Source organism: Odontesthes bonariensis, chromosome 6 (assembly GCF_027942865.1).
Source record: "Odontesthes bonariensis isolate fOdoBon6 chromosome 6, fOdoBon6.hap1, whole genome shotgun sequence".
NCBI classification, from domain to species: domain Eukaryota; kingdom Metazoa; phylum Chordata; class Actinopteri; order Atheriniformes; family Atherinopsidae; genus Odontesthes; species Odontesthes bonariensis.
The window spans coordinates 29,895,058-30,039,236 of NC_134511.1; the positions used below are offsets into that span (position 1 = coordinate 29,895,058).

The following is a 144,179-nucleotide window of genomic DNA, read 5'->3' on the forward strand; positions in this document are numbered from 1 at the left end:
CCCAAGGTCAAAAAACAAAGAGCTACATCTCAGACTCTACCATGAACTCCTCTCTATACCAAAGTATTCTAGAGTCAAATGTGAGGTCATCTGTCCGACAGCTAAAGCTTGGCTGAAACTGGCTCATCAACAGGACAATTATCCAAACACAGCAGCAGATCTACAACAGAATGTCTGAAAAAGAAGATAATCAAGGTGTTGGAATGGTCCAGTCAAAGTCCAGACCTCAACCTGACTGAAATGCTGTGCATAAACCAATGCTGCAAACCTCAATGAGCTGAAGCAACGTTGGAAAAAGAATTTAATTCATCAACAAGGATATGAGAGACTGATAACATCATACAGAAAACAATTACTTAGTTTAAATTAAGTTATTTCTGCTAAATACACTTCTATAATCCCAAATCAGAAAACAAAATAAAAAAGGCAGCCATTGTTATACTACGAATACGTCATTCTCGCCATATTTAATAACGACTTTAATCTCGTGATTTATTCTCGCCATATTTTATAACGACTTTAATCTCGTAATTTATTCTCGCCATATTTAATAACGACTTTAATCTCGTGAATTATTCTCGCCATATTTAATAACGACTTTATTCTCGATTATTTTTATTTTTTTTAAATGTGGCCCTAATACTCCGCCGTATTGTTACAATTACTTTCAATCTTTTTTTTTTTAATTGCAGACATGGAGCCGATAGGCTATGTCATTCTGGTCAGCTTAATTTAATTCAACAGCCTGAAAAGAGACACAACGGCTCTCACTGCGGGGTATACGGTGCCCTTTCAAAAAATTTAAAAGAGAGCGAGAAGCCTGTGAGAAAGGAAAAAGTATTTTTTTGTGAAATACGACGCAGCCCTCTCAAAGCTGTTTTTCACTGCTGAGCTTTATCAAAAAACTGTTCAGGCTAGGAAACCACAAGAGGGGGCAGTGAGTGCGAGGGCTGGGACACTGAGTGTGGCACTTTCATCACATTTTTACATTACACACAAAATTTTAGAGAGAAATAGTTTATTGTTGAGATTCCAACAGTTGATTTTGAAAAAACAACATCGAGGCTACAGGAACATGTAAAACAATTAGTCCTTCTTTTTGTAGAGCTCCCATATTCTAATTCTAATTCTAATTCTAATTTATTACTATTATTATTAGTAGTAGTGGTAGCAGTAGTGGTGGTGGTGGTGTGTTTGATCGATTTGTTTATCGTTCTTACTACTTTTGCACCATTTGTTTTTGCCAACAGACGAATAATAAGCAAATAAATCAGATAAGGGATATTTAGATTTTATGATTCTTCTGGACTCCCTGTGAGGTTTGATTCTGCATGAAACGAATAACTCACCTGAGCTCATCCATAAGCATAATTGCCGAGTCTTCTCATTGGACGGTTGCATATTGGCTCGCTCCATAAATGGGTGAGCAGCCGCACATTTTGAGCAGAGGAGCACGAGGACAACAGAGAGGCGCTGAGGGCGAGAGGACGAAGTAGGACTTTCTCTTTTGTGGCAGAGCTAAGGCAGCGCGCTCTCGCTCTTGGGCTGTAATGCGCGTAAAAGCCGCGGGTCTCCAAAGTGGAAGATAGAATTTATGGAACTTCCACTTCAAATACTGGCATTGAATTCCTGTGTAGACTATATAATATCCAAGACAGGGAGGTTTTTAAGTGGACACTTCGCAGACTACGATTATAATTTGAGACTGGAAAAGTACATGTACTCCTCCAAATGAGCGTTAGGTTTCCACTTGGCACCGGAATCTTTCACTTAGTCGTGTCATGTTTAGTGGTAAGGCTAAGTGCCTCTTACAGTCTTAATAGCAGAATGGATCCTTTATTCAATACCACGGATGTGCCAAACGGGACCTTCAGCTCCAACGGTACTAACGGGACCGTGTACTGGAACCAGTTCGTGCAGCCAGTGTGGAGAATCGTCCTCTGGGCCATTGCATACAGTTGTATAGTTCTCGTGTCCGTAGTAGGCAATGTTACTGTGATCTGGATCATTATGGCGCACAAACGCATGAGGACCGTCACCAACTATTTCCTGCTGAACCTGGCGTTCGCCGAAGCCTCCATGTCAGCTTTCAACACGGTCATCAACTTCACGTACGCTGCGCACAACGAGTGGTACTTCGGACTGGGCTACTGCCGCTTCCATAACTTCTTTCCGCTCGCGGCCGTCTTTGCCAGCATCTACTCAATGACTGCCATCGCTCTGGACAGGTATGCTGCTGGTTACGCCGTCCATCTGTTGTAAAAGTACACGGGAAATGACAAACGCCTGGCGAGTGTGTTTTGCAAAACATCAAAAAAATTTCAAAATGTTATCAAATTGATCAATTTGGCCTGTTTTTCCCCTCCAAATTGTTACCAGCAAACATCTGATGCATCTCATTATAAATAATTCGTGGAAGAAAAATACCATTGAAGTCAAGGTGGATTTTAGTGTCCCTGTCCATGTGCGCTCAGCTTCTTCACAATTTAAGAAGAAAGTAATGTAACGTCCTTTTTTTAAAATTTCATTTAAGTCCACCACACTTGCAGTAAAGGGCCTCTCACCAGCATAGCGGTTAATGGTTAATTACCCCTAAATTGAGTCCTTGTGAAAAGATGAGAAAGAAATTAATGAATGAATGAATAAATAAATAAATAAATGACCTGAAGCTGTTAACCACAACACCTGGAAAGGATTCTGTGTGCTTACAGCAGCGTTTATGCTGCTCTTACAGAAAATATGACCTTTGGAAGACTTATCTAAGTCATCTCCTCTTGTCAGTGAGCATTATTATATGGAGCAGCTTTACTGATCAACAGGCTGCTCCTTCACACAGGGACACTGAATTGAAACTGATGCATAGAAAGCCCTGCTCTGTTGGTATGCCTGTGTGTAATTTATATGAGCATATGTTTTGTTGCATGTTCTTGTTTTTAGTGTGTGCAGTCCATGAGCCTATCCATGTCTCTGGGTGTGTGTGTGTATTATGCATTATTTTGACTAATGATTGTGTTGGGCATCTCTCTTCTTCATTGTTTTTGTGGCTATGCATACATGTGTGTGTTCTGGATAAAGCTAACTCCCTCTTTAATATCAGATACAATCCTGTGTTTCCTGGCTTTGGATGATCATTTTGTAGTCATCTATCTTTTTTTGCATCGCAGAGCATGGAATAGAAGTGGCCTGTAATTGTCTATTTCAGCAGGAAACCCATGTCCGTGACCTTTTCCAAGATTAAGTTTGAGCTTTGGTGTTGGAGGAACTGAAACCTGAAAAAGATTAACATGGGAAGCAGACTGCACACATCATAAATATTTGTCTGCTCACGGCCAGTTTCCTGCTCAGCAAAATTGGCAATTAGGAAATGAAGTCACAACATAAAGATGACATCAAAATCACTGAAGAGAAACAATTATCACTATTATGACAAAATACTTCTGTAGCTGAAGAAGTAAGAAAAGGTATTTCAGCCGAATGTTAGGGACATTTTCACCTCCGTGGATTTCTAGGTTGCAGCTGATATTTCGATTTTCTGAACAGCTGTGTGCTGGCTTTATTGAAATAATCCTGTGCTGCAGGCTCATGGAGTCCTTTTCAGGATGCAATTTCTTTTCCCATGAGTTTTTGTAATTTTGTTTTCAGGAATTTTGGCTGTCTTGTAGTGATGGTAAAGGCTAAGCAACAAGCATCACTTGTCAAATACTCATCAAATATACTCATCATCATGAGTATATTTAAGACTTTTTGACTTTACCGATTAAAAATGAAAATATTCTTTAGGATTTGGCAAAAATACTTCATTCGCTTCAGGTTTAGCTTTAGTTGCAAATATTTTATATATATATACAGTGTTTCTACATCTGGATGAATAAATCAATCAGTTAATGAGGGTGGATCATTCAAGAAAAATATATGATGATATTACTGACTGGCTGATGTGAAGCTACTCACTTTGCTTCATCTGGGATCTGATCATTGATTTTTTTTGGTTGAAAAATGGATGATCTGAGGTCTGAATGTCCAAGACCCCCTGCCCACATGCTTATTAACTTGCCTGAATTAATTGATAAAATAAACATGTCAAATAACATACTTTTTATCTTTTGTTTCATCTGTTAGTTGAAAAGTACACACATTTTTATAGTATAATGCACTTCTTCTAAATAATATCTCATATGATGCCAACAAGAAGCTTTCAGGAACCTGGGTAGTTACAACATTAATAAAAACTATGAGATTGCGCATACTGCAATAGCGTGCAATCTCAAATGCTTTGCAATGAGAAGAACGAGTCAGGAATTAATATTTTGGTGATACAAAAGTTTAATCGTGTTTGGTCTGAAGGTTGTTTATATCTAAATTTATTCATAGCACAAAAAAAAAACTGTGATCATTTTTGCATGAAGCTTTAATTGTTCCACCTGCAATACGTCCACTTATTTTTCATATAATTAGAAATATGGTGCTGTGGTAGTCTGCATTGTGCAAATGTTACAAAGTAGTGAGCTGCAGTGGGAAAAAGAATCAAAGGCAACAAAAGTCATATAGGTTCACTGCCAGACACACTGGGACAAGCTTTCAATGATCTTGGCTATGACATCATGTCTGATGTACACAGACTATGTACGATGCTGAATCATAATCAGCTGTGAATCTAAAGAGCAACACAGAATCTAAGCGTCACAGTGACTTAAAGTTTTATGAGCTGAAGGATTGAAAAATTACTGCCTTATTAACTAATGTGTAATATCAAGATCCCTAGTTTGCTATTCTCAGAAGTTGTAATTCCTCATTTATATCATACCATACTGTTTCTTTCTTTGCTCGGCCATGGTCTGAGCTTGAGGACACATCATACGGACAGGACTTCATGACTTCCTTTACCATATTTGCTTCTTTGTCACTTGGTAAAAATGTCATTATCCAGGCGGGTATTTGGATAAAGGTGGGCGTGTGTTCAGCTGTATCAAAGATTAAAGAATTCTAGTCAGTGTCACAGTGCCCTTATCTGAAGAGTGCAGACCTTTCCTATCACAGTAGGGGCAGAATGACAACAATCACAGTTGATTTGGCTTCCATTTACACTGTTCAGCCTTGTTCGGTTTTTTACACAATGGCACTAGTGTCGCTACGACCAGCACGTCACTCAATGCTAGTTTCTATAGGACACTGTCGTCTCTAGTTATCTTTGGTTGCAAGATCGTAGCAATGGCATCTTTGAACTTCTTTCACTCTATGACATATCTCTACCATTTTAAGCCACAATCAAAGATTTCCCCTCAAATCTTTCACGTTCGTTATCTTTCATCTGGGACGGCCGGCCGCAAATCTTAGCAAACACAAAGACACTAAGACAGAATCAAAACATAACAAGACCCAATTCAATTCATTTTTATTTATATAGCGCCAAATACAACAAATGTCATCTCAAGGCACTTAAATAATAAAGTCCAATTCAAGCCAATTGGAATTCAATTCATTGTAATCATAATTATTTATAAAATAATCCAATTCATTCATATAGAGCCAATTCAAAAACAATTTCCTAGCTAAGGAAACCAACAGATTGCACCGAAACTTGTCTTCAGTCCAATCTCCCGTCCTGAGCGTGCCTGAGGCGACTGTGGAAAGGAACGACTCCCTTTTAGCAAGAAGAAACCTCTGGCAGAACCAGACTCAGGAAGGGTTGCCATCCGCCTCGACCAGCTGGGGTTTGAGAAGACAGAAAAGAGGGGAAAAAAAAACCATTGTAACACCATTCAAAGGATATCTGTTGGAACAGGGAAACACGAGTTAATGACCACAATAATGTCACATGTACATAATATCATTTGAGAAATTAAACAGGGGAAAAAGAGAGTAAAGTCAGAAAAGGTGTGACAGATGAAGCCCCCCAGCAGTCTAGGCCTATAGCAGCTTAACCATGGGATGTTTCAGGATCACCTGAGCCATCCCTAACTATAAGCTTTATCAAAAAGGAAAATTTTAAGCCTGGTCTTAAAAGTGGAAAGGGTGTCTGCTTCCCGGACATTTACTGTCAGCTTATTCCACAAGAGAGGGGCCTGATAACTGAAGGTTCTGCCTCCCGTTCTACTTTTGGAAACTCTGGAAACTCCCAGAGTTTTGGAAACTCTGGGAACCTCAAGTAAACCTGCAGTCAAGTAAATCTAACTCTGTTAGGAAAATATCTTATAATGAGATCTTTAAGATATGATGGAGCTCCGTCATTAAGAGCTTTATATGTAAGGAGAAAAATCTTAAATTCTATTCTGAATTTAACAGGGAGCCAATGAAGAGAAGCTAAAACTGGAGAAATATGATCTCTCCTGTTAGTTCTCATCAGAACTCTGGCTGCAGCATTTTGGATCAACCGAAGGCTTTTCAGAGAATATGTGGGAGCCCATTAATAAAGAATTACAGTAGTCCAATCTTGAAGTAACAAATGCATGGACTAGTTTTTCTGCATCACTCTGAGACAAGATGTTCCTGATTTTAACAATATTACGAAGATGAAAGAAAGCAGTCCTAGAAACCTGTTTTATATGCGAGTCAAATGATAAGTTCTGGTCAAAAATAACTTCAAGGTTCCTCACTGTAGAACTAGAAGCCAAGGAAATACCATCTAGAGTAACTATATAGCTAGACAATTTCTCCCTAGAGCGCTCAGGTCCAAAGATAACGACTTCAGTTTTGTCTGAATTTAGAAGCAGACAGTTCTGATTCATCCAGGTCTTTATGTCTTTAAGACATGCTTGTAGTCTGACCAACCTATTGGGTTCATCTGGTTTTATAGATAGGTACAACTGAGTATCATCAGCATAGCAATGGAAATTTATGCCATGCTGTCTAATAATGTTACCTAATGGAAGCATGTATAAAGTTAAAAGAATCGGTCCAAGCACAGAACCCTGAGGAACTCCATGACTTACTCTGGTGTGTGAGGAAGATTCTTCATTTACAAGAACAAACTGAAATCTATCAAATAAATATGACTTAAACCAGTCTAATGCAGTTCCTTTAATCCCAATAACATGTTCAAGTCTCTTTAATAAGATACTGTGATCGACCGTATCAAATGCAGCACTGAGATCCAACAGGTTACATTGGTAACTTTCACCAGTGCCGTTTCTGTGCTATGATGCACTCTGAATCCTTTTTAAGTAAAGGTTTAATTACAGCAACCTTAAAAGGCTGAGGTACATATCCTGTCAACAAAGACAGATTGATCAAATCCAATATGGAAGTGTCAATTAATGGGAAAACCTCCTTGAACAGTCTGGTTGGGATTGGGTCTAAAACACAAGTTGATGGTTTAGAAGAGACTATTGCTGTCGTTAGTTCAGAGAGATCAACTGGACAGAAGCCGTCTAAATACAAATCAGGTTCTAAAGATACTTCTAAAGCTGCTGTACTTGATGATACATCACTGATAATAATGGGAAGGACTCCATCAATCTTCTCTCTAATACAGGGATTCTCAACCTTTTGCAAGCGGGGCCCCCCCTAAGACGGTTCATTGCAGTTGGGGCCCCCCCTCCTCCCGACACCACCCCTCCCCCTTCACGGCCCCACCCCCACGACACCACCTTAGATAGATAGATAGATAGATAGATAGATAGATAGATAGATAGATAGATAGATAGATAGATAGATAGATAGATAGATAGACTATTATTTTTAGGCCCACATTATTATTATTATTATCAGTAGGGGTAGGTAGGGGTAGCTAGTTATTACTAGGCTATTGTTATAACTGGCAGTAGCACCAGACTTCTAATGTGAGCTTGCAGGCATTATTATTATCATTATTGTTGTTGTTGTTGTTATTATTATTATTGTTATTATCATCATTATTATTATTATTATTATTATCAGTAGTAGTAGTAGTGGTAGGCCTATTATCATTACTAGGCTATAGCTATATAATATGAGGTTACATACTATTATTATTATTATTTGGGGCCTCCATGCAAATGCATGGCAAGGCACCTATTACTATTCCGTTGGCAAAAGTCTATGGGATTTAACATTGAAAACGTGTCTCTTTATTTATTTATTTGGGCCCGCACATCCCAACAATATATATATCAAAACAACCGGCTCGATGAGTTTTCGCGGGCTATTACTTTTATTGAAGATTGGAGTTACCATGGCGACGTAATAAGCAAAAAACAGCCCCCCAAAGCCCCCTAGGAAGAAACAGGGGGATGACCTGGAAAAATCATAAAAAACCCTAAATTTTGAGAAGTTACTGTGTCATCATGCATTAACCTAGAAACGCCATTCAAATGTCAGTTTGTGGATACGTCTGTGCTGTGTTCAGAAGTGAAGACGCCATGTCGATTCCTGCTACGGATTTCCCACAGCATGCCTCCAACCGACCCAAAGTTTTGGCCAAAATCTGCAAAATTTGAATTTTTAGAGCACAACTGCCATTTCATTAGAGTGTGGGAAGAGCAAGAGTTCTGACCTCAGATTCATTTTCGAATCGCCCTCACGCCTACAAATATCGCTCCAATGCCATTCTGTACTGTCATAATATAGGCATGCATGTTGGGATTCATAAAATGTTTTCATATTTCATCTAGGGCTGACCGTTTGCTCTCAGAGCCCCTCAGAGCAAAGTGATGTCGGGGCTCAAAGACCTCAAATCCCCATTTTAATTAATCCAATTCTCAGAATCTCAGCAGCTCCTGAAGCCCTTCTTTCTCTCATCCGTGCTTTCACTGTGAATGTGCTACAGATCTGAAACGCGGGAATATTGAAGTCCAAAGGCGTCCCTCGCTCATTCTGCGAGAATCTTTTCCGTAGCTCTTATGGTTTCCGAATGGGAAGCATCTGTTCGTAGAGGTTTTTTTGGCTCTGAGAAGCCCGAGTATCATACAATTAGTGTAGCGGCAGCTTAACTGTCAGTTAAATGAGGGAGCTCAATTACCATAGAAATTACCATAGGAACAAGGCTATTAGTGGCCCAGCCAGTCCTTTGCCGATTTAAAGGGACAGTTCGCCGCTTTAAAGGGACAGTTCGCCTCTTTAAAGGGACAGTTCGCCGCTTTAAAGGGACAGTTCGCCTCTTTAAAGGGACAGTTCACCGCTTTAAGAAGAAGCATCCATGTCATCCTTTGATGCCGTTTAGGCTTGAATGCTTCTTCTTTAGGCCTTGCGAACCATTCCTGAGCAGCCGTGATTGGTTGAGCGATACGCACACTTTGGCAGGCCCCTTCTAAATTTCTTCAGAAATTTTCTAGTTATTATTATTATTATCATTATTATTATTATCATCATCATCATCAGTAGGCCTATTAACATTACTAGGCTATTGCTATAACTGGGAATTGGCACTAGACCTCTGATATGAATTTATTCTTAATTATTATTATTACTAGGCCTAATAATAGGCATATCATCTGCATGTTTTACAGAAGCTTAGGTAGGCGATGTTAATGTGAGACCTGAGCCTGCGTTGCCTTGCAAAGATCCTCAATTCTTGGTGCAAAGTTTGACAAACACAGCCTCAAATCATTCTCGATTTGTGCACAATTGCGGTATTTCGTCTTGAGTGCAGTCATTTTTGAGAATCCTGCCTCACACAAATATGTGGACGCGAAAGGGAGGAGAATCTTTAAGACGACGTCACAGAGTTGAGGGTATTTCTGCATCAATGATGCCCAGAATGACGACAGAGGGCAGGAGGTAAAAAGTTCCCTACATCTCAATAAGCTGTTCCTGCATATCAACTGGCAGCTCCTTTGCTGTGCACACGAATGGATCTCGAACCCACGCAAAAGAGCGATAATCCTCTTTAAAATGCGTTGCAAATTCTTTCCTCATTGCAGACAGGTGCTCCGACGCTGACTGAAACAGAGACGAGAAATTGTGTGACGTGACTGCATCAGTGATGAAGTCTGCAAGGCTGGGGAACATGTCGCAGTTCCCTCGACTGATGCGGCCATGCCAGAGGTCAATTTTTGTGTGAAGGCGTCCACTCTGTCTGCGAGGAGCAAAATATGAGTTTCGCGGCCTTGCAAAGACAGGTTGAGGCCATTCAAACGATCAAATATATCGACCAAATAGGACAGAGACGCAAGCCACATAGTGTCATCCAGATGCTTCGCCAGATCTGATTTGATATCTGTCAAAAAACACTTCACATCCTCTCGCAGCTCATACAACCGCTGTAACACCCGCCCCCTAGAGAGCCAGCGAACTTCAGTGTGCAGAAGCAGCTGTTCGTACCGTGACCGCATCTCCTGGCAGAGGATCCCAAACAACCGAGAGTTTAGCGGCCGTGATTTGATAAGATTTATCATTTTCACGGCTTGGTTCAGCACGGAGTCAAAGAGAACAGGCATTTTTTTGGCAGCTAATGCTTCGCGATGGACCATACAATGTGCCCATTTTACAAGCGGTGCTACTTGCTGAACGCGAGCAACTAGGCCACGCTCACGGCCCGTCATTGCCCGTGCACCATCCGTGCATAGGCCAACGCATCGGTCCCAAGTCAAACCATTGTCACGGATAAAAATATCAAGGACATTGAAGATGGCTTCTCCTGTAGTGTGCGACTGAAGAGACCGGCAAAACAGGACATCCTCCTCAATCGCATTGTCCCTGACATAGGTGAGGAGCTGTGCTTGCCCAGCAATGTCAGTGGATTCGTCCAGCTGCAGCGCGTAGTAGGGACTCTGTTTTATGAACTCTATGAGTTGCTCTCTGATGTCATTAGACATGTCTGAAATCCTCCTAGCTACTGTGTCATTGGACAGTGGTACTGCACCGAGTTTGGCAGCTGCACTATCTCCTATCATTATTCTGCACGTCTTGCGCGGCCGGCAAAATGAGAGTCTCGGCAATTGTATGCGGTTTACCCAGTTTAGCTATTCTTTTGGCCACTACATACGATGCCTCCAAACACTGTTTAGACACAGTGCTCTGCACTGAAATGGTTGCCTGTTGCTGATGGAGACCATCAAGCTTTCTTTTAAAATATTCTACCGGTTTATCTTTAATGGCAGCATGTTTTGTTTCAAGGTGCCTTTTAAGTTTGCAAGGTTTCATGCTGTCGTTTGCCAGCACTTCGGCACACTGAGGTCTCAGATCAGCCGTGACTGTAAATCCAAACTGCAAGTAAGCTTCGTCATACCTTCGAAGCTTTTTTGCAGCTGGTGGCGCGTCTGCCTTGTTGGCCCTCACTAGAAATCTCTCCATTTTTGTTAGGCTAATTTGGAAGTGTGGATATGTTGAGAATCTTGGACTAATCAGACGGGACTTTTGTACGTTCCTTAATGCAAGTGTTTAACAATTTTGCAGGCAATAAAGATTTTATTTTAAGATATAAGATTGTAGTGAGTGAGTGAGTGTATGAGTGTCTTTTGTTGCGTGTCATGTGTTGCAACACGGTTAAAAAGCCAGAGGGTATGGCTACCCCAGCGCCGGCGCCACGGGGGGGCACTCGCGGGCATTGCCCCCCCATCCACGCCGGTGTGCCCCCCCTGGGTTCACTCTTTGACGTTTGACCGGAGATTGCCTCAAACACTGCAAACCTTAAACGATTTTTAAATGTATTTATCTAGTCATGTGGCTCGTAATGTATTGTATACATTTTTTTGGGGGGGGGGGGGGGTGCACACAGACCTTGCCTCTTCAGGACAAGTTCAGAAGCAGGTGCGTGTTACGATTGCGCCCCCTGCCCCCATCCCTCAAGTGGATCTGTCCATACCGCCATTACAGGATCTCCGCGGATCATTAAAAAGTATTAAAAAGTCTTAAATAAAAAATACGTTTTTTAAGGTCTTAAAATGTCTTAAATTTCGCCGATTTTTGAAGAGTGGCATTAAATTTCATCTGGGCGGCATTAAATTTCATCTGGGCGGAATGAAAGAAAGATATGTCTGGAGAGAGCTTTTGTGTGTGCGCCAGTACGGTTACATGCTGCCATTCCGACATACCGACATTCCGACATTGACGTTCAATTGTCGGAATGGTGACATTTTTTTAAGAAATGAAACGTCCCGTCATTCCGAATTTCATTTTTTCTTTTGTCGGAATAGCGGTATGATTTTTTCTTTTCAACATACCACCATTCCGACACGTGATTTCAGCACCACACGCGTGGACAGCTCGCCATGCAATAATAGGGCTGCACCAGCTACAAATGCCCGAGAGAGAGACATTCCAACACGCAAGTCAAGCAAGACTGATCGCACCCACTCAGAAATTTACTGATGATGAGGGCTGACGAGGGGCTCGTTGTGTAGCCAATATTTCATTTGGCAGTGTAAAACGGATGCTATTTGTTTTTGTGACAATTGCCTCAATTTATTTTACCTTAAACCACTGAGAATGCTGTCAAAGTGAAGCCTCACAACAGCTGTTAGGCTAGATCTTTATCAGGACAATGGACACTTGGGTTCACCGGCAGATAAAATGTCTTAAATTTCGCCAATTTTCGAAGAGTGGCATTAAATTTCATCTGGGCAGCATTAAATTTCATCTGGGCGGAATGAAAGAAAGATATGTCTGGAGAGAGCTTTTGTGTGTGCGCGAGTACTTCCGGTGAAAACTTCCAGTGATTTGACAGCTAGGGCGTCAGGTTAGGGCCAGTGGCCATAAACAAAGGTTAACTTATAGCCGAGAAGAAAGATGATAATATAACGTAGCTAAAAAGACTAGCTTTCTTCAGTAGCCTAATGCTTACCGATTTAGCAAGCCTAGCAGCCTCGTTGCTAATGCTAGCCGCCGTAACGTTACCAACCATACCCGACGTCACGGAGTTGGCTGAGCAGGTTATGGAGGGGCTGGCAGAGTTAACTTCATAATGGGTGAGTGCAGGTTTCATTCACTTGTTTTCATTCCTTCACAGGATTGATTCACTTCATTGGTTTATCCGATTGCTGGCCGCCGAGCCATTATGTGTCTGGGTTTGTGTAGGTTACTGATCATGGTTGTTAGCAGTGGATAGTCAGGTTGTGTGATGTGTGTGTATTTTTTCTATGGGTACATGCCATTGACTGAGCGGTCTGTGCTCGTTTTTTATTTTTATTTAATTAGATTGGAGATACTAATTAATACTGAGGGGTGGGGGGGGGGGCTGGTCCCGGGGAAAATTGCCAGGGCCGATTTTTTTCCCCAGTCCGACCCTGACAGCTCCCAAAAAGTGTCGGAATGGTGGTATCAAAGTGTCGGAATGGTGGTATCAAACTGTCGGTATGGCGGGATGTCGCAGTGGCGTCATGTCTGAGTGACGGGATGTCGGAATGCCGGTTGCATACCCGCCAGTACTTCCGGTGAAAACTTAGGGTGATTTGACAGCTAGGGCGTCAGGTTAGGGCCAGTGGCCGTAAACAAAGGTTATAGCCGAGAAGAAAGATGATAATATAACGTAGCTAAAAAGACTAGCTTTCTTCAGTAGCCTAATGCTTACCGATTTAGCAAGCCTAGCAGCCTCGTTGCTAATGCTAGCCGCCGTAACGTTACCAACCACACCCGACGTCAAGGAGTTGGCTGAGCAGGTTATGGAGGGGCTGGCAGAGTTAACTTCATAATGGGTGAGTGCAGGTTTCATTCACTTGTTTTCATTCTTTCACAGGATTGATTCACTTCATTGGTGTATCCGATTGCGGGCCGCCGAGCCATTATGTGTCTGGGTTTGTGTAGGTTACTGATCACGGTTGTTAGCAGTCGATAGTCAGGTTGTGTGATGTGTGTGTATTTTTTCTATGGGTACATGCCACTGACTGAGCGGTCTGTGCTCGTTTTTTATTTTTATTTAATTAGATTGGAGATACTAATTAATACTGAGGAGGGGGGGCTGGTCCCGGGGAAAATTGCCAGGGCTGATTTTTTTTCCCAGTCCGACCCTGAACTACATGTTCAAATGCGTTCTGATGTCGGCTCAACGCCAGTCTGAATTCACTGTGGCCGTGCGTGGGCGTTGCTGTTGTTGTTGCGCTCCTGTTTGCTCGTTGTGTGTATTAGTATTAATGGCGACTAGAAAGGGGCAAACGTGATCTGGGCTTTGCGTTCAATTTATGCACCGATGATTATACAGAGTGGATGAAACTGTGCAGGCTATTCGAGATGTCTCCGAATGCCTACTTTAAAGGAAGCGTGATGTGTTTGCCAGGGCTGCCTAAACGAGTTGCCAACCGTCCCTTGAAATAATGGAATCGTCACGTATTTAGTAACAAAAGGACAGTTCCTTATTGGGCTGAAACGGGGCCCACAATTCGGTTAAAATGCAGGAAATTGCATCTAAGAAATACCAAATTTTCTGGGGGAGGACCCCCAGACCCCCCCGCTAGTGGGCCCCCCCTACTCATTTAAATGCCCGTCCAATAGCTTGTCTCTGCCGCCGGGTCTGGGCTACCCTATTAGCTAAGTGCACGCCTAGCAGTTAAAAAAATAGCTAGGGCTGAGATTTGGATAATCTTTACAAAGGCTATTTGTGGTATTAGTCTTTAAAAAGACTGTTTGTGTTTAAAGTAAAGTATATCGATATCAAGACTGATAACAGATAGACTAGCGAGAGCTGGCACAAGTGAACTTCGCAAGAGACTAGACTAGAGTGAAACTTGACGTTTGTGTGCGGATGCTTATATAGGTTACGTTACGTGACGTCGCAGGCTCAAAATACTACCCCCTGGTAAATTTGAAATGAAACTAGTCAAACAATAGTCCAACTTCTTGCATTTTCGAGGAGGGAATTTTCGTGATTTTTTTTTCTTCTGATTTTTCCCCCTCATCCTGTAGTCTACTGTTCTTATTCTCTTCTATCAATGATAAATAATAAGCAGTTCTAGCTTTATGAAGGAATTTCTTATACGTTATTAAACTATCTTTCCAGACTAATTGAGACTCTTCTAAATTAGAGGACTGCCTCTCCAGCTTTCTTGCAGTCTGCTTTAAAGCACGCAGCTGTGAATTATACCAAGGAGCCAACCTTTTCTGACAGATTACCTTCCTTTTCAGAGGGGCAACATTGTCCAGTGTTGTACGCATTGAAACTGTAGTGCTGTCAACAAGAGAGTCAAGTGTTGCTGGAGTAAAATTTAGGAAGTCGTCTTCTGTCATATCTGCACATGGCAGTGAAGAAAAGGATGATGGAATTAATTCTTTAAATCTGGTTACAGCATCCTCTGATAGACACCTTCTATATGTAAATTTCTTCTCAGAAATTGTATAGTCAAGTAATGTAAACTCAAAGGTTATCAAAAAATGGTCAGATAAGACAGGGTTATGAGGGAACACTGTTAACTGTTCACTCTCAATGCCATAAGTCAGCACAAGATCAAGGGTGTGATTAAGGCAGTGAGTAGGTCTGTGAACACTCTGAAAAAATCCAATAGAGTCTAATATAGAATTAAAGTTCATATTTAGGCTGTCATTTTCAACATCTACATGAATATTAAAGTCACCCACTACAATGACTTTATCTGTACTCAGCACTAACTGGGATAAAAACTGATAATTCAGACAGAAACTCTGAATAAGGGTCAGGTGGACGATACACAACAACAAACATAAGAGGTTTCTGTGATTTCCACTTTGCGTGGGGAAAACTGAGAATCAGAGATTCAAAAGCGCTCAAACTAATCTTGGGTCTGGGACTGATAAGTAACCCTGATCTGAAGATAGCTGCCACTCCTCCTCCTCTGCCTGTGGTTCGAGGAACGTGAACATTTAAACAGTCAGAGGGAGTTGATTCATCAATGCTAACATGATCCTCCTGCTGCAGCCAGGTTTCTGTAAGACAAAATACATCAATATGATGATCACAAATCAACTCATTCACTAACAGAGACTTCGAAAGGAGAGATCTGATATTCAGCAAACCACATTTAATAGTTTGATGTTTTTGTTTAGTTAAAGTTTTTGTTTTAATTTTTTTTTGCACAAGAGGATTTGCTCCTTTTGTGTTAATTGGTTGGGTGGGTAGCAGCAGGTGGGAAGCCTACATAAGCCTGTATAAGACTACAACTCTGCATCCTGGTCTGAACCCTGGGTTGTCGTGTTTTAGGGTGACAAATAAATTCGTCCATATTTCTAGAAATGAGAGCAGCTCCTTCCAAAGTGGGATGGATGCCATCTCTCCTCATCAGACCAGGTTTTCTCCAGAAAGATTGCCAATTATCTCTGTAGCCCACGTTGTTTGCTGGACACCATCTAGACAACCAGCGATTGAAGGAGGACATGCGACTAAACATGTCATCACTGGTCAGATTTGGCAGGGGTCCAGAGAAACCTACGGAGTCCGACATTGTTTTGGCAAAATTAAACAGCGATGCAACATTAATTTTAGTGACTTCCAATTGGCGTAACCGGGTGTCATTAACGCCGACGTGAATAACTATTTTACCGTATTAACGTTTATCCTTAGCCAGCAGTTTTATATAGGATTCTACATCGCCCGCTCTGGCCCCTGGAATGCATTTGACTATGGTCACTGGTGCCTCTAATGCCATGTTTCTGACTATAGAGCTGCCAATTACCAGGGTTTTGTCCTCAGCGGGTGTGTCGCTGAGTGGGGAAAATCTATTTGAAGCATGGACAGGTCGATGGTGAACAACGGGCTTGACTTTAGAGCTATGCCTTTTCCTGACAGTCACCCAGCCACCCTGTAACCCTGGCTGCTCGGGTTCTGCTAGGGGGAGGCTAATGGAGCTAGCTACACTTGGTGGCTCCACACTGGCTAAAGGGACCTGGCTCGCTATCGGTTGATTTTCAACAGTGCAGAGCCGAGCTTCCAATTCAGATAACCTCGCCTCCAAAACTACAAAAAGACTATATTTGTTACATGTACCATTATCGCTAAAGGAGACAGAGGAGTAACTAAACATCTGACACACGGAGCAGGTGAAAGCAGGAGATGGAGGGAGAGAACTGGTAGCCATGCTAAGCTAGAGAACCAGACATACCGCTAAAAAGTGAGAATAAAGATTAAAGATCTGTAGGAGTGTGTTAGAACAGAACGATAAGCTATAGAGTTAACTATGCAAAATTGTGTAAGTTATAGGTAGAAATAAAGGGATTATCAGTAGTACAAGAGGAGCAAGAAATTCTACAGTACACAAGCAAGGTAACAGGAAGTGATGCAATACGTCTTACCGCAAAGCCAAGTGTCACAATTATGACCCATAGTTGCTTCAAGAGGTTACCAGGGGTGCTACCAAGCTCAGAGATTTTTAGTTTAATTCTCAACTAGATTGTTAGTCTTCTGACTGTCAATCCTGTTGGAATCTGAGCTAAAGGTTAATGTTTGATAAATAGTTGGTGAAAAAATCTTTATTCTTAACCAATTATAAATGTCTTTTTAACAAAAAAATCGTCCAGGGTAACATTACTTGTATCTCCAGGTTTTAGCTGCATTTAAACCAGCAGCACCCAGCATTCAAAGAGCAAATATTATAATATTATTATAGTCTTTTTCCTCAAATACCTGCTGTGCCAACACCTTATGTGTTAGCTGTAAGCTAGCTAGCTATGGGCGCACCAACCATATTAAAGGGAGTTTGAGCAGCATCTGAACTCAAACTCATCAGTATTCATCATTATTTACTACAAATCAATTTTGTTGATTTACAATGGATTCATTTTCTTTTTCTTCAGCAATGTATACTGTTGTCCACAATGACAGATCAAAAGCAGGTTTTTGCAGTGTCTTTTCAATTTATTTAAAAAAAAAATCTGAAATATCCCATTTCGATACCTTGCAACTGAGCTCTGTTACATCCTGCTTCTACCAGTGGTCCTTGTGATGAAGCTAAAACTTCCCTGGATACCATCTTTGCCTAACTAAATTCATTGAACAAGGACTAATTTGGAGAGGCGCAATAGCACATATGCCTTCATTATTATAAAATCTTATATGTTCAGAACTACCTACAGCCTGTAAAATGTGACTGCCCATTTAAACTGAGAAATCTAGGACTGGGAACTTGTGAGAAGGAATTAGAATGATTTTGAGACCAAGAGAAGCAAATTTCTTAAATACGTGATACAAACGCTGAACAATTTTGGTACAAATTCCAACAGCATGTGTGAAGGTCACCAGGCTCTGAGCTTCACCTCATTAATACCATCCCATCATGTGCTGTTGGGATGTCTTTCTTTGACAGGGGCAAGGAGACCTGCCAGAATAGATGGAGGTGGAGGGTAACATTTCCCAATGTGGATCTGAACCCTGAACACGGGGATACCTGAAAGGTGCTGTATGCGCTCCTATCCATCTAATTCTTTAACATTTTTGCCAGGACAAATGGGACAAACTTCCAAAGAGAAGGATGTGTCATGCTTGTAGGATTTTTCCCGAGAACCTGAATCTGACCTTGCTGCCAAATGTGTTTTAACCAAGTACTGAAGTGAATTTTCTAAACGATTATGTAAACTTGATATTTCACTCTTTTATTTGTAGCTAATTACCGAGCACATCCGTTTTTGTGATGAGTCTTATACATGACAAAATATGAAAAGGTCAGGGAACTTTCTGACAGAGCTGTTTATAGGGCTGCACACTGTTTGTCCTCTCCCATTTTATTGAGTGTCCAAATCTGGAGTGTATAAATTTATCCACTGTGATGCCCTGAGAAATTCCCCAGTGGAATGACATGTACACTTCTCTCTGCTTACAAAACTATAGTGCAATGTGTTGCATGCTATAAATACTAAAATTACTTTTGAACGGCAACAAGCCATTAAGTTAACAATGGGGATTTTTCTTTTTAAGGTTTTTTGTTTTTCTAAATGAAATAATTGTTACAGCTTATGATGTCACAGCCCTACACGTGCTTTCTAAAAGCAAATGTTTTCTAAGAGTTCTAGTGGATTTGAATATCTGGTGCTGCCCAGTCCTGGCATTTGTGTTATTCTCCTAAGGTGAAGCACAGTTCTGTTGGCCAAAGGTGAAATAAGAGCCCTAAGTGTGTGACTATACTGTGTTTGTTTGAATACACAATGGCCCTCATTTATCAAACTTGCGTAAGACGAAAAACGTGCGTAGGTCGTGTGTACGTTCTTTTCTGCGCAAAGGTTGGCATTTATCAAATCCATCGTGAGCGCAGGAAAGATGAAATCGCCACGACAGGTCTGAGGCCGGTGTACGCACTTTTCCATTTTGACTTAAGGTGACTGCAATAGCATACATAAACAGCAGCGTCACTAGCGCGTGCCTCAGGAGTCGCAACAAATCCCTTGGTTAAAATTACAGACTTATCACTTTAAAGAAGGCCCATGTTTTATTTGACTTCAACATAAATATAAACATAAACGCAAATTAAATAAATTAAACAAGTACAACTCCGTAATTGGAAGAGTGATGGCTCATTATTCAACCGCGCACCCTCACACCGAACAGGAGAGGCGCTTCAACACTGCGCATACGCGCACGCGTGCCACTGTGGAGAGGTGTATAGGGCTCCTAGCTGGATCTGTCTCTCGGCTGCGGGGGGAACCCTATACGCCCGAAAAGGTATGCAATATTATTATTGCATGCGGGGATCTCCATAACATTGCCCAAACCACCAGCCTGCACAGCCAAGAGCGCTCAGGAGGAGAGAGGAACTTATTCAGCGATTCTGACTTTTGGTAAGCATTCTGTTATTCAAGGAAAAAAGAAAGGAGAACAACGATTTCTTTCAGCATTTATTCTGTGACTTCAGTGTTTCATTTATGTCTTTCAATGTAGGCTACTGTCGATAGATTGCATGGTGTGTGTTAAAGCCATCATCCACTTCACGATCTCTGTTTGTCTTTCTAGGACCTCTGTGGTTAACACGGCTGGCCGGTGTGACGCTGCAGACCTGGGGGCAGAGGCAGGCAGACGCTTCGGATGTTGACGGGGCCGCATATTCGTCGCGCGGGTCAGGTTGCCCGGATGCCACTTCGGATTCATCTGTGAATGAAAAATATTAGTTTGATTAGGAACCTCATTTGTGTTGAATATTAAAGCAACTGTTTTATTTAAACGTCTTGGGTGTGCAGTCATTCTTACCATTCTCGAGCTCTGACATGGGCGCATCAGTGTCAAGTTTCCCTGGCACGCCCGATGAGGACGTAGCTCCGATCAGGCCAGCCACCCTCTCCTCCAAGGCACTCAAATCCAAACCTGGATCGGACCCCCCCCCCCCCGTTTGTGACATGCTGCGTCGGACAGCTGCGACCTTCTTTTTTTGGCCAATTTCATATCGGACCACTTCTTCCTGATCTTATTGGAGAAAAAGTAAAACATCGTTCAATTTTAGATTTCATTTAATCTGGAGTTTATCACATTTTATTGACCATCACAGTAGGGGAAAATACATAACTCGTCTGGTCTGCGATTTACATCGCCAACGCTGTTGACAGCCGTCCCAGCTGTCAACAGCGTTGACAGCGTTTCTTTGCCGCCTTTCGTCTATCCATGTCGCAAATTCTAGAGGTGCGGCCTCTCAACCCCCTTTTGTAGAAGGCGTGGTTAGGATCATTACGATGGATTTCGGCCGCCGGATTTATCAACAGCCGCTCGGTTTTACGATGGGATTGGTGTGGTACGCATGTTCTGTAAATCTCACTTGAGCCTCTGCGTACGACGAGTTCTCCGCTCATATATACGATGCTTTCTACGACGGCTTGATAAATGAGGGCCAATGTATTTGCCATTTAACAACCTGTTAAACTCAATATGTTTCATAAAGTATCCAGGTATGAGCATGAGCTCCACTGAGCAGGGGTTGAGGAGAGATTATTTTGGTGGATATTTTTTAATATTAACAATGTGCTCAGTGCAGTTTAGAGGCTGTGACTGAAATTCATAATTTTATCATTTAGCAAGATTATTTATTTTTTCTCTATTTAGTTTCAGTCTTGTGCATATCTGCCACCGATATCTGCTCTCGATCTTTTGTTTGAATTGCTGATAATCACTTTAGCCTGTATTCACTCTTGAGCAATGCTTGAACAAATTAATATAGTTTACTGAGGCTGAAATTCTTAACACTAATAATTCTGAATAAGACAGCTGGGAGGCATAAGTATTCATTTTCAAGTGCCCATTTGTTTTAGAGACACTCTCGATTAGATTGATTGGACAGGAAATGTAAGACATATATTGAAATTATTATAAAGCACAGCCAAAATAATCTTATCAAGTCAAATAGCTGAAATGTCTGCGTATTTTCTTATGGTTACATTCCATGGCTGCCATTCTAAGGACACGGGCCTGGAGTTGAACTTCTCGCAGTTTATTTGGTCCTTTACCAAAATACCTTTTGTTCGTTTATCTGAAAAGGGAAAAGGCAGCAGAGTTCCCAGATATAAAGAAGACCAGATCGCAATGTTTGTGCACATTGAGGAAACACAGACCCTGTTGCTTTTTTAAAGCACATGATGCATTGACCTCTAAATAACAAGTCACTTTGTTAAAATTAAAACTCCCACAGAAATCATATAGGACCTTGGAAAATATTCTTGCTTTGCCACATGTCAGCAGCAGTGTTGCACATGTTGCTCCTGTTAATTCAAGTTGAAGGTCATTTGGTTGAATGGAGGGCTACAGTTTTTCCAGCTCCAAAAACAAGTTATTGCTGAAAAAAGTAAGTTTGATTTATTTTATAACTTATATTTTAATGTTTAATTATATATGTTACATTTGACTTTTATTTACTTGCTTTACCTTATATTTGACCTGCACAGCAGCTGCACACCGGTTTGCACTGTTACCTTACATCATGAAGTCCTTGTTTCAATCCTCGGCTGTGTGGAGTTTTGTGCCTGAGTGGGTTTTCTCTGAGTTCCCTGGCCTCTTGCCGCAGTCCAAAAACATGCATGTGTGATTCATTGTTGTTTCTAAACTAATTGTCATTATAAATTCGAAAGGTTGTCTGGTTTTCCCTGCGTTGTGCCATGCTCCTTGCCCCCTGGCAGCTTGGATTGTTCAGCTTCCTCTGACCTTGAACAGTATAAAGTGAAATAGAGAATCAATACATTTCATTTCATTAGATTCTATTTTTAGTATTTTAGAATCCAGGGTGGCTATGGCTCAGGTGGTAGAGCACATTTTTCAATATACCAGTCTGACAGGTGACATAAACACCACCCCCTCCAACATGTTCCCTCTTTTCTGTGTTACAGTAATTTATGTTTAAGTGACAGTTATTCATAATTTACTAGCTCAAGGTGGTTTGCACATACTGAAAGAAGTGGTATCAGGCACTTTTGTTTTCTGTCACCTTTGTGTGAAGTACTGAAAGAAACTAGTAACCCTAAATCCAAAAAAAGTTGGGAGACTGTGTAATGGCAAAAGGTTGGTCTGAGGAGACCAGCTGTTGGACTTTTGGAAGGAGAACGTTGTCCCATTCTTGTCTGATATAAGATTCTAGATGCCCAACAGTCCTGGGTCTTTTTTTGTCATATTTTGCAAATCATTACAATTTCTTTTGATTTACATTTTACATTGTCCCCTAACGTTTTTGGAATTGGGTATGTACAATAAAGTGGGATGGAAACCCTTCTGCCAAATATTGTTTTAGTTGCATATTGCAGAGTGATTCAGACACAAGATTTCTGCTTTGAATCTGCGAAGCACTACCTACAGTCTCATAAACATGAGGGCAGACAGTATTTTGCGCAAAATATTGGAAAAATCAATCCTGACAACTTGCTGGTAAGGCTTTTCAGATATGCTGTGATGAATCAATGAAATGAGATGCTAGAGCAAGCGAAAGGAGAAGTTATCACAAGCTAGGTGGAGAAGACTGTTTTCCCTGTGTTGGCAAGACCAAGCAAGGAGTCTAGACTTTTTGACACAGCCTTGCAAGTTTGGAGAGCCGCGAGAGTTTAGGGCCTGTGACTACTTTTTCATGTAGGCAGGGAGCAGGGATTCATAAAACAGTCAGAATAAAAGAATAAAAAGGGCAGGCAGTACCATCTGCTGACAGGTGGATTATGCCTCTATACTTTTTTCCTCAACCTCTTGAAGCAGGGGCAGGAGGGGAACATCTGCTCTGATGAAATCTTGATAGCAAGATGGTTTACACAGAGTTTGTAACTGCAGAAAAATACTCATTGGCATGTAATTTTACATATATATATACATATAAAAATTGTATCTCTGGGCTTTGACTGGAAGAAAGTTCACACACAAAACTGCAAGCCACATTATGATATTTGTCATCTTTGCTGTTTGCTGAATGTGGACAAGAGCGATCAAAGATGAGCTAATTCACCAAGGAAATCACAACCTGCCAACCGTGTGATTACTTGTTTGCCTCTCTGACCTCTCCATTACAACATGTTGCTGTCACTCGACTCCAAAGCTAACTCAGCGGCGACTGAAAGCGTTCGTATCAACCCGGACCGTCCATGTTTGCCAATGTAGCTGTACCACACAGACATCTTATTTAAGGCAGGCACTGCTGCAGATACGAGTGACCGCTTTTGGTGGCCTTTTCTCCGCCTCGGCCTACTGTTTTTTAGTTCCACTTGTTCCTCTCCCTCCTGCTGTCCCCATGACGGACCATCACAGGAAGTTAATCTGGCCTCTGCCATCCTTCTGCTTCTCCATGATTCATTCTCTGAGCATGAAAAAATGGGAAGAAAGAGAGATAATGAGGCGACTACAAACGGACGTGACGAAGATGAAAACATAAATGTGTTCTCCTATGGTCCAGTTGGCTTTGATTTGCAAATTTTAGCAAGAAAGTTTCTAGTGTGAGGGAAGTGAGGGAGTGTTTTTTTTTAATGATTTTTATTTGACTGAAGTCTTTCCCAAACTCTAATCACATGTAATGTTTATTTATGGATCTGCTTAAGCACAGACATTTGATTGAAGATCCAACCAGACATTCCGCTATATTCAAACATTGAGTTTGTCGTATTTGTCATGACATGCCGTGGTGACATTATTTACTCAAGGCACTTTGCATGAATATACACTGGCAGAGGTGTTCCAGGAGTAATGAGCAGAAGACCTTTGCTATCAGTAAACAGAAGATACTCAGCATGCTCTATGCTGTTATTCTCTACCGCAGAGGAAGTAGTTCTGCACTTCTGTTTACCAATACAGAGGAAACCATAGTGGTCACGGATATAGTAATCAAGCGCTTATATAGATCAAAAGGCTTGGGACACAGACCCGGCGGCAGAGACAAGCTATTGGACGGGCATTTAAATGAGTAGGGGGGGCCCACTAGCGGGGGTCTGGGGGTCCTCCCCCAGAAAATTTGGTATTTCTTAGATGCAATTTCCTGCATTTTAACCGAATTGTGGGCCCCGTTTCAGCCCAATAAGGAACTGTCCTTTTGTTACTAAATACGTGACGATTCCATTATTTCAAGGGACGGTTGGCAACTCGTTTAGGCAGCCCTGGCAAACACATCACGCTTCCTTTAAAGTAGGCATTCGGAGACATCTCGAATAGCCTGCACAGTTTCATCCACTCTGTATAATCATCGGTGCATAAATTGAACGCAAAGCCCAGATCACGTTTGCCCCTTTCTAGTCGCCATTAATACTAATACACACAACGAGCTGTTTGCTCGTTGTGTGTATTAGTATTAGCAACAACAACAGCAACGCCCACGCACGGCCACAGTGAATTCAGACTGGCGTTGAGCCGACATCAGAACGCATTTGAACATGTAGTTCAGGGTCGGACTGGGAAAAAAAATCGGCCCTGGCAATTTTCCCCGGGACCAGCCCCCCCTCCTCAGTATTAATTAGTATCTCCAATCTAATTAAATAAAAATAAAAAACGAGCACAGACCGCTCAGTCAGTGGCATGTACCCATAGAAAAAATACACACACATCACACAACCTGACTATCGACTGCTAACAACCGTGATCAGTAACCTACACAAACCCAGACACATAATGGCTCGGCGGCCCGCAATCGGATACACCAATGAAGTGAATCAATCCTGTGAAAGAATGAAAACAAGTGAATGAAACCTGCACTCACCCATTATGAAGTTAACTCTGCCAGCCCCTCCATAACCTGCTCAGCCAACTCCGTGACGTCGGGTATGGTTGGTAACGTTACGGCGGCTAGCATTAGCAACGAGGCTGCTAGGCTTGCTAAATCGGGAAGCATTAGGCTAGTGAAGAAAGCTAGTCTTTTTAGCTACGTTATATTATCATCTTTCTTCTCGTCTATAACCTTTGTTTACGGCCACTGGCCCTAACCTGACGCCCTAGCTGTCAAATCACCAGAAGTTTTCACCGGAAGTACTGGCGCACACACAAAAGCTCTCTCCAGACATATCTTTCTTTCATTCCGCCCAGATGAAATTTAATGCCGCCCAGATGAAATTTAATGCCACTCTTCGAAAATTGGCAAAATTTAAGACATTTTAAGACCTTAAAAAACGTATTTTTTATTTAAGACTTTTTAAATGTGTGCACCCCCCCCCCCCCCCCCCCAAAAAAAAAAAAATTTATACAATACATTATGAGCCACATGGCCATTAACGGACTGCTAGCAAATGTAGACTAGATAAATACATTTAAAAATCGTTTAAGGTTTGCAGTGTTTGAGGCAATCTCCGGTCAAACGTCAAAGAGTGAACCCAGGGGGGGCACACCGGCGTGGATGGGGGGGCAATGCCCACGAGTGCCCCCCCGTGGCGCCGGCGCTGTTGGGACAGAATCATTTCTATACAAATGCTGTTTAAATAATTTGTTTATAGTAATCAAGAAATCCGCTTATAATGTTCATTTTTGGCCATTTTATGAATGTAAACGTGCAAAAATACATTAATTTTAAAACTACGTGGACTGTAGGAACCTTTGGCAGTTCCTATAACCTTTTAATCCATGGGGCCGTTTTCTCCCGCATTCGGACATACAGGAACTCGGGACCATCGCCCTCAGTTCCTATAACCATTTTAGCTCCTTCTCCGAGACTGGGTCTTTTCTGGGTTCTATAGGAACACATCTGACGTAGGTGTTTGGTGGTCGGTAGCTACGCCCCATGTCATGCTGTCACGGCTGAAATGTTTACTCATACGACACAGACACAACCTGCGCGTGTATAATAAGTTAAACTGACACGTCGTCTCCTTTGTCTGCGGCGCCCTGCTCTCCTTTCTTCCTTCATGTATCGCCTGCGCTCGATCCTTCGTCTCCTGACTCTCTGTGTGCTCTTCCAGCCTCGATTGTTAGACGCCCGATGTGATCGTCCATGATTAATATCACCATCATGCAGACCATGGACACGGTGGCCTCCCCGCTCTCCATATTAGCTTCTTTGTGGTGTTTTTTCTTCTCTCCTTACTTTTCGCGGGTTTTGTTTTGTTGTTGAATGTGGCGCTAAAGTAACACGTCACTGTCGCAGACGGTTGCGCAGCATCAGTGCCGACCTGGTCCCGACTCATGTGCGAAAGCAGACTGAAACAGTTCCGCTGGGGAAGGACAGTTATCAGAACGAAATTCGAGGAGGACCGTTCTTAGAACGGCGTTCTTAGAACGGCTCTGTCCGAAAGCGGCTATTGTTCACTTGTTGGTCTTAAAGGCAGGAGCTGTGATTTTTGCAGCACATTCCTAAAGGTTTCCCTGACTATAGTTGACCAACTATAAAGTCTGTCTATAATTTTAGCATTTTGAAGACGATATACTCAACAAGCTTATAAGATCCTTGTTAATTGTCTCCAACAAGCATAAATCTCTTCACAGTGTGGTTAAGATGTCTTGATCACTCATTCCCATGCTGTGGTAAGGTTTGATGAAAGATTCTCGACCCGTTGCTAGTATTTTGTCCAAATAAGTAATTATCTTATTCTGACAAGAAAATGATCTTGTTCACACAAGACGAGGCTGAATAATTTTCAATAGAACACAGAAAATTAAGTCTGATATTTCCACCAGGAGTTGGAAAAGAAAGTCGGGGCATTTTGCAGTTCACTGGCGTAATAAAATGCGATATGGTTATTTCGCATGAAAGTGAGCGGTTCTGTTTTATTTAAAAAGATACCAACCAGTTCTCACTCCTAATGCATGACAAAAGCTCATTTCACACATGCACTGCCTTCAGTTAATTTGCTGTCAGCTGAATATGTTGGCGTCACATGTTAGTGCTTTTCTGTAACACTGGAAATCTGACTTAGTAACATGGATGTATTACATCACATGGCACAAGTGTGAACTGCTGCAGTCACATTAACAGACAAACAGACACAGCAGCGGTGGGCGTATTTGACACATGTACAAATGAATATATTCGCTGTTAAAACTTTATCCTCTGCTATTATTTTACCTTGTAATTTTCTGCAGGCCTGAGGCGTGTTTTACTTTTACTAGTATTTTAGTCAAATAAATGAAAGAGCAGGGTTTGAACTTTAGCTGAAGTTTCTGCTGTATGCTGTCTTTTCCAACAAAAAGCAGTTACTGTGTAGGTGTCAGGTGAAATAAACATCACGTTTCCCTCGAGTTGATAACAGTTACACTGTTGTAGTGCAATTAAGCCCTACCAAGTATAACACTGACTGTTCAACAAACTTAATCACATAGAAAAGGGATATTTTTAGCTGCTTCCATCCATCACTAGTGTGTTTCACACAGGCACTTTGCGCTTGGCATTCTAAGATTAATCATGATAACGATACAAAATGTTGTGAGGAAACTGTGATTGTATAAATATTTTGATATCACACACACAGTGACTAATTCTGTCCCTTTTACAGGCATGTCTTAATGAAGTGAACAATGTGGGAAAGGCTGAATAACACAACTTTAACAGACTGATTAAACCACGATTTTCTGACAGGATTTCATGACAGAACTGTGGGTTATGTAGCTCTGATTGTTTCTCAAATTCAAAAATTGGTCTCTCCTCGTCCGTTTTACAAATTTGTTTGATATGTGACAGCACTGCTCTGGAAGCAAGGAGGAAAAACCATAAAAACACAGCTAAAGCACCACAAAAAAGAACTGTTATTGGATGGGAGCCAGTATATACTTACATGGACCGAATATAATTGAAAACCTTTTTCTTTTTCAGGATCAGCAACACTTGAAATAAGCGATGCAGGGGCAAGTGCAGCATGCCTTTTGCATGGCCAGCGACTGCCAGTGTGGGGGTGTTACAATAGAATATAATAGCAACATCACTTTTAACGTGTGTTCTTCTGGCCTGTTGATCAGACCACAGCATTGTGGCAGTGCTACCACGTATGAAGAAACATTTTAGTATCTTTTCTTTGACTGTAGAGAAAGTTCAAACTTTTACAATACTTTTACAATACAAACTTTTAAGATAGCCGTCTCATTTTGAAGAGTAAAAAAAAATTACTTTCATGTTACACGTGCAGCTAATATTAACACTTGTCTTTTGTCGCTGTGTGGCCCTGTGATGGACTGGGATACCTGTCCGGGGTGTACTCCGCCTCTTGCTCAATGGCAGCTCTAGCACCCCCGTGACCCTGATCAGATTAAACAGTATTGGATTGATGGATGGACCTTATGTCATGAGTTATAACAGACAGACGGCAGCTCAAATACAAGGGGAGCCCTTTCTAAGGATAGATAATAGCTGTGCACTCAGTTTTCACCCACTAAGATGCGTTTGAACTGACTTTTAAAGTGCCTGTTAAAATCAAGCCAATGTTTGACTACTAACGAAACTAATAACTTTTTTTGGGAGAAGGAAATCCGTTTATTATGAAGAATATATCATTGCACAGCCAATATTATTAAAACAAGAAACATTCTTCTTCTGTGTACAACATGTTGGGTCAATGAACTTTTCTTTTAAACATTATGATCCTGACCTCTTTGGCTTCCCCCATTAATCTAACTCTGCAGATTTGAAAACACAGCTTGCTCTCATGTCCTTTCTGCATCCATCAGAGTCGGTGACACATTTGGAAGTTTTTAAACTGCCTCAGAGCAACATCACTTCTGAGCGAGTAAACAAAACTATCAACACTTGTCATTTCCTGTCGCTGTAAAATCAACACGGGGAGGCTGTGAGGCTGCATATGCCTAATTGAGGGCATATTGCTGACTAGTCGTTGTTGCTATTATTATACTCTTATCTATAACATTGGTAAGCCAGAAGGATGTCAAGGCTGGTCTTGTTCCTGTATCTGAGGCTTAATTGAAGAATCTGGTTTATTTCCTGGCTGTTTCCCTGCTTTGGACTGTCACAGCTCAGAGCAGAAAGGAGCTCAGGTGACAACACACGCTGAACGAGGGCAACTCTCAGAGATGCGATTACTCGACAGTATTTTTACATAGCAAATAGTTGTCAGCTGTTCTATCAGTGTTCATATAGTCTAGCTCAGTTTTATCACAATATGTGGCGTGCCTGCATTAGTCCACTTGTCCAAGATACAATAGTTGCAGCTTATGTGAACTGGTTCTTAATTGTGAGATGGTAACATATCCCTATAGGCATTTGTTTTCTGTCAGGCAGCTTTCAAATGATGTTGGTTACTTTTAAAGTGCTTTATAAATAAAACTGGATTGGATTGGATTAATAAATATCAAAATGTTTTGGCTGTTACTGTTGAAAACATTGTGAGGGACTTGCACAAAAGTGGTCAGTATCACAAAGGTCTATGGTTTAGCACCTTCCACCATCCCCTCCTTCATCCTTGTTAGCATTCATGGCCAACTAAACACATGCAAGCCATAGAAAATAGATGTCCTTACATTGGAGGAGGCATGGAGATGTAGGACGTCCATGTCCTGATGGATCTAAACGTTATCTGTATCTGTACAGCGTAGCAATTGCAAAACCTTTAAGCTTTTTTGTGTAACTGTAATATTTTGGGGCTGCACAATGGTGTGGTGGTTAGCCCTTCACAGCAAGAGGGTTCCAGGTTTGATTCCCAGCTGGGGCCTTTCTGTGTGGAATTTGCATGTTCTCCCTGTGTATGCGTGGATTCTCTCCAGGTACTCCAGCTTCCTCTCACCATCCAAAAGCCTGCATGTTAGGTTAATTGGTGTCTCTAAATTGTCCCTACGAGTGAGTGTGAGCATGTGTGTGGTCCTTTGTCTCGTTTGTCTCTGTGTGGCCCTGTGATGGACTGGCGACCTGATTTATCGTTCTGCCACGGAATCAGGTTGAAATGTCATATTCTTAACCTTTTAGCAGACAAAAATGGATATAGACAATTACATGTGATGCATCAGCGGGAAGTATAAGGAAAACTGGAGTATCCTAAGAACCAGCATGCCTTGGTTAGCAGAAAGCATTTCATCATTTTGCACAGTTTTGAACGGGTTATACGACGCTTTTCAATCAAGTAGCTGTAAATATCAAAGTATTTAACTTCTAGACATGCAGTTCGGTCCAAGAGTAACAACATAAGGAGAGGGTACCCTGAGATAAATCGACAATATAGAGTCTGTCAAGGCACCTTTTCCCTTCTCTTTCATGATAATTACTTGACAGAATCTTGTTGTTTTAGCTCTTTGTTACATAATGTGCTGCATTTCTATTATCATTTTGTCATTATCAACTTTGCACCAAGACATAATGTATTAGACTGACCTTGATAAGGGAGTTCATTCACTACCCCAGTGGTGACACACAGCTTGCTTAGCATTTGCATGTGCACATACTGTACACACACAGAAGATCAGTGAAAAGTTCATGCTGTGGTGGGTGGATATCGGCTTCGCACAGAATACAGGAGTCTCTGCTTGTTATTGATGAGACAGAGGAGGCTGAAGGAGTCATAAGTATGCATTTAGACAGTAATGGAAGCAACAAAAGGCAATTTTTCATGCCATCTACCACCACACCCCCACACACACAGAACTTGCACATGCGCACTCACACTGACAACAAGCTCTGACACTTTCACAAAGCCCTTCCCATTTGAACTACTGATGGGGATTTTACGTAACCCTCTGCAAAACAACAACAACCCCTTGAGAGGCCAATAAACCAGAGGAAACAAATTCATCATTGAATTACCACAGTTTACCGTCAAATACAATTTGGAAGAAAAAAAATATCCCTGGCAACCTTGAAGCCAGGCAGTTTCATCTGTCGCTTTTGGTGCTTCCTTCTTAATCACTTATGTTTCAGGAAAACAGTGACGCGCGCTTATGGGGTTTATATTGAACTGCTGCAATGTCATAGCAGTTTAGATGCTATTTGTGGATAATTGGAGAAGCGTGTCTCCCGCAAAATCTGGCCTCTTGTGAGAAGACATCCTACTGAGTGCAATCAGATATTGCCCGAAGTCAGGTATTTGAAGTCTGAAAGATGTGTTCCAAAGATGAGCAATGAAAGGGACAGGAACCCAAGAGAGCAGAACTCTCTACAAGCAAATTCATACAAATGAAAAATCTTTCAGCTGTGGCAGTGTTTATATTCCAGATAACAATCAACAGACCAACTTTTTTTTAGTTTATTAAAAAGGCGCATTCGTGTTGATACACTGCAGGAGTACAGATCATTCTCTATATGCAGGCAGGGAGTAAATCAAACATAACTGATGCCCTCACACTGAAACACATTGAAGAAAAGTGGACTACGGCAGGAATGTTGACATTAGTCGTCAGTCACAGCACTCTTGTGGTAGAATACACAGATGAGAGAAACAATACGACAAATCACAAATGTATGAAAATAACTAAAATTAACTCTGGAATACATTACATAGATGGTGAAATTATTGTTTCCTACAACCATTGTGTTGGTTTTGAAGAAAAATGGGTGAGGAATATATGACTATACACCGATAGATGCATCAGTAGGCAACGTGGGGTTCAGTGTCTTGCCCAGGGACGCTTTAACATGTGGCCCGACATGAGGCCAGAGTTGAACCGCCTACCCTCTGATTGGTGGGCAACTGCTCTTCCTCCTGAGCTACAGCTGCCCCAAATATGCTGATGATGCTATGCAATTAACGCATAGCATCATCAGTGGACCCTGTTCTTGTTAGCTTTTTGGAGGACTATTCGTCTGTGTAAAAAAAAAAAAGTGGCCACAGATGGATACCTCCCTGAGGGTATAAAACATCTCTTAGTCATTCAGTTTAGACATTCAAGCACTGGTTTTCTGTAATGTAAATCTTCTGCATGGTTTAATGCTAAACCAAAGTAATTAGTGTCATAAGGATTGAATGAAAAAAGCAGATTGGCTCAAGATTAAAGTTTGACTGATTAACCGACCAATGATTTATCGTCTACTTTTGTTAAGACGTGTTAAATCACAGTACGTACATGCTTTTAACAGCAGGTGTGTGTGTTTGATTCTTACATCAGCTGCCTGATTATGACTCACCTCTAAAAAGAAAAAGCAATGTGGCCTCCAGGACTGTTTGAAGTAAAGCCAAGGCTGTAACTGTCCAATTTCAGCAGACCACAGGGAGCGTTTGATTTGCAACGGCTCCTTGTGTTTTTGATGCAATTCTAAATTTCTGAGAAATTAAACTTGGATGTGAAGCAGCTTCTTTGCTGAAAATCTGTGCTGCAAATTAAAAAATAACCAAAGTGAGGCATCTGTAATCCTCAGGTTGTCAGAACGGTGTGTGTGGTGTGGTGGTGAAGGAGGACCCGGATGCAGATATTCCAAGAAATAAAAAACACATTTATTTAAATAATCCAAACAAAAGCGTGGCTGAGCCAGAATTCCAAAAAAACCTAACTATGGAAAAACTTGACAAAACAAAACCTGACTGTGAAAAAAAAACCTGACATTGACAAGACAACAAGAACAAACCTGAACCACAGCATTAGTGACGGTGAGGATCTGGCAATGGGCATGAAAAAACCTGGAGACTAAATACTGAGGAGGGTGATTGGTGAGTGAGTGCAGCTGATGGCACAGAAAGAGTGACTGAGGAAAACATAGCAAAACTAAAAATTAGACAGAAACCTAAAACATTACCAAAAAATACAAATCATGACACAGGTATTGTTTTATTATTGAGGGGAAATGGGTTCAGTGAACAAAATATTTCTAGACAGATTCACCACTGAGGCTCACTGTTAATGATGCATTAGGTCAGTCTCAGTTATTCATGCTTTCCATCTTCTGTCTGATTAGGAACATGAATATGAAAATGTGAAATGATTACTCAAACACCTTGGGAAATAATCTTACAAGAATTCCTTTGAATCTTTTTCAGGGCTGACATCTTTCTTAATAATGTTATTTATCCCATGCTCTGAAAAAGTTTTATGTGGAATTCAGCTGTTATTCTGCAAACAAGTGGAACAAACTGCCAGTGGAGATTAAACTTTCACCAAATTTTTAAATCATGGTTAAAAACATATCTTTTCTCATGTGTCTATGCATGAAATCTACATGGTATCTTTTAACTTATCTAGACTGTTGCTTGATTTTTATCATTTTAATTTAATTTTAATTATTCTCTTTCTTTCTTTTTATATTCTTTTATGTATTTTTAATGCTTCTTCCACTCCCCGCTGCAATGCTTTTATTTTATGTGAAGCACTTTGAATTGTTTTGTACATGAAATGTGCTATACAAATAAATTTGACTTTGACTTTGGAAAGTCAAACTACTTTTGACACAAATTTTATGATTACCAATTTTGCACGAATAAGCATTTTTTAAAAACTTTTTCTACATCAAAGACTTAAATAAGCTGTGTTTGCACGCCGAGCACTGTGCTGCTCTTTATCCTCTCTCAGTCTGCCTTCAGGTGCACCATCAAACAGGGATTATTTTTACTCTGCACTCTCAGTAGGCACTTGCAGTTCTGATATTTTCATTTTTCACATTTCTGACATATATGAGCGTAATCTGGCAATTATTTCTCCTGCAGCTACGGTGAGTGCAACCGACTGGGGATATTTTTACATCAGATGACCTGCTTGTCATCAGAAAAAGAGTAGAAAGTTGGTTCCTGACTGAATCAGCCTGAGGGATGCTTTACTCTGCTGGGATAGGGATCTCCGGATATTTGAAAGTGCTGCGTGGCAACTATGTGGGTAGTTTGTAGTCTCAAATTGATTAGCTGCTGGTAGGTAGTCTAAATAATTATGAAAAATCTGAATTTCGCTTTTACTGCCCTGACTGAAGGTTCAAGTGGTCTTAGAAGGTATCTTCTAAGACTGAATTAGATTATACCAAATCCCTAAAGAAAAAATACATTATTGCGGTATAAATTGATAACTGTCATTAGTCATTAAAAACAGTTCCTGTTTAGAATTATTGCTGAGGGTAGGAATGACTTCCTGTACTATTCTTTGTTGCAGCAGAGCTGAAGAAGCCTCCAACTGAAACGGTCATATGAGTCCTTCGTTTAGACCCTTCAACACAACCTATAACAGCATCTTGTAAAGTTCTGCTCCAACAAGTGTCAGAAAGTACAACTCATATGAGCAGTTCCACATCAGAGCAGACGTCCTTCTCAATCTTATATTTAAGAAGCCTCAAAGGGGTGGTGGATGGAGCAGTTAAGTGTGGCGCTTCTAACCATGGGCCATTAGCCAATAACATTACTTGGGTAGAGATAGAAAATCATCATGGTTAAGTCTAAAATGCTTTTTTTGTACAATGCGACCATCACCCTTGTGGACACCATCTTACCATAGTTTTTGCTATTCAATACAACTCTAACACGCTGCATATATGTATGTCCATGTATGTATACAGTAATTTATTCAATTCAATTCAATTCGTTTTTATTTATATAGTGCCAAATACAACAAATGTCATCTCAAGACACACATTCAGGTTTCTGTATTTTAGTACATGTGTAATTTGTGTCACATGCAGTGAAAAGTCTTTGTAATACAATATCAGCATAAATTTATTGTGTTATATATTTGATATTTGACATTTCTTTCTTGCAGCTATTAGACACTGCAAGATATTCATGAATAACTCTGAACAAAGAGTGCTACACTATTCAGCCCTGCAGTATGCAGGTGATGCCTTGTGTTGGAGGATGTGCTCATGGCTCAAATTGCTCTGCATGTTTTGCTCACCATCATGAACCACTTTTATCCCTGCAGGTACATGGCCATTATCCATCCTCTACAGCAGCGCATGTCATCCACAGAGACCAAGGTTGTGGTGGGTGTGATCTGGGTTCTGGCTCTGCTTCTGGCCTTTCCTCAGTACTACTACTCTACCACGGAGCAGATTCCCGGCCGGGTGGTGTGCTACATAAACTGGCCTGAATACACTGTGTGCGACTTCAAAAAGATGTGAGTCTCTCTCTCTGGAGCAGCTATTCAAATAGTCGACAAACGTTGTTAATTGCTTTTCAATTGACAGCAAATGTGGGAGGATGCTGTTTGTATTCAGTGGAAATGAGTGTAAAGTGTGAAGGCAGGGAAGCATATGTATTGTGCTTTCTGGTTGATAAACTGAAGGCATGTCACAGCTGATTTGAACTGAAGGAAATAATGACAAGAATTGATTGAAGCCGTACTGAACCACTCATTTTACATTTGTAATTTTCCTTCTGAAGCTTTTTAGAAGAAACTGAATTTGTAGAAGTTTGGCACAAAAAAACTACATCGGAACAGAATTAAAGTCATTTGTAGATAAATAAAATTATAAACCAGAGAAAATTTAAAGTTTTTCAAGAAAACTTTCAGTATAATCCTGGCACACTCTGGTCCATGCAATTCCTTGAGTTGTCTGTTCTCTAAAAAAATTGTTCTTTAGGTCAAAGCAAACAATGATTTTCACCTTGCTCAGCTTTTTCCACTTATTTTTGTTCCACTCTCTCTTGAGCCTGAGGGAATTATTCTGTCAGGACTAAGGCAAACCTGATATTTGGCATCAAATATAATTTGTATTCGAAGCCTTATATATATAGAATATGTATGGCCTATTAGCTGTTTATCACACCACAGCAGATTGAAGCAGTGTGTTTTGAAGGAATTGTACTGTATTCATTAGTGATGTCGATTCCAACTTCTCTAAAAGTAAGCTGTCTTTGCAAATTTGTCTTAATTCTGTGGAGAAAGAGCCTGTACAACCATTCTTTTGAGCAGCCAAATACAGACCTAATTTAATGCTCTGAATTACAACAGATTTACAGGCAGGCATTGGGCTGCACAGAATGCTGATTTTTAAACTCTTAACTCGCGAGTTAAGTGGCATCAGTGGCAACTCCTGCGGCGTACTTTGTGTGTTTGTCCTCTTCAGAGTCATGCAGGGTCAAAGTCTGATCTATGCTGTATATTCAACAGCTCATTTTCTGCTTTAGTTTACAGCACTAGCTGGGAATTTCTGTTTGATATTGGTTATTTTATCATATATAGTCTTCTCTTTAATAGTCGATTAAGAGAATATTTCTCAGAATGCCTGCAGCTAACTTAGCTTACTAAGCCAAAATGCAGAAACAGTATGTGGAAAAACTGAGAAACTCTCCATGATTTGATAGAAATTAGAGAGTTTGTAGCATCCATTTACTTCTAATCATACTCAATTGATAAACTGAGCAAGTGTGAGTACTTAACACAATGCCAAGGAGGTAAAGCATCAGCAATGAACTCAAGAGAAGCAATTTTTGCCGTGCAGGATTCATTGGCTTGTAGAACTTTAGCAGCAATAAATGAAAGAAATTGTTCTCTCTATGTCATTATCACTGTCTCACATCATTGTAGAACTATTTTTATCCACTGTTCTTTTTCTGTCCATGGCATAGTTAATTTGCTGGGAGCAGGCAGCTACACCTAAGGAGGTTGAGTGGTTGTCTTTCAATCAGAAAAGTTCGGGTTCAGTCCCAAACCTCCCCACTTGTATGCTGACGTGTGAAGCAAGATATTGAACCCTGCTATGGATAAAAGTTGCTTTGCATGAAATCATCTGGTTAGAAATGTGATATAAATTGTCCTGAGACATGAACTAAGTTGGCCTCACATTTGACTCTAGAATACTTTGGTATACAGAGGAGTTCATGGTGGACTCAATGACTGCAAGGTGCCCAGCTCCTGTGGCTGCAGAACAAGCTCAGATCACCAGCTGTCAAGCACCACCGTGCTTGACAGCCGGTATGAGGTGTTTGTGCTGATATGCTGTGTTTGGTTTTCTCATAACATGGTGTTGTGCATTATGACCAAACATCTCCACTTTGGTCTGGTCTGTCCAAAGGAAAAAGTTCCAAATACTAGTAAAAAGTAATACAAAAAGAAAAAGATGAGTCTGTATCCATGTTGGCAAAGAAAGAACAGCACTGTTATTTTGTGTTGGAGTTCTGAAACTTAAATAGCTCTACTGGTTTTAACAATTTATTTAAGGAAATTATGAGGTAGGTCTATGCAAACCCAGACTGACCCGTGCGGACATGATCTTAAAGAATTAATCTAGACGATTCAAGTCTTTGCAGGGCAAAGAAAGAAGTACGGATCCTTTCATTGTCAGCACGCCTTTTACATACAGGAATATGACCTATTGATTTAAGCCATTTTTACACTGTAAACATATTTTATGAGCAAACAGCACATTAAACATATACACACTAGAGTAAGCCTTCAACAAGGCACAACCCTGAGGTTAGATGACTTGCTCAACGGGAATTCTGTCATGTAGTCTGTCCTGTAATGGAACAGGACAGAGCTGGGGTGCGTACGCACAAAATAGTGGCGTACGCACCTTTTCACGTCAACGATCAGATGTATCAAGAGCGAAAAGACCGTGGAAATGTGCGGTGCCTCACGCCAACTTCAGGGCTGGCGTACGCACTTTTCTACAGCTGCTGATTCTTTGGCGACACCTAAGGTGATGTTGGGAAACTGTTATAATAAATAAATGTGAAAACAATTAGTCCTCAGACAGTAATGTGCACATCTGAGACACATGAACAATTAATACTGATAACCAATGAACGCACCCATGTGTCTGCAATTACACGAGCGGATATAAAAGCAGTGCAAAGTGGTGCAATGCCCAACATTAAAAACAATGGCTGCTTTAGTGGTATTATAAGACTTTGCAAATGGTGCAATTCGAAGAGAGCGTGTGTTCACTAGACAGAGGATTTGCTGGCACATGATGGCGACTGAGTTTTGAGGGAAATCCTCCTGGAACTGTGCGCAGAGCTGCGGCCGGCGTTGGAGTGCAACACAGCAAGGAGCCATGCGCTTCCTGTGCTCGCAGGTGATGTGCACACTGGAGTTCCAACCAGGGCATTCCAGAGGGAGCTGGACCACCGATTGGGACTGTGCCAGTCTACCCTGAGCCGAGCCGAGCCATGCCAGCCGTGTGGGACAGAATTATCCGCATCTCAGACACGTATATCAAATTCCCACAATGCAGTTGAACAGGCCAACATTAAAGCTCAATTTGAAGCGAGAGCCGGTTTTGTAATCGGAGCTATTGACTGCACATACATTGCTATAAAAGCACCATCACATGGTGAATTTGTATGTTAACAGGAAACATTTTCATTCGATCGATGTACAGATCATATGTGATACAGATGGGTGGCTTGGTGAGTAACTTTATTCGTGTAATTGTCCTAATATTATTCCCCGTGACGCGCATTGAGTATGTGCGCCCCCAATTTCTATCCCGTCTTCACAGCGTCATAGTCGGTGGTTAAAGTTAGTTTCTTGCTGTTTTTTGCTGGTTAAACTTCAGCTTAAGATCTTTCTAACAAGCCCCTGATCGTCTCTGTGGGCAAAGAACAGTGCCACCCATAGTTTCACCGACTCTCTGTTTAAACAGTCGGTCACCCCCCCACCCGCCTGTTTTGGCCACACTTCGGCGGTGGGCAGCCAGTCTCCGCTTCACATCCACCTTAATGTCGGACCACTTCTTCTTCCCCTCTGCTTGTGTGCGTTTCTCTGACCCCACAGCATTGACAGCCTCTTGCTCTCCCACCCACTCCTCTTGCGTTTGCTGCTTATACCGGAGGACAGCTTGCCAAAGAACACGTTTTTGCGGGCCTCCACTTCAGAAAGTAGCACCGACATCTCGCTTTCCGTAAAGTTCTAATTTTTTTCCCGTCTTATTCATTCTTTTTTCTTTATTTTCTAATCGTACACAGAGGGGAATCGCAGGTGCAAGGCTCATTTAAATATGATTTGCAAATTTAAGTAGGGGCGTGGACAGGGAGGAGTCGGGTGCTCCGACATGTGCGCTCAATTCCACGTTGATTGGGATGTACAAATGAAATGTGCTTGGATTGATGCGTGCGCATCAATTCATACATCCGACGTTGGAGGGCATTTGGGTTTGAGCGTACGCCATGTTTCAGTAGGAAATCCACGCAAGTCTTTGTACATGAGGCCCCTGGTCATTTTTTTAATGCATTGCAGGGACATGAACTGCCAACAGTCTGGTCCCGAGACATTTCTCTAGCCTCTCAGCTTAAGCTGCCTCCATGGCATTAACCAGAGCTCCTCCGAGACCAATGTTATGTTCCTAGATTTTAGGGAAAGTGATCCAGATCCACACCACATGCTTCAACCCACCACCAAGATTCATTAAATGTGGCTCAGTAGTTTTTGGATGTTTTTAGTGATAATCAGACAAGCAGACCAACACTGATGTTTCCCACATCAACTGAAGTCATGTGTCAGTGGCTGTATCTACAAGGTTTTAAGTTTTTAAATCATACCTTTGTATGTTTCATACTGCTGTACCTTCCAAACTAGTTTTGAACTGTTTTGTGAATCTTACCCCTGTGACCAGATGAATTAGAACCTTCAACTAGCAGCTTCTGTCCATCTCTGTCATGCATCTGAACAGTGTGGGGTCAAACATTCAAAATGAACAATGTGTTGTTGGGAGGGACCTAAATTTAGACAACATCTCATGACGTGGTTACAATACTCTCAACATTTGATATGACTCTGTATTAATTCAGGGAAGGTTTTGCAAGACATAATTTGCATTGCTATGAGGCAGCAGGTTTAAGAAGGTTCAACAAGCATGAGGAATATTTCACTATGTGACCTTGGTAAGTCAGCCAAGTAAGGCCTGACAAGTCACCACTCCTCCAAATATCGTGTTTCCTTGGGTTGCGAAAATAGAAGCAGAGTGCTTTCATAACATATCAGTGACTCAACATTTACAAGAATCATTTCAATAATATATTCATGCATTTCTTGTGCAAAGGAAACAGCTAAATGTTTCACTGCAGCCAAAGCAAACTGATTTAATTTTCAACTTCCTACAATCAAAGATCTACAATCAAAGAAAAGGCAAGGATATGTGAAAATACAGGTGTTATTCCTCTCCTTGAACACACTGAAGCCTTGCTCTGTCAGACAGACTTGTAAAGCCTCTTTAGACAAACTGGTTAAAGGCAGCCTCTGTGGAAATGTTGTGTTCACACTCCACTACCCTGGTAAACATTAGAGTCTTGTTTGTCTTTTTGAAATCCTAAACAGCGTGACTGTTTGGCACACATGCTTCAAACCGTGAAGGCAGAAACGCAGGTACACATCCACAAATGCACGTAAAATACTAGTTAAGTGAACACACAAAAACACCCACGCAATAACGCACATTTGCAGCCCTCAGACACACGGCAACATGGCTCTGATCACAGCTCTGCTGATGGCACCCTCTCAGCTCATCAGTAAGTGTTTTCCCTGCTCTGCTGCCAGCCGGCTTTGCCCTCCTCCTCTTCTTCTGTGATATTTCTCAAAGGAGATGTAGTTTGTTATGAACTGTGCCACAGCAATTTCTTTGTTCGTCAGATGATGCCTTGATACTTAATACATTCTTTTAATGAAAGTGTGATCATTGACACATAGGAACTGAGCTAAAACACAGTCATTCAGCTCAGCTGCTGTAGCTGTAAATGACATATCTGATTTAAGATGACCCCAGGTCAGGCCCCACCTGTTGTGCTCTGCAAGCGTTGTGCTGTCGCTGCTTCTCTGACTGTATACATCCTGTCTGAGGCTCTGTCTTCTGCCATCACAGTCAGTGGGAATTAATAAGTAAGGTCTCAGAGGAGGATATTATTAGATGTCACTGTTTGCAAATGCATGCACTGTTTAATCCCCCTCCATAACACATTCTGAGATACAAAAATACACACAAATATGACGAGAAAAAGATCGACAGCCATATGACCTTTGTTCATATACACATGAATCTCTACGGTCTTTTTTAGACATAGAATATGTGGCATCAATGGCTTTAAGTATTTTTAAGTGGTGGCATTACTCAGACACGGGCCACATTTATGTTCATGTGAGTCACAGCTTCATACATAAGATGGGGAGAAACACTGTTCAAGTGTGATAATGGAATATGTGAAAGACCGTTTTGTAACGTAACGTGTCATGTTACCGTGACAATTATATAGTAGAAAAGTATACTACACCAACAATAGTAATGAAATTCTGATCAAGTGAAACAGCCAAATAAAACTTGAAAAAGTGTTGCACACTTTCTCCAGATGTATTAATCCCGCTTGATTATTTCAGCCCTCGGGCCCTCCTCAGAATCGCTTAACGTGAAAAACACGCTGTGGTTGTGTCAAGTAAATCAAGAATCAAGTAGAAGAAGTAGAAAATGTTTACTCAGGTAAAGCCATATGAATGAACAAAATTAGCTTATTTTTCAAGATATTCATTGTCTGTTTTCACTGAGAAAATACATGAAATATCTCACAAAATGAAACAATATATGCTGAAGAAAGACAAGCACGTATACTGACAGGAAATACTGTTCAAATGCACTCAGAGAAAATGACAGACTGAGCACAACTTGTCCTTGGTTTAGTGATCCTACTAAATTGGGCTATGTAAGACAGTCTATAATAAGTGACAGTAAAGCAGTGTCCAGCATGAAGTCCTGTTATCTCCTGTATTATTTTGCCTCTGCCCTTCCTCCCAACACATCCACTCATTATTTATATATAGCGGTACAAACTTTCGTATATTTAGATAAGCTGGTCCAATTTATTTAGTTTCCCTTCAATAATTTCAGTTTCATTTAATGTTGAACTGAGAGTATGCTCATCATTGTGGCCAAAGACTAAATATTCACAAGGCCCGTTTGTACTCTCACTAACTGCATACACATGCGCCAACAGACAAGAAATCCAAACATTTTATGTTTGTCTACCCAGGGAAGAGAAGAAGCAGCTTCCTAAATTAAAATGAGAAAGTTTCAGTTCATAATTTGTCCTCGAGTCTGTGGCCCCTGTAGAGCGAGTTTGTATTAACTCAGCTTGTGTGACAGCAAGGTGAAACAGCACAACGTCTAGTCCAAAAAGTGTCATTCGTCACTGGGAGCTAAGTGTCTGCTGGGGCCCCTGAATTCTGTCAAGAAGTCTCTGTGTTTTTACAAGGAAATACTTTAGCTGAAGTTAGCTGTTTTTCAAAAATGAAAAAGAGTAATACATTTGCATCACAAAATCCTCCCTCCAGAAAAAGTCAGACCTCACATCGCTTGGCGCTATTTTTGCCTCCCTTCATATCAATGCGTACAGCCACCTAGCGATAGCGATAGCAGCACCTGTTACGGTGTTTACTGCTCGGAAGCAGGGGAGTGCTCGGTCTGCACTTCGGTCTGCACAGTTTACACAGCCCGTAGTGATATGAAGGAAGAGAGAAATAGCACCAAGCGATGTGAGGTCTGACTTTTTCTGGAGGGAGGATTTTGTGATGCAAATGTATTACTCTTTTGAACGCATATTGTTTTGAGAAGCAAGACGCTTTATTTTCGGGACCCTAGCAAACTAGCCGGACTACCTTCGTCAACGCCAAAACGAGGCTGGAACTCGGCTCACAGGACGCAGAGGGGGTAAGTCAATGTTCATAAATGATATTGCTAATATGTGATACAGCCTATCCCAGTTGTCATTGGCTAAGAGGCGAGGTACATCACCTACTCCTAGAGTCAATTTAGAGTCACCAATTAACCTGACATGCATATTTTTGTGCAGTGGGAGGAAACTGGAGTACTCGGAGATAGCCCACGCATACACGGGGAGAACATGCAGGGATTCAAACCAGGAACCTTCTTGCTGTAAGGTGACGGTGCTCACCACCACAGCACCGTGCAGCCCGCAGCAGGTTTTACAGATCATAGTTCACAAAAATTAGGATTCACTTATAATAATCTAATAATAAGAGCATTTATAGACCATTGTTTTAATTATATAAATTCAGTTATTTGTAACTCAGGGATTTTAAAACTTGATTTGTGGGGGAATTTTGATGACAGAAGACTAAAAAGTTAATAAACATATGGCTGCAACATCAAACTTAAATTAGTAATTAGGTGGAATTAATTTACAGGGTAGCGCAACTAAGCACGGCTTTATTAGTGTTTAGTTTATTGTTTTTTTACCTACCTACCTGTGTGCATTTAACATGCTGTTGTTTCTTTTCTTCCACTTTTCCACCATGTTTGTTTACTAGTTGTCAGGATCTGGGTGTTTAGTGGTGTTTTTGTACTCAGTTATTGGTTCTATTATTTTTATTCAGTGCTCTTAGTTCTTTCTGTATTAGATCAGTCTTTGTTTCACCTTAGTTCTGTTTTTCCTCATATTCAGTTATGTTTTATTACTCCTTGTGTGTTCTTTGTGTTGGTTAGATTATTTCTCCGTTATTATTCTGGTATGTTTTCCCTTTGCTTTAGATTCATTTTCATAGTTAGTGTGCTTTCCCTCGCCCCCTGTGCCATCTCTCTCTCTCTCCTCAGTCCGTCTTCGGGCCTCTTCACTCTCACCTGCGTCCTGTTCTGTAATCAACCTCCCCCGTATATAGATCATGCTAGTTCCACCACTCCTTGCCAGATCCTTTGTCTTACTTGTCTCCCTTATCTACTTCCCGTTATCACCTCGAGCTAGTTCTTAACATTCCTTAGTCTGCTTTTGGTTTTGTTCCTTTGCTCCATGTGTTCTTGGATTTTTGTATCTTCATTTAATTTATCATTAAATCTTCATAATCTGCTCCCTACCTCTGACGCAGCATGACACTTGTCTTCGTCCTCGTCTTTTCCTGGAACATCGCTGTACTTCTTGGTACATAAATACTAAAGCAAAATCATGATCAGTGGATCAGTATTAAGACAGCCGAACTGTGCATGTGTTATTGTGTTGGAGACTCTGGTCAGCTCTCAGTGACCTTGAAAGTAGCAGGGTCGTGTGACACAGGGACACAGCTGAACGTGTCAGCAGGCCACTTTTTAATAGACATGCTGAGTCAACAAGAAGAGAGAAATATTTGAAAGAGTATGTAAAGGTCTGTTTGTTTGTTTTTTGGTATAGTTTGTAAAGTTATTTTGGTCTAGTTAAGTTTTATCCCCGGTTTACTGGTGTTTAGTGCCTTTGGTGAGCTGTAACTTTGCATGTTGAGTTAGTAGCTGCTGCAGTTTTTGTAAGAGCTTTATTTATTGTGCAGTATGTTTGGTTTCTTGGTCTTATCTCTGTTTCTGAGTTTGCTTTTCCTTTTTACCTTTCATTACCCCTGGATGTGCAGTTGCTTTTGTCTTCGTTCTCGGTCATCTCTTTTATACTTTACTCTTTTTTACTTTTTTTTATACAGTAACAAGTTTAAGTGGAGCATCCACAATTTCGTTGTACCCTGGTGTGCAATGACAATAAAGCCTATTCCATTCTGTTTTATTCATACTCGCCCCCTGTTGCTTAGCACTTACGTGCATCCACTTAGTTTAGCTCTTGGATTCCCCTGCTCTAGCTGCAACTTTGGTTTTGTTAACATAAGGTATTGAATTTACTGCTTGCCTGCTTTGTCCTGCTTTTGGGTCCTCCATCATCACAAGTTGTGACAAGAGGTTCTTCTATCAACTCTTTTTAAGAGATTAAAAACAAATAAAAGACAAAATAAATCTGTGAGGTAAAAAGTAAACTAGCAAACTGTCCAAAAATAAGAGATGAGTCAATAAAAGCTGGCAGATTAGTTCACTAACAAAAGTTCTTAATATAAACTCACACCTTTATTTCAAAGCTGTTCTGTGACAGTCTGTGCATGTGTGTCCTTATGCACATACATACTGTTGGAAAAGCGAATGCCCTCCTCCAAAATACGTCCTCATCAAACGTTTGTTCATGCATGATAAAATAGTATATGATAACTTTTTAGAGTAATGAGATATAAGAGTAACAGTGTGATGATGATTATGTTTAGGAGAGTATGTATTATGAAAGTGAGTAGCTTTGTTTAAAACAAAGGGAGTCGAGCAGTGAGACCGCTATATATTTTACTGAAACAGTAAAAGGAGCACAATCATCATTAGCCAAAGAGGCATTAACATTATGCGTGCAGGCTGTTCACTCTTGGCAGCTCCCTGCAATAAGTTAATTCCCAACAACCACAATATTAACACATTACTGTTGGCAACGTTCTCAGTCAATACTGGAATGCTGCAATATGTTAAATAACAACAGCAAGCATGTGCTATGGCTCCATAAATTGTGGCTGTTTGTCCACAAACAGACGCAGTATACTGTCTTCGACATATTTTCAATCTCATCAGCCAACAGGGAGCATTTGATGCCCCACAAAAGTTTCCAATCTTCAGTCATTTGCTCAGTCATTGAAATGCACACACAACAAACCCTAACCTCCAATGAAAGATGCATCTCAGTCATTGTAAAATAAAACTATACTGATTAGCAGCTGGCTGGTTTGGGAACAGCAGATGTAAACGTTGCGCAACACTTGTTTACACTGCCACTTGTTTTTGATTAAGAACATATTTTACAAATTATAACGTCATTCTCAACACTTATGTGTGCTTATGGAACTAACAAAGACGAAGAGGTGTGAGATTACTGAACTGTGCAGTTTGTCAATTACTGAAAAAACACTTTACTTACTGAATATCCACGTGGTCATTGGTTGCCTTTCTGTCAGTTATACACAGTCAATAGAAATTCAAAATATTAAAACCTTTTTTAACTATCTCCTCTTGGAAGAACAATTTAAATGCAATATTATAAATAAATAAATCCTCTTCAAAGGTTTTAACCATCCATCCATCATCTTCTGCTTATCCAACGTCAGATCCAAAATGGAAAACCCAGACATCCCTATCCCAGGCGACTGGACAGTGTAGTGGTAAGATTGCTGCCCTTCATCTGGGTGAATGGAGTTTGATTCCTTACCTCAACCCCTGCATGAAAGGTATGAAAAGGTCCTAAGGCAAGACCCCATTACGCTACCTGCCTACCTGGGATATGAGTGTATGTCGCTTTGGATAAAAAGGTCTGCCAAATGCATAAACATTGATAAATTAATAAACATTAAATAATGTCAAGCTTCCTCAGGTCAGATGGAATCCATAATTCCTCTGTTAGTGTCTCTCGCAAATTGGGGTCACACTAAGAGTCGCCCAGAACTTGCCGATGAGCGATGGCTAAACCTTGGCTCCTGGGGCTTGGCCTGAAGCAGCAGGATGCCACCCAAGTGGGCTCACACAGGGAAGCAGAAAAAGGTGGAAAAATGGCTCAACCCAAACCAAGAAGTTTAAATAGCTGTCAGTTTGCCACCTTCTAAGAAACTAAGGAGGCAAAATACAACAAGTTGTGGCCAAATCTTACACCATTTCCTTTAGAGCTGCTGAAGACAGAGAGAATTCCCAGGCCATAATTGCAAGCAGAGTTCCCATCTGTTAGATTTAATGCCATTTCATTTGAATGATTCATGATGATGAATGATTCAGCATGGTCTTTGTAAGCACAAGTCAAAGTATTCCTTTAAAGGCCTACAGAAAGCTGACACTACACCCAATACATAATGATAATACATACACAGAGGAACAATAATGATCATTGGACTCTACACCAAAACATTTCATAAACGCATGAAATTTGCGATTTTGAATTTGCCGCTTGGAAATCCTTCCTGGAATTCCAGACTGGGGGCGGGGCTTCCGTGTGACCTCACAGGTGCCATGGGTTTTCCTGGCTGCCGCTATTAGTATGCTTGTTGAGTGGTGAAGGCAATAAAACGTTGGGTTCAGTGCAGTTTTTATTGCGAGTAGATGTACGAAGTGCTGTGGGTGCGTGTGTTGCCCTCAGCACCAGCAGCTCACACCACCGGACACACCGCGGGATGGTTGCCCTGAAATCAGCGATCATCATCTTGATGATCGCTCTGCCGAGATTTCCACTCTCCACCTGGCGGAGAGTGTGTCCGCTCTCCGCCAGGTGGATTCCCCCTGAGCGTCCGCACCTCAGGGAGCTGAACACGGCGGGATGGCTCCGGCTGATTTCACCAGAGAGGAGGCAGGCGGACAGGGAGACACAGACACAAGACCGCGGGTCTCTCTGCTTCCTCTGTCCCCGGTGGTGTGAGCTGCTGCTGCTGAGGGCAACACACGCACCCACAGCACTTCGTACATCTACTCGCAATAAAAATTGCACTGAACCCAACGTTTTATATTTCCAACCGACGTCCCGCGGCACACATCGAAATTTGCCGTGAAGAAGCTGTCCAGGTCTGGCAAACTGCTGGCTTCGCTACTAGAACTACTGGGGGTTGTTCCAGCAGCTGGCACTCGCGACGTCACGCACCTGTCGTTCCAGTTTGCCAAATTCGAGTCAAATGTGGTGATAGTTTATTGGGCCTAATCAGGACTATCCAGGGGCCTAAAATTATTTTAAAATCATAAAAAAATTCCGTGGTATATAAGGAATCGATCTGCTATTTCAGTTTTGTGCAAAAAATCACCTTTCTGTAGGCCTTTAACTTTTAGTGTGGCCTGTGCCCTTGCAATGTATGATTGATTTCACTTTTGTTTTGCCAAGGTAGCTTTTCAATTCAGCACTGGTGCCATGTTCTTATTTTAGGAAGAAATGCAGTAGGTGGTAATACTGACTGAGCAGTTAAATCCCAACAAAGGTAGCTTTTTTTTGTGATGTTGGATGAAGAACTAACCCTCATGCCACCCACAAAGTCACTTTAATCATGCAAATCAGTACCATCAGTAAATTAATCCATCAACTATCTCATCTTTATTTTATCGTCTGCTCATGATTCACTGTCTGAAGAAGTCTGGAGGATGGAGCACTTCAGAGTGAGTGCATGTGCTTTTCAGATGGAGACGACATCTTGTGTGATGATCGTGTCATTGCTGTATATGCACTGCCCTAGGTTTAAGGGTCCCTGTGAGATGGAGTGTGGGAGAACATTGGGTGTCTGCAGTGCTCTCTGACCACCTCACAGACAACAGATTTATCTGCATTATGATTCTGACAAGTCAAAATTGAAGGAGCTGAGCTTTTCTTTTATAAGGCCGTTTTCATCATGAACAGCTGAGGGTTAAAAGAAAATAAAGGGGAAAAAAGAGCCTTTGTGACAAATGTCTTTTATTCTTGTTTTAATGTTGGTGCCACCAGGTTCTCAAAATGTAAAATCAACCTCCTATTTTGCTTTTCTGTGGCTGTTATAAGCCTTTGACAATGTTGGTCAATTACAAATGTTGGGTATCAGTTCTTCTTTACATTAAACCTCTTTCCACTCCCATTCTTTAATGAAAGGGAATTAGCTCACAGCTCGGGCAAATTTCACACCTCTCTGGGAGACAAATTTACCAAAGGATACCAAGCAGAGGATACAATATGTGTTCAAAGAAAAACAAATGTGATACTCAATATCTCAATATCAAATGAACCTGTGATAGGCAGACAGATACAAATCTATTTAAGCGTTTTCCTATAAGCTCCTTACCCTCATAGGCATTTGTGCGCATACAAATCATGCTGCTGCTAGTATGTGGATTTGTTATGTCCGTTTACCTTAAATTGATTTTACTCAGCCTCACAGTCACTGCTCTGTGTAGCTTGTGTGACCCGCTCCTGTTCACACTGGCTCCAGGTAACACACAGTGTTTAAGTGGCAAAAAGCTGGGCTTCTATGTTGAATTACAGCCAAGATTCAATATCACTGTACTTCCACTCTCTACTCACATGAAAAAGGTTTCACGGTTATCAATAAAAATGGCTCTCCAGTAGTTAGCTGTGGCAAATGGTACTGACAAAAATGTAGCCTTGTCTCAGAAAAAATTGGGAGTGTCGGGGGTGCCGGGTAGCTCAAGAGATAGAGCAGGCATCCCATATATAGAAGCTACAAATCCTTGTCATAGTTGGCCGGATCCAGTCCCAGTCAGGGGCCTTTGCTGCAATTGATCCCCCCTCTCTCTGCCCACTTTCCTGTTCTCTCTCCAGGCCACTAGTGCCAACAAACTAAATGCTAAATGTATATGTAAATTAAGCTAACGATCCATTTTTTGGATCGTTAGCTTAATTCCATCTGTCAATAAACATCCATTTCTGCATTTCAGACCTGCAATACATTCTAGAAAAATGTTGCCATTCCTTCTCTTAACATTTAAAAGGCATTCAAGCATGTGATGATGAGTTCCAGATGTTATTTCCTTTTGGGGACAACTCAGGATTGCTGGCAGGCCAGTCCAGGACCTGTACCTCTTCTTCCTCACATATGTTTTTGTAATGTCTACAGAATATGGTTTTGCTTTGACTTGTTGTAAAATACATGGATGTCCCTGGAAAGATGTGGTCTTGAAGGCAGCATATGTTGCCATAAAACCTCTCTACATGAATAAAAACATCACAGAAGTTCAAAAGAGCTTAGCCAAGGGCACTGAGACAACCAAATTTCATCACGGAGCCTGGTTTTCACTGATAAAAGTGTGGATGGACCGTCATTCATCAGTGGCTGACATAACCAAATAGGCAAAGAATTAAAGAACTGACAAAACTTTATCATGGAAAAAAAGCCTTATTTTTACTTTGTACTTTTATTACCTATGTTTTGAGGGCAATTCCTATCAACAGATGTTTTTTAAAGAATACAACATCTTCAAAGCACATAAATAAATATGCCAGGATCAAATGAACATTTAAGTGGGTACTCATGAAACTAAATTCATTTTCCCAGTTATACTCCTACTTTATGTTAACGCAGGCAAATCGTAGCTGATGGATATGGATGAGGAGTTCAGAAGACAAGTTGAAAACACGCATATTTGAATTAAGAGATAACTGTTGAAAACTTCCTTCCCACAGAGAGGGCTTAAAATCTGCAGTATATGTGTTAACCTGTTCTTACAGTTCAATACCTCCATTGGAGTTGGATTGTAAAGAAAGATTGTGACATTCCTTTTTATTTCAGTTTTGGCTGTAGCGACCTGGGGTCTTCATTAAAGAAACATACATGCTGGTCAGACCTGTATATTTCTTTAGGCAGACACATGTCTTTACTGCAGTGAGCACCTCGGGCTGTGAAGTTGATTAGGTTTTTAAGAGTCTGATATGTTCTATGTTCTGATATGTACATTCTTTAAGAATTTAAGGGTTTTGTGCATGCCTAAGAGTGTGGTAATTTCTTCTCTGATTTCATCTGAGCTGCAAGGTACTGAAAAAGATTCACAAAATTATAGTTATTTACCATAAAAAAGGCCTGTTAGGCTCTTCTTTAGTGTTGGCCCAGCGAGGGAAAGAGCTGTCCCTCTGTAGGTGCTGTGGTCTTCCCTCTCTGAACACGGTTAATCACAATATGCACAATTGTTCACGGCTTAGAAAGATATGATTCAATTTTCTGCATTTTAATGGACAAACTTCCAGCAGACCCCACATCGTGTCCATGATAGATGAGCAAATCATTCGCTAAATGTAGAAATTGTCACATTTAATTATTCCATAAAGGATTTTAATTCAGTGGACGGTTGTTGAAGAAAAGGTCTGACTGCTATCCTCACATGTTAAATTGCTTAACAAAGCAAAACTATTTCTTATTTAACTCAGTTAAGCACATTAATTATTATTGATTTAAGCATTGATTCAAATGAATAGCTCTCTTTTGTTGCTGCATTACTTCAGGATAATGGAAGATTGGCTGACTGAAGAACATAGTCTGAGGCATCTAATTAACTGAAAGAGGCCCACTGACACAGATGTGATCTTAAAACAAATATTAAACTAAACCAAATGTTGAGCACTGTTGGGGTTCTGGGGATGGTGCCTTCACTTTTGATCCAGCAGGTGGCGTCAGGGAGTATGCTGGAGTGAGCCGGTCGTTTACCAGGTACACCTGCGGTCGATCACGTCTGATTACAGGGAGCATTTAAGAAGCACGCTGCCAGTTCTTCAGCGCCGGATTGTTAACCATACGTGGTTTTTCCAGCTCCCCTATTGGACCAAGCCCGTTTTCCTGTACCTAGAATCCTCTCTCAAGAAACTCAGTCACGCCCGGATCAGATCTACGACTGACAGCTACGACCTCTTTCCATGCTCCGTTCCTGATCGAACCCTGTCCGCTCTCCACCGCGCTCCCAGAAGAGGATTGCCTATCGCCACCAGTGAGTTCAAGCTCCTTCCCAGAATCTCAAGGACCCACCCCCCCCCCCTTCCCGGGGGGAACCTCTCCATCTCCCCTGTAAGTTGCTTCTCACTTCAGAGCAGAATTTCCAACCCAAAGTCAAACCATCTAACCCTGTGTTCTCTCTCAAAGTGACTGCCGAGAATTCGAGCCATTGCACCAGACTTTCCAGTTGGACCTCCCACGAGCCATTTACTTACCTGAGAAAATAAACTTCTTAAACTGCTGTCAGATTCCTGAGAGTTTTTCCTGCATGTGGGTCAGACAAGCACTGCTAAAAAATATATATATTTGGTAATTAATGAGATTTGACAGACCAAAGCAAGGTTTACTTGTTTGATGTTGTTTATCTTTACACTCATTTGTTTAGGCTGCTCTCATTGCTGTTATCTACATAGCAGGAAGCAGTTTTATACCAAAGGCTATTAATGAACTAATTGTAGTCTTCACTCCCCGCAGCATTAGACTATCAAATTAAGTTAGTAAGTAGATGGGGAGGATGGTGGAGCAGTAAGCAGCCAAAGAGCGCAACATTTTATTTTCCAGGCTTTGGAAAGGAACGACCTGTACATTTTGTGTATTCTGTTTTGTTTGGCTTCTTGCCCTTGTTTCACACAATATGCACAAGGATTAGGTCGATAAATAAAAAGTAACTTCCTATCATGTTTTTCTTAACTGTTTTCCTTGATCTTGTTGGAAAATGTCATGGGGTTAAGGAAAGGTGGAGGAAGAAATTCACTGCACATTTATTGTAATTAAGAATTCAACCACACCAAGCTGTGACGTGTGTCTGCAGCACTGCAACTACAAATGTACAATAAATATTCTACAAAAAGTGATTTGGATGGTTATAACAGTGCCAACTGCCCAATATATTAAACCCATTGCAAAGAACTAAAGATCATTGATTGCGCCTTTACATTTGACAAGCAGATTAGTTAAGGTATAAAGATGAGCTTCTTTCACTTCAGCCTTCTCTCTAAGGTGAAGACCTACATCCCTTTACATGACCTAAAGAGAATACTATATGCTTTTATTTCCTTTTGTTTTGATTATATATATACGCAATGCAATTATACGCTTGCAAGCTGTACAAAATACAATCACATCACACCTGTTTTGGCCTCCCTACACTGGTTTCCAGTCCATTATATGACCTGCCTAAGCTTTTGAAGCCTCATACTTCTTCCAGAGCCCTGAGGTCTATGAATCCATTGCTTTGGGTGTCCCTAGCTCCAAGCTAAAAGGTAGTGGTGATGGAGCCTTTTCAGTTGTGACACATCAGACCCTTTATCATTGTAAAACTTGGCTTAAAACCTATTTCTTAGGCTTGGCACTATTTGTTTTTATCTTACTCATTTAACTGATGCCTTACTATTTTATTTTTTAACTTGTATTTATTGCTGTTAGAGATTGCCAATTATATTCATATTTGTTGTACAGCACTTTGGTCAACTGTAGTTGATTTGAATGTGTTATAGAAATAAAATTACTTTAGATTTTTCATCTAATGCAGTTTTATGACACTGTTACACATAGGTTATCACATATATTACATATAATTTAAAACTTTACTTTGCTATCAAGCTTGGTAATTAAAAAGGAAAGAAACATTTTTAAAAAGTTTAATATTGTGTTGTTGCAGACTGCTCACGCTCCTGTCCAAATATTTAACCTCATGAATCACAGTTAGTAAGACTCAATTAACATAATCAAGCAAGTTTAGTCTCTGCCACACTGTTAATTGTGGGTTAGTGCAGTCTGGATTCTCTACCACTGCAGTGCCTTTTGTTTTGTTGAATAAAATTGTATTCATTTTCTTGACCAAATGAAATTTTCATCTGGCCTGCCTCATGAGTCTGAGTTTGCGATGGGTCCATTAAATTAACATATAATGTCAGTTTGAATATGACCTTTTGTTGAACAAATGACAAACATAATTTACCTGTCTCCCTCTGTTATGTTATTCAAGAACTTACAATAAGTGCTCTTTTATAATAAGGTTATGTTTCTGTCTCAGCCATTTTCTGTCAACAATGATGTAGGAGTCTACTTTGTTTCCAGTGTGTTTTATATTCTGATTTCCCTTTTCAATTACATTTCTACGCAGAGTTGATTAGGCCACAGCGATGACTAGCCTTCTTTATATCTGAAGTAGCTTTAAACAAATACACTATTAAACCTTTGCTGACTCTTCTATGGGGCTCCACTTACCTTTTCATCATTATCATCACAAAAATCTTCGTGGCATCACATTTTTCAGGAAATTTCATCCAACTAACATCTAACAAAGCTCTAACCTGGTTATGTTTACAGTCTTTAGGGCACATTTACCTTCCGTACCTTATTTCCAATTTTTTTGTTAACATAAGTTACATTCATACAGGAACAGACAAATTTGAACACCCTTGTTCTTTGACTGGTCCTGTAGGAGACTGAAGACATTGATTTAATTGTGCAGCAGACATAGCTGTGCTAAGCTACATGTCATGGATTTATTTAATTTCAGTTGAAGTTTCAGCATAATTTGACACCCTATAACTGCAAATCAGATATGATTTGTTCACACAAAAATAATAAATCTCACTAAGATGAAGGGAAAAACTGAGTAAGGTCACCTCAGCTTGTAATCTAAACATAGTCTCAGTGTTTTACTGGGATACTTGAATATTGTTATTATAACACATTAAATGTCTTTGGTGAAGGCCTTCATGGAAATGTATTGTTTTGTAGCTAATGTTTAATCACCTCTTTGATATTTATCTCCATATTCAGAATTGTCATTTGTAAATAGAAGAGGTGTGCATTGTGTTTTTAAATGTGGCATATAGGTGTCCGTCTGCATCTAACTTACCCCACACAAAGTGAAGGATTTTGAGGATTCAACCAAAGAAGACAGACTTGAATGTGATCCATCAAAAACAGTTTGTAGCCCTCAGATTATTTTGTTTGGAAGTTGAACGCAGAGAGCACCAAAAATGATAAAGAACAATAAAAGCTAAGGTGACTAGCACAGACAGTTGCTGTATTAGACAATCTTGATTATGTGACAGGGATATTTCAGTTTTTTGAATTAGGGTTTGTATCGACCTCATACATTTAAAAACAGTCATATTGTTGATATTTACACTGCATCACTCTTACACATGACAGTTAGACAGTCTGAGCAGCTCTCCCTCTATGGAGCTAAGGTGCTGTTTACACATACCCGGGTAATTTGATAAACGAAGACCTTTCCCTTCGTTTGTGCCTTTCGTTTATACACAAACGGAGTTTTTTCCTCCGAAAACGAAGCAAAAAAAAAACTCCGGCAAAAGTGGAGATTTTTTAAAAACTCCGTTTAGCGTTTGTGTGTAAACTGGTTGAAAGAGACAAAAACGGAGTTTTGGGAATGGAATGAGGAGTTGTCGTCATAGTACAGAGCCCCGCCCCTATCTGCCATGTTGGCAGGATGCTAGCGTGAAAACGCCATTCTCTCCATCCATTGTTTATCTGGCAAGCATGGAGGTACTAGCAGCATTTCTGTTGTTGAGAGCTATACTCGCTTGTGTGATTTTGAAAATTACAGTCATACAATGTATTGAACAACAAAGACATTTTTCACGGCTTTAGCAGTTTTATAGTCCAGCGCAACGTGTAAAAGTAGCTCAGTCTCGCTATCAGTCCACACACATGAGGCTGGCGCCATATTTTCTTCTTGAAAAGGATCCGGAAGTTCTTCCTGTCAGCGGTTCTCTATTAGGCTTCTGATTGGCTTGTGTGGAATTCTCATTGTTCTAACACTGCCACCGTCAGGCTTGGCGTAATTTAACAGCTCTTGATAGCGTATTTATGCGGATCAATGTAGACGTGGTTTTTTTTAAAAACGGGGCTGTGTGCACCTAGTTTTTTTTGCAAACGAAGGTTAGAAAATATGCGTTTATCAAAATACCCGGGTATGTGTAAACAGCACCTAAATCAGTTTCAATATTCACAAATGTGCAGGACAAGATTCACAAATACGCAAGAAGATTTACAGATGCACATGACGATTTACAAATGCGCAGGACAAGATTCACAAATGCACATGACGATTTACAAATGCGCAGGAGAAGATTCACAAATGTATTTCGGATGCACACACAAATCTAATTTGATTTACAAACTTCTGGTCTGTGGTAGTGATGTGTCGGTCGCGAACGATCCGGCTCTAAGAGCCGGCTCTTTGAAGTGAACGACAGGAACCGGCTCCACAATGGGAGCCGTTTTGGGATCCCATTTGGGAGCCGTTTTTTTTTTCTTTCAGTATCTCACTGTCTCTCAGCCTCCCTGTCGTTGCGCTTGTGCTCTGCAAGTGCCACAGAGCTGAAAGTTTTGTCCCCACCACTGCATGAAAAGAGGGATTTGTGGATGTATGTGGCCCCTTACATGTCCGCATACGTTAAGCCCCTGCATTTGCGATGGTAAAAGTGAAAACTTGGCCCAAGTTGTCGCAAATTGACCTGGCAACTGCTCCCCCATGCCCCCCTCCCCTCCCCTACTTAGGAGAGCCTTTAATATGTAAATGCCAGTGATCAGGTCAGGAGCTGCCACAGTCATTTTCAAGTGGGGTGGGGTGAGGTGAGGTGGGGGGTGGGCAGGCCTGTTTCTACACGTTCATCACCATCACCTCCAACTCCAGCCAAGTTTGTTGCTGTGTTGTCTTGAAAAAGAAGAGGTGCACGCTGTCTGCTGGTGACAGGTGATGCATATCTGTTTTTTTTTCTCCCAAACACCTCTTTTGTAATACCGCTTTTTGTGGGCAAGATTCAAGGATTCAAAGGTTTATTGTCATATGTGCAGTTAGAAACGTGTTTCCCTGAACAATGAAATTCTTTTCTTTGTTGCCCGCACTGGATGTCCAAATGTATAATAATAAAGATAAGATAAAGATAAAATAAGCATGCAACAGCAATATTCTAAAAGGTTTCTTAAATAAAATAGAAATATAGAAATAAAAATATAGAAATCTGGCCTGTATACATAATGTGCAGTAGTGCGCTCAGTGTTTTATTGTGTATGGCTTAATTCGGTGTCACAATGGTCACAATATCGCCGAGGTCTTTTCTTTGTCCTTGCAGAGTCCATTTTTGTGTCAAAACAGTGCAAATTGCCAGCTGTGGTCAGACAACATTAAATAGCAAAAGGACGGGAGGTTGTCTCGCGAGTATTCCGTGTAATGACGTATACGCATATGATTGGTGGAGCTTAACGGCTCGCATAAGCTCTCGTTCAATCACGTATGAGAAACATTGTGTCGTGCAGTGTAAACAAAAAGTTTAAGGAGCAGATCTGGCGGCAGAAAGGCAGACAGAAATCACTGAGGTCCCGTGCTGTGAAAACTGCCCTGGTTTGCGGAATACAATGGCTGGAAGACGACTTGCTTTCAACTCCCCAGCAACTCTCTGCGGGTCTACAGGTTTGTGTGTTTTTTTCTACTTGAACATGACCATTTGATTGTTTAATTTTAGTCTTGTTGACACTGTACAGCACTTGGGACAGTTCTCGCTGATTTTAAATGTGCTGTATATTAAACTTACTTACTCACTTGCTTACAGGCAGATAAAATGAAAGTCCTGTTGAATGCTATGACCGGAATGTCTCGTATGGTGGCCAGCACTGTGGATACGGTCGTGGAGAGGGTTCTGGAGGGAATCGACCAGAGATTCGCTAGGTTGGAGGCAAGATGGCCGTCGAGAACGGACTGAAGTTACATTCCAGAGAAGTTGAAGAGCGCACCCCCAAGAGAAGGCGGATACAGAATCCGAAAATCGCGGTAAAGCCGCATACACACACGTCGCTGCTATTTACTCGCTACTCGCTCACTCGCCTACTCGCCACTCGCTTGGGTGCTTTTGCTGACTTGGTGTGTAGAAGTTGGGTGGCCACTGTTTGGAGAACACTGGGGGAACGTCACCTGTCAATAATCTGTATTCTGCATTTTAATTGGCTACTCGCTTTTACTCGCTTACTCGCGTCGCTCGAAGTTGAAATATGTTCATCTCGGAATCCGCCCACATCGCATCGCTTGTACTCGCTTGTACTCTCCTCGCCTACTCGCCTCCTCGCCTCGCGTGAACACATAGACATTCTATTGACTTCACTCGCTGAGCGAGTAAATAGCAGCGACGTGTGTGTATGGGGCTTAAGAGTAGGTTATTGACTGTGGCTTTAGGCTAAACTCAACTTAATTGTGTCCATCACGTGAAAACCAGTGTGAGTTGCTTTATTTAAAAAAATGAATTTCGTGTTTTCAATTTATAGGAAGCAGTTCGCCGCCTGCATAACTCACCGTGGCATTATAATCCAGGTCAAGGGTAAGAATAAGTGAATGTTCTCCCAATATCTAGTTGAGTTGGACCCGATGTTACGTTACGTCAATGCAGTTTTTTTTTTATTAACCATAGGCCTATTGTTTTTACAGGCTACTGTCACCTCACAATATGGATGTAACGAGTCGCTTGAAGGAGGCGGTGTCAAACAGTACGAACTTCAGAGAGGCAGACATGGACACTATCGAGGGTGAGCGGCGCTGACTTTTACCACGGCTCTGGCACTGATACTTTTAAGCACTGGTCATTTTATTCATTCCTCTTGTTGTTTTTTTTAGCTGCGTGACGGACCTGTGTGCTGTGCTACAGGCGCGTCTTGAAGCCAACCCGAAATACTCACTGTCTCACCACAGAAGAGTGAAAGAGAGTAAGAACATATACGCTGTCAATATGACTTTCGTTACTTTATAGACAAGTTGTCAATATGCTGTGCATGGATAGACTATGTTTTGATTATTTATTGGTTATTCCAACAGCTCCCAGAAGCCAGCTTCTGATCCAGGATGAGGACGTCTGACAACTCCCGCAGACCCTGCAGGGACCGGAGTAATGCGGATTCCAAACGGCGGCGTTTAGGCTTGTTGTGTATATTGTAGGCTACAGCAGTGTGTGTGTATATAGTTTTCAATTCTTTATTATCAATATGGTTCTTATTACAATGTAAGCTATGTACATTGTGTGGTGTGGCAATAAAAGCGCTTTAAAAAAAAAAAAGTTTCCTTTTTCATTTCCTCAATAGATTCACGTCATTCATGCCTGCATTCATTGCCTAGTCATAGTGCAGCTTATAAGAATGACGTGAATATATGAAGTACACAAACATCCCAGGAATATTAGTAATCATAATCACAATTATTAATCATAATTGCTGAGTGACATGCCCATATAAAGTATGCATATATTAACCTTATTGGCCAATGGGCGGTCAGCTTTACAGGAGCTTTTTTATGTAATCACGTGCCTTTTTCGTCCAATACCAGCGAGGCCAGTGAGAGGTCCAGGCACTCTCACAGCGGGGTGCTAATCGCTGAGCCATTAGCACCCCGCTGTGAGAGCCCGCCGCGAGTCGGGTTCGTTTCCGACGATTTTCTCGCTCAACAAACTTAAAGTTTGTCTGCCTGCAAGCGCCCAGGTGCGTCCGAAAATTAGGCAAATTCGTGGATGTTCACTGCCGTCCACAGTGACACAAATCCCTCTTTTCGTGCAGTGCACGTCGTTTTTTTTGTCCTTCGGTACCTCACTTTCTCTCCCCTCCCTCTCCCCCTCACTCTCCCTCTCCTTACGCGTTTTGCTCTGCTTCTGCCAGTGCTAGACGGAGAGTTTTTTTTCCTCGGTCGGTGCCTTAATGTCTCCACTGCCCTCATGGAAGCGTGTGCTCCACACATCTGACCAATCACACGCAGCTTTCAATTAATAAGGTGACGGGGCTGCTTTAATACTTTTTCGTACTGTGGTGGGTATTTGTATTTAATACAGTGAGTTCTTCATCTCTAGTGGTTCAAAACTTGTGTTGTTCACATGTTTTTTATCCTTCATAGTTTTATACTTTAATTTAATAGCACTGAAAGTGATACTTGTATTATGCCTTTTTGTTATGAAGCTGCTTTAATACTTTTTCGTACTGTGGTGAGTATTTGTAATACAGTGAGTTCTCCATCTCTAAGCCTAGTAGTTCAAAACTGGTGTTGTTCACATTGTCTTTTTTATCCTTCATAGTTTTATACTTTAATTTAATAGCACTGTATTTGATATTTGTATTGTGGCACCTTTTTTGTTATGAAGCTGCTTTGATACTTTTTCGTATTGTGGTGGGTGTTTGTATTTATAACTGTTTAATTTATTTTAAGTTATTTTTGTGGAAGTGGTGCTATTTTGTGATAATTTAATTGGTTATAATAAAACTTTTATTTATAAAGCACTGTTATGCAGCATTTTTACTCATCATAAGTGCTTAACAATGTCAATAATGAAACAAAATGTTATAAAATTAGGTTTAAGCTATTAATTAATTAATAATGTAAAAATATATATATGGGGAGCCGTTTGGGAGCCATTAGAGCCGCATCTCGAAAAAGAGACGAAAATCCCATCACTAGTCTGTGGACTTCGCTGCGTTTGTGTGTGGATTTTGAGACTCCCCTGTATGGGGTAAGAAATCGGTCAAAAAGAAACGTGCATCCGTGCAAGTAATCCGCGCATATTTGGGAAATATGTGTGTCTTTGGTTGTAGTTAAGCATAAAATAAATATGTGCAATCTCTAAAAATGAGTCCATCTGTGTTTATAATGGGTTGTGTTTGGATATTTGTCAAAATACGAATTGAAAAGTTACGACATCAAAAAATACATACACGAATCGAAAAGTTACGAATTCAAAAGTTACGAATACGAATTTCTCAAGTGCAGGAAAGGGGACAAAAATACGTCATCGCTGACGTGATGACGAAAATTCGATCGCCCCATCAGCGCAGCCGGTGATACTAGAACATATTTTGACTGAATAAACTTGGCTTGTGAATAAACTCGGCACGTTTATCTAGGTAGGTGAGGTAGTTCATAGTGGTAACCACTTAAATCCTACATAAGAGGGGAAATTGTGACAAGTAATGGTAGGATTAAGTTGACAAGTGCATGCGAAATCAAATGTATAGGCTATCCTAATAAACTACGATTGCTGAACAGGAGGACGACGTACAGCTTTAAGTTTATTCACAGCGCATTTCATACACAAAAAATAAAGGGAAAATAGCTTTAACATACAGGTTCATCCGCTGCTGAAGCCCCTTGTTGTGTCATGCTTTAAATCACAAACGCAATCCAGTAAATATTTACTAGTATAGTATAGTATAGTATAGTATAGTATAGTATAGTATAGTATATAGAGTCCGCACTGTGGTCAAAGTCAAAATATGTTCTAGTATCACCAGCCGTGCTGATGGGGTGATCAAATTTTCTTCTGCTGGTGATGCCTGTGACGTGATGACGTCAGCGATGACGTATTTTTGTCCCCTTTCCTGCACTTGAGAAATTCGTATTCGTAACTTTTGAATTCGTAACTTTTCGATTTGTGTATGTATTTTTTGATGTCGTAACTTTTCAATTCGTATTTTGACAAATATCAAAACACAACCCATTATAAACACAGATGGACTCATTTTTAGAGATTGCACATATTTATTTTATGCTCAACTACAACCAAAGACGCACACATTTCCCAAATATGCGCGGATTACTTACACGGATGCACGTTTCTTTTTGACCGATTTCTTACCCCATACCCCTGACTTGTGTCAACCCACAAATGTCTTTTTTTTTAAACATGGAATGATCTGCAACCAATCAGATATCTTCCTTGTTTCAGCCAATCATAAGAACACACCCCTCGTGGGAGACGATTTACTCAGAAGCCAATCACATTCAACCGCATGTGAATTTCAGTTAGTTCAACCACGGCTTCCAGCAACGACAGCGGAGCGCTAAGTGAAACATATATTTTAACATGTTTGGCTACTTAATCCCCTTGTTATGAGAAGTTGTTTAGTTATTAATCTTAATCACTTTAATTGTGCAACTATCAATACAAGCCAGCCAGCTAAGCGAGTGAGCTACGCTAGCGCCTCTGCATGCCAAGAGGCCCAGGCTAGTATGTTTCCAGAAAGTTTCTTGAGAATAAAGTGACTGTTTGACAGCTCATCCAGCAAGCCTCTTCTCTCCTCTGGATGCATTCGTAGAAGTTACACATATTTAAAAAAATTTGGCTGTGATTTTCTAGTGACAAGCAAAATAGTGGAGGAGATCAGGAGGCCAAAATTAGACAAATGAGAGCAAAGTCTCTTACCTGAAGTAGACACTGGTCAGAGTGCTTTTAATGACTGACAATACAAGCTAGAGGGGGTAGCTGGACTGATAGCTGTTGCTATCAGTCCAGCAACAGGACCAGCAACAGCACCAACAAAAGCAAATGTAGCACACATCTTAGATTGTTCCACATTTTTCTGAGACTACTCCCGAGTGGTAACAATAGCATGTAGATGTGTGTTTGCAAAACACCAAACATGTGCCATTTCAATACAAATGCCATTAAAGGGTTTATTAGCACACCTGTTATTATCTTATCTATCAAAGAGCACAAATCATTGTAGTGGACCTTATGGACACTGCAATTCAACACAATCAAGTTACATGATGCTTTCCTAACATGATCTTTTGTGTGTCGTAGGTACCATGTGTGTGTGGCCATCCTGATCTATTTCCTTCCTCTGCTGGTGATGGGTTGGGCCTACCTTGTGGTGGGACTAACCCTCTGGGCTAGCGAGATCCCTGGAGATTCATCTGACCGCTACAAGGAGCAGCTGATGGCCAAGAGAAAGGTAAACTGCTCTATAGATGAAAGACCCTCCCTCTTTTACTTTTTACCACATACGTCTCGTGGTTGAGATGTTCGTGTCTCCCTCTACTTTTTTTCCTCTAGTGATAAAAAAATCATCACAGCATCACAAACTCCTTTCATCCTCTCCTTTTTAAAACATTTTTATATGAGTTTTCCAGCCCACTTGTTGTTTTTTTCAGCCAACCACAGCCTCTTCATCTTCTGTTTTTCAGTATTGACAGAACTTTTATATAGCTTTAGTAGTTTATATGATTCTGTTTTCTGTATTTTGGCTTGAATAGTGTATAGAAATAATAGAAATATCTCAACCATTGTTTGAGGGATTGATGATTGAGGAATTGCTGATTAATTACAGACATTTGTGGTTTCCAAAGGATGCATCAGAACTTAAGAATGGAGGTGTTTACTTGTATATATTAATCAACTCTCTTGGAATTTGTGGATTACAGACATATTGCATATTCGAACAAACACAAACCAAAAATCCTCAGCTAAACTACAGCAGTTCTTTGTTCTTTATTAAATGCACCTCTCCTTTATTGCACAAATAACCAGCTTGCAATAAACTGATTATCTCCAATGAGGCAGTCTCTCCCATCTGTTTCATCTCTCCAAAATTTTTCGATTGAGTTATCTCAGTTGTACTTATCTGTTATTGACAGAGCGCTATCTGTCAATAAAAGATAACTCAATAACTCTGTTACTGTGCTGCAGAGTTCAAAGCAGCTGAGGATTTTCTGGGCAGTTTAGTAGCCAACAAAGGGGCTTGTTACAGAAAGTGAATGCTGACAATCAATGCAGTCAAGCGTGTCTCATCAATAAGTGATTACAAATAAACAGGAAAGTGGTGATACCTGCCGTAACACTGTTGTTTCTGATGGCTTTTCTCTTGTAGTATGGTCCTCTAATAATGCATGGCATGTTGGGTACCAAAATCACTGTTACTGTGAATGACTAACTGGATAAAGGATTTTCTGATTTTACAATCCCAACCCCAAAAATGTTGGGATGCTGTGTTAGATATGAATGAAATTATTTGTAAATCTTCAACAGATATTTTGTTAACAATAATAACATAATAACATTAGTTCATCTTTAATTCTCAATAACAATAGGACCGGGGCAATAAAAGGTGTGATACTGATACTAAAAGAAAAAGCTTCGTTGTTCCACTTTGTGTACGTGTAGACTCAGTCATTGATAAGACTAATCTTGATCTGCTTCCTACTTATTTACAGATCAATATTTTTCAAAAAAGCTCAGGAAGCTATTTCTATTCATACTCTGGATTATTCCTGCTGTATCTTCCTAGAGTCAGTGCAGAACTTTTGAACGGTGCTCCTTGAAGAGGGGGTTTTCTGATGGTGTAATGTGTTGTCATGTGTCCAACAGGTGGTGAAGATGATGATCGTCGTGGTGTGTACGTTTGCCATCTGCTGGCTGCCTTACCATGTCTACTTCCTTCTGCACCAGTTTTTCCCCCACATATTTGAAGAGGTGTTCATCCAGCAGTTCTACCTGGCTATCATGTGGTTGGCCATGAGCTCCACCATGTACAACCCCATCATCTACTGCTGCCTCAATGACAGGTTAGTCAACGCCTTCAAAAAAGTATGCGTGCAAATCTGTTGATGCATTACTTATTAGAAATAAAGTTTCAAATATTTACTTAATCTTTAAAGAGAGCTTTTATCTCAAACTAGAAACAGAAACTGCTATCTCATTGTATTCTGATAAAAAGAATCCATTGGGCCTCAAGCAAGAACATTTTCGTATTTTTATTAAATATTTCTCTTACTTTTTACTTACGAACACGCCACGTCAGATTCAACAAATGCTCTTAACTTCGGAAAAAGTGTGGAAACGACTGTAAATGATGAATCCCACCCGTGCGTATTTCAGTGCACGTGCACGAGGATACTTTACATACTCCACGCCCAAAATTATACCATATTAGGCTGTGCTTCCTCTCTCCTGTGCCAGGAAGTGTTGAGTGTTGAGTCATGAGAATGGCATCAAGGCGCAAAAAGAACACGTTTACAGGCTCTGAGATTGAAGTTCTGCTTTCAGAGATCCAAAAAGGAAAATCAAGAAAGTCATTTTTAGCAGCATCAGCAGTGGAATTAAGGGACCTGCTAAAGCGAAGAAATGGGAAGCAATTATGAGTGCTGTTAATTCCTGTGTCACCTGTAGTTCCTAACGTCACCGAAATAAAAAAGAAATGGTTTGATATGAAAATCCAAATCTGGCATGCCTGGCATCTGGCATCCCTCTTAATTTGTACTCGTTGGACAGCGGTGTATGGGAATTTGATGTACCATGGGTGATCATCTGATGAGAGTTTTGATGACCAAGGGGAGCGCCTGACTCACAGAGAACTGGGACACACCCGATCTGTCTCCCTCTGAAAGGTTCGAGTGGCCAAAAATCAAAGGGTGGTGAGGACCTGGATGTGTGGTGGAATTGGGTTTGATCGGCGTGTTTCTCTCTGGAGTTGTGGCTCTAGCAAGCTGCATATTTGCAGCAGCACAATCCTTGGCAATCTAAATCGCATCCCATTGACCTTGTTATATATGGAGTCAAATTAACCTTCAATTAGTGCATGATTTAAGTCAAACAGAATAATGTCAGCATCATTATGGGGTATAATGTATATATTTATTTATGTTTGCTTCAAAGTAATTAAATATGCAATCCATTAGTCAAGCAAACTTGATTCGAATAACAGCGAACTATTTTCCGAAACTGGTCTGGATCACTCGTAAATTCTGTTCGTACCTGAAAGGAAACGTAAAATACGAAAAGATTGGTGGATGCGCAAATTCTCTTAAATCACTCGTACGCACGATTTAGGAACAAATCTGTGCGTAGTGTGTACGGACGGTGTTGCATGAGGCCCATTGTGTGGGAAATTTCCTCTACTGTGGTTTAAATAAAAGACAAAGTATTTCAAACTTTAGGCCTGAGAAGCAGCATAGTGTAACATTTCCCTATCAGTAAATTGCTCTCAACAATAATGTCTAAAGAAGAAGATCAGAAAGATGTGGTGAAAACATAGTAATGGTACCAAACTATTTGAAAATTAATGTACAGGATCATTTTGGATTCAATATCACTGATGGAAAACTTTACAATTCCAACTTTACATATCCCAGGACAACACAAGGTACTTTTAGTGTGAGACCGATGAAGTTTTAGTGAATACAAATGTTTTTGGTATGTGCTGAAGGTATCTGTTGAAGTATTAATGGTTTCTGAGCTAGAGTACTTACAGTATGTATTAAAAATGTGTTTATTAATTTACAGATTCCTCCCTCTGTGACGTGTTTCACTACACTATTCACAACTACATGAATCAAATCATCTTGTTACTCATTCATTGCTGTTTCAATATACTCCATTTCACACCACTGATCACAACTTTTTGATTTGAACATGTTGTCAGGACTAAAGGAATCACGCAATGTTGATTTAAGTCCTCATGTACCAGAGTTAGTCATGGACTTCAGCAAGGTCCTGTGCTTTGAATAACACTCCTCATCTCACACGTGCTTCCATTAGGCAATTGAATTAAGGAAACGTGTCAGAAATTTGTATTGTTATATATATTACACCAAACTACACTTATCTATGAAACCAGATCAGTCAGTTGGTTAAACTACAGTGAAACATCAGAATTGGATCTAACCATGTAGTTGCTCTTTCTTACCTTGACCTTGAGTACTACTGTGAGGAAGCTTGGAGGTATATTTTGACCAGGATTTGTCCTTTAACAGACATCAAATATCCAAAATGCTGCAGCAGGAGTTCTGATGGGGACTAAGAGTGTCATAGTTCCCATCAGAACTGAAATGTAATGATATAGAATATAGAATCCTCCTATTTAAATCTAAAGCGCTTAATGACCAAGGTTCAAAGTAACAGTGCTCTGTTAGGGACCTCACAGTATTTGTCCCTAACAGAGCACTTTACTCTCAGACTGGAGGGTCAGTTTTGGTTCTAAAAAATACTTTTTCACACAGTGGTCGCGTCTCATCAGTGCAAAAAAAAGATCCTCGTAACGGCACCACCGTTCCTCTTCGGTCATTCACAAAGACCAAATAGAGGCGGCTCTACAAACAGTAAGCTGGTGTTGCAGAACCTGATGGGTGACAACAGTGTCATTATTTAGAGGAGTCTGTTCTGCCAAGCTGTTTTGTGCCAATTGGGAGCTAAGAGGCATATCAGTGGTTCATCAACTTCAAGCTCCATTCCACTTCTGTGATTACACACTGAACAAAATGCACAATGAAATGAGCTGTACGAAAAGGGCTACTGTTTCTCAAAGAGGAATGGGTCACAAAGCCTTCGGGGTCCTTTCCTGTGGAAACACCTCCCAGCTTGGGTTTGAGAAACAGAAAACCTCTCTACTTTTAAGTTTGGGTTTTTTAAGGCTTAAAACTTTTTGAAAGCCTGTTTATTTCTTTAAGAAATAAAGCATATAGTTGGCGCTGGCTCAGATGACCTAGAACCAAACCATAACCTTAAATAGGCCAACGGTACTGTGGGACACAACATATACACACTCACTTATATATACATTTCCAGCATGCACATCATGTAGGAATACACAAATGGACTGAAGTTAGGATAAACTTCAAACTCTGGCTTAATCTCACTGTGAACATTCACAGTCTATGCTCAGACTTCAGTGTTGGGAGCAGTCAGCCTTTAAACTAAAATGTCAATGAATCTGAAGATCTTTATTTTGCTAAATAAAGACAGCTGGTCAGCTCAGCTTGCTGTCTTTAATCAAGCATCTCCCATTGTTCTCCATCGCAGCCACTCGTCTTGGTGCTGGAGAGATGAGATTTCCCACTTGGCTGTTTTTCTTCTGAGAAGTTCATTAAGCCCTAAAAATGAAAATGTGTGGGTTGGATTAGCATGAGCTTAGTCTTAGTCATCATTCTGTCCAGGATATCAAACCATCTTTCATATCAATAGGCTTGGCAGAATTAAATAAAGTGCAGGATAAATTAAGGTCCTCTCTTCTCATTCATCAGTTTTCTTTCTGTCTTGCTGATAGAACTCCCTTTCCTCTCTCTTTGTGTTACTGTCTAATGTTGTTTTTAGTTGTACATTTAGCATTATTCCTTTATTACTTTTAGTGGCCAAACTTGTTTTCAGTAAGTGGACTCAATTCAAATCAAATGTGCCTCTGCGTGACAAAACTTTCTTAAAGTACATTGCTAACATTTGTGGAGATGAAACCTAGTCTTTAGCCTTATAATTTCTTTACAGCGAATGAGAACCACTTACACGTGTTGTGTTTTTTTTTTTAGCCCAGGCAGATTACCAATCTGTGATTTGGATTTCTGTGATTTAAATGTTCCTAATCAACCCAGTCTGGTATTAAAAATGACATTTTAAGTTTAAGATTAGAAAAATATCATGGCTTGCATTAAACAGACCCTGAACATATCATATCAAAATATTTTTATCTTGGATTCCTGGCTGCCAAGTCCCGCCCCCTTAAGTAAACCCATAAAACCAGACGCAATTTGTCAGATTTCGTCTCCATCAGCACAAATATAAAGTTCTCTGTATTTGACTGTGTCCCATTTTGCCGTAAGAACAGACTGGCAAAAAACATCTAAATGAAGTTAAACCGAGCCTTTTCTTTGCAGGTTTCGTGCTGGTTTTCAACAAGCATTTCGCTGGTGCCCCTGTGTCCCACAAGGCTCCTATGAAGGCCTGGAACTCAAGTCCACTCGCTACCTTCAGACCCAGACCAGCGTTTACAAGGCCAGCAGAATGGAGACCGCTGTATCCACGGTTCATGTTGGAGATGAGGTGGAGCAGCCCAAGATTAAGAATATAGGACTGGGACCTGTTGGAGCTGTGGTCGGGTTGAGACCGCACGGCTCATTTCTGGACCTCACTTCAAACGGATCTTCATCCCGCAGTGTCTCCAAAACTGTATCAGAGACATCCAGTTTCTACTCCAGTAACAACCTGCAGGAATAGTCAGCATTTTGCCAGACAGCAGGGAGAGAGTGTGCGTTAACTGTTCACGTCGCTGATTTCGCCAGCATCTCTTCATCCAAAGTACAGAGTGAATGTGTGAGTTTTTGATCAACATTTTTTCCAGTGTGCTTATTGGAACGTAATGGCAGGAAAGGTGGTCCCTGCTTTCTGAGCATTGTCTTCACCCACAGCGCCCTTGTAGAAATTACTCATGCCACTCACAGTTCATGATCATCCAGCATTCGAGAGATTTTCAGTGCCAAAAAGCAACAAAGAGCACCTCATCTACAAGAGCGCATTCCAGTTAAAAAGCTAAACTGAAGCAGATGCTAGCGCCTCCAACCTTCACAGCTTCTGCTTGTCACGGCAGGCTGCTGTCAGAGGGTTCACACATCCTTAATCACACTAGCTGTGTGACTTCACACAATGTCTATTTTGGATTGGAGCTTCTCTATAACATCAGACCATGTTGTGATGTGAATACAGAAGCTCCTACTTTTAATGGGGGTTGGAGGGGATTCTCACCAAAGAGAAAAAAATTCCCCCATCCTCAATTACAGAAAACCTGGTTTGCACAGCAGTTCTCTCCCTAGAATAGATGTTTTAAATACAAGCAAACCCTCTGCTAAAAAAAGGGCCAGAAAACTGAGAAAACAAAGTATTTACTTTAAACTTTGCCTTAGAGAATTTGTCCATGCTCATCATGCATGTGGGATCTGATCAGAATGCCAACTCTTATCTCTCTAAGCACGACAGCAACAGCAATCCAATGTGCAGAACGTGTCTGTCTGACTGAAAGGGTGCTCTGAGGATCCCCTGCAGACTTCGCTAAAAAGTTCTGGCAATCAGCGAAAACACCAGCAGCGACTGGCTCATCTTACATCTGGCAAAAGATTGACTTTTACAGCTGGCAGCATCATTCCTGAAACACAGAGATTCTTCAAATGCTGAGGAAGAAATGACTGACTTCAAGTGAAAACAGATTACACAAAAAGGCACCCAAATCTCAGACACCACCAGATCGAAACAAACAGCTAATGATGATTGAATTGTCAATTTCCAGTCAGTTGAACCAGGTCTGCAGATATCAGATGCACTCATTTGACTGGAAAGCAAGGCACCGCTTTCAACTGTTTTGTTTTTGCAGGTAGAAGCTGCTCTACCCTTCCCATCTGACTACAAACTACACCCTTAATCATAAATGAATCAAGGTTCTGCTGTGTTACAATTTTACCTCACATTTCTGCGTCTCTGGAGCACACTGTTGCATGCTGTGCTGGCCAAATTCACCTGTGACATCCTCAGTGGGTGGTGTGGATGATCAATTCTGTCCAGTACTACAAGGTGTCGCTGCATCAAAATGTGATCCAGCGACAGGTTGAAAGGTCTTTGCCGACTGTGGCCTGGAATGTGCACAGTCACTGATCTGTATCTTTTTAAAATGCAGCGATGTGCCTTGCTGCTTAGCATAATGTCTGAGAAAGGGCGAGGGGAGCACAGGAGGAGCTCTCGTTGCTCAGGTGCAGGAAAAAGACGGTGGTATCAGGCTACAAAATACTTACTGGAACAAACGGTCACAACTTCCTACAGCATTAGTACCTGCGCACACACACACACAAACACACACACACAATCAAACACTGAATCTATGAGATTAGCTCAAGCTTGTGTTGCAATATTCTTAGTCATACAGTCCTAAAAAGGACCTTAATTGTTTATTGTTCCACTTAATGTGACTGTGGTATCTGTGGAAATGTTTATGTGTCGTGTTTTTTTTTTTTGTTTTTTTTGATAGCTTCTTTTTTCACAAATGATCAATGGAAAACATTGAAGCTAAAATGTTTTACAGATATCCTGCTGTGAGCTCAACAGCTAAATCCACATGATTTACATATTTGCTGTGTACAGAAAAAAAAAACAGCAGAGCTATCAGGGCTCAGTTACACTATGTTTCATGGACATATCAAGAGAGAAGTTTCTTGTTGGCACCCTTCAATGAATTTAATTTCACACGCACACGTGTCCACAGTAGCTGGTCTATTCTTGACACACAAAGTCTGTCGCTCTGAATTCTCCCATCAGCTGAGGAGCAGTTGTGAAGCAGCTTGACTTTGGCAGAACTTCATGTTGGTGACTTGGACACATACTGAGGTGTGGGCAGGAGGCAGGAGGTTGCAGAACAAGTTATAAATCTGAGAGATTTCAGGAGATTAATGTCCTGGCAATAATCTGAATGACACACTTAGAATAAGATACAGAAAAAGATATTTATGAAAAAGTATAACATTTATACACATTTAGTAGGTAGGTTTATACAATACATGCTCACCTTCACAATCAGACAAATAACTATCTATTTCTCAAATATGGACCTCTAGCAAAAAACAATGGCCCCATGATATAAGTATTAATACAAACTTGATGGATAACAGACTTTTTTTCCAAAATGTGAATACAAGACTCAAGAAAATTCCCTTAACGTTGAATTTTTGTCAAAGAATGGACCCACATGTGTAACACAACATAAAGATTTAGAGAATCCATCTATCCATTTTCCCTACCCACTTAATCCGTCGGTCGGGTCGTGGGGGGGCTGGAGCCTATCCCAGCGGTCATCAGCCAAGAGGCGGGGTACACCCTGGACAGGTCAAAGATTTAGAGAATGTTTTTCTAAATTCAGTTGAGCAGGAGGATTTGATGAAGGCTTTGGGAGAAAAGAAAACTCTAGACTGACATTGGCTGATGGCTTTGACTGCCGATGGAGAGTGGCCAGGCACAGGGAGTGGAGCACTGATCAGGATGAGTTTGGCTGGATGACGGCCGAGTGATGTTACATGCTGTACACGTGTACAGAGAATTCTCTTATTCAAATCTAAAATTTTATGTATTAAGAAAGAATTTTAAAGAAAATCATCTGGTCCAAGAACCCACAAGCTACATCTCAGACTCTATAGGCCTCAGTTAGCATGGTAAATGTTGCAGTTCATGATATGTACAGTTAGAAAAGAACTGAACAATAACGTCACGTTATTGCTGCTAAAGGTGGTTCTAGTTACAGAATCAGGAGTTGTACGTTTTCACACATTGGTTCTGCATTTTAGCTTGGATTTTTTTTTTGATAAATAATGAACAAATAATATAAACAATGTGATGTGTCACGTATTATTGTTAATCTGAAGTTGTATTTACCAAATTTTAAGACCTCATAAAGACCAAAATAAAGTTTTGTGTTGTCCTTATAAGTAAAACCATGTGCATACCTTGTTTTTCACATAATATAGATGACGTAGTGATGATGACAGTTATTTTATTCAGCAAAGTTTGAGGAAATGCTGCTCTATACTAAGATTTAGGAAATCAGCAAACTTCCAAATTTGATGCAATATTAAAAAAGTTACTCTTACAAGAACTATGGACTTCAGGAAATATGCAGAAACAGAAAATGTATATCTAAGTATTATCAAGAATCCCACTCTTGTCAAGCAATAGTACTTTTTCCTACATAAGAGTGTATAGCATGTGATATATTCCAGCCGAGTAAGTATATTCTATTGAGCTGGTGTGTGTTACAGTCAGTGTTGTACTAGTCCACACCTCAAAATAAGTTCAGTTCACTGAGATCAAAATTGAAAAGTTTGTGTTCATAGTTCACAATTTGAAATCCTGAACGAACAGTCCCTAAAAATAACGAGTTCACAGTCATCGCTCACTTTTTTATGACATCCTAATTGGCTTCCTTACTTGGTACAAATAGCTAGGAAATTGTATGGAGTTCTAAACATCACAACCATCTAAGCAGATGTCACGGCTTGAGCACAAGCCGTCAAAGAATCCTCCAGACACTGAAGGAGAAAGGAGTCGTGAGAGACACTTGGAGAATAATTCGTACAATCACTTGGAGAAGGCCGATTTACCATAAAACATTGTGAAACAATCTAGCGAAGCCTGGTTGCTCCTGCAGCTCCTATAAGGACGTCGTAATGAGTGCTGATGAGGAACAGGTGTAATGGCCGCCCAGGCTCTCAGGAAAACCTGCTCAGCCCACCTAAGACTCAGAAACCAAAACAACAACAACAGCCAAGCATGATCGTGACAGCAGATGCATACACATTTCTGTGTTTATCTGTTTTATTACTAACAGTTGGGACACTAAAAATCAAGCTGTGATTGAAAAAAGGCCATGATGTTTTTAGTACATAGCCTACTTCATTTGAGTGAGTTTAACAGAGTTCATTTGAAACCAGGCAGTGATTTTTGTGGGTTTAAATATAGAGACTTTGCTTTCTGATATTCATAATACCATTCTGATCATGGAAATTCTGCTTCTGCCATAGGCTCTAAATTATCATAAACTGCGGAGTTCAAAGCAGTTTACATTAATCACTCAACATCAGCAACAATAATGAAGACAAGGGCAGCTCAGTAGTGTGGTGTTTAGCACTGTAGCCTCACAACAAGTGGGTTCCTGGTTTCAAAACCTGGCTGGGGGAGTTTGCATGTTCTCCCTGTGCATGGGTGGGTCCATTCTGGATACACTGGTTGCTTCCCACCATCCAAAACGTGCATGTTAGGTTGATTGGTGTTCCAAAAATTCAGAGCTTTCGAAGCTTTCATATACACAAATTTAAATTTCCAGATCTTGGTGACAACATAAGTGATGATGATCATCTGCTGGAGTTGTTTTGTTTGAGACTTAGGAACCACAGCATCATTATGTCTCAGTCAGAGACCTGAGCAGACTGAGCCAGGGCAGACTGCACTGTGGAAGAACATCATAATCTGGTTACACTCTAAATAAGGCTGGCAACCATAATGCCTCCAGCTCTGGTAGGATGATTTGGAGTCGGTGAACTGGATAGGAAAATGTGGCTTGTCTCCATGTAATTTTGCCAGTAAATTAGCAGTGATAGTACAGGAGTGTCATTGACATTGTTTTTATATTTGAATGGGGACCAACAGACTGCTCAAGGACAGTCAGACAAGGACTATTCTCTCCTGTGTAGGGACATCTGCCCTCACCTCTGTCACAGTGTCAGAACTAAGGTTTGCAATACAGCAGCACTTATATTCTGATTCTGATTCATATAAGTTATTTTGGATAGATTCGTTATTAGAATACACTACAAGTCACGTTTTTATCAATTTATTGTGTTGTGTTGAGGAAGTGTTCCCTGAACCATGCATGTGGCTAATCTCTATGTTAGATATATTACAATGGATTTGTGAGTGATTCACCGCTCAGTTTCTAAGACGAAAGTCTATAGAGTACTGATGAAGTACAGCAGTATGAAATCTAAACACTCAAATGCTAATACAGCTAGCAAAAACAACAACAATATACAAGATAAAAACCTTTTTGACAAAAATAAAATAGGGTTGAGATTATTCCAGCCTGTATTGTCTGATTAATCCTAAGGATTTATGAGTTTATAGAGGACATTTTAAGGGGGAAAAAAAATCACTTTTTCTGTGCATGCATTTGGGTGTCTGCAGTCATTAACGTCTCAAAATCTCAGCAAAAAACACAACCAAGGCTCCATATATCTGAAAATGTGTCATTCAGTGAGCCGTTCGGATTTGCAAAGTTAAGTTACTCTATAACATTATCCAGCCAGGTAACTCTGTATCACTGCCTAGCTTTAACTTCAGATGATGCTTCACTGAATCTCTTTCTTTCTCTTTGCTTTGCTATTTATTACAGGTCGTAACACAAAAAGGAAAAACTGCCAAGGGGGGTGGATACTTTTGCAAGCAAATGCATGTTAGACAGCATCATATTGTATTGCATCGAATCATACTGATTTAAAAAGAGGTATTGTCCCATTATTGCATCATATCCCATGTATAAACATATTTATTGAATGCTGAATTTAGGGAGAAATACACACTACTACGACAGAGATTCACTACATCCCAATCTAATTGTAACTACTGATAGTTAAGTACTCTCTGTCACAATACCCCTGAATTACTACAGTTTCTATTTAACTTGTCTTATCTTCTGTGATGCTGACAGACAGACAAACCAACTTTGTTGATGAAGTAATAAAAGTAAGGCTACAACATTCATGTGTATCTAACTGTCGCGGTCACATAATCATGCCAGGTAGTGGCAACAGTTGGAGCTCGTCCGTGTTGGGCTCTCAGTAATAGTTACTGATTATTAAGTATTGTCCCCAACCTTCTTTTTTGTAAACTTTTAATACAAATCCAATCTTTGTGTGACCCCTCATCACCTGACACATGCCTGTGAGCAAATCGGTCACACAGCAGTTTCTCTTAGGCCATTTTGGTTTGATCCAAAGAGACGAAAGCTTAAACGAAAAGACACAGGACTTGTTGGAACACATTAAAGGTCTGATTTGACGAAACATATCTATAGTATCAGTAACAGCTGTCTGAGCCAGAGAGGAATGTGGAGGTGGATTGAACACTGTGAACATACACTGTGAAAACCCACCTCATCACCTCATCATAACCTAATCATGACCAGTGAGTCAGGAATAATCCACACTCTGCATCCTGCATGCAGAGTGTGCTCCCTCATCTGCCCATCGCTCGGACAGGTCAAGTGGAGTGGGTTAATGAGAGACTGGAGCACTAATGAATGTGTAATCAACTTTGTTCAACGAGTGCTGCTTAAATGAGCGTCTCTTTCTGCCTCTCTAACACAAACGCACTCTCACCCAGCCGTCGCTGATGAGAGCTGTTGCGATGGAGACAAAGGATGCAAGCTTGTTGCTGAGGAGAGGCGCCAGGCAGGCTCCACGACAGGGTGAATGGTCTCATCAGCACCATCTCTTCCTGCGTTTCTATCCATCCCTCGCTCTCCAATCATGCTAATTACACCAGAGAAGTGGGGAAGGTAACTGGCAAAGCCCACGCAGAGGCACACACAAATACCAAATGTTGCCTAAACTTGTTGGTCTCATCACTAAATGAGCTGAAAATATAGAAATCTGAGACATGGGTGCATATCAAGTGTGTGTCAAGATGGAAACAGTTAATCTGCCACACTCGTATACAGTAGGCCTAAGTAGTTTTGACAGTACCACACAAATTGTTCAGTGCTTCTACATTAACTGATATATAGTTCGCAGTGCAAGTGTTAGTAAGAATGTAAACACATTTAAGAAGCTTTAGCGAGAGAAAAACATACTGACAAAGAGGTGTTACAGCATACAAAGAGAGAAACCACAGCACCCTCCAACATACAGCCTCTGCAATACAGTCCATAATCAGTGTTACGGTGTGTGTTACTGAAATCAGGTTGTGTATTGCAACTTCCTTCATCTTGTACAAATGCCAATCTCTCCCGTGGTCTCTTTTGTGAATCTACTTCTGATGTGACATCCATCCTTAGCTGAAAAGCTCACCCACACCTGTGACTAAGAGATATCTGTTTGTTGTATCGTAAAGGTATTTAATACATGGTCAGATGTGTAGTGCTGCCTCACAACACCTTGAATAAAAATTGTTTGTACTCTAGAGAAAGATGCCGACTCTGTGCCACAAGGAGACATCTTCTAACTGTATTAGTGCCTCTTTCGACAACGTTGGTCATATACCTCTCCCACGGCATGACGTGTCTGAAAACTAAATATCACTGCTTGTACCTGTCACAGTAAGCCTCTTATACTAATAAGATTGTAAATCTTTGAGCTTTACATTTTAACTATCTCATGGTTGGTATTTTTGGATTAGACCTTTAAGTCACAGCTGTCAGAATTCCTCCCTGATTCTAAATTTGAGAGCACTCTGACTGTCGTCTAATGTTAGACACTAAATAATAAGAAGTGCTTCTTTTAAAAAAAAACTAAATATCCCTTTAACGTTTTTCACAAGTTCTTTTTCTTGTCCAAGCAAAACACCTTTTACATGAATATTGTTTGGCAGCTGGCTATGTAGGGGGCTTGGTTCAAGACAATTGGGTATCACATCCCTAAATAACATCCCTTTCCTGATGACTCATGTTGTTCAGATGATGTAAATGTTGAATACAGTCCCCAGTGAGCACTGTTTTCAGAATACTCAAAGTTTTCTTTAAAGTAACACAAGCGAATTTAGCTAATTTCTTTGCTCTTTGGCTCCTTGTACAGTTGTGGGATGTAACACCATTGTCTCCAAGTGAGCCCTGCAAATGTACAGCCATACACATGAATTTGTTGTCGTGTTGAACAGACAACATCAAAAGCCCACACCCAGTGATTCCATTCGCAGCCAGTCAGGCGTATAGTGTGGGAGCCCTCTGAATGCATATCCCCCTGAGGGTACAGTGCGGCATTTTATACAGTTTCATCTTTCACACCCTGAAAGCTAAAAGTCAGCACTTTAACCTGAGAGTCACTTTCACATTTAAAGTTAATGTGCAGAACTGTTAAGCTAGCTGTTATCCATTATGATTTTATCGTAGTGTTTGTCATATCATAATTGTCAACCTGAGTCCAAATAATGATCTTGTACTTTTCAGACAGCGATGCATGCCAGCCTGAGTTTTATGTTGTATTGCTGTTTCTGTCATACTTAGTATTTTGATCTTTTTATTATAAAACTTCAGTGATGCTGTTACCATTAGAAAAGGGAAAAAAATCATTATCAACTGTGTTTTTTTGGTGCAAGTATTGCTCTGAGGTGATGTGTATCTGTTGCTGCCTCTGCTGTAATCTGTCATTTACAAAGTTTCATTAACTGTAAAATTGGTGACTTTATCTGTGCGCTCTGCTAAAATTTCAATGTAAAATTTGATGTCTATTAAAGAAAAAGTGTTATTCAAGTATCGATTTACAATTAGCCAAACGGGATTTGTGTTTCTTTTAGCCAACAAAGAGTATATTATGGAAGTGTGAGGGTTTCTCTTTTGCCCAGATCAAACATCAGCAGTGGCTAAGGGATGGAAACAAACATCTGGCACTGGAAGTGCTCAGAGAGAGGGAGTACAAACACTTACATTAACAAAAACAATATTTCATTTTGTTTTAAGTGTGTGCCACAGCTGAATCTCTGTCTTTGTAAAACCCTGACCTGCCCTGTGTTTGTTCAGAGATGAGAGAGAAGCAGCACAGACAGCAGCTGAGTGTTTGTGTGCCTGTACGCATGAAGCTAGAAAGGCAACAAACAACGCAGGTGTGTTTCTGGTGTCAGATAAAAACATGTCATGTACTGCATGCATAACAAAACAGGGAAGAGCTGCCTTCATGGGTCCGAACTCAGCAGATTCACCGTTACAGTGTAAGTGTTTCTGCAACAATCAGTTCTTTCACATTTGTTCCAATCTCAAAAACATAAGACAAAATACATGACAAAATAGCTTAGAACTGTCTTATACTTGTATGATATTAAGCATCATGTAGTTTTTTCTTAATAACCAAACAATATTTTTGAGTCATCAAACTGTAGTTTGAAAATATTTTTGTATCTTTAGAAAAATGCAGATCTGCAAAAATGTGGCATGAGGAAGACCTACTAAGTCGCCCCAGAACCCTTAGCCAGGTGTTCCTGATGTTATGGGTGAACAATCCCATATAGCAAGCTCAATCAGCTTAGCTTAGTATAGAAACTGAAGCAGGGTCAAACAGCTAGCTTGGCTCTGTCAAAAGTTGCCACAAGTAGCAAAAAGAGTGTTGAGTCTTCAGGACTTTCTGATAGAAACTCATGCCGCCTTGCACTGTTATAAAAATTTATAACAATTTGTGATGTGATGAATCAGATTAAAGATATTTTTCTTTTTCGACATTTTGAAAATGTACTAACTCAAGTGGATTTTACTAGCTTAGTTTTTACTAGGCTAGTTGTACAGTATAACTGTGATTATCACAGAGCCATCACAGTGATATTAATCTTCTCAAATCTCTGTCACAAAGTAAATAACCCTGAGAACAACTCTTTTACAATATTTCCCTCAGAATTTCTTACTGTATGGAGCTTTTACCAATATCAATCTGGTGCTTACTGTGAAGTGGTGACGCAATCAAGTTGTTTTTGAAATGAATGAAAAGCAGAATCTTGGTGAAAAGGCAGAAATACTGCACTCTATATAAAGTAAATGTGCTGTAAATGTGCTAAGGCATGCAGGATTGTTTTTTACTTAAATTGCTGTTTAAAACTGATGATTATTTTTTTATTTACACAGGATATCTGACAAGTTTTTAAAACTGACCACAGATCACCTTTGGCCAGTGACTGTTTTCTTAAAAACTACCAGTTTATTAGAAGTGTGGTGAGGGACATTTATTGCAAGTTTTCATGTACTGGAATTAGGCACATGATGAAAAAACAGTCCTCTCTGACCACAGCTAGCGGTCACAGCCAGTGGTCAGGGAGGACTAATTTCATATCGTATCATATCAGAGATGGACCACAGCCAATGTAGGATTTTTGATAAAAGGTCATAATAATTACATCTGCTGTCAGCCTTTGGGGAGCTCAGTCCTGCACTGCATCTGCTTGCTGTCATTTTCTGAACCAGTAGAGAGAAATTCAGCGAGCCAATGTCTTAAGTCTGTCAGAAGGGCCGGAGCATCTAAGTAGCACCATCTGTGCTTATTTTCAGGGCTTCCTTATCAGAATTCCACATGAGACAGTATTAAGGAAAAGAATAATCTTTGTATTGTGAGGCACTTATTTTTCTAATTGATTTCATTCTTCTTGACACTGGAAACAGTAAATATTTTAATATGAAATGACTGGCATTGTCAGTGTGGGATGGGTTTGAAAAGGACACGGATGCGGATATTGAAAAAAGCAAACTAGATATATTATACAAAACAAAGTAACAAACAAAAGGCGCGGCTGAGCCGGATACAAAAACCTAAACTGTGGAATGATTATTTACCGGAAGAAAACAAAACACTTGGCATATCATGGGAAAAAGACTTAACTGTGGCGTGTCGTGGCATGGATGGTGACAGGGAAGGATCTCACAAAGAATGAAAGGGAACCTGGAAACTAAATACTGTGGAGGGTGATTAGGGATTGAGTGCAGCTGATGGGGAAAACACAGGTAAGGGACATGAGGCTGATGGCAGGGCAGGAGAGGGTGGCATGACATGAAAACTAAACAAGACCTGAACCTAAAACATGATCTAACTAAGAACAAAACTAAAACATGATCTAAAACCCAAACATGATCTTAAAACATAGTCCCATGACAGGCATTTTTAATTTTGCAAATAAGAGTCATGAAGAAAGCAAATGTAATTTTTCACACACTTAAATCATCCAGATTATTATCATTCAAAAAAAGCACTTAAGGGAGGAGAGTGAAATGACAGTAAAAACGTCACAACTTTTCTGGAATGTCATTTAAAGAGTGAACTGTTGGTCCTTTGCAGACTTTTGACCTGAATTATAGACCAATCTAAAATGAAATCATGAAATCATAATCCTGTCATTGTGATGACTAAACAGAACCTTTAATTAATGCAAGCAAAGACTTTTGTTCTGTAATTAAATAGTCATTTAGATAGAAGTATAGGACTGAATTGGAACATTTGTCCATATGTCCAATATGTAGACAGGAGAATGTGAAGGTAAATCACATTGTGTTGCATCTATCCTTTTAATTCTGCCTGTAACCATTGTTGCCTGGTTAGTTTTTATTTTATATGACAAAAAATAATTTAGTGGACAAATGAAAAAAGCTGGAGAAAGTTGAAAGTAGGTGGACCTTACCAGGAGAAAGTGACGGAAAACAAAATCTGCTTAGTAACAGGTCAGTATGATGTTGATATCTCAAAGGCTGTAAAAATCTGCCCCCCTCTTTTTGACCATTTTAATAAAGTAAATCAATTATAATCCTTCCAAATCCACTCAGCACTGTGTGTATTTTATGAAGTCGTCTTCAGTGGGTTATCATGAGTCACTATATTGATGATAAAGATGTGAAATACTCTTGAAACTTATTAAAGACATTTGTTTTTTAATTGGACAGATATGTGTAACGATTGGTTATGAGGACTAAAAACTTATCTATGATTTTAGAAACTAATCCTACAGTTTGAGCTTAGAAACCCTGTCCTCAATAGAATTCAGGGTCTGTGCAAACAAAATGCAGCCTCAGAGCAGAAGGAATATGGTATCTAAAAAAAACTGTGACTCACATTAGCTTCACATTCACATTTATCACAATCTGGGGTTAGAAATAGTGACATGGCAAGTATATGTAAGCTGTCTTTATGTGTCCATGTGAGAGCACAACAGCCTCAGTCCAGAGGTAGTAAACCATGCAAAACCCTAACCATGAATAATATTCCTCACCTTAACCATCTGAAAGTGGTAGCAAAGTACAAAAAAAATCAGATTCTGGATTTGAGTTGCTTGAGTATCATATTCGTCTTTTGCATGGGAGCCAGAAAGGTAACGTCATCCTCTACAAATAGCAGCACCATATATTTGCTAATATTATCTACAGATACTCAGTTTCAGTTGGACAAGATTTTGCAGTCGCAAGAGGAAAAAAAAAATTCAAAAGCCCCACAAACTGACAGGAAGTGATTCACACATATGTGTGATGTGTTTTACACAAGTACAAATCAATCTGTAATACGTGGATTTAACTTTGCATGTGAAGTGTATGGACTCAGACAAAATGGAGGAGCAGGCCTTACTGAGTTCATTTGGGTACACAGCTGCATAAGTTCATGGGGTGCATAATTGTTGCGCGCGTCTCCTCGCGCCTCCGTGTAAGACACGGACATAGACTGAGAAATAAACACTTAACATGACCAAATAAGGATAGATTTGAAAGGAGACATCCTTAAGTTAGACCATATCTCTTGGCTAAACGCCTGGACAAGTGGCCTTGAACAGCTCTTAAAAGTAGGGGCTTTTCTCTCCAGAGGGGAGAGGGTTTTTCATCTGGCTAATTGACACATACTTTCTCCAGGAAGATGCATCTTTTCTGTAAATTTGAGACGGACCTGACGACAGAAATAAAGATTTCTTTGTTCGACTAAGTCCGTGTCAGGAGACTTCTTCACCACTCATCTCCACATCGGCTCGGCGACCTTCTCTCATATTCACTACACATGCACTTCAGTTGTTAAAGCTCCCATATTTGTATAGTCAAAATGCATGTTCACAGATCAAAAAATATATATTTGTGGGCCCTTGTGCAGATCAGCTGTGGTGCCACCTGGAAAAAATCCTCAAAAACAAATAGGAAGGAATTTACAAATGTAAAATAATTGCACATAGGTGTGCAAAACAAAATGTTAAAATCTGATGGCATCTGTGGGAAACAAGCCCAATTCACGAATACCTACACCCCATAACCCATTGGGTCCAAAGGATGTATTGCAGGTGTCCTGGTACCAGACACTCAAGGACACCCTCGTATTTTTTGTTCCATGTCCTGACTGGTCAGGGCTGTGTTGGTCATAATGTTGTGGCTGATCGGTGTATAATAATTGGGATTCCTCAGACACATGAGTTGATGCTATTTTTTGATTATCTTCTACATTGCTTGGAATTCAAGATGGAGAAAGTCTTCTGCCAGACAACAGCCCTCCGTGCTACCTACCCTCCATCCCACCTCCTTCCAATGGTGCCCCTCCCAGCTGCTGGCCCATATTTTAATATCTTTTAAAAGAATGCAGTGGGTGATTTTTCAGTTTGAGCTGAGATGGTGAGGAAACCATTAAAAGCAGACAGAAAATAAAAGCTGCAGAAGATTGACAGAGATTTAAACTATTAATAACAACTATAAACTCTTGAGGAGATGAAGACAGATGATACAGAGGGAACTGGTGGAACATGACATGTAAGAGAAGTACTTTACGGAAAATAGTGAGAAAAGAGTCAAGACAGAAGGAAATTAGACAGAAAGAGAAGTTTTGAGAAAATATGGTGGATGAAAGAAGGAAATGAGTATGTGGCAATTTCAGTGTGGTTAATTATCACATCTCAGGTGCTTCATTAGTCCCCTGGTGGCACCTTCATCCCAGCATATCACGACAATGCATCCTGAGTCTCACCATGCCTCTCACAAGTTTGGAGAAGGGTGTCAAAGCGGGGGTGACTAGTTTGTCAGTGACGGGCCAAATACTGCTGCCTGATCATCACACAGAAGACAGATGCATATAGCCTCATATCTGTGATGAAAAACAGGGAAAATCCTGTGTAATTTTTGTCGTTTTCTTTTTTATAGGATATCTAAGTCAGGGATGTCCATAGTCGATCCTCGTCGGCCGCTGTCCTGCAGGTTTTAGATGTTTCCCTTTTTCAATACATCTGATTCAGATGAAATGGAACTCTTCAAAAGATTGTTAAGTTCTGTACAAGCCTGCTAATGATGCATTGATCTGAATCAGGTGTGCTGAAGCAGGGAAACATCTAAAACCTGCAGGACATCGGCTCTCAAGGACTGGATGTGGACATCCCTGATGTAAGTCATAGTGTAAAGCAATACCTGAAAACAGCAAAATGACATTCATCTGAAGTGTATTTTAGGCAGAAACATGCCAACAGAGCTCTTTGGCCTAAGTCTGAGTATTTTAACCTGCCAATACATTGTTTCCTTTGGGATCAACAAATTGCTCCTGCATTTGGCCATTTCAGATCTCCTGTACCTCCCAGGCCTTATCCTGCATTAGCCAATTGTTTCTGTGTCAAATTCAGCTCAGCTCTAAAGTAAATGACACTTCAACCTTACAGTATTTTCAAGGTTATGGGAAGAAAATGGAAGAATTTCAGCCTCAGTTTTCTGCGTCTTGCTTGCTCAAATAGTCCTGGACCATAGTCACCACCACACACATATATAGGTATGTTAGAGGAAATCTGTCATATATTAAATATTAACAGTCAGAGAAGGTTCGGGATGATCTGGAGACTGTATAATTACAGTCTCAAATGCTTGTACTTTTTGGAGATAAGATTTTTGTCCATGAATTGTATTCAGTTTGTTCAAATCCATGAATTAGTTACCATGTATGTGAATGGGGGATGTAAGTGAGAAAGCTGATGCAGGTGGTAGAGAGCTGATCAGTCTTGGATCCTGGGAGGCATCCCTCAAGGGCCAACCTGGAGGACTATCATTTCTCTTCACTGTCAGTAAAGTTGTTTCACACACAGAGCATAACAGAATACCATACCAACACAAGCACGTTGTTCCCACCCTGTAGACTTACAACAATACATTTTGCTGATTTCTCAGGCGGATAGACATTTTGATTACATGTCAGCTGTCAGCTTACCGGTGCTGTCCACGTCCAACAATCCTCCCAGAATAATGAGCAAATCTCTCCTGTCTAGTATAGAAGAACTGTACTTTGGAACAGCAGGATCAGCAGTCTGACTGCAGCTCATGAAAGTGTCTGGAAGTGACTTGACTTGGAATAACTTAACTTAGCGTGGCATGAAGGTGCTTGGTGAAAACAGAGTATGGAATTCACAAACTGAATGGGGAAACCTGGAAACTAAATACTGAACTGGGTGATTGGTGAAGTGCAGCTGATGAGAATGGACAAGCAGTGTTCGAATTACGGGGGGTACCGGGGGGGTCTGACCCCCTCGATTGAGACTTGATACCCCCCAAATGGGACTAAATTACACTTTTGGGGGGTACTGAAAAAATTGATCTATTATTAAAATCAGGTGTTGAAAATGTCTTATTACTTAGTATTTTTCAATGTGTACTATGAATAACCAAATAAAATGCGTTTTGGAACACCCCTTCAATGGACTGTACCACCAGCGGGCGTTTCGCATGTTCGCAGGCAGCTCGCGCACAGTGTTACCAGATTGGGCGGGTGGCCGCCCAATTGGGCGTCTTTTGACTGCCTCCGGCGGGCAGAAAATGCCTTCGGCGGGCGAATACAATTTGGGCTGCTTTCAACACGTTTGGGCGGGGATTTTTGTTCTCACAACAGTTATGCATTTTATTCAGTGAATAAAAAGGTTAATGTTTAAAGTGAATAAACAAATCAAATTGTGTTCCTATCAATCCATACATTGTAGGCCTACGTACACAGCAGGCGGCAGATATGCCGTAGCTGGTTGAACAGAGCCATATAGTGGTTGAGTACAGGTGTCGTGCCAAAAAGTGATGGTCTGCCAGAATCTGATTTGCCGCCGCGGGAGCGCGCACAGCAGCCCGTTGAGCGGTAGCGCAAAACCGTCTGCTTTTCCCTCGATTAAGCGATCATACTATGCAGATACACACAACTGCATTATAATGTAGACCTAATTATAGCTTCGAAGGTTTGACGTTTATCACGTAAAGACAATTACGTGATAAACATGTATCTCTGCTCGGTATATCTGATGACTTTGTAGAACCCTGTCTTTGGAAATTAGACTGTAATGAATATGATTTAGGCTATTGGTGGATTTTCAATAAAGATATGATAACTTATGCAACGATCCTCGTGACTGCATTGTTTTTTTTTTTCGGATCTGGGCCCTTCATAGTATTTGCTTCCCATGTTTGGATGCGTTTTGCAGTTATCAATCAGTTTTCACCTGCCAAAAACTGATTGAAGGCCAAATACAGTCCGGATTTCGCTTTGCAATATTTGCACCGTGCCTTGGACGGATCTTGTGGGAAAGGTGTAATCCATACTTTTAGGACGTCCTCCTGCATTATACTGATATGAAAAAAAAAAAACAACAACTTTGTAACACTGTGAATGATACTTGTCATGTGGTTAATGAGTAATATGTTTCAGAATTTAAGTATTACTCAAATATTAAATGTTTTCATGTGAAAAATGTTGTTGGGCGGTTTTTTGCTCAAGTGGGCGGGTTTTGGAACGTGATTGGGCGGAAATCGCTCAACCTAATCTGGCAACACTGCTCGCGCATAGTCCAAAACATCGGCAGCACTGAGATGCAGGGTTTTGATGCCTGTTAAAATGATGTTTGAGATGCGAGCGCGTGAATTTAAGGTGTCAAGGCGGAGGTTTCCCATGATTTGTTAAATGAAACTAACAAATCCGACTAATATTATTTCAACTTTAAAAAGCACTGAACTTACAAACACTCAAGACAGGTGACCGCCCTTCCCTTTCTCCCATGTGAAAAAAGTTAGCCTAGGACTACATCAGAAGATTTCCATCGAGTCAACATGCACAAGTAGTCTCAGTTCAAAGACAGAGGCGGACTGCTCTAATCCAGAATACACCAACCAACATACTTGATGTCAGAAAATAAAGTACAAGGCTTATAATGTGTTTAAATCACAATTGGAATAATATCATTTAACTAAGTTAGAAGAAGGCAAATGGATAGTGTGACTCCACCAAGCAAGAATCAAGGATAGCTGTGTCGAGCAAGAAGGCAAAAAGGATAGCATGGCCACATAGAGGTAGGAAAAATGAGATTCCTTACCATATGTCCGCCGTGACAAATCTAGGATTAATCATAATTTTGACTGTGTTTGAAGCCATTTCATGTAGCAGCTAGCAGTATACCATGACTAGCACCACGGGGCTGTCTGATAGCACTTTTCAATCTCAAGAAAAGCGCACACTGTTTACAGCGGACATTACAAGCTATGTTGAATTTGGCAGTTGTAGTCTGATAATTTACAGCTTGATTCTTTATGCGTCATTGGGTTCACTTTGCTGATTGACATTTCTTGATTGCGTTTCGTGGGCACTACATAATGTAGGCTAGTTGCTAGTTTGCTAGTGGGCTTTTGGTAAGCCATACAGCTGTTTGAAGTTGGGTCGTTGCTAGGTTTAATATTTATGTATTATTCTGCATGTGTTGGTTCTGCTGCTGTGCTTGTTTCTAACTGGAAAGTTAGCAACGTCCTGCTGCAGCAACGTGTGTGAGACAAACTTTGGCTAGGTGGTTGAACTTGACAGTGCTGTGTGCAGATTTGAGCTGAATTCACCTGCGCAGCGCGGATTTTGCAGGGTTGCCAGATGATTTCCAAACATGCTCAAACCCCGCCTGGAGGCACTAAATCTAAACTAAACCAGTCTAAACTGAATTCTATTTATTTATATGGCCATTGAGCCATATACAGATACAGAAAAACTCGCCCAATACCCTACACCCATTTTTACCCGCAGACGGTCATCCAAAACAGCCCAATCTGGCAACACGGAGTTTACGGAGACGAATGCTTTGATGTGATCTTCCTGTGAACGTGATCACTTGATTCATATGAGGCTCTAGCAGGGAGTTTGCAAATGATAACGTATTGTTGTGTTTGCATATCATGATATTTTTTTTTTTGGGGGGGGGGGGGGGGGGTGACGTCATCAATTGATCCGCAAAAAGTAAGACCCCCCCGAAGCCCGGTGGATAATTTGAACACTGTGGACAAGTGAAGTGAATGAAACTAATGACCTGAACATGTGGACTGAGGAAAAAATAATGGCAAAACTTAAAGGGGACATATTATGCAAAACTCACTTTTTGCAGGTCTTTGTGTTCATATTTGGGTTTCTACTGTTCCTTTAAACACTCCAAGTGCGAAAAAAAAACCATCCATCCATTTTCTGTAGGTCAGTAGAAAGACTTTGGTGTCAAGAAAAAAATGCTGCTGTGAGCCATTTGGATGGCTCCCTTATTGTGACATCACAATAAGGGAATTTGCATTTACCTGTCGAGTCCCCACCCACTCCCCACCCTGGCCTCTACATTAGTTGAAGATCTGCCATCGTGTATCGAGCATCGAGCATACATGGCTACGAAAGGAAAATCACACATGAAGTGTTGTGTTGTTGGCTGCACCTGTGGTGCGTTTCTGGAGACTCAGGTGTCCAGCAGCAGCTCCAGTCTCTGCCGGTGATACCTCCCGGTGGTTTTCACAGCCACGAACAGGTCAGCCTGTGTGAGCTGCTCCACCGGGGCCGAGGGGGGAGTGCTCCTCCGCGCTCACGGCTCTCCTCTCCCGGGCCAGCCGCCTGAAATAAGTTGAGAAAACATCCACGCCCCCTGCAGCCGGCAGCTCCTTCTGGTGTCCGCCAGTGAGCACGAGCCTCCCAGCCACCAGCAGACAGGTGACCGCGGCGACAGCAGCGCGAGGTCCCGCTGTTGAGAAAACACGTGGAAGCCTGCTGGAGGACCGAGGCTCGCCTTCAGCTCAGGGGGACCTCGCGCTGCTGTCGCCGCGGTCACCTGTCTGCTGGTGACCGCCGCTGGTGGAGAGGCTCGTCCTCACTGGCGGACACCAGAAGGAGCAACTTATTTCAGGCGGCTGGCCCGGGTAGAGGAGAGCGGCCCAGCACGGAGGAGCGCTCCCTGTTCGTGGCTGTGAAAAGCACAGGGAGATATCACCGGCAGAGACTGAAGCTGCTGCTGGACACCTGGGTCTCCAGAAACGCACCACAGGTGAGAGGCTGGAGACTGCAGAAGCTCTGCACTGAAAACAAATGAACCCTTAATTCATAGGGAATAGATAGATAGATAGATAGATAGATAGATAGATAGATAGATAGATAGATAGATAGATAGATAGATAGACAGATAGATACTTTATTGATCCCGAAGGAAATTCAAGCATCCAGTAGCAAGACATAATAAAGCAATAAAAATGTTTATACAATTATAAACACTTTAAAAACAATCTAAGAATTAAAAAAAATAGTTTAAATATACACTCAGAAAATAAAGTACAGAATTTTACATTTAGGGGTATGATGGCTTGTCACTGGGGCAGTACCCTCTGAAGGATAGTTTTGTACCCTTATACTGAAGTAGCCTAACACAGACTGTCTATTGTACCCCAGCATGTAGAAAAAAAGGTACATATATGTACCTTTTACCACTTGAGTACATATATGTACCTTTTGGACCCTCAAAACAAAAGGGTAAACAGTACATGCAAGCAGCGGCTTCTCATGAGCGGGGCGGGGCGTGGCCAGCAACAGCTTATTTGCATAAAAGTGACAGAGCCCTTTAAACGGCTCAATTTGGGAGAGACTGAAACTGGCAAGAATAGAGCTGGTGAAATCTCTTTATGTGAGAGTGATTTTGTGCAAAGAACTTCATGAACATGTTTTGTATAGCACATAGACCAATTCTAAATTGTTTAAATAGGTAAAATATGTCTCCTTTAACTAAACATGAACTTAAAAACTAAGACATGAAATAAACGCATCATAAAACACAAAAGAACTGAAAACATGGGGAAAACCTCATGGACGTGACACACTGTCTCTTCAACAGTTTGACAAAACAGAATGAATCTGTTCATTTTGTTAACTAATAGATTTTGTGAATAAATAAAATGTATTGACATTTTTGTCAGCCAATAAAAACAAGATACAACGAGCAGTGATATCGGCCCTCGCAGCCAAGCGCAGCTCCGGCCTTGCGACCGCCTGAGTGCCGGCACCGCCGCCCCGACGGGGTCATCAACGCCGTCACGTGTCTCCCGCGTGCGACGAATCTCCCAAATCGCCTTCAGTCCACGTCAGTACGACACCAGTGGCACGTGTTCAAAGTTTGACCGATATCTCACCTTCCAGACAGGAGTTACCGTCACTTCCTGTTTTGTGGGGGCGGGGCTTTTTAGCGACGGCACAAATGTACAGCGCCAATGTGTCAAGCGCTGCTCCGTAATGATGCACAAAAAATATGGTGCAGATCGGATGATGTCTCAAGGAGATATAGCTGTTTATATTGTCTAGGGGGCGCACTGGAGTCACACTCCAATATAATCCTATTGGGCTCTTTAGATGTTAACAAAGGTCAGTCATATCTAGTTTGGTGCAAATCGGATGATGCATGTGAGATTTAGAGCCGAACGTATGCAAACGGCGAGGGATTGGAATTTGCCATTCTGCCACGCCCACACTATTTTGTAGGTCCTGACAAGACGCACAGGTGTGCTGAGTTTCATGATTGTCGGTGAAAGCATGGCTTGGGGCTGATGTTTTTAGATGTTCTAGGGGGCGCTGTGGAGGCATTAGGCCACGCCCATCAAATATTGGATGGCACACCTGTTGGGGGGTGGATTAGGATCAATCCTAGTGAGTTTGGTGCATCTCGGCTCAAAACTGTAGAATTTAGATCCAAACGTATGGTAACGGCCTTATGTCTGACTTCGCCACGCCGCCATAGCCACGCCTTCAACTGAAAACTGTTGATGCTTTAAAGCAAGTGAGACCAACTTGTTATCTGTATTCTGACACAAGATCATGTTGATTAGGTTAAGGGGGCCAGAGATGGAGCTTTCCAAGTAAAAAAAGTGACTTCCTGTTTTGAGGGGGCGGAGCTTAGATGACGTCAGCATATGACCACATAGGATTGACATGCATCCAACATGGATGACTCATACCAAGTTTGGTGCAGATTTAACTCTTTACGTGAAAGTTATAGCGTTTCGTTTACACTGGCGAGTACGCCAAGTTCACCGCTTGGCCAAGCCCCCTAAACATGCTCAAAAACTCAAGATTTTGTTCCCCCATCCCTTAACTGTATACCGACAAAAGATGAAGTCCGTAGCTCAAAATCCCTGGGGCGTGAAAATTTTCCTACGAGGTGTGTAAATTTGAAAAATGGCCAAAATTTGCCCTTTGACCCAAAATGGCCGCCTCCTTGTACGTTTTAGAGCATACCTCCAAGAGACTTTTGTTCTTGATTTGAGGCGATCTACATACATACCGAGTTTCAGATCTCTACAATGTACGGTTCGGGCTATCTCACGTTAGGTGGCGCTGTAGAGCAGTTTGGCCACGCCCACTTTCGACTCCATTAAAATCATGTGATTTCACGCAGGGGACAATTTTGGGTAAAGTTTGGTGAGTTTTCGAATACGTTTAGGCCCCCCCATTTGCGATTCCGGGCGGAAAAGAAAAAGAATCATAGCGAAGAAGAAGAATAATAGTGAAATCCTGCAGATACAATAGGCCTTCGCAGCGCTTAGCTGCTCGGGCCTAAAAAATTTGGCAGGGACTAGATCCAATGCACACAAATGAGTAATGTGAAAAGGCAGGACAAGTTTTTGAAGAGATCCAATCAGGTAACAATTTGGTACAATTTGCTTCGATGTACACTCAGGAAACTAATGCAACAAAAAGTCAACGCCTGGTAGAAACAAAAAAGCAGATATATAAGCACATTTCATATTTGATATAAAGCAAAATGTGAACAATGTATATCTTATTTAGGGAAAACAAATCTGCAGTGCACTCGTATTTTGTGTAATGTTTATTTAAACATCCTGAATAATATTTAATAACAGGTTAATAGATGAGTAATTTCACAGTAGATTTGCTCGAATATATTATCATTTTATTTAGTTGACTAAAACTCGCATGATTCAGATGTAGGTATGCAAATTATCAATTAATTCATTAATCATTAGTTGATTGACCTTATCGATCGATTAACGATTAACTGATAAGCGGCTTTTTTCCTGAGAATGTAAATTTCTCACGGTATCAATAGTGTCTTTAACATAAAAAGCCAGTTAGGATACCAGTTAGGATACTGTGCAGATAATGGCATTTATGTAGTTCAACAAAATAAATTATGCACAGAAAATTAAAATACATAAAAAATAATTGTGCACTGGCTCACCTGTTGCATGTGAAACATTAAGCAAAATAAAATACATTTTAAATAGAAATCTAAACAATATGGGTAAGCCTAGCCTACACATAATAATCTGGTAAACTACATAATGTAAAACTTGAAACATTAGCAGCAGCATTTATAATCCCCCTTGGTCTGAGAAAGGTAACAGTAAGATTACTAGCCCTGGAAACTTCAAATATATTCTGAACACAACTTAAATCATCCCTGAGGAAGGTGACAGTAACATTAGAGGGCGTCCCTTAGAACAGTCAAATGAAGATATAAGCTACCTCTCCTGAAACAAAAACATGCCTGTCTCAATGTGTTTTGAATAGACTCCAGACCTAGACCCCTCTATTTTTGTTCAAGAAAATAAGCATATTAACGTGTGCGCAGCCTGTTTACAGTGAGGCCAACTGCTGAGAAAACACATTCAGATGGGACAGACGTGCCCGGTATGCACAGATATCGTCGTGCTACACCCCAACAATCCGTTGTCAGAGCCACATTAGCCAAGGACAAACATGTTTTTAGCTTAGCCTTCTTATTTTCGTAGCGTGCTTCCAAGTGGGAAGTTACGGTCGCTCGCGAAGGGATATTATATCCTGGCTCCATATTAGCTCCCGAAATCCCTCGCCCTCGGTGGTGCTAATTGGCATCATCTCTCTTTCAATCATCCCACAAATTCTCTGAGTAATGCCTTCTGCTTTCCTTTGGTCGCACACACAGCAGCGATTGTAGGTTGTGAAGGCGACGGAATGGCTACATGCAAGTTGTTCAGGTGGTATCTTAACGAACTTGTAGAGCTATTGAATTTCAATGTAGCACCGCAGAGTTTGCATTGTGCATCTTTTTCATCGTTAATTAATCTAAAATGCTTCCACACTCCACTCCGTTTTGACCGCCTCATGTTTTTTTTGCCGCCTCAAGTTTGTCAGGTCTAGCTCTCGCGGCTCGCGAGAGTCTCGGGTCACGTTCAAGTACGTCCTGTGGGAAACGGTCTTAGATTACAATGTTCAACTAGTCGACAATTAATTTTATTTAGTCGAGTAAATCCTTATCGACAATTAATCGATAGGCGATTAACCGTTTACATCCCTATTCAGATGACAAAATCATGACTAAAACTAAATTAAAAAAATTGCTGTATCAGAAGGACAACCAGAACCTTGAATTGTAAATAATTAAATGTTAACAACGAGAGAGACTGTATTTTACAATCTAATTGTTTTCCTTAATACTTTTGTGCCATACGTTAAGCCTATTCCTCCTGCATAATTTACGTTATTTAAACCCTTCAAATATCAAAATGTTTGGTTCTTTTTGGAGATTTATGCTATGACCTTTGGAATTTATGCCCTTTATAGTTTTTTAAAACCTTAAATGTCATTGAAATTATTTAACCAGCCTTGATTTGTGGGTGGCAATATGCTGCATCATAAGTGTTCATGCATAGTTAGTGACCACATTAAGTGTAATGCAAAAATAATGATAATTAAGTGGCTCTGAATAGCCATGCTGGTTTAGCTGGCATAGATTAAAGTTTCTTAATGCAGCGGGTCACTTTAAGAGTCATTTTCCTGCATTTCATCACTCACATTAAAGGTAGAACAATCAAAAGTCATAGCGGAGATCTACAGAATGAGCTGAATGTTTTGATGTTTGAATAGTTTAAATTACATTATCATGCAGAAGGAGCAGGTTTTCAAGCGGGTTAAAAAAAATATTTGTATGTGCCACTGTAAATTGTTAAAAGAGCTGACTTCTTCCTGAAGATTATTTAAATTCTTAAATTTGTTTTATAACAACAGAAAACATTGTGATCTCTAACAATGTCACTAACAATCACTCACGGGGCAACAAACTCTCCGCCCACAAACCAAGGCTTGTCCAGCCATGTTACTGCTTTATATGTGCATGTTCAGGGACCTTCACAGTAAGCACAATGTTTTTTGTTAAATAGCAAATTAAAATCATTTTAAGAACTTTAAACATTTAATCCACAGATTAAAGTGCAGTCCGCATTCACACCTTCTATTTCATTTAAAATTGTACTCTGGCGTTCCCCACTATTTGATTGGGTTTAGGCACCTCCACCACGTCATTAGGTTTTGGCATTAAAGTGTTTTAGGTTGTGGTTTTGAACATAGTGGCTTAACTTACATCAACAATCTCACAACATAAATCCCTTTTCCTTATCTCACCAAGCGTTAAGGCCTGCACAACCTGCAAAAGACACACAGGCATGAACAAAATCTCCAACTTCAATATTTGACTCTGCTGTCGTGAAAATATTAGCATTCATTTGAGTCCATCTGCAAGAACAGTTATTTCCATATTGTGTTTTACCATGACACTGAGCTGGAAGGATATTAAGTGTTAGCATTACTCTTAATGATTTCAGATATGATTATTTTGGTTGTGTACTGCAATGTATTAATATTTCTGTTCTCAACTACCTCTGGATGGATTTAGATTCAACGTAGACAGACATTCAAGCTTCATAAGGGGTCATCAACTGCTAACAAGACCACTAGTTCTGCTAAAATTGAGTTAAATGTCTTTACAGCTGGATGGATAGCCATTTTGCACAGCTATTCTTTGATTAAGACATAGCCTATAGCCATGTGAAACTAAGGGGTTATGCAGACAGAATGATGAGACCAGTAAATTCTTGGGAACGTTGATGCCCGGAGATGTTGTTGCAGCTGGGCTCTGCGTAGAACAGAGGCAGGATGTATCATTGCAGTAAGGAATATAAAATCAGCACATGAGGATAAGAGGAGCTTTGATAATGACCAGTTACATGTGCTCACCTCTTCCGCTGTAACAGAAAGAACAAGTGAAAATGGAGAGAAAGACCGAGAGTGAATGGTTCTTCCCCTTCAATTATTTCATAATGACCATCATCTATATGTAAAATACCAGTTGTTTCATATTAACAGAAAAAGAAAAATCCCAAATGACTTCATTTTGTGTTTCTATATTATTTGTTTTTACTAAATTAAATTAAAAACAGTTTTCTCTTAGAGGAGCAACAGAGGGTTTATTTAAGCTATGGATAAAAACCTGCAGACCATCATCCTGGATTAAAAATCTAACTTTTAACCTGCAGATAATATTTATGTCTCCTAACTGCAAATGTTATAATACGTATGACTTATCAGGTGCCAGACTATTATTATGTATCTTCATTGAAGTCTTTTCATCAATAGAAATTGTTTTTTAATCTTTACACTTGTTCATTAATCAAAAACACCATTTAGTGACATTTCTAAGCATGTCTTTGACTGCAGACAACTGTGAATAACATTAACAACATGCTGTAATTCTTCATTAAATGAAAGATATTTTGTGAAATTGGAGAAAAAGGGTGTCAGCAACACCGTCCAAGAGCTGCTGTGGTCTGAGCAGGATTTAATACAAGTATAATTTGTTTCCAAATTGAGGGCTAAATTGCAATGCATCTCTCCTGCTACCTCAGCATTTGATGTCAGGAAATTACCAAAAGGCTCAGAGCAAATAAAATGCCTTTGTGCCAGTGGAAAAACAGATCCATTAGTCTTGTTTGTTGCCTGGGGTCTTTTTCTTCCTATGGTCTGCTGCTGCTTACCAATTGATGTGTGAGCTACATTTAAAGGTGTAATGATTGAGCTACATGAAATATGTTTATAAATTTGACATTCAAATCTCACTATCAACACTAGCTTTGAGTAGTGAATTAGACTAAACCCGAGCTGAAATAACAGCAAAATATCTATACATTTTGATGTTGCTGCATTTGGACACGCATGTTTATTTTAATTTGCTCTCCAGCAAGGCAAATAAAGCAGAATATACAAGTAACTCTCTCATGGAAGTATTACACTGTTGTGAATCAGGATAGGGTGTCTCATTCTGATAAATACACATCAAAGTCCAATCTCAATGTCATCATTGTCAGATTCAGGATACATTTTTCAATAAGCCTAAAAGGCTGCATGTGCTGCAGTTTGACGTGCTTATTTAAACCAAACCCAAATGCAGAGATTGATGAGAATGTTTAATGTTGCAGGTGTTTAGTCACATATCAAACACCGGGCGAAAAAATTTGTATTCAGGGCAGGTTGATGGTCAAAGCTAACCGTGCTCTACATGGAGGTGGGTGCGTGTTCAGCTGTATCTGGGATAAGAATCTCCGATATTATCACTCTGCTGCCAGGTGCAACACCTTACTGTGATAAGAAAGACTTGCACACTTCAGATCAGGGCCCTGTGACACTGTGAAGAAGTTTTTAATCCGAGATACTGCTGAATACAATTCAACCTGGAGAGACTCACACAGAGAGAGAGGGAGACAATTGCAAGTCGAGTCGTACGAAGGAAGGAGATGCCGAGGACCTTGAGACACCGGGTGGAGATGGGGAGCTGGTAGGATGCAGCTGCTGGCGAACAGGTAGAACCCAGGAAGGAGCGCCTTATATCTGGATCTGACGGTTGATGAGCGATTGGCCACAGCTGGTGAGTCTGCCATGTTGAATTTGCGGCTAGCCTTCATTTCAACCTGGAGAGACTCACACGGAGAGAGAGGGAGACAATTGCAAGGTTTAATTGACAAGATTTCTTTGGTGCTCGGGCCCCGGCTGAGGACATGCAAGCTGAACCGCTATGAGCTTGAAAGTCCGGCATAGGGAGATAGATGCTGGATATCTTCCCCCCAAAAAGGTAGCCGGGGCCGAGCTGGCGAGGCACTGGCTGGAAGGTGAGGAAGGAGCGTGTGAGAAGGGTTGCCCCCCCAAAAAAAAGAAACCCTCACGCCAGGCTTCCATTCTGAAATATCATTTTAAGAGAGAAAGAGAAAAAGAGAGAGAAAGGGAGTGTGAGCACGCCTGGGCTGCCGGGGAAGTGAGCCCGCCTGGGCTGCAGGGGAGTGAGCCCGCCTGGGCTGCAGGAGAAGTGAGCCCGCCTGGGCTGCAGGGGAAGTGAGCCCGCTTGGGCATCAGGGGAAGTGAGCCCGCTTGGGCTGCAGGGGAAGTGAGCCCGCCTGGGCTGCCAGAGGAGAGAGAGAAAGGGAGAATGAGCCTGCTTGGGCTGCCAGAGGAGAGAGAGAAAGGGAGAGTGAGCCCGCCTGGGCTGCAGGGGAGTGAGCCTTTTTTAATACTTTAAGATCAATGAATGAATAAACGCGTACTATTGCACTGTTAGCTCAGAGCTGCCATGATTTATGTGATGAAGCAACACTTTACATCCCTGGATGTGAGCACAGTCACTCGCTGTGATGGCTACTGCTGTGGTTATGTCCAGCTGTAACAGTTTATGCTTCTTATGACATGCTGCTCCAGAACACAGCAGCTTTAATGCAGCATTAAAGCAGCCGTCGCTTTACATCGAGCTGTTGCATGTCATCAAACACTAAAAACAAATGTGCTGCAGCCATAATCCTAACAACGCCAACAGCAGCCCCAGTGACAGCTATTTCATCTCAAGGTTGCACTCACAATCGCAGCTAGCTGTTCAAGGAGCTCCTCTAATTTCCTTTTTTGAATGCAGTGTGAATGCTGTTTTCACATCAGAGTCAACATCATAGTCAGTTCCATCGTTATCGATACTTCAGTCACTTCCTGGTCTGATTTAGTCAATATCATTACATCATAACAAATTAATAATCTATCATAGTTGAGCTGCAACACTTTTTAAAACATGGCGTCACCAACACCTTTTACATGCTGATCATGTGTTAACAACGCCTTACCCAAACAGTTTGGTCAGTTCTTGGCTGGCTTTAGGCTGTGACATCATTTCGTTAAGCTAAGAAATAAATGGTCCTGGTTTGCATGACATCATGGTTTGCTCTCACTACAGGTTTCTTATTCTTTGAACGTTATTATAGTTTGTATCTGTCTGCCTGAAGGGGAGTTTTCAGCACATGGATGTAGCATTTTCATTAGCAATGTTTCATGTAGCATAGATCAGCTAAATATATGGTAAGACAGTTCTATCACTGTTTAACAAAGTTTAAGTGCTTCAAAGCACATTATTTTACAAGAACAGTAGTAAAACTATCACTTATTAAGCTTAAAATACACTTATTGAACACAGAAACAAACTTCATACTTTCTCCCACAGAATCCAAACAGAGAGAACGCGACGGAGAACGTGGAAAAACCCTTCACAGTCTGTAATGGTATGATCCATTCATTTCGAACTGACACTCAAAACAAATGTCCATGAACTCAAAATGTTCAACAGTAACGATAATAATTCACCTTTTCATTCACAGCACATAAAATTAATAATAATAATTTTGACACAGGAAATTACCCGCTGTCTTGCAAAGGATCAGTCGTCTTTTTCAAAATAAAAGCTGTCGTGCTCATATAATTTCCTACCGAAATAGCTTCTCACTTGACAATCTAGTGTAACAACATCACACTGCTACACCCGCTTGGGTTGCCATAGAGATAGAAAGCCCCCTTGGTCTGCCATGTTGAATTTGAGGCTAGCCTTCATTAGACAGATTGAACATATGACCTGATGGTACATCAGGAAATTGTAAAGATCACCAAAGCAACCTAGTCTAACAGCAAAACATGAAATAGTGATGGAAACTTAAACTTAAACACACAGATATAATATTTACTATTTTTTTGTGCTACAGCACATGAAAGTAACTAATAAAAATAATGCAGTGTCATAGGATTTTATCTTAAAGTCATGTGTTGATTGTTGCATTTTGTTTAAGTGATGACATAATCCAAATTAAAGGGGAAGTTAGTTTTTCTTTTTTTTAAACATGGACCTTATTTCTGGCATACTCTTGCTCAAAACGGGAAGGACGTCCATCCATCCATCCATCCATCCATCCATCCATCCATCCATCCATCATCTTCCGCTGGTCCGGGGATCGGGTCGCGGGGGCAGCAGCTTGAGCAAAGAGACCCAGACGTCCCTGTCCCCGGCCACTTCCTCCAGCTCTTCTGGGGGGACCCCGAGGCGTTCCCAGGCCAGCCGAGAAACATAGTCTCTCCAATGTGTCCTGGGTCTTCCCCGGGGCCTCCTCCCAGTGGGACGGGCCCGGAACACCTCACCGGGGAGGCGTCCAGGAGGCATCCTAACCAGATGCCCGAGGGAAGGACGTCCATCGTACTCAAAGTCATCGTCCATGTCTTCAAAATTTTATAAATATTCTGCCATGTTGCACAAAACTAGCAGCAAACTCCATGTGAAGTTAGCCGACTGTCACAGAGCACGGAGTAAATAAGCTGTGCTGCAGCGGCGCGCGTCAATGACTTTATCCCAAGTGACCTGGGTGTAGAAAGCCCCGAATAACAATAACACGACAGCTCTGAACTAACAGTGCAACAGTACTCGTTCATTCATTCATTCGTCTTAAAGTATTGGTGAAATAAAGACAGATAATGCCTTATTTTGAGGCTGTATTGTCAATGCCCTGTTGGTTTGAGAGTTTGGTGGACACAAGTCCCATGCCAAGCACTACTGCTTTTAAGTAACTTTGATATGGAATTTTTTGCATAATGTCACTGTTTCCTCATGAGTCGAGTTGTTTTGATGTTAAAAAATGCAATGGTTGAGGGAGAAAAATATCGTAACTTGCTTTAAAAAAGACCCTTGAATTATGTAAAGCATCAAAATATCTTTTTTTTTCTTGGATTACTGGCTGTCAGGTTCTGTTCCCTTGTTCCTTAAAAGCAGTCTATCAGTAGGTTTTGGAATAACTTTGAGTATGTTTTTTGTTTGTCTCTCTGTGACGCTGCAATGGACAAGTGACCTGTCCAGAGTGTACCCGTCTCTCGCCGAGTGACTGCTGGGATTGGCTCCAAGGCTTTATAACTTTATAATGTTAAAGACTACAGCTTTACAGTCGTTTTTCTTGGGAGAGAAATGTAACCAAAATATTGTACACACTATCAAAGGATAGCTCAAAGATTCAGTTTAATGCCTGTGCAAAGAAATGGATCAGGGAATCTTCTGCTAACAGAAAAGGACGTTTCTTTGTATGATATCTGAAAAAAATGTTAGACAAACCTTTCACAGCTCACAAAACAACTTCAGACTATCCAAATTATTAAAGAGATTGTAATACGCTCCTAACCTGACTACGTCATACTCACGATTCTAGTCAGAATGTGAGTCTGATACTGCTCAATAGAGTTTTGAGTATGGGGCGTGTTTCAACCGAACCAGGAGAAAAAATGACTCTTCGCTCAATTGGATAGACCTACAACCAATCAGAGCAACGTAGTATGTGACGTAGATTAAGCAACACACACTTGTTGTAGGAAGGACGGCAAAAACATATTTTCTATCGATAAAAGCCTTTATCGCGTTCCTCTGTTCGTCTTTCAAAATTAATGCAATGTGGAGATCCTGTAGAACAGACTCGATGGCAGAATCTACACACCCTAGCTCTCCAGCGGCAGCCATGTTCAGCTCTTTAGTGACGTAGTCAATATTGTCCCTGTTGATCATCTGTCCATCATCGTATAAAGCCCGCCCTGGCAATCTGATTGGGTCGACCGATTCTTGGTCGGGCATAATGATTTCCCAACTGAGCAGAGCCAGACCGAACTTCCCGACCAAAACTTTTATGGGTGGGGCTAAGTTCGGCTGGCACCCAGGCTAATACGCTCCAACACGGTTGTGTAAAATGTGTTGAGACAATGTGTGTTCAAAATTAAATTCCAGGGAAAGTGCTTTACTTCAAATGGTATGAGACTGTAATAGAAGCAAAGAACATTGGTTCAGCCCGATAAGGAAAGCCATAATCAATACAAACATTGCTTTTCCACTCAGTCCACTCAATCGTGTTACTGGGGGATCTACACGATTTTACTGACACATCTACAAAGGATAAGATGAATTCCTTGTCATTGAAAAAAATATGATAATTACCAACATGTGCTGCAGGAGTGTGAAGATGAAATTAAAGGCGTTCATGTTGATTTATGTATAATTTTTCAATATCTTTGCTTGCAATGTTGTTTTGTTCGTTTCTGATTTTTGGAAATGAAAGAACTGACTGCAAAAAACACAAGTGAAGCAAATAATTCAACATGAAGAGCTGCAAAATGTTTTGGTGCAGCAGGTTTTGTATGACTCCTGGTAAGAGATTCTAGGTTGTCTATATTTCTTCCAGTATATTAAGAACAATGTGGCTTGGCCATCCATGTGTGCTCAGATGTCTTCTTCTGACATTCCAAGTAAATTTATACCAATGAAAAATGTCTTCCTTTACACAGTCTCCCCTCCCACAGGTGTTGTACAGCCTGTAATAAACCTGTTAAACCACAGACATGTCAGATGTAAAAAAAAAAATACATTGTGCAGTGAATAAGAATGCAAACAACCATGAGTTCTGAGGCACAAAGCTTAAATAAGTCAAAGTGATTCATTTAAGACTCCCCTCCCTAAATTTTGTGGTTTGGATGGGAAAATGGCTGCAAATATCCCTGTGCAAATACAGACTGTCAAAAAAAAATTACATTTATGCTGTGATACCTGAGCAGCCATAAAAAGCTTGAGATGATTAACTTTTTTTAAAGAATAGAAATGAGGGCAAGCTCATTGATTGTTTAACTTGGGCAACATCAAAGGTGCTGCTTGGTTGGTAAAGTCAAGATAAGTGTCGCCCCTTCTTATGTTTTTTTTGGAAAGTTAAACCAATGGGATGCAGCTGTAGCCTCATATTTAGAATAAAGATAATCAGAGAGGTGACTTCTCATTTTCTTCTCTATAAAAAGTTACATGTTAATTTTCCAACCTCCCAAAATATATTGAAATTCAGCTAGTTTTTAAGTCCCTTCTTACAGCATCATGCCATTATTTAATGTTTTTTAGTGTATTAACAAAAAAAACATTAAATCACATCACACAAACAACAGTGTACATGAAATCATAGGTGATAAAGGCTGGAATTGGGCAACCACCAGTTCCTCCTTTGGAATAATTATATTATTCATAGAAGTGCAGTGACTGCCTAGCTGCAAATTAGGTTAATAGAAAGCTTTCAGTGGCTGTATAAAAATGCGTCAAGTTTCCACTCTGACTAATTCAACACAGGAGAAGCTGTTTGAAAGGAGGCCATGTCTGTCTGTTGCCACATAAAGCCTGTAGGTTGGTGATTCTTTTGTTCATTTGCAGTGCAATTTCAAGGATTACACAGTGCTTGATGGATGAGAAAATGCCAAGGCCTGGTTTGTAAAAGCTAATTATAGATATTAGGTACACAGCAAAAGCATCTCACAGAGTCAGGGTGTGTAATCTTATTGACTTGTTCATTTCTATGTAATAACTTTTGGAAATCAAAATGCTTGGGTTCATTTCAATATGAAGACAAAAGTGTGTGTGTTGCTATAGAAGGATGATAAACATCAAGTGGTAAACGGAAAACAAAATGTCCCACATTTGCCAAATGCGTATATTATGATTTTAGAGTGATACTCCAAGACCAGAAGCTGCTCAAATGAAATACAAACAGGTAGTCGGTGTTCAATTCAAGCACACACCAGCTAAAAGATAGCTCTAGCTTTAACTAGAGTGTCCTAGCTAAAGCTCAGATTTCCTACCTCACAGAATTTTTTTTTATCAGATCTGGATCTTTCCATCCTCTCTAACAGAGTGGATAATGGATAAGTATGGGAGAAAATGCCCAAAACCATGTGTGCAAAGATTGTACAGATTTAGTTTTTGAGTTTTATGAACACATTAACCTTGATTCTGATTTTTTTTTTATAAATAATAAAACAGTGATGTTTTGAATTGATTTTTCTTACCCATAAAGCACAGCATCAGTTTGTGTTTGTTTCTGCATTGCTTCCTTGAGGGCAGTGCAGCAGACATGTTCTCAGTGGCCACATTTACACATAGCCGGGTATTTAGAGAAACGAATATTTCCCCCCCTCCGTTTTCAAAATACTTGTCATTTACATCAACCCGCATAAATACGCCGTCAAGCGCCATAATAACTATGCCAAACCTATTGGTGGTGTTATGGAATTATTGTCTTAACTCCCTATTAAGATTTTGCTTACCTTCCTATTACATCTGATGAGAAGTGAAATATAGACTTTCAATGTTTGTGCCGGCCGGCCACGTGTTTATTTTCTTCTGCAAAAGAGGTCAGTCCTCACCAGTCAGCGTTCGTGGTGAGAAGAGACCCAGAACAAAGGAAATCAGAAGCATTTATACAGAAAGAGGAGGGTTTGGTTCTTTCAGGTGACACCTGAAAGAACACACCGTGTGTATTCTCCAACTGTCTCCTTGCCACACCCCCTGGGGGAAAGTCTCGCACTTTGGGGAGATGCAGAATCCAGAGACAATGGTCATTTGAATGATTATTGTCAATGTGTTAATCAACAGACACATGGTCTGCAGACATTGGGTCTACAACAAGGTGTCTTTTAAAAGACAAGTTGTTAGCAGACATCAAATTTACCATAACATTCCCATCTTTTGATTAAAATTAATCACTGATAGGAAACAACCTTAAGAATAAAAAAAATTAAATAAGAAGAATAAAATGAAATAATGTAAAAACTAAAGGAAAACAATATTGAAATTGAATTTTAAAAAGATAATAATTAGAAATCACCAACCACTTTCTTTCAATTGAGTAGAACTAATCACTAACAGAAAACAAAACAACCTTAAAGAAAAATAAAAAGGAATTAAAAAAAAAAAAATGAAAGGGAACGAAATTAAAAATAGTCATAACTATTATCACTAATTCACACAGATTGAAAAATATATCATCCTGGCGGTTGTCTACAAGAGAGAAAATAATGGGAATATAAAAACAAACAAACAAAACCAAACCAAAGCAAAACAAAGAAAATAAAAATAAACATTTACATAATGTTATCATCAGAGTCTGATTTGGTGTCAGGAATGTGAACAGAGGTTGAATTTTGGTTGGCCTTATTGGCATACACATGAACATACGTGGAGGAGTAAATCATCTTTGTTATGAGCACATCAAACAGCCATTTTAACACGCATGGAATTAAGATGCAGAGCAAAAAGAAAATTATTATTAAAAACCGTGATGGCCATCCTTGGCTCTAAGATTTTTAGCCTAGAAAGTCATTCACTGCTGGTGGGGGTTGAATGGCATCTTGCATATGTTTGATGATGCCGGTAATGTTCTCATATTCATCAGAATGGTTGTCTTCAGTTCCAGAGGTCCGCTTGACCGTCTTAAAATCTACCAGCATGTTAAATTGGGAGCCATGTGGGTCGGGTGACCCATTGACTATAACTGAGTTGTTTGTGCATACCCGAGCTTGGATATTTAATTCCACACCAATACGTGCCATGGTGTAGTTTGTTGAAACACGTCTAGTTGGCGTTTATTGAGTTGATTCCTTGCGTCGTCCTCTCTGGCGTCTGTGCGTCCTTGCACTGTTCGTTCCTGATGTCATCCATCTTCCTTGGCGTCTGTGCGTCCTTGCACCATTTGTCCTCGTGTTGTTCATCCTCGGCGTGTGTTCCTCCTTGTCGTTCGTCCTTGTGTCATCTGCCCCTCCTCTGTCGTTCCGGTTGGCAGCTTGGCTCCTCCGTTGGCTCGAGGATCTTCCTTCAGTGGTTGACGTGAACCCGCGTCGTTCTCTGCCATCTTCACAGCGGTATCAGTCATCAGAAGGCCCTGGAATGGATCTCGTTACCATTTGGAATGCCGGTGCTTCCTTCTCAGGCCCTCCACCCCCACTCAGTCGTCAGGCTGGAAATCATGGCGTGAAGTGGAAGCTGGTGGTGATTTTACCTGCTGACACAGAGAGACAGAATAAGTTTTGCGATATTGTAACATATTTCCTTGTGTGAGTGGAATGGAGTGGCCTGGTTACAAACTCCGTGTGTAAAAGAATTGCAAAAGGTCTCATGTGTATGTTAAATGTTTTCCTTATTCTAATATGCATAAGGACAATAGGCTTTTGTCCATGGCAGTCCTGTTTCCTCACAACACTACGCTATTTTGATTTTAGAGTGTCATTTTCTGGCAGGGTGTTATAAACAATGTTGTTTGAGGTTAATAGCAAGAAATGTATTAATTTGGGTTATTGCAGAATTGACAAAGTGAGCTGGGAATAATCTCTGTTAGCAGAGCCTCTTTAGGTATTTTGCTGGGAATACTTCAATTCAGTTCGACCACACGTCGATCTATTACTAAGCAATTATTCAGGTGTTCAAATGGTCTGTCTGTGGTGGGTGAGTGGGTGTGATCGTTTTGTTTACCTGTTATGCGTTGCACAAACCATTCATGATTGATGAAACTTGAAGAAAATCTGAAAATCCTTTAGTGAAAACAGTGTTGGGTTATAGCATTATTCTTCCCCCCTTTTGACACATGGTTCAACCCATGTGTCAGTTATGCAAAGTGAGGAAAGAAATGTTTAGGCAGGAAAGATTTATAGTCAGGTCCACATCACACAGCTTCCTTTTGTGTGGCACTGGAGCATCTTTTCCTGTGGTGTGGCGAAGGGCTGTGTTGCTGTAAGAAAGTTGGGAATGGTAACAGGAATTGATACAAAATCAGTGGCAGTGTGTTGGAATGTCGCTCTGTTTGCAGCCAGCGGCATCCTCGTCTGCATTTCCTAGAGAGAGACAGGATCTGAATTGTTAGTGTGAGAATAGAATATCAACATCAGAATAGACCTGCAAAGTGGGATGCAAATCTTTAGGTCATCAGCATATTGTAACGAAGTAGTGTCTGGAGAGAAAACAAAGGATTCAAGACTGTCTGAACGCTTCATTGGCTTTCACAGTATTCTTGAAACAGACGTGTGAATGTATGGCCTCGTGTGCTGAAGTTGAAAGCAAACCAGAATTAGCTTCCTGTGTAAACCTGGAGCCTCAAATTAGATGTCTGAAAAAGTTGACCATCGAAACAAATTTTGTATTAATTGGCTGCATCACCTGCTTGCAGACCCTGAACAACACGCCACTGTGTTGGCTGATTTTTTTATCTCTGATCTTCTTATCAGGAAATAAAGGTGTGTGTTTTGGAGAATCATCATCCGGGACAATGACTCCTGCTGTCTTAAGAGGCTCAAAGAATCGATGGTTTCTTGTTTAACTGACTTACAAAGTTTAAAGTCTGATTTTGGAGTGATGACAACATTTTCACAAACTTTGAAAAACATCATACTTACCGACAGTCCACAGTGACTTGGAGACCTCCTGTAAGGCTGTTTGAGTACAGTGTTTTCTTTGGACAAACAACAAAAGTTTTTTTTTAGAAGTGCTTTTAGTTACCAGCTGGATTTTCCTTTGGGTGTGCACACAGATGTCACTTTTCCTTTTTTTTTTTTTTTTCTCTAGTAAACTCTCTTTGAATTTTGTTCTGTCTTATTATTTCCTGTTCTCTATTCTTCCATTTTTTTCTTCTAACTTTGATATGTCTTTTAAACTAAGGGACCCCCTATTGGGAACCCACACATTTAGATATTTTAACCTTTTTCCCCCACATTTTTTTCTCATAACGTCAACAAGTGGCCCTCCCCGGAGGCCGCGCTCCTCAACGGGGACCTTGCTCCCCATTCCAAATAGGAAGCGTCGTACGACTGATTTAACTTTCCTCATGCTTCGTTTTCTTAAGTTCACAAGCAGCAAAAAACTACAAACAAACACATTCACCCTTCTGACAAACACATTCACCCGTCTGCTTCGTTTTTCTAAGTTCACAAGCAGCAAAAAACTACATTAGACAACATTTACAACATTTAACGTCCCTACTTCGTTTTCTTAAGTTCACAAGCAGCAAAAAAACTACATTAGACAACATTTACAACATTTAACGTCCCTGCTTCGTTTTCTTAAGTTCACAAGCAGCAAAAAACTTTGCCACCTGCTAAGATCATGAGAAATGGAAATGCTAAAACCCAAATTTGAAATAATAATTTAGAAGTCACTATTTCAGTACTCACCAGATGGTTTTTCGCTGAATTATGTCCGTTGAATCTCAGCGGCAACGATCTAGGACATTACACGGTTAGCCCTCCCGTCTTAAAAACTAAACAGACGTTCGGAGGCTGAATTATATAATTCAGGACGGCCAATCGCTTCCCGTGTCTCGTCCCAAACGATTGCGCGTGAGGTCCTGCCGACAATGCCAAATTGTTATGGAATTATTGTCTTAACTCCCTATTAAGATTTTGCTTACCTTCCTATTACATCTGATGAGAAGTGAAATATAGACTTTCAATGTTTGTGCCGGCCGGCCACGTGTTTATTTTCTTCTGCAAAAGAGGTCAGTCCTCACCAGTCAGCGTTCGTGGTGAGAAGAGACCCAGAACAAAGGAAATCAGAAGCATTTATACAGAAAGAGGAGGGTTTGGTTCTTTCAGGTGACACCTGAAAGAACACACCGTGTGTATTCTCCAACTGTCTCCTTGCCATACCCCCTGGGGGAAAGTCTCGCACTTTGGGGAGATGCAGAATCCGGAGACAATGGTCATTTGAATGATTATTGTCAATGTGTTAATCAACAGACACATGGTCTGCAGACATTGGGTCTACAACAAGGTGTCTTTTAAAAGACAAGTGGTTAGCAGACATCAAATTTACCATAACAGTGGTAGTGTAGGGAAAGGAATAAAGCCATGCAAGCCAATAAAAATCCTCAGAATCGAGGACTTTCCTCATGTGAAGGAGGAGATAACGCGAGAAAATATCACAACAAAACTGAAGGCAATAAGAGGGAAATATAGACAGTCAGTGGATACTGGACGCAGGAGCGGCCACGGAAGAGTGGTGCTCCTCTATTTTGAACTGTGCGAGCAGGTTTGGGGTGGCAAATGCAATAAGGCCAGAATCGTTTGCACAAACGTAAAAATTAGTAGAACTTTAACATCATCCATGATAATCCTGATAAGTAGCCAAACAAACTGAAAACATAAGGCGCTCGCATGACGTTAAGCATTTTCTGGCGCATAATGTGACGTTTAAGAACCTAAAACGCCGTTTCTCCCAGTTGACACCGCAACACATAACCGGCGTTATCAGGTTTTAGAAATAATCGTTTTCTGTGATAAAAACGGGGTTTTGGTGTAAATGAGAGGCCAAACCGCAGGAAAATATCTGCGTCTTCCTATCATGTAAACGGGGCAGAGCAACACTACATTAGTTTGTGAACCTTAAGACTTTGTGCTTCAAACTTGTTTTGAAGTCCACAAACCTTTCATGCACATTCATGAGCCTGAGCACCCACAGGATGATATACCACAGTTCACAATGTCCTAGCCCACAACAACATTGTTTTGCTTTATGGTGCATATTTGATATTGGGTGTTTTAGTATGTATACCTTTTCTTTAAAACTAACAAATTCACATATATCAGCAGCAGTGCAACTCGGGATTTTCTTTTTTCCCCTCATTCTTCAAATTGTTGCTTTCACTTTTCCCTTGCACATCTGCATGCAGCCCTATGAATGTCTTTGAAACTGTAGCAGGTATAATTTTCAGGGTGCGATGGGTTATAACTAATGCCAAATTGTCAGTTATGTCATCACCAAGACACCAAATCATTACAACATTTCCTGACTTGATAGCCACAAAAGACTGGATGGTGTAACTTTTTTATGGGAGGGAGGAATTTCACTAATGAGAGAGGACATCGACAAGCTGAGTTCAAGGGGCCATCGATAATCTGACAGTGAGAAGCCAAAGGGAGGTTGTGGTGACATCCTGACATCCACTTTCAGAACAGTGGTTGACAGAGATTTGCTATGTTGACAGCCGGGAACAGCCAAAGAAGTGACAGCCGTATCACATCCTGATGACATCCGTGTATGATTGACATCTGCAAGAATGCACCCGACTGGTGTGTAAATTATTTACCTTTTAATTGTCATCTTTCCTCTTTAACATCCTGCTGTAAGTTTAGTGAGCTTTACAGACCGTTCCTCACAACTAGCGAAACTAAAATAAGAGCCAAGATGCACAAGTGAGAAAGTGAGAAAATATTCAGTAAAGGTAACAACCCTGATTCTGACTTTAAAAAACAAATAGAGTAAAGCTCTGGTAAAATCAGTTGTTCTGTATGTTAACCAGCACATTTGTACACAATAAATAAGCTCACTGTTAGTTTAATTTCATGCCAGAATGATGTACATTGTTATTGATGTGATCTTCGTAATCAGCGGTGACATATTATTTGAGATAGCCTTTGCAAAGTTTGTGATACATAATGTCCATATCTGTGAAAGCATGTAGAATTAATAGGGGTTTCTCTTTTTGCCCTAAAAATCTTTATTGGGGCCTGCCATAGCATTGCATAGGAGAGCACTGCATAGCATTGCCTAGTGTGGACTTGGCACCAGGACACCCTAGGCCGCAGCTCGATGATCGACTTTGTAGTCGTATCATCGGACTTGCGGCCGTATGTCCTGGACACTCGGGTGAAGAGAGGGGCGGAGCTGTCAACTGATCACCACCTGGTGGTGAGTTGGCTCCGCTGGTGGGGGAGGAAGCCGGTCAGACCTGGCAGGCCCAAACGTATTGTGAGGGTCTGCTGGGAACGGCTGGCGGAATCCCCTGTAAGGAGGAGTTTCAACTCCCACCTCCGGCAGAGCTTCAACCATGTCCCGGGGGAGGTGGGGGACATTGAGCCCGAATGGGCCATGTTCCGTGCCTCCATTGTTGAGGCGGCCGACCGGAGCTGTGGCCGCAAGGTGGTCGGTGCCTGTCGTGGCGGCAATCCCCGAACCCGCTGGTGGACCCCAGTGGTGAGGGAGGCCGTCAAGCTGAAGAAGGAGTCCTATCGGGCCTTTTTGGCCAGTGGGACTCTGGAAGCAGCTGATGGGTACCGACAGGCCAAGCGGAACGCAGCCTCGGCGGTTGCTGAGGCAAAAACTCGGGCTTGGGAGGAGTTCGGGGAGGCCATGGAGAACGATTTCCGGATGGCCTCGAGGAGATTCTGGTCCACCATCCGGCGGCTCAGGGGGGGGAAGCGGTGCACCGTCAACACCGTGTATGGTGAGGGCGGGGCTCTGCTGACTTCAACTAGGGACGTCGTGAGTCGGTGGGGGGAGTACTTCGAGGGCCTCCTCAATCCTACCGACACGCCTTCCGATGAGGAAGCAGAGTTGGGGAGCTCGGACGTGGGACCTCCCATTTCTGGGGCTGAGGTTGCCGAGGTGGTCAAAAAACTCCTCGGTGGCAAGGCCCCGGGGGTGGATGAGGTCCGTCCTGAGTTCCTCAAGGCTCTGGATGTTGTGGGGCTGTCTTGGTTGACACGCCTCTGCAGCATCGCGTGGACATCGGGGGCAGTGCCTCTGGACTGGCAGATCGGGGTGGTGGTCCCCCTCTTTAAAAAGGGGGACCGGAGGGTGTGTTCCAACTATAGGGGGATCACACTCCTCAGCCTCCCTGGTAAGGTCTTTTCGGGGGTACTGGAGAGGAGGATCCGCCGGATAGTCGAATCTCGGATTCAGGAGGTGCAGTGTGGTTTTCGTCCTGGCCGTGGAACAGTGGACCAGCTCTTCACCCTCCGCAGGATCCTGGAGGGAGCATGGGAGTTCGCCCAACCTGTCTACATGTGTTTTGTGGACTTGGAGAAGGCGTTCGACCGTGTCCCTCGGGGACTCTTGTGGGGGGTGCTCCGGGAGTATGGAGTGCCGGACTCCTTGATATGGGCTGTTCGGTCCCTGTATGACCGGTGTCAGAGTCTGGTCCGCATTGCCGGCAGTAAGTCGGACATGTTTCCTGTGAGGGTTGGACTCCGTCAGGGCTGCCCTTTGTCACCGATTCTGTTCATAATTTTTATGGACAGAATTTCTAGGCGCAGCCAGGGCGTCGAGGGGGTCCGGTTTGGCGACCTCAGAATCGGGTCTCTGCTTTTTGCGGACGATTTGGTTCTGTTGGCGTCGTCAGGCCGTGACCTTCAGCTCTCACTGGAGCGGTTCGCAGCCGAGTGTGAAGCGGCTGGGATGACCATCAGCACCTCCAAATCTGAGACCATGGTCTTCGGCCGGAAAAGGGTGGAATGCTCTCTTCGGGTCGGGAATGAGATCCTTCCCCAAGTGGAGGAGTTCAAGTATCTCGGGGTCTTGTTCACGAGTGAGGGACGAATGGAACAGGAGATTGACAGACGGATTGGTGCGGCGTCTGCAGTGATGTGGGCTCTGCACCGGCCCGTCGTGGTGAAGAAGGAGCTGAGCCAGAAGGCGAAGCTCTCGATTTACCGGTCAATCTATGTTCCTACCCTCACCTATGGTCACGAGCTGTGGGTAGTGACCGAAAGAACGAGATCGCGAATACAAGCGGCCGAAATGAGTTTCCTCCGCAGGGTGTCTGGGCTCTCCCTTAGAGATAGGGTGAGAAGCTCGGTCATCCGGGAGGGGCTCGGAGTAGAACCGCTGCTCCTCCGCATCGAGAGGAGTCAGATGAGGTGGCTCGGGCATCTAGTGAGAATGCCTCCTGGACGCCTCCCCGGTGAGGTGTTCCGGGCCCGTCCCACTGGGAGGAGACCCCGGGGAAGACCCAGGACACGTTGGAGAGACTATGTCTCTCGGCTGGCCTGGGAACGCCTCGGGGTCCCCCCAGAAGAGCTGGAGGAAGTGGCCGGGGACAGGGACGTCTGGGTCTCTTTGCTCAAGCTGCTGCCCCCGCGACCCGATCCCCGGACCAGCGGAAGATAATGGATGGATGGATGGATGGATGGGATCACAACTGATGTGGAATCTCACACTGCAGACCTGGCTGACATACTTCCCTGGATGTGTCCAAATGACACTGGAATATCTGGTGAAGCTCCCAAACCGGACGGTCTGACTGATATCTCCCACTGGAACAGTGTTGGTGCCAAACCAAAGTCATCAACCCCAGCCAGGATCTGGTCTCATGTTGTCTGTCGCAGAGGTAAACCCAGCACGAAACCTAAACCTTCAGCACTCACTCCGCCACCTGAAATTCCATTGCATAATAGATACGATCCGTTGATTTCAAATAGAATGTGTGATGATGAATGTAATGCAAAAATAAATAAAAACAAGAGAAATGGCCCCAAACCTCAGCCAAGGGCTGACCAGATTATCAGAGGAAGCCCAAATCCCACAACCAAGGTGAGGACTACAGAAGCGATCGACACCACACAAAAAGCAATAGACACCATTGTAATCGGGGACTCTATAACACAGCATGTCAGAATGGCAAAGACGGAAAATATAACTTTTTCTGAAGTGATAGATATTTTGCATGTCTACTCATCCAGATAGCATCAGGATCATTGTCCACACAGGATCTTTTGATATTGTGAGAAGGAAGACTGTCTCTGAGATCCTGAGGAAATACTTTTCTCTGCTGTTGGAGAGATTGTGTCACTATGGAGCACACCGTGTCTCCATTTCTGGCCCCATTCCTACTGTGGGTAATGGAATTGAACTTTTCAGCAGACTTCTTGGCCTAAACACATGGTTGTCAAATGCATGCATCGCCCATGGGATTGTTCATTGATAATTTTAATATCTTTTGGAACTGTAAGGAGCGTTTCAGACCTGATGGTGTGCATCCAAATCGAACTGGATGTGTAGAGGGGTGAAAAACAAGTCAATAGTAAATTAAAGCAATAATTAAGAAAATAGACACCCCTACATAATTTTTCATTTTGTATCTTTAACTTCTCATTGTAATAAGTTCTTTAGTGTCATGTTAGTTAGGCCTATGTAATTCCACACACAACCGCTAGGGGCGCTGTCGCATTGGTGGCATAGAGAAGATTGAGCACAAGAAGAATAAATCTTCTGGTTGAATGTGAAGGTAGCTCAACGTGTGTGTCTCGTCTTTCTCATACAGGTCAGTAAAATGTGTTTTATGCATACATATTAGTTTCTTGAAAGAGTTGAAAAGGTTCTTAAATCGAATCTCAACTAATGAGTCGCGAAGTTCATTTTGTAATTGTATTGAAACGGGACTTGTTCATGAAGGCTAATCGGAGCTAATGCTAGCGGGCTTCTAGACATGTGTGAGCTAACTGAGGAGCTAGCTGAAGGACATTGTTCTGGTCTTTATTTTATTTTATGTGATGTTTTTCATGGGTTGTTGAAAAACCTGATAAACCATATGTGAAGCTGAGTAAAGAGGCACAGTAGTAAAAAGAAGCATTGCACCTTTTTCAGTTTATATTGAGAGAATAGTTGTTTATGCAAGATGTAAAATATTATTTTTTTATGGAAACAATGGATATTGTTAAAAGCTAAGATGCTTAAACGTTAAAATATATTTTATATATTTTTATTTTGATAGTTAAATACAAAAGGTCTCAGAAAATAGGACAAGTTATTGAATTTAAAGCACTAACTACAAAATTAATATGGTTTAGAGAAGCAAAAGCTATTTGTGAATTAATTTTGTAATTTGACAGAATTCATAATGCTAAATAGAGCATGTTGAAAGAAGCATTGGCCCTCATGCAAGAACCGTTCGTACGCACAGATTTGTTCTTAAATCATCCGTACGAGTGATTTAAGAGAATTTGCGCATTCACCAATCTTTTCGTATTTTACGTTTTCTTTCAGGTACGAACAGAATTTACGAGTGATCCAGACCTGTCGTAGGAGTTTTGTAAAATAGTCCGCTGTTATTCAAATCAAGTTTGCTTGACTAATGGATTGTATATTTAATTACTTTGAAGAAAACATAAATAAATATACATTATACCTAACAATGATGCTGACATTATTCTGTTTGACTTAAAATATGCACTAATCGAAGGTTAATTTGAATCTGTATATAACGGGAAGCGTAACCAGCGGCTGACTTGCTACTTTTGGATGCCTTAGCGCGTCAGGCTCTTGGAAGAGAGCGTGTGGAGACAGACGAATGGCTGAGATCGCGATTCAGATTGCCAAGGACTGTGCTGCTGCAAATATGCAGCTTGCTAGAGCCACAACTCCAGAGAGAAACACGCCGATCAAACCAAATTCCACCACACGTCCAGGTCCTCACCATCTTTGGATTTTTGGCCACTGGAACCTTTCAGAGGGAGACTGCGGGTGTGTCCCAGTCCTCTGTGAGTCGTGCGCTCCCCTTGGTCATCAAAACTCTCATCAGTTTATCACCCACGGTACATCAAATTCCCATACACCGCTGTCCAACAAGTACAAATTAAGAGGGACTTTCATCCCGTGGCTGGACTGCCAATCATAATTGGAGCACGAGACACATATACGCATCAAAGCACCCGTGCTGTCGTGGAGCGCACTGAGCTGAAGGCCAGGTGGGTGTGTCTCGGTACCTCGTTCATGGCGCAATATTGCCATGAACGAGGGTCTCCTAAAACCTGAACCAGCCCAGGCAGACCAGAAGCTGTGGTGCCAGAAGACCCCCCTCATAGACCGCCCTATCAAAGTGCCATCATGATGAGGCAACAGCTGATTGCACGGCTTTAGTTCTAGTCATCGATCGCCTGGCCATGGCGAGACGTTTTTTTTTTTAAGCCATTTTCATATGAAACCATTTATTTTTTTATTTCGCTGACATGGTATTAACAGCACTCGTAATTGCTTCCCATTTATTCGCTTTACAACTGCTTCCACTGCTAAAATGACAGATTTTCCTTTTTGGATCTCTGTAAGCAGAACTTCAGTCTCAGAGCCCGTAAAGTTGTTCTTTTTGCGACTTGATGCCATTCTCATGACTCAACACTTAACACTTCCTGGCACAGGAGCGAGGAAGCACTGCCTTATATGGTATCATTTAGGGCGTGGAGTATGCAAATCTACTATCCTCGTGCACGTGAACTTAAGATACGCACGAGTGTGATTCATCATTTACGCAGGTCGTTTACACACTTTTTCCGAAGTTAAGAGCGCTTGTTGAATCTGACGTGGCGTGTTCGTACGAGACCTTCTTACGAAAAAAGTAAGAGAAATTTAGAATAAAAATACGAAAATGTTCTTGCATGAGACCCATTGTTTGGTTTAAAGGTATATTACAGTCAATTCTGATGTAATGAAGTTAATGGTTCTCTACTGAAGTATGCGATATCTGAAGTATGTTGTATATGAAGTGTGGTTATAACACAAGAAGAATAAATCATCTGGTTGAATGTGAAGGTAGCTCAACGTGTGTGTCTCGTCTTTCTCATACCACAGTATCACACGTTGAGAGAAGATCATCTTACACATTACCCTCAGCCATCCAAGGTTGCCGGGTAACAGATGCAGATTACTTGGTGCACACTTACGTCATGCTGTTGGGACGGCAAACCCAGACATGACTGTACAGATTAGACTGAAGGACACAGCAGCGAGGCAAACAACCCCCAGCCCTCCCCCCTCACCAGACCCTTTACTCCACATCACCCAAGGTCTCCAAAGGATGTCTCTATCCCAGCCAGGACTCCAGCGACCACCATCAACCAAGAAACGCAGGGCACCCCCTCCTCCTCCTCTTACATCATCTGTCCTGGCAGAGCAGGGCACAAGGGGATGTGCAGGATGTTCAAGGAGCAGCAGAACATCCAGAGTTCAAAAGAAAGATACCATGCCATGATGCGTTCAGGGTCCTTGCTATAGTAGTCCTACTACTGACAGCAGCCTTATTTAAAGATACATTCCAGTGTAAAGAGATCTCATTTGGTGAATTCACTTCTTTTGAATATCTTGGTTTTATTTTAAAGGGTGTTCCTAAAATCCTGTTCTTAATCATTTACAGATCTCCAGGATACTGTGCAAGTTTTATTGATGAATTATTGTTTGTTATTTCAACTGATTTTAACCATTTTATCTTGACCGGTGATTTTAACATTCAAATATATAATATGATGGATGGTAATGCCACAGAATTTTCTTCTGTGCTGGACATATTTGCTTTGTGGCAACATGTAACAGAACCTACCCACCTTCGAGGTCACATTCTGGACCTGGTCATTTCTAAAGGTGTTGATATTTCTTCTGTTGTGGTTATTGATTTGGCCTTGTCTGACCATTTTTGTATTTTATTTGATTTATTGATCACTCAGAATGTTCAAACAACCAGCTCCTCAGTTAAGAAGAGGTACATCAATGAGAAAAGAAGTGCTCAGTTTATTGAGGCCATAGCTATGTTACCAACAATGAGCGCAGAGTGTGTTGAAGGACTGCTGGATCATTTCAACTTAAAAATTTTGAATGTAATGGAAGCTGTTGCACCGATAAGAATTAGCACTTTGAGCAAACAGAAAACACCATGGAGAAACACCACTACGGTCAAAAACCTGAAAAGAGAATGCAGGAAAGCTGAATGTAAGTGGAGGAAAACAAAGCTTCAGATTCAGCCTGCGTAGTTATAACAATGAGCTGTGCAAAGCCAGACAGCTGCATTTGTCTGAAATGATTAATAAGAATGTCAACAATTCTCGAACTCTGTTTGCTATGGTTGAAAAACTCACAAATCGTCCTAAACAGTCAAACCCAGACCTCTCCACAGAGAAATGCAATGAATTTGCCAACTTTTTTAGCCAAAAAATCCAAACAATTAGAGAAAACATTCACACAACACAGACAAACAAGAAAACTAATCTGTGTCTAAAACCTAGAAATAACTGACGTTATGTCACAATTTAATATTGTTGATTTAAAAATCCTAGAGGAAACAGTTCGGTATCTGAAATCAACAACTTGCACTCTAACATAATACCATCCGACTTTTTAAAAACTGTTTTTACCTCAGTAGAAAGTGATCTCCTACAAATAGTTAACAGCACACTGGCATCAGGCATTTTTCCCAAGTCACTAAATACAGCTGCCATTAAGCCACTCCTAAAGAAGAGAACTCAAGACGTCTCTATGATGAACAACTACAGACCTGTCTCTAACCACTCTTTTATATCCAAGATTATTGAGAAAATTGTATTTAACCAGCTCAATGACTTTCTAAATGAAAGTAGAAGTCTTGATAACTTTCAATCAGGCTTCAGATGTCATCACAGCACTGAAACAGCTCTGGTCAAAGTGTTAAACGACATCAGGTTGAATACTGATTCTGGTAATATTTCAGTCCTGGTTCTGTTGGACCTCAGTGCTGCGTTTGATACTGTAGATCACAGAATCCTGTTGCACAGGCTGGAAAACTGGGTTGGACTTTCTGGAGCAGTCCTTAACTGGTTCAGGTCGCACTTAAAAGGCCGGAGTTATTTTGTTACAATTGGCAGCTATGAATCTGAGTGAGTGACCATGACTTGTGGAGTCCCCCAGGTGTCAATTCTTGGACCTCTTCTGTTTAACTTGTGTATGTTCCCTTTGGGTCAGATATTGCAGAACTTTAACATCAATTATCACAGTTATGCAGACGATACACAACTTTATGTGTCTCTGTCACCAGACGACTGCAGCCCAGCAGACGTACTGTGTCAGTGTCTGGAGGAAGTAAACACCTGGATGAGAGAGAATTTTCTACAATTAAATGAAGACAAAACTGAGATCATTCTGTTTGGTAGCAAAGAGAAGAGGGTCAGCGTTGTTAAATATCTTGAGACTTGGGCCCTTACAATCACTGACCAAGTTCGTAACCTCGGAGTGCAGATAGACTCAGATCTGACTTTCAGCAGCCACATCAAAGCTGTCACCAAGGCAGCTTTTTACCATCTCAGAAACATCAACAGAAAAGACCAGAGGTCCGTTTCACGAAGCAGGTTTAGTGAAAACTCTTGAGTTGATTAACCCTGAAATGAGGGAAACCCTGAGTTTTCCGTTTCACAAAGAGCGGTAACTCAACCCAGAGAAAGAGGGGTAACTCTAGCCTGTTTCACAAAGAGAGGTAACTTAAGCTCTCGGTCAGTTACCGTAGTAACAGACTCTCTGAACCTAACCTGGTCGGGACCAGGTTTTACTCAAGAAACCTTGAGTTTCTTTCTGTCTCCGCCCTCTTTCAGCCACACACGCCATTTGATTTCCTCATTCATTCAGTCAGCAGAGCGAGTTCTTCTATTTTTAGAAGTCCATTAGGCAGAGTAGGAGATGACTTTTTTCACGAACATGGCATGTCCTTTTGACAACGATCCCGTGGATGAAGGTGCAGCATTATTGTGCGGAGAATTAAATATTCCTCGGAGATGGTTATCAGACCGCGCATAGATGTTTTTGCATTTACAGACAATTATCTTTTTGAGCGACACCATCAGAATTTTGTTGGGACAAAAGAAAAAAAAGACATAAAAGAAAAATAAATATTTGTATGAATAGGCTTAAAAAAGATATATATAGGCCTATTATATTTTATAAAGGCACTTGTGTCTTGGGGATGGACTCCCCCCAGGGATTCCCTCAGCCACTGGCCTCCCGTTAGAGGTGGCGGTGCTGGGCACCACCCATTTTACGGGCATCTGCCTTCTTTCTGTTGGCTCAGTGGAAGTCTGTGTTAGTTTAAATAGGCTTAAAGATCCACGTCCATCGTTATTTCATTTACAAATATACATATTACTGTGGTCACCACTATGATTGAATGCATTGTGCATCGTTTCTGTCAAAAATATCGTCCATGTCTCCTTGTTTCAAGCTGTTTTGCGTGAGCTAGAATTGGCCTGTGTGGCAAACGACTGGCTTTTCCGGTTTTCCTCATGAATATCCGCGACGTGACAATAAGGCACCTCTGATTGGTTTCTAAAAAAAAAACGTCACGGGGCACACCCCCTAGACCCCAGCTGAGCTGTGCTACTGCCAGCCCGCAGCGCGCTATGTTTGAACTGTGCCCGGAGTTTCTTGCTGCACTGCAACGATTGGCAATCATTGCTGTGAATTTGTGAAAGTTGGCGGATAAAATCATGTCTTCGCACCGCCTTACTCGCGCGAGTATTGCCGCGGGTGTAAATTGTATTTACTCGCCTTATTCGCGCGAGTAAAAAAACGAGCGAATAGCTCAAGGGGCTATCCATTTCATTCTCTCATCAACCATGGCTGATGTAAGTACCATCGCGTCCTTGTACCTGTTGTGGCAGTCCGAGATTCGTCTGAAACGCACACGCCGTCGTGTCTGGGTCAGTGACATCATCCGGTGGTGCATTCAGCTCGGATAATTTCACCGCCTTCTCCAGGAGTTGCATCTGGATGACGGCCGCTTCCAGCGGTATTTCAGGCTCACCGGGACCCAGTTTGATGACCTGCTCGGGAGGATCGGTGCCGTGATCTCTCGGCAGGACACCACCTACAGGCGCTCCGCAGCTGAAATGGAGCTACGGTGCCGTGATCACCTGAAATCGGTGCCGTGATTTCAGGTTTATTTTTTTATTTTATTTATTTTATTTAGTCAGGGACCATGTGCAAAGTACATTAATTACAAAGTAAAGAGATGACCTGCACCAGATTGTAGTTTAGAAGCTAATTTCCATCTGCAGTCCCATCTGCATCACAGACACGACTCCATTTCAGCTGTGGAGCGCCTGTCCATCAGATTAGCTGTGGCCATGCCATACAAGGCTATGGGCGAGGCTTACGACCGAGTGACGAATCAAAGTTTCGCCTTCCCCCACGCGCTCATTTGTCTGTGTCTCTAAATGGGTTGACCCTTCAATGACCAGTGCAGCCCAAGTAGATCGAATTACACTTTGGCGCGGCGCATACTCATATGACTTGTTGTGACCTACCACATTTTAAAATGAGTGACACAAAAGTGGTTTCCAGCGAAAGTTGGCTTTTAAGTATTTAACAGAACATGATATAGATGAGAAGACATAGTTTATGTGTGTGAAAACAGCATTATGTTGAGAATAAAATAACTGCACAGTCAAATAGCCACTTAATATTTATTTTACAGTGTAAAACATGATCAAAATGAGGTACCTCCATGTCGAGGTCTCACCTGTTTGAACAATGTTTTTATATTTCATCTTAAACTGCTGCCAAGTGCGCTTCTCCCCCGCGAGATTACACCTAAATTAAATAAATGAATGGGCTACCATTCAAGCAGTTTCCCCTGTAATATTATTGTGATTGCAAAGGACTACATTTAAACTTACACTTTTGCTGCTGCAACGGTGTTGCACTTATTTCTAAAAACGTGTTGAAACTCTGAGGTTGGTGAAAAACGTAGCCCCTCCTCTTCCCCGTTGCCATGGTGACTCGTCGAATCGGGGCTCCATTGATGCTGGCTTTTTAAAGTTGTGGCGCACATGCAAAACTCAAGGTGAACCTACTCAGAGTTGATTAACCTCACTCAAATCAGCGTTTCTGGAACCAAAAACTCAGGGTTTTCTATCTCAGAGTAGATCAACTCAGAGATCAGGAATAGACTCAGAGTTGGTGAACCTGCTTTGTGAAACGGACCCCAGGACCTCATCCATGTATTCATCTCCAGTAGACTCGATTACTGTAATGCTCTTTTAACTGGACTTCACAAAAAGAGCATTAAACATCTGCAGCTCATCCAGAACGCTGCTGCTAGAGTTTTAACCAGGACAAAGAGATCTGAACTCTGGCTTCCAGTCAGTCACAGAATAGATTTTAAAAGCCTGCTGATGGTTTACAAATCCCAGAACGGCTTAGGCCCAAAATACATCTGTGATATGTTCAGAGAATATAAACCTAGCAGAGCTCTTAGATCCAAGGACTCAGGTCAGCTGGTCTAGTCCAGAGTCCCGACTAAACATGGAGATGCAGCATTTAGCTGTTATGCTGCAAACAAGTGGAACAAACTGCAAGTTGAGATTAAACTTTCCCCAAATGTATCCAGGTTAAAAACATTTCTTTTCTCATGTCTATGCATGAAATCTGCACGATATGTTTTAATTTACCTGGACTGTTGCTTGTTTTTAAATTCATTTAAATTATTTTATTTGTTTCTCTGTATATTCTTTTATGTATTTTTAATGCTTCTTCCACTCCCTGCTGCAATGATTTTATTTTATGTAAAGCACTTTGAATTGTTTTGTACATGAAATGTGCTATACAAATAAATTTGATTTGATTTGATTTGAAGCTAAGATTGAAATTCTTTGCATACTTTAATTTGATTCTTGCTTAACCCAGATGTTGGTGTAGGTCATTCCCACAGATATGGCCTTACAGGACAAGGCAATCATCTATTCAGAGCAAAAATGACTGTTCATGTTCATACACATTAACACTCTGTCCTTCCTCATCATGTTAGAGTTGGTCCAGAAAGAAAAAGCAATTTTATCGACAATTTAAAAAAAAAATTTATTTAGCCATTATTTAAACAGGTCAGTCCCATTGAGACTCAATGATCTCTTTCCCAAGACAGCAGCTTAAAACATTAAGTTTCGAGGGTTAAAAGTACGGAAGAGTATTAGGGCCAGGCATAAGAAAAAATATTTATATTTTACCTGTTGAGAATAAAGTCGACATGTTGAGAATAAAGTCGACATGTCGAGATTAAAGTCAAAATGTTGAAAATAAAGTAATTACATGATGGACCAGAGGAGTTCACTTTTTTCTCGAAAATTCGACTTTATTCTCGACATGTCGACTTTATTCTCGACGGGCAAAACATAAATATTTTTTCTTATGCCTGGCCCTAATACTCTTCCGTATAAAAGAATCAAGGCAAGAGGCCACATAAAATACAAGTCAAACAACAACAACAACAACAACAACAACAACAACAACAAAAAACCAAGTACAAATACAGTCAGATCAGAGCAATAAAGTTAAATAATGGGACTTTCATGTAAAGCAGGAGCAAGAACGGTATGAGGCTGATTCCAAGTTACTCACAAGGTTCTTAATAACACTACAGTAAAGACAGTCTAAAATGTAAGGTGCTTTAAAATTCCAACTGGTGACGCGTTGATTGATTTTCATCAAGCAGTGTTGAGTGTAGTCTGTCACATATTACCTGGGGTCCGTTTCACGTAGCAGGTTCAACCAACTCTGAGTCTATTCCTGATCTCTGAGTTGATCTACTCTGAGATAGAAAACCCTGAGTTTTCGGTTCCAGAAACGCTGATTTGAGTGAGGTTAATCAACTCTGAGTAAGTTCACCTTGAGTTTAGCGCGTGCGCAACAACTTTAAAAAGCCAACATCAATGGAGCCCCGATTCGACGAGTCACCTTGGCAACGGGGAAGAGGAGGGGCTACGTTTTTCACCAACCTCGAATTGGAAATCTTATGCGCTCATACGGCGAGTTTCAATACGTTTTTAGAAATAAGTGCAACACCGTTGCAGCAGCAAAAGTGTAAGTTTAAATGTAGTCCTTTGCAATCACAATAATATTACAGGGGAAACTGCTTGAATGGTAGCCCATTCATTTATTTCATTTAGGTGCAATCCCGCGGGGGAGAAGTGCACTTGGCAGCAGTTTAAGATGAAATATAAAAACATTGTTCAAACAGGTGAGACCTCGGCATGGAGGTACCTCATTTTGATCATGTTTTACACTGTAAAATAATTATTAAGTGGCCTTGTGCAGTTATTTTATTCCCAACATAATGCTGTTTTCACACACATAAACTATGTCTTTTCATCTATATCATCCATCCATCCATTATCTATAGCCTACCGCTGAATCTGTCAGTCGGGTCGCGGGGGGCCTGGAGCCTATCCCAGTGGTCAATGGGCAAGAGGCGGGGTACGCCCTGGACAGGCCGCCAGTCCATCACAGGGCCACATAGAGACCAACGAGACAAACAACCATGCACACTCACAGTCACTCCGAAGGACAATTTAGAGTCATCATCTATATCATGTTCTGTTAAATAATTAAGCCTATTTAAACTAACACAGACTTCTACTGAGCCAACAGAAAGAAGGCAGATGCCTGTAAATCGGGTGGTGCCCAGCACCACCACCTCTAACGGGAGGGAAGTGGGAAGGGAGTCCACCCTCAAGACACGAGTGCCTTTATAAAATATAATAGGCCTATATATGTCTTTTTTAAGCCTATTCATACAAATATTTATTTGTCTTTTATGTCTTTTTTTTTTTTGCCCCAACACATTCTGATGGTGCCGCTCAAAAAGATAATTGTCTGTAAATGCAAAAACATCTATGCGCGGTCTGATAACCATCTCCGACGAATATTTATTTCTCTGCGCAGTAATGCTGCACCTTCATCCACGGGATCGTTGTCAAAAGGACATGTTCGTGAAAAAAGTCGTCTCCTACTGTGCCTAATGGACTTATAGAAGTAGAAGAACTCGCTCTGCTGACTGAATGAATGAGGAAATCAAGTGGCGTGTGTGGCTGAAAGAGGGCGGAGACAGAAAGAAACTCGAGGTTTCTTGAGTAAAACCTGGTCCCGACCAGGTTAGGTTCAGAGAGTCTGTTACTCCGGTAACTGACCGAGAGGTTAAGTTACCTCCCTTTGTGAAACAGGCTAGAGTTACCCCTCTTTCTCGGGGTTGAGTTACCTCCCTTTGTGAAACGGAAAACTCAGAGTTTCCCTCATTTCAGGGTTAACCAACTCAGAGTTTTCACAAAACCTGCTACGTGAAACGGACCTCTGGACAAACACTATTGATGTTGCTGATGGTGTGCACAGCTTGCTTTCATATAGTATGCAGTATGTGCGGTGCTCATCAGAGGGGTAGGGCACAGAGCAGGGGGAGAAGTGTGCACATGCAAATATCACGTCCAACTTCTGTTCCAGTTGAGGTGACTGAAAAGATATTCTGAAGAGTTACCTCTTCCAGATGTGATGGATGCAGGATGTATCTCTTAATGCCTCCAATTCACTAGACAGCTTTTAAAAAAAATTGAAAAAGCTTTTTAAAAGACTAACTCCTCACAACCTCCCACATCTAAAGAAAATGCCACAAAATGTCAGGTAACAAACTAAAGATTTTGCAAAGACTCGAGATCTTGTAGGGTCACTATTTGCAAGATCACAACTAGATTTTTCTGAGATTGTTTCCCATCTTGCACCTGATGGAAATGCTTGCAATTGGTTGCTTTGAGGGTTTCCTTCCCAGTTCAGTCTTAAATGTAGCCTAAAGCTCATTAGTAAAGCAAACTTGCTCATTTTTTTGAATAATGGAAAAGCTAGGATTCATTCTAGTTCAAGCTTTTTGGAGAAATGTGCTGCTATGACTAGAAAGTACAGAAAACTAGACTGGAAAAAGTAGGAAGAGCTCATTTCAGACTCCTGAGGTCCAGTTGCCCTTATTCAAGCTCTTGGGATTACCATGACCTGGATGACTGTGAATCTACACCGACACACTCATTTCAGATAGTATATATTAAGATGGAGAAGCCACTTGTGATGTGCAGGGCTGTCATCTTACCTTTCATTTGAGCCAATTCACTCCGTCTGACTTGCAAAACCATCAGTCTACTAGCTACTCAAGCTTGGACCAACCAACAATCCAGTCCCTGGATTTCTTAACAATAATTAAAGCTTTTTCTCATTTCTACACTTACGTTTCAAAAACAGGGCTGTTTATAAGTTATAAAAGCTCAGTGTCTGTGTAGTTTGGGCGGCCGTGGCTCAGTGGTTAGTCCAATAACCGGAGGGTTGGCGGTTTGATTCTCACTCTCATCACTCAAAAAGATTAGTGAAACTGAAGCTGGTCACGGCCAAGGTTCCCTTGAAATAGGCACCGTACCCCTATGCTCCCCGGGCGCTGTGAATGGCTGCCCACCGCTCCAGTGTATGGCATCTGTCTCTATGAGTGTGTGACCCTGTGCATGTGTGTGTCAACAGGTGCCCACCTGGATGGGTTAAAAGCGGAGGACAAATTTTGTGTGTATGACTGTATGCATGACAATAAATTTGATCTTAATCTTAATCTATTTTACAGTATGTCCCAGGTTATATCAACAGTAAAATTGTTGGAGATTCATAAGTGACCTTGAATATTTTTTGTAAATAAGTGAATGCATTTTCACCAGCAGTGATGCTGCTGAGGGATCACAGATACGTGAAAGGAAGAGGTAGTTTTTCTATGGTTTAACAAGTGATTAAAAACCGTTAGAAGATGGAGGCACAAAACAAAATTGGTAAGAAAATAGGGGGAGCTTAGTTGTCTGTGCGTGTCTGATAAATTTACCATCTTATAACACAAACTAACACACCTTGCAAGACTTCAGTTGAGTTTTGAACAATACAAGTATTACACACTTTATATGCTGATTAGAAAACATTGTAGTTCTACATTCACTGTGAGCAATTAGCATCATTTGGTAGTAAGAAGCCTGCAGGTTCATAATATTTGCATCTTATCTACATTTCAGGACCCAATATTTCCTAAGTTGGTTTGCTAAAGTCAGTGTGACAAACTGAGAGCCAGCATATGGCGTCTTGCAATTCCGAATTCATAGCTTAAATGTGACAACCTCTAAAGATTAAAGTAATTTCAGTTTTTTTTTCACAAGTGTCCACCTCCTTACGTCTCCTACACCCCAACTCTATTATGCAGAAATCGAGCCGTAAGAAAAAGTGGGTTTTAGCAACGGAGATATGAGAGTGGTGGGGAGGAAGTAGAATTGCCAGACCCGGCAATTTGTCAAACAAGCCATAAAATCAAGCAAGCACAATGCTGCTAATCTCCAGTTATAAATATTTTTTTGTTTGCTAAAAGTTTTTGTTTGAGAAAAAACATTTCTCCTTCTGTGTTTGGTGCCCACCATCTGCAGCCAGATTTTTTTCACCAATAGATTTCAATACAGTCACGAAATGTTAAAATTAACCACGTACATCAGTTCTTAGGGCTTTGTAGACCTATTGTTTAATTTTCTCTGTATACCAAGATACCTTTTTGTGCATTTCAAGCACTGGGTTTTGCACAGTACGGAGGTGAAAGAGTTTGCTTCATTTTCTTCTCAAAACATTTCACTTTGATCTAAAAAAATCTGAGAAATTCATAAAACAAGATTATAATTTTCTGGAATTATCAATTAGCAAATATTCATAAAAATGTGTGTTTCTCTTGGTGTTTGAATTCTTCTCACTCTTTAATACGTAAATTACAAGAGCATCAGTAAGAACAAATTAGATCATAAATAGTGTATAGATCCATACATCTGCCTAATCTGTGTCTGTTCTGTCCACACCCCCTTTATCCTGTTCGAGGTTGCAAGGTGGGGAGCCTATACCAGCTCTCATCGAGCTGAGCACACATGACACAAGTTGCCAGTCTGTTTTGGAGGAGCTCAGTGGTTGTATTCCCATGTATGCTGATTAAAACCTGAGCTGATAAATACATGACTACTGCAGAATCATTTGACACAGGACCTAATACCAATCAAACACTTCATAACTGCGCTCAAAAGCCAGATGTTCATGGGTGTTAGCTGGATTTTTTACCAGAATAAAAAGAGTTCAACGGAACAACCTGTAATTCAAAGCAAGAGAACCTATTAAAAAAAAAACTACACAGATTTACAAGTCTAACATTTTGCCAAAGATATGAAACAATAAATCTATACAATGCCACATATCTAGAAATGTGTCCTTTTTTATTAGAAAAGGACCTTTTAATGAGACTTATTTTCTCTCTTGTCAACATCTATAGCTTTAATGGGGACTTACTCATTCTCTGGCTGTGTTTGACTTACAAAACAGTGACTGTTAGATTTTTTGAAAAGCACTTTTAGCTGAGATAGAATAGCAACAGCTTGTATGAACTATCTATATACAACCAAGATGTCTACTGGGGTTAGATGCTCCTTTGAAGTAGGATCAGGCATTCTGAATCTGCTTTCAGGTCTTGCTCAGTGAATTTTTCCAGTGTAGAAATGATGCACATAGAAATATCAGTGAAACTTGATTTCTGTTCAGTTGTAGTCCAAATTAAATGTTTGTTGTCCTTGGTAGGTTGCAATGATCTCTGTCAAGACAGTAGCTTTTAGAAAATTTCACTAAACTCCCAGTCCCATGACGGTCAGCACCAGCTTGAAAGGTTTTGCTACATTGTGTTTCAGATTGTAGATCGGGTTATTCACTTATTGCAAGGTGGGTGGTTTAATCCCCTCCTCCACCACATACCAAATGGTGCTTGTGCAAGACACTACACCCCAAGTTACCCCTGTTGGCAAACGAGTAGTGTTTGTTGGTGGCTGGAATTTAGAAAACCCTACAACTTCTCATTCAAAGTGTTGTTTAAAGGCTGTGTACACTGCAGGGAGGTGGTTAGGCAACCCAGTCTCACAGAAAAACGTGTAATACCTACTTTGTTCCACAAGGGAAAACGTGGAATTGTCACAATTTGGCCCCCAAAATTGTGACAATTCCACGTTTTATTCGGCCTATTCATTTACATTGCTTCGCAACCAGGTCACGTGACTATCAAGTTTCCCTCAGCTAAAACAGGAACATGGCCGACTGTCAACCTTTTTTCTGTGAAAAACATTACATTTTAAGAAAGCATCATCATCATCAACTTTATATAGCCTTTTAACACAGCTGTGGCTGAAACAAAATGCTGTACAACACAAAATAAAAGAAGGCTTAAAACACAAGAACAATGTAAAAACAACAATAAACAACAACAATATTAAAATAATAAAAACAATAAAACAATACTAGAAACAGAGTCTCATGCTGGGTTAAAAGCCAGGGAATAAAAATGGGTCTTAAGACGGGTTTTAAAAATGGGCAGTGAAGGGGCCTGTCTGATGTGAAACGGGAGGTCATTCCACAGTTTCGGACAGCATCTGCATTTGTATGCATTTCGATGGCATTTCTAGCGAGAACTATGCATCATATTTTCAGAATCTTCGTTCAGAGAATGTAGACGATCTTTCGTTTATTAGTTTCGCCGAAAATTTTGGTATCTCCTTGAAAAAACGTAATGTGACGTTTTCTACCGTTGTTAAGGTGGTTGCTATGGACGCTGCTATCTCAACGTCACCGACCTGCACTGACATTCCTCGTACTTTTTGTTTAAAAAAATAAATATAATATAAATATAATATAAATATAATATAATATAATATAATAAATATAATAAATATTTATTTTTTGGTGTTTTTTTTAGATATAGCCACACTATATCTGCGTGGCGCATGCGCCAGTGGCTGAGGCACAGCAACCCGATCAGGACAATGCAGAAAGGAATTTAGGCTGACGTGAAGGAACAACAATTTATCAAATCAAATTTATTTATATAGCACATTTCATGTACAAACAATTCAAAGTGCTTTACATAAAATAAAAGCATTACAGCAGGGAGTGGAAAAGGCATTAAAATACATAAAAGAATATAAAGAGAAACAAATAAAATAATTTAAATGAATTTAAAAACAAGCAACAGCCTAGATAAGTTAAAAGATATCGTGCAGATTTCATGCATAGACACATGAGAACAGAAATGTTTTTAACCAGGATTTAAAAATGTCTAATTTAATTGTGTGTAGTTACAAATGACACAACAGAACTTCTGTTGTGTATGCATTCTAATATGCTTTACTCTGTTCATTTTACATTTTTTTGAATATGTATTCACAACAAGCAAAAGATAATTTTTTGATCATAAATAATAATATAAGTATATCTATGCACCCTATTTGACTGTTATCAGTCTATTCAATAGACGTTATCAGCACACATCAGTCCTGCTGCGTTTTTTTTTGGTTTTTTTTATCAGGTTGCCAGATCTTGTCTTTTATGCTTAGCTTGCCTGGTCGCTATTGTAGCAGTGTGGTTGTTGACCCAATAGACGCGGACTGGTCACGTAATGCGTAAAAAACGCAGGTACTAGCGAACCTGGCAACCACTCCAAGCTGGTTAAAGAGCTACTTACCAAAAAACATGACTCCTATTTATGTATGTATGTATGCCGACATAAACAAACATATGTCTATTTGGTTATATATGTATCTGATTTGATGGAAGAAGTTGGGCTGATTAATATAGTGATGAAAGAGTAGTAGTATTATACTAGTGAATATAGAGGACAAATAACATACACACACACATATGTCTGTCTTTACAGAAGATGCATGGCGAGGCAGGGTAGGATAATTGAGGTGCTGAGAGGGCTACCTGTTGAAGAATAATCTTTATTGTTATTATTTATCATTTTTGTGAAGTGAGTGCCCTGCCGTGGGGGTATGGGATGTTGACAAACCCATGCCCAGGGGCCCATTGTCACCCACCTATGAGTAAAATAAAGTCTACAGTAGCCCAAATCCAAAATTATGAACATGATTAGGAAAATCATCAATACCTTGAAGGTTCTTTCTGACCAAAAATTAAAAAAAAATCCAGACTTGATTTCATCCAGGCTGGACAATCAAATGGTCTTAGAAACCATACCTGAAAGAGGCTGACGACAAACAGAGGTGAAAATTAAACTTTGTTGTAGGACAAAATGAAAGACATTTTTGAAAAGACCTTGACCTGGTGAGTAACATATGTCAGTGTGAAGATTATAAATCAGTCCTGCCTTGAAATATTGACCTCTGAACGTTGACCTCAGTGCAATTTAGAAGGCTTGTTAATCATTAACAGAAGAGGCTACAGATATGGAACCAACTGTTATAGAGAGCTCTTGACTTCAGTTATGTGACTATACCCATATGGATATGACCACCAAGTGGGGGCACTATCAAATATGGTAATCATTTTCACCAATTTCACAATTGCATATTTAAAATCTGATGACATAAATGTGTTTTCCACCCCTTTAAATCTCTCCTTGTACTCTCAATTTAGTATTTACTACTCCAAATTATAAGAAATACGCCCGTTTTTAAAATAAACTACAATTCCCAGTGATGTGCTATGTATCTGATCCAAATTAGCGCCATATTTGTAGTTCTTCCCAGTTTGCAAAGTAGGGTTTTAAAAACATATATATATTGAATATATCAAATATCTAGTGCAGCCGAATTAGTAATTATACTTCATCTATATGATTGAGGTTTGGAAAAAGTCAAGATGTTGGTATATGTAGGATATTCTAACTGTTATTGTCGAAATGTGGTTTTGGGTTAGCAGCTTCTTCCGTTTTGCAAAGTAGGGTTGGAAAAACATACATCTACTAAATATATCAAATATCAAGTACAGCCGAATTAGTAATTACACTTGATATCGATGATCAATACAAAAAAAAAAATTAAATAAATTTACTTCAGATACTTTTAGAGCCGCACCATGTAATATCATACAAAATCAACACGGTACTCGTAGTACTTCCGGTTTGCAAGGGTTATTTATAGTCGCATAAAGACAGATTATATATGCATATAATATATTTATGATGAATATATTATGAGAGATACACGTTTGGTCAATAAAGTTGAAAAACAAAAAAAAAGCCCATGCCTGATAACAGGCCTTCTCTCTTCTACTAGCTCACTGAAATAATGGCCCACTGATAGAAATGGTTGATAATGTTTTATCAACCATTTCTATGATAAGGTCACTATTGTTATGTGGCTATATCTTTATATATATACACATTTTTTATTTTTATTTTTTAACAGAAATTACGGGGAATATCGGCGCAGGTCGGTGACGTTGAGATAGCAGCGTCCATAGCAACCACCTTAAAGGACAAGACCGTTTTTTTGACATTGGGCCCTTGATTTCACATTATAACATGATGTTCTACTCACCCCTGCTTGTTGTTGGTAATTTGGAGCTGTTCCGAAGATATTCGAGAGGCGTCTGGCTGCTCTTGAGATATTCGGCCATGAAACGGTTTCCTATGGGCAACGTTATACAGGCACAAACTATGCTGTTTATAATTTATTAATTACTGTACACTAGCACTGATAACGTGGAGGTGCGTCGCTTACTTAAAAAAATCCGGGTTACTGTAATTTTGAATTTTAGCCGAATGAATAAATAGGCAGCAGGTCTGTGGGCTGTCTGTGGTAGTAGCACGACGATGACGTCAGTAACACCCACTTTACGACAAAAAATCAAAATTACAGTAACCCGGATTTTTTTAAGTAAGCAACGCACCTCCACGTTATCAGTGCTAGTGTACAGTAATTAATAAATTATAAACAGCATAGTTTGTGCCTGTATAACGTTGCCCATAGGAAACCGTTTCATGGCCGAATATCTCAAGAGAGCAGCCAGACGCCTCTCGAATATCTTCGGAACAGCTCCAAATTACCAACAACAAGCAGGGGTGAATAGAACATCATGTTATAATGTGAAATCAAGGGCCCAATGTCAAAAAAACGGTCTTGTCCTTTAACAACGGTAGAAAACGTGACATTCTTAAGTTTGCAGATGCTTTCTTAAAATGTAATGTTTTTCACAGAAAAAAGGTTGACATTCGGCCATTTTCCTTTTTTAGCTGAGGGAAACTTGATAGTCACGTGACCTGGTTGCGAAGCAATGTAAATGAATAGGCCGAATAAAACGTGGAATTGTTACAATTTTGGGGGCCAAATTGTGACAATTCCATGTTTTCCCTTGTGGACCAACGTAGGTATTACATGTTTTTCTGTGAGACTGGGTTGGGTTAGGGGGGAGAAAGGCGCCAAACCAAGAAGCTTTGTAAAGAAAAGAACTTGTAAGGAGGAAAGTACAAAGTCAGAGAGTGAAGCCACATAGCTGCTAACTTTTACTCATCATATATTAATTTCTCATATCTTTGCTTTCCCCTCCATCATCTACCACAGACAAGTTCAGAATAAAAAGGCAGTGATGGGCTTTTTCTTTCTTTTCTACTGCTGTCAAAACTGGCACCTATGGAATTCTGTGCATCTCCATCTTTGTAGAATTCAAAGACTATCTGTTGCTTTGGACTGAGTCAAAGTTATTTTGGAAGCTGTGTAGAAAATGTAACTTTGTATTTGTTCCTGATAGTAAACTTTTTGTTCCAGTTGCAGCTGACTCCAAATAAAAATGAAATATTTTAAAGAGGTTATTACACTGAAAAAAAAAGTAAAAATTATGTATATATCGGTTGCACATATTAAAGTTATGTTTACCGAAATTGATATAATCATATTCTGTACATTAAATTATTATTTGTTAAACCAACATGACTTTCTTATATCAATTTAAAATATTTATTTGATGTTATATATATTAGATTGTCTTATGCCAAACTGACTCATTTGTTTATGTTAATTTAATGTTTTTCTTTAATGTGTATCATATATATTTATCATCAGTTGGATCAACATATTTTTTTTGCATGAAGCTAACCTAAATTACACAGGTAAATTGTACACTATTAAGTTTGGTATATTTTATTAATTATATAAGCTGATTTGTAATTTAACATAAATCTTTCTACACCCACACCCCCACTTAATCTAGTCCAATCTTTTACCTACATTTACTAAAAATGAAAAAGCATGTGGCCAAAAAACATCTTCAATTATTAACCCCAATTATTAGTGCATAATAAACATTGTGTGTCTAACCAGGTGATCAGCAGCACAGGAGCACCACAGGGGACTGTACTCTCACCATTCCTTTTCACTCTGTACACTTCAGACTTCCAGTACAAGTCAGACTCCTGTCATCTACAGAAATATTCAGATGACTCTGCAGTTGTCGGGTGTATCAGAGATGGACAAGAAGCTGAGTACAGAGAGCTGGTGGACCGCTTTGTGGCATGGTGTGGGAACAATCATCTCATCTTGAATGTTAACAAAACAAAGGAGATGATTGTAGATTTCAGGAGAAACAGGGTCAGATCAAACCCTGTTTCCATCATGGGAGAAGAAGTGGAGGTGGTTGAGGAATATAAATACCTTGGTGTTCATCTGGACAACAGACTGGACTGGAGACACAACAGTGAAGCCATCTACAAGAAAGGACAGAGCAGACTGTACTTCTTGAGGAAGCTAAGGTCCTTCAAGGTTTGCAACAAGATGTTGCAGATCTTCTACAAGTCTGTTGTTGAGAGCGTCATTTCCTCTTGCGTCATCTGGTGGAGCAGCAGCATCAGAACCAGGGACCTAAAAAGACTCAACAACCTGATAAAGAAGGCTGGTTCTGTTCTGGGGACGACTGTGGAACCTCTGGAGACAATAATGCAAAGAAGGATTTTACATAAAATCAAGAGAATTATGGACAACCCTGAACATCCTCTCCATGAGACTGTTATCGGAAAACAGAGTCTCTTCAGTCAAAGGCTTCTTCAGTTTGGATGCAAAACGGACCGCTACAGGAAATCTTTCCTGCCCACAGCCATCAGCATCTATAATAACTCCTTGATTTAATTGAGTTACATCAACATTTAATTTCCCTCTGGGATAAATAAAGTATTTTTTAATTGAACTGAATTGAATTGAATTCATTACTACTAAAAATACAACCTGCTGCTTAATCGAATATGTACAGTAAATCATATATTGACAACTAAGTGGAAAAATAAAGTAAACACTGTTTAATTGAAAATTTCCATTTATATTTATTGGAACATTGTTTCAAGCAATAGTTGTAATACTGCAGTAAACATCTTTAATGACATACAGCGGTTAAAAAAAATTGCAGTGTAAAATATGTTGTGGGTGTGTGTCGGCATGAATTTGATGTAAGTGTGTATCAGTGTAGAAAAATCACCCCAAACCCTAAAAATGGAGGTAGTAATCCGTTTTAGTTCGATTAAAAATAAATAAATAAATAAATAGTGGGGGAGCCTCCCACCCGCCAAAAGAAAAGTCCAACAACTCGAAGAAGTAGGTGAAATAATGCATATGGTATGTCTTACAAGCAATCCAGCTATAGAGCTTGGATAGCCAGTTCACTGATAAAGTCTGTTCTTCAGGACTTGGGCTTTTTTGGACAATGCATTGCCTTCAAGCTCCATGACCACCTTCTGCAGCACTTGAAATGTGTACTTGAGGTCAAATAACATGGCAGCAGCTAAGGAGAACATTGTCCAAATCCTGCATCACAATCTGGGACTCAAGGACAATGCCAATGTTCTCTGGTTTTTCACTGGCATCTATGTTTCAAGACGTACATACCCATGGTGGTTTCCTCAATGGGTTCCTGGAGGAGGGATTCATCTACTGCCTGTACAATGCACAAAAAAACAACAAGTGGAATTATAATACTATTATACTACTAACCCTACGATTTGGTGTTTCTACAGTAAATATTTTGGAGACACTTGCACGTTTATAATGGGTCCATTCTGCTTCTCTCAGAAATTCTTTGTATGAGGAGCAGAGATAGATGTGGCTGCACTTAGAGGCTGACAGTTCAAATTCTGTAAGTCGCAGATATTTTGAGCACATTGTGAGAGAAGGGACAAGTTTGTCTACAAATTTGGAAAAAAAAAATCATGTGTCGAGTGTAAATTGTGGCCGATAGGAGCGTATAAATAGAAAAAAATAATAATAATCTCGAAGTTTTTTTGGGCTCTCGCCAATGATGTGACCGATGATGTCACCCATTGACACAGACATTCGTGCAATACACACCCATTATAATCTCAAAATCTCCAAAAATTATCATGGTCATTAGACATTAAACAAGGATTGATAAAAAACTATATGACCTATCGAAACATGGCATAATACAACAATACACAATACTTGTGTCTACAGGTTAAAGTTTAAATTGAGTTTCTAGGTGAAAATTTGCCCGTGGCCCTAATGAGTAGATGTTTTAAATAGGGCTGGGCGCTGGGCAACGATTAAATTTTTTAATCTAATTAATCACATGATTTCCCTGATTAATCATGGAGTAATGAAATAAAAATAAACTAGCAGGTAACATCACCGTTACAGGTGATCCTCGGTCTCAGTGTGAAGTTCACGGAGTTAACCAGTGCTACTTCCTGTTTTACTTGTTTCAACATAAAAGCACGTATTTCAAAATAAATTTTAAAAAAAACTCCTGCATTTACAGCCAAGTTGAATTATCTTATCACCGTAGTAGTTCCAGTCTAAAATATCACTTAAAGGCAAAACACACAACTGATACCAGCAAGTCATTCAAGGAAACAGACACTGGAGCGAGGCTTCTACATAAAAACTACATAAAACTGCTGATGTTAAAAGTGTGTTTGCACAACAAATGTTATGGCACTTTCATTCATATGGCAGTACATTTAAAATAAAATAAATGCTAAAGGCTATACACTACTTTTGAATTCATTTTTGGATTTTGCGTACAAATGCGATTAATCGTGATTAGTCAGGGAAATCATGTGATTAATTAGATTAGATTGACCACTGCATGAAAAATCACTGTTTTTCCCTGCCGTGTCTCGCCATAACATACTAAAACTAAGTAATACTTACCACATACTCTGTCAATAGATTCTGTAGGTCTCTGGGTTCAGGGAAATGCAGAGTGCCTTTATGACGTATTGTTTTCCCAGATCCACATCATCATCTTAAGGCAGAAAAGCAGAAGCACAAGTTGTTTTGTTTGACTTCATGTCTGTGTAAATTCTCATTTGTCCAGGTAAAAGGCATTTTTGTCTTGAAGATAATCAATTGTCACACTCCCACCCCAGAGAGTATACTTACTTCATCCAGGGGTGCAATGATGGCCCCTAGGTGTCTGCCCATCTGTCCTCCATTTTTAAAAAGTCTTATCACTTTCTCAGAGTGAACATCTACTTGAGATAGAAATCTGGACTGCAGGGGCATTGTTGTGATCCGCTTGAATTCAGCACTAATCTGAAAATGAGAAGAAAAAAAAAAAGAGAACACCAATCAAGCTTCAGTAAGTTTAAATTAAATTAGAATATTTGTACAAGAGCATAATAATTAAAAAAGCTCCTTTTTTCATTGCTTTATTTTTCTAGTTATCTTATGTCATGATCATACTTTAAAAAAAATCCTTTATGCTCTCTACATATTTTCCAGCTGAAATTTAGTGCTACAAGTACATCAATTCAAAATCCTTTGTCAACAGTATCGGTTAATAATAATGTCATTAATATCATCATCATTCTGAGAAATCCATTCAGTTTTGTTTAAACCGATCCAGTAAACCAACAAAAAGCAATTGAATAGTAATACTCACGACTACTACAGAGCCTTTGACACAAAGGAACCCAGAGACATGTCAAACATTGGCCTTGGCTGGAGGATATCTACACAGTAAAAATAAAAAATAAGTATATGGGTGTGTAGACAACATCAACTCAAGGCAGGACATAGACATAAATTACATAAAAGAGCTAACTTATAACGCAAGTTGACTAAAGCCTAGCAAGAACGACAGCCCTCCTTATTTAAAAAAAAAAAAACTACTACAATAACTACTTTCATATACCGAGTTGGTTTTCCTCCATTTTGTTAACTTACCGCGTTAACTTACCAAAGCCAATGTCAGAGTTACCCATCCCCCACACTCATTAACCTCCGACTGGCAATTCGAAAAGAAAAACTAGTTGCCGTGCACTCATTACCTTACCAGAAATAAAAACTAATGATATTTAAGGACGACACCCATGACCGCTGCCATCAGCAGAACAGCAAATTACCAAAATATTAGCACCTAGGCTTTACTCAATGTTACCGAGGCAAATTAAAAGTTAAACGTTCTCAAACCTTGATTATAAACACTCCACTTCTATCTCTTACAGAAGCCCAGAGCGGATGTGGTACATATAAACTTTTTTTTGATGACTGTTTTCAAGCATTTCAAGAATTGTTGTGTTCCTTTAGCTTCTGCACATTTTCTAACCCTAAGAGCTTTAATGAAGGCAAATGGACTCCATTTTATTGATCTTTGAAGACGTTCCACAACCAAGTTTGAATTACCTTTTGGCTACTTGAGAGCTGATATTCATAACCAAATAGTTTACAGCTGAAGAAGCCTTTCAGATGAGAGGTGAAACATCTTCTGGGATCAAGAAAAAGAAGTCCGCTTGTCCTTATTCTGTTGTGGAGAAAAATGAGTCGGACGCGCCGTGGTCAGCCTCTTATGGGGAATTTATTGAACAGACCGTCACAGAGACATGTACATTTCAGAATGCCGGAAATTCCCTCTGACCTGAGTTTGTGACAATCTTTTATACTCTCCTGACTCATTCAATGCGTACGTGGCCCAAACCCAATCTCTTTTCGGTGCCTCGATTTCGCCATTATCTAGACAGAGCTCATCCTAACCTTAAACAATATGCATGAACCGGACAACCAGGCACACTGTGTAATTAGGACTAGTGTCATGGCTCTGCTTTCCCACAATTCAAACTCTTAGGATAACCATAACCTGGATGACCGAGAATCTATACTGACATTTATTGCATTGCTTCCTATTATATTTGACTTGAATGTATGTACTTTCTCATTAGCCATTACCAAAGCTAAGTATTTTTAATGCAACATTGTCACAGTTTATATTTCCTATAAAGATTGGCCTATACTATATATTTTTTAACCATGCTTCATACATCTCTTGTTTAGTGCACCTAAATTAACAGTGAAATTTTGTCACGTATCATATTATTTAAACTCTTTGGTGTTCTTAGCCGAGCATGACATTACTGTTTGAGAGAATGAGTGTTACGGCCAGTGGCCTTGTATTTTTCTTTTTCCTGTATAAGAGTAGGTTCCTGCCTGCTGTCTCCACTGAGGGAACTGGATGCAGCTCTACTCCTGGCACTTTCTGGTTGAGGCCTACTCCTGCTCTGATTGGTTCTTCCTTCTTAATGACTCCATCAATCACAAGCCCCTTTCACACTGAGACCCGCTACCTTAGCGGGTCCAAATTGCCACTTCGTCCCACGTCGAGCAATGTGAAAGCTTATGGCAAGCCGAAAGTGCCTAAATGCGCATCTAAGTATCACGTTAAGATTGAAATTCACCCGCTAAAAGCGCCCGTTTCCCCGAAATTTCGCCGTTTTTTTCGCCGTCTTTCACCAACAACACCTGCTTTTTACGTCCGCAATGATGGTTCCGCAAGATGCGCGTCGTGGACGCACGTTGTCTAGGTAAGGACGCGCGTGTTGACCTGACACTACGCGCGTTCAAGACGTGTGTTTTCCTAATATGATAATAATGTCCTTCCTTCTTTTCCGACAGCCAATGCATTTGAAGTGGTTGCGCCCAATCGCTGATCAAGGCAGCCAGACCAAGATAGTTCAGCACAGATTTGCTTTGTGGAAAACTCTGCACAGATCTCTGTGTGGAAATGTTGCCAAAGTTCACTGCATTGTCGTTTCACAAAGCTTTAATTTTAGGAATACAACTCCTACACATGCACTTCGCTGTTATTTTGAATCCATTTCCATGCATTTTTTCGTGTAAAAGTGTTTTCCATCGACATACATTGCTAACTAATGTTTTGTGCTTTAGAAGTCGTATCTGTAATAGTTCCTCTTAACTTCAGAAAGTGGTGGTACAGTGGTTAGAGTGACTGCTTTGGCATGCAAATTTCTTACATCAGTGCAGGTTCAAATCCCGCAGTGGCAATTTCAAGTTTTCCCCTCATACTCTCTCTTGTCTCTAACCAAGCCCGTTTCTTAAGTTTTTTCTCTTTAGGCTATCCCTTGACCGAAGGCAAGCGACCATGTTTCAACATGCCTCTTAAAATCGCACCTTCGAATCCCGTGTGAACTCTTGCTTAAATGAGTTATGTTATCTGTAATCAATCAGGAGCAGTGGCTCTATAAACTTCACTTTTACACGAAAAAATGCATGGAAATGGATTCAAAATAACAGCGAAGTGCATGTGTAGGAGTTGTATTCCTAAAATTAAAGCTTTGTGAAACGACAATGCAGTGAACTTTGGCAACATTGCCACACAGAGATCTGTGCAGAGTTTTCCACAAAGCAGATCTGTGCTGAACTATCTTGGTCTGGCTGCTTTGATCAGCGATTGGGCGCAACCACTTCAAATGCATTGGCTGTCGGAAAAGAAGGAAGGACATTATTATTGTGGCAAGGAGCGGAGTAAAGGATGAAATTGTAAGAGCCAACAACGCCACCTGGGGACTTGCACCCCAGGATATGACAACTGAAACCCAATTGCTATAAGGACGAAGGGTCGTGACTGAGGAGGCAGAGACAGTAGAATAGAGAAAATATATTTATTGAAAATAATATTTAGGAATAAAACTTAAGTAAAGCTGCTGCAAAGAAACAAAAGGTTAAACACAAGACGAATTCAATAAAGTGTTTTTAATGACAAAGCTAAAAGGCCGGCTATAACATATTAAAAGTCAAATGACTAACAACATTAAAATCAGTGGGCTGAGGTCTCAGGGGGAGGCATGCTACCGGATGCGTGTCCCTTTCTTAAGCTGGGGTGAAACACTACAATTGAAAGCCACAACAAACACCCTAAAAGTGCCCGAGTGTACTTGCATGCGAAAACGTAAGTGAGGTCCTCACCACAGTGCCTAGCCTCCCACCTGATGACACCCAGACCATACTGAAACTCAAAAAAAGGAAAAGTTAACAAACCCAATATCAAATCAATAAATCAACCTAAAACACAAAGAACTACAAAAGTAAAACCAACAAAACACTGCACAATAAAACAGCACAAACTAACTAACAAAACAGCACAGCAGAGCTGTACAAACAAATTAACAAAGCAGCACAACAGAACAGAACAACAGGTATGAACAAACTAATAGAGACCAAGCACAGCAGCAAGTGAACCACCTGAATTAGGTCACAACACAAGCTCAGCAAGAGGCTAAAGGAAGCCATTTTGAGGCTTTATATACAGGAAAGGGGAGGAGCTAAAGGAGGTGCTTACAGGTTGACTTTAGTTGTGTTTAAGACCTATAGGTCCACTACATTATCATATTAGGAAAACGCACGTCTTGAACGTGCGTAGTGTCAGGTCAACACGCACGTTCCTTACGCGCGTCCTTACCTAGTCTTGCGGACGTAAAAAGCAGCACTTGTTGGTGAAAGACGGCGAAAAAAACAGCGAAATTTCGGGGAAACGGGCGCTTTTAGTGAGTTTCAATCTTAACGTGATACTTAGATGCGCATTTAGGCACTTTCGGCTTGCCATGAAAGCTTGGCGTATTAGGTGACCCGTGTCGCCTGAAGCCGAGTTCAGGGGGCGTTGCCTAGTGGCAGAGCGTCACACGAAACACATAAAATGCTGGGCGTGTACAATGACGTAGGCACAAGCCATGCGTCGGAGGTAGGGTTAAATAGGCTACACCTGTCTGCATCAAATTTTTCAAACCAACGATGGCGGGACACCTTGAGGACTTGTTTTTGCAATTGTATATGCAGTTCATGGAGATGTTATTTTACGGGGTGTGGATGGTCACAACGTGGGATGCCGCCGAAGAACATATGCGGAGAATACAAGAGCACTATAATCTCCAAGTTGAGGAAATCGCATTCTGCCACTCCTGCCGTTGTGGTCATTAACCGCATGGAACTTTTTCCTCATGGCCTTTAGTTTGTTGGTCACCTGCATCTTGCTGCGTGGGAAACCGCGCTCTCCCATCTTTCTCACCAGCCCTTCCAGCAGAGGTCCATCTTTCACCGTCCCCGACATGTGGCGGTAAATAACGTCCTCTGCTCGGAGGCTGAGGAGCTCGCGGACCTCCTTGTCTCCCCAGTTGGAAATCTTCAAAAATGTCTCGAACTTGAAGTAAAACAGAGTAAAACTTGTCCTCACCTGTCGCTGTTGGTCTGAATCAGCTGTCCATTCTGTCTTTTAAACTCCTCACGTCACGCCACGTCCAACCCGCATCAATTGCTTTCACATCAAACTCGGCTCGGCAAAAAGACTAGGGTCCGACACGGGTCGAATGGCGAGTCGAGTTGACACGCCAGCCCGGGTCGTCAGTGTGAAAGAAACAGCGGACACGCTAAATTCGCGAATTAAACGCGGGTTCTTCCTCAGTGTGAAAGGGGCTATTGAAGAGGCCTCACTATTTAAACCTCCACTTCCTACCAGAAGGTGAAGCTGTGTTCCTTTGTGTGAACAGCGTGCCTCTTTGCTGGGTGTTTGTCTGGTCATTTGGATAGCTTCATTAGCTTGTACTGGACTGTGACTGTTTTTTTGTATGTTCTGAAGGCTACTAGAACCTGTTTGTAGCTTGGTTGATTTAGAAGAGTCCTGTGTTTTGGTTTTGTGTTATTTTGACTAAAACTGGTTTTGAAGCCTCTTGGTTTGTTTGATTTTGTTTTGGATTAGTTTTGGTTTTGTTTGGAGTTTTGAATTACCTCTCTAATTTTAAGATGTAATTATTTGTTTTGGAGTTTTTGTTTTATTTAGGGTATGGTTTTGAGACCCTCTTTTGACTTGTGGGTTGTTGTAAAAGAAAACTAAACAATAAACACTTAACTATTTTTACCTTTAAAACATCTGGGTATTTTTATTACGATTTTTTTTTTAATTTTCTTTAATGTTACTTCTCTTCAACCTGTTAAATCAAATAAGCGACACATCATGTGTCAATTTGCTTCAGCGCACACAAACAGTCAGAAAAGGATCGGTGCCCAGTGTATAATAAAATACTCTGAGCCCTTAGAGCCAGTCTTGTGTAAAGGAGTTGGGGTGGATTGACGAAGAGATTAAGGTTAAGTAAACTGATCTGACAGCTACGATACACCTGTCAGTGTTAATTTTGCAAAAATTTTACATATGTGGAGATAATAAATCATTTTCCCATTAATTCATCACTGAATATAAACAAGCAAGCATGATTCAGTGAGATGTGAATGGGTTGCTTTATGTCTCTACATATCTTATTTCTCTCCCAGAATCCAGCTCAGTGAAGAAAAGCAATTGATGGTATTTGAAGAAATGATCTGTGGCAATTCACTGAGACAACTTCATCTGTACAGGTATTACATTTTTCTGCAAATGTGCCTCATAAATTACCGAAATATCTTTTTATTTAAAAACCTTATTTAAAAAATTCTTGTTGCAATATGCTCAGGGTCTCCGTCATGCAGAAAGGTGAACCTCCGTTCCAGTCTCAATTCTCTGGAAGACTAAAAACGGTTTTCCTCACTTCTGATCATTTTCCCTAGCTGTACTGTTATAAAACATCCCTATAACATGTTTCTGCCACCACAATATTTCACTGTGGGGATGGTATTTTCAAAGTAATAAGAAGTGTCTGCGCCATACACCACATTCTCCTCTCCTCCACCAAAGCGGTTTCACTGCTGGTTCAGAACCAGTGTCTAACTTAGTTCTTCTTGTTTTGAACACCAAAGCGGAGGCTTCAGCTACAGCTCCAACTCTTTGCCGAGCCAGAGCAAAGAAACGTGCATGTCAGGGACCAAGAGCAGGGTTATAAATACCAACCAGTCCAAAATATTGTGACCACCTTCTTTAAGAATCAGTTTATTTCTAGAAAGAGCTTCCATGTGGAAGACAGGTCAAAACAGCAGAGAAACAACATGAGCTCAGTGTTCCCATCATTATCCTTCTATTTAATATTACCAGTTTGTTAACATTTGCTAATGCATTGCATAGAACCAAATTCATGTTCACTATTTCAGCTTTATTTAAAACCATGAATGTTGCTACATTTTCAAACATTGTCAGGTGTTTTAATGTAGCCAGATGGCATTTATAGATCCCGCTTGAAACATTCAGTATAAACCTTTTGTATAGTTGTTCATAAACACTGGTCAGCACGGTGGAGAGGTTTCACAATCAGCAACTGCTGGTGTCAATAGCATTCATTGAATAGACTGGTGGTATTAAGACATCAGTTTGTGAGGAAAAAGACTAATTGATCTTTTTGAGAATTGTCACGATCTGCATCTTGTGTTTTGCACGGTGGTGGGGTGGTTCGCACTGTCGGCTCACAGCAAGAGGGTTCCAGGTTCAACTCCTGGCTGGGGCCTTTCTGTATGGAGTTTGCATGTTCTCCCAATGTATGCGTGGGTTCTCTCCAGGTACTCTGGCTCCTCCCACTGTCCAAAGACATGCATGTTAGGTTAATTGGCGTCTCTAAAATTGTCCCTAGGAGTGAGTGTGAGCGTGTGTGTGGTTGTTTGTCTCGGTGTGGCCCTGTGATGGACTGGCGACCCGACCGACGGATTAAGCGGGTATAGAAGATGGATGGAAGTTTCCATTGGCAATGTGGGTCTGCATTCGGGTCCTCTCTTTTCACCTCGTCGCTATGCCAACTATCCGTGACAAGAATAAAATATCTGCCTGCACTGTGATTCTGTAACTCTTTTCACGTATAAAAGACGTCCTTGTTAACCCAATGCTGTTCTTCTTTGGTAATACAGGTGGCACAGCCCTTGATTGTGTGTGTGCTTACACACATCTGGCTAGCGTTGTAGAATCAGAAACATGACCACAGCACCTGCAATGCCAGCTTGTGGGCCCTTGCCATCTCAGAGGTTCATTGGCAGTGGATCAACTCCGACACCTCACACCCCCTGTACTTTTACTCATGACAAAGATGGACAACAAAACTGCATAGTCCCAGCTTGAAAGGCATGTGTGAAATGGCCCAATTGTCGTGGCAGAGAGAGGAGAAGGACCCAAATGCAGACTCGGAACAGGCAGAAGGCACTGACCACTGCTTGGTTGCGCGTAATACATACATGCTAGCGTCGCCAGCGTCGCCACTCTAAATATTTCGCCCAACGTGAATTAATTTACTTTATTTACCTTCTAATTACTGTGTGAGTGGTGTACTTTCACATCGAGTGCAAATGACTGTGTAAATCTACACAGAAGGCTTGTTTTGCTCATGTAGGTTTGGGAACTAGTTTCAGGTGCGGAAAATACAGCCGAAGCACACTCCCCGCTACGTCTTTGGGAATCCCCACCCCTGACTTCTTCAAACAAACCAGCGTGAAGGGGGGTATTCCCAATGACGTAGCGGGGAGTGTACTTCGGCTGTGTTTTCCACACTGGAAACTAGTCCCAAACCGACATGAGCAAACCAAACCTTCCGTGTAGATTTAGACAGTCATTTGCACTCGATGTGAAAGTACACCACTCACACAGTAATTAGAAGGTAAATCAAGTAAATGAATTCACGTTGGGCGAAATATTTAGAGTGGCGACGCTAGCATGTATGTATTACGCGCAACCAAGCAGTGGTCAGTGCTGTGAGACTCGGACAATGCCTGGGTCACCAGGAAAACGCTCCCACACACTTATTTATGTCTCGGGAATGCGGGGATACACTTAATTTGGCCTGGGGGTGGCATATCCCTTTAAAGGGACATTATGTAATTTCTTCCCCCATCTAGTGGTGCAATTTTATTTTGCAAAGTCGAATGAATTTGCTCTCTAGCGCCTCACGTTTTCAAATGTGCGTTGCAACTTCTTGAACTACGGCAAGCGGAATGTGTCAAGATTCAAGAAGCTATAGCTTCAGACTCAAGGTCCATACAAACAAAAAGACATCAAGACACACAGTACAAAGGATTACATAACACACATACAACAACACTATAAATACAGATGACAGTTAACATGTCAGATAACATAAGTTGACATAGCCTTTGGTGTGAAAACAATGCAATTAGTCATATTCCAGGAGTTACCGCAAGATACGTCGACGCAGCGTTAGCATTAGCAGCGTTAGCATTAAGCAGCATTAGCAGCGGTAAATAAACTCCCGGTAAACTTACAAACTTTCTAATGCCTCGTTTTGTGAGTTAAGAGCCTATGTGTACTACGGCAGAAGTTTGGAAACAATCAATGCATTATTAGTGGGATCATTTACGAGATAAAATCTATTTAGCATTAGCGGCTGTAATAAGCCATTCGGCGGAAATGACGTCACAATGACGTCATTTCCGCTTGCAGGCCTGGCGGGGAAATCGCGATTCGAAATGCTTTATGTCCCTCTCGGCACTTCGTCGTGTTTCATAGACCGGAAGGACATGGCGGCCTCCATAGAGCTTACCCGCTCTATGTAGATACAGACAAGTTATTCTTCACTCAGGAGGATAAGTGAGATTTTTGACAGAGATCATTTTACACCAATGAGGACTAACTTATGAATGAATATGTAGATTTGAGCTAATAAATGACTTAATTTATTACATAGTGTCCCTTTAAGGAAAATGTAACAAAAAGCTCTAAACTATGAGAAAGCAAAAACAGAAGAACTAAGCAAACCTGACTGAAACAGAGGACCATGAACACTAAACACTGTGGCTCACAAACCATAGGTGAAACAACAAGGACGACCTGACAGTGACCATGAAAAGACAGAGAGCTTAAAATAAATACAGAGGAGAAGTGATTAGTTAATAGTAGCAGCTGAGACAGTTGGACACGGGGGAAATGAGTGGAACTAATGAACAGGACATAGAAGCTGAAGCAATTTAAGATAAACGCAAGAAACTTGTGCTAAAGAAAAAATGGACCAGACTCAGTGAATAATTCCCTATAATCCCTACATAGATCAGTGAGCAGTGCTGACCAGACCCGGCGGCAGAGACAAGCTATTGGACGGGCATTGAAATGAGTAGGGGGGGCCCACTAGCGGGGGGTCTGGGGGTCCTCCCCCATAAAATTTGGTATTTCTTAGATGCAATTTCCTGCATTTTAACCGAATTGTGGGCCCCGTTTCAGCCCAATAAGGAACTGTCCTTTTGTTACTAAATACGTGACGATTCCATTATTTCAAGGGACGGTTGGCAACTCGTTTAGGCAGCCCTGGCAAACACATCACGCTTCCTTTAAAGTAGGCATTCGGAGACATCTCGAATAGCCTGCACAGTTTAATCCACTCTGTATAATCATCGGTGCATAAATTGAACGCAAAGCCCAGATCACGTTTGCCCCTTTCTAGTCGCCATTAATACTAATACACACAACGAGCAAACAGGAGCGCAACAACAACAGCAACGCCCACGCACGGCCACAGTGAATTCAGACTGGCGTTGAGCCGACATCAGAACGCATTTGAACATGTAGTTCAGGGTCGGACTGGGAAAAAAAAAATCGGCCCTGGCAATTTTCCCCGGGACCAGCCCCCCCTCCTCAGTATTAAAGGATAAGACCGGTTTTTTGACATTGGGCCCTTGATTTCACATTATAACATGATGTTCTACTCACCCCTGCGTGTTGTTGAACAT

At 40.9% G+C, this 144,179-nt stretch overlaps 1 protein-coding gene across 1 annotated transcript; it reads left to right on the forward strand.

Moving 5' to 3' along the window:
* Positions 1 to 1,469: 1,469 nt before the first annotated feature.
* Positions 1,470 to 76,734, forward strand: tacr1a (tachykinin receptor 1a). The gene is made up of 5 exons (XM_075468217.1): positions 1,470 to 2,228; positions 34,919 to 35,113; positions 61,768 to 61,918; positions 63,331 to 63,527; positions 67,605 to 76,734. Exons 1-5 carry the CDS (start codon positions 1,732 to 1,734, stop codon positions 67,942 to 67,944), a joined length of 1,380 nt encoding a protein of 459 aa, XP_075324332.1. The 5' UTR covers positions 1,470 to 1,731; the 3' UTR covers positions 67,945 to 76,734.
* The last annotated feature ends 67,445 nt before the right edge of the window (positions 76,735 to 144,179 follow it).

What these genes read in the sequence shown, in the direction of transcription:
- tacr1a (XM_075468217.1), top strand. Translation starts at nt 1,732, where the DNA reads ATGAGCGTTAGGTTTCCACTTGGCACCGGAATCTTTCACTTAGTCGTG. An exon ending in AGCTGATGGCCAAGAGAAAG is followed by an intron (nt 61,919 to 63,330) that starts GTAAACTGCTCT and finishes TGTGTCCAACAG; the next exon opens with GTGGTGAAGATGATGATCGT. An exon ending in TACTGCTGCCTCAATGACAG is followed by an intron (nt 63,528 to 67,604) that starts GTTAGTCAACGC and finishes TTTTCTTTGCAG; the next exon opens with GTTTCGTGCTGGTTTTCAAC.